A 120454-nucleotide genomic window follows, 5' to 3' on the forward strand; every position below is an offset into this window, starting at 1 on the left:
GATGTTCTTCAGGTTCAAGGAGGAAATGGGAGCAAGCCTTTGCAAACCCCAGTATTACCCCTGTAGTGAAAGGAAGGCAGTCAGTCATTCAATTTACGTGTGCAAGTATAAGATATGTATTCTCAGGTAGAGATCTTAAGTGTTAACCAATGCTTGATCAAAAAAGTTTTAGTGTAACACCTAATTCCTACCTAAAGAGGAATGCAAGTGTTGTCCCTTTCCTTATATAGCCAGTAGGTTTTATTAGCAACCCACAGAGCAAATCCTGAGTACCAGCGTATTCTTCAAGTGTTAACTCACACATGGGTGCTGTGCGGCTCTGCGATGCTCCCAGTGCTGTGGAACAGAAGCACGCTGCGTAGCAGATAGGATGGGTTGTGCTCTCTTCCAGTTGCAGCTTCTCCTTGAAGCAGTCGTGCCCGTTGCAACTTACAGGATGCTTCCACTAAAAGCACAAACCATTAAGCCATGCATTGGCTCCCCTTACTCGGTCGCAACAAATCTGTCAGCTACGTGCAGGGCTCGGAAGCCCCTGCAGCTGCCAAACGCACAGCTGTGACCTTGGTGTGCCCCAGAAGCTGCAGCTGGATGCCGCTGTTCAGCACTGCTTAGGGCTCCGTGCAGGATTTCTTTCTCTCTTCAGCTTTGGGTATGAGACGCTGCAGGTGGGCTGGGAGATTGATTATTAAAAGCAGGCTTGTCACGGACAGGGTCCTGCGCAGTTGCAGTTGTCCTGTTGGAGCAGAGGCTGCAGTACTGAATAAAGACCCTTCAGGGGGCAGTACGAAGGGAAGGGAGAGGAGGAGAGGGAGGTGAAAGTGCTACTGTTGAAGTCTGCAAGATGTTCTGGCACTAGCTATCTTATTTCACTTCAGTTGCTATCAAGCCTTACAGTAAAATCACCTACCTTTTGCTCCAAGGAACGTTCTGTAAGTAAGTGTATGACTAAAAGATAAGGTACTCTCCATCAAAGACCAATAGACAGCAAAGGCAGCAAGTGGTTACATTGCCTCTAGCCTGCTATTTTTAAAATTCTCTTCTGTGGCTGCTAGATGAAAAAAATAAGCCAAAATCAAGTCTACCACTTACATTACTTCAGAATATTCAAGACCTGTTTCAGACTATGCAGGTAAGAATAAATCATTAGAACAAACTGTCATTTAACAGTGCTGGAATGTGCCTAACCAAATATTAAACTCAATGAGAAAAACACAACTGGGATGATCCGAGTTCAGACTTGATTTGAACACCTTCCTCCAGCTGCAATATGGAGTTCCTCTGGAAATCTAAGAAATGCCACCTCTTCCTCTTGCAGTTTAGTACTCAGAAAAATTAGGAAAGGGGAATTAATCCAAAACCATGAGCTATAAAGCACAACGAGCCACCTGCACTAGTGACAGCCAATCCTTGGTGGGGCAGGTAGGTATGTTTTGTTATAGCAACCATGAATATAGCAAATGTAAGGTAAAAATTTTGCAAGCCTCTCCTAAATCTGCATGTTTTCTTTCTGTGGTGCATGCTTTAGGTTCTCTGTATATCGAGGTAAATGAGATGCCCTGTTTCATATGTGGGTAAAATAGCTAAACCAATTTTTTTTTATTCTTTGATCAACAAGGAAAATAGACCATTTGCTGTCATGTTAGTATGACATTAAATACCCTCTTTTTCTTTGCTCCGTCAAGATTCCAGCTTTATCCTCTGCTAAGTAAAACAGAACGTAGCATGAATGTTTTTTCAAATATGCACCAGTCTGTAATAACTACTTGCTCAACATCTCTCAAAAACTTTATACAGGTCAGGCAGGTTAGCAAGCTGCAAAATGTTCCCATCTTCTGTGAAATGTTTAGGAGGTAGAAGATGAGTCCTGAAAGCTTTGTAAAGTACATGTTCCACAGTCCATTTCCATGTTGATGAACCGGAGTCAGAATCTTCATTCTGAAATAGAGCGGGGTGGGGAACAAAAGGACAAAATTAAACTGACATTCTCTTTTACTGGAGGAGAGTGTGCCTTAAGAAACTTTATTATGTAAGACTGCAGTGATACTAAAATGCTGCTAGTATTAGAGATGGCTGTTCTATACAGTCAAGCTAATTTTAAGCTCTGGGAAGTCACTTACAGAATGGGCTACCTTAACTGAATGATTAAGCAAACTGTTTTAATTTACATGCATCCCTGTTCTTTTACAGCTATCTGTCCTAACTCAGCAGGTTAAAAAAATACATCCCAAACTCGGAGGCCGAGGACTGTTGTAATATTCAGAACACCATGATACCCAAAGTTAAAAGCTTCTCTTAGTACATATAAACTTCAGAAAACTTAGGCCGCGTTCTTTCAGAATCTTGCCACACTGCTACTTTGACTCACTGAAAGCAGAGCTGGGACTAGAAGTCTGTAGTTGAAAGAAGTTTCCTAAGTGATGTTAGTTGTTTGTTCATGTGATTAGTCAGATGTTCTTGTACCTGAGAGTTTGTTGGGTTGGCTTCATCTATTATATATTGCTTTCTAATGGAGTAGAACATAGCTAATTCTTTACTCAGGCTTTCAAAGCATTCCTTTTCTTCATCCCAGTTTACCTGTTAGAAAAAAGAGAAGGCAGAGACTTGACAGAGATTCTTAATATGGAAAAATCATAATAAATAAGGTCTTGGCTGGTTTTGTGCTGATAAGGTAAAGGCACAGAACAACCACGACCACAGCAGAAATGCAGGCTTTCAAATCAAAATACACGTTCATTCAGTCAGCAGTTATGAATGCAGAGGCAAAGCACTAATCAGCCACCACAGCAAAAGTGGCCGGAGCATGTAGCAGTGCATTTAACCAAATCCAGCCTTTGCTTTGCAGCTTCTGATGAATAATTTGATTCACCTCATTCTTTCCTAAACAGAGTCATTTGTGAATTAATAAAAATCATTCAGAGACTATACCTCTGTGGCCAAACGAAGGATGAACATAGGCAGTCCTTCCAGCAGCGGAACATAGTTGTCTATAAGCAGCGGTAACCCCATAAGGTTTCCTTCCTGCAAGGCAATGCTGCTGCTTCAGTAAAAAAAAACAACATAAAAAACCACACCACACACAAACAAAACACAACAAAACAAAACCCAGCATGTTCTTTGTGGCAGTAAATGCACCAAAACTGTTACTTATTGTACGACCGATTCTTGCCAAACATAGTGAGCCTTTGGAGTACCTGAAGTTAAAAGTTTTTAAAGCCTGATGCCAGGCAGACATTGCAGGAAGAGGGTTAGTGGTGGCGAGGCCTGGATTTAAGCCGCTCAGCTCAAAGACCTGAATTCAGCTGCCTCCTCTACCTCCAGCCACTGACCACTCCGATCCCACTTCACAAGAAAAGATCAGAGTCAACTGTCTGGGTTCTATGACACTTGAAGCTGTTTGGTTTTGTATAGATTAAGGGATTCGTCGGGCCACACAAAACCAACCCCAGACATGGAGAACAATGGTGCTGCTCCAGAGAGCTGGTTAAGCTGCATCTTGTTGGGTAAGAGATCTGCACTCTAGTTCTGGAAGCAATGCCTGAATTATGCCTTCTAAAACAGCGTAAGTCCTGAGCATTTTTAATGAAAGGGGTAAGCCACCTAAATCTTACTGGAGCTAGTTAGCACTGTAAGCAGAGTACTACAGTTATCTGTTACCAAAATGTGGAATCATTTAGGTCTGAAAAGACCTTAAGGTCAAGTCCAACCATAACCTAAGTCCACCAGTCATTTACTGTCAGAAGTAACAGCAGCAGTCACCTCATCAATTTCAAAAGAAAAATAATCTTTCAGCATTTCAGTCTTCTTTTTCAGGAACTCCACGATGTACTCAGCAAGCCCTTCTTTTGGGCCATCTTCTTCTGTCCAGCCGCTTTCAGGATCCTCTAAAGCAAGCATTGAGAGCTCATACAAAGGAGCTGGCTCCTAGAAACGGAGGCGGCAAAACTGTTGTTAATGATCAACACACTACTGAAAATCTATAGCTTCTTCCTTCACGTATGAACTAATTGTAATAGACTGTTTCTGGCCTGTAGAGCAAACAGTTCTGCTTATCACAGTCTAAAAAGTATGAATTTCTTTCTGATGTGAACTGCACAGGATTACATCCCTGCAAAGTACTGTGATATTCACAAGATAAATGTAGCAGTCAACACTGTTACTGATAAATTCTGTATTCAAATGAATTATCTGTCCCAATGTAAAAAGCCACAGCAAAGCTTGGTGAATATCTAGAAGTGACACAACTAACAAGTAGTCAGGAGGACAACTTAGAGTAGCAACTACAAAATTACTAACAGTTTTGTACGTTCTATTCTCACTGTAAAAGAAATGAAACACCACTTTTGCAGTGGACAAAACCCAACCTGTACAACTATGCATTTGTCTGAAAGGACAGGCTTATTGTAAATAAATTTAAAAAACCACTTTTTGTAGAGGATATAATGTAAAATTATACTTACAGACAACCTTAAGACTCCGAAGTTTGCAAAGTCATAAATAAGTATTTGGTAGAAGAGTTCTTGGCTAAATTGAAGTACAAAAATTAGTTATATGGACAGGATCATGTATCTCCAAGTTACAGTAATTTCAGAGGGGTAAGTAAGGCTTATCTTGGAAACGTCAGGCATACATATCCGTATTAGCAAAGGTCTTTAACTAAACAGTTTAAGATTCACATGCACTATCTAGATGTTTACAATTAAGTCTATTTCTTGGTTTCTGACATCATCAGCCACATGGGTGCAGAAATGTTACACGCTCAAGCCTGCAGCTGCTATCAGTTTATTCCCAGATAAGCTCTTCACTCCTTTGCAGCACTGCAGGAGGTGCCCAGGAGCCTGGGAATTGATACAATATGTCTACCTCGCGTATATTCTCTTACTTGTTACAAAATTTATGTAGCTGGTCCTGTAAGTCCACCTATGCAAAACCAGACACTTTGTGTTACAACCATGTCCTGCAGCTTCTCTTAACTGGATACAGCGTTTTATGGAACTTTTTGGAAGGGGCTGCTTGCTCATCTTTATACCCTGTGCTGCTGCTGTAGACAATCGGGAAGCAAATAAACCTCTCCCTTCCCTTCCCCCAGCCTGCCAGCACACAATACAGTCGCTGGCATTTTAATTACAGTGATTCCCTAGGACTCTGCCCAAGCGTGCCAGGCTTGTTTCTGCTGTTCTGAACCGATTGCTTCATCTTTAGCCTCATGACTACTCAAACAGGTGACTAGAACCGATGTTGGTTTTCCTGTCATTTCTTTCCTTCTTCTAATTAGCTTGGTAATTGATACTTACTTCAACTGCCAACAAGTTTAACAGCTGCTTTACCTGAGTTTTGTGGTATTGAGAAGATAGAGTTTTGTCTGATACTGGACCAGAGCCCACTGAGGACTGACACAGCCAACAAAAGAGTGATCACGTAGCATCTCCTGAAGATCTGGAACAATTGAAGGGGTGGGGAAGAAACAGAAGGATATAATTTCATATCTGCAAGCCTGCCCTAATTTATTTAGTCGAATGGTTTGTGTCTTTTCAGCATCAAAGTCTCAGATGATTGTTCAGTCACTACTACACCGATGCTGCTCCTTACCCACATTTTGAAATGCCAATCATTTGTGTGCTCACATACAGATATATCAAACCAGAAGTGAGAATAGTTATGTAACAGTTAAAATGCAAACAATGAAAAAAAAAACCAAACCCAAACAATCACCTCTATTTTGACCTCAATAGCCTTTCAGAATTCATTTCCAGCCACAGGAGATTAGTAAGGGAGCACAGACACACTTCAAAGAAAACTGCAGATGTAAAACAACTTTGCACCAAAACCCAGCACTGTCAGACTAAATTCTGGAAGTGGGATAGAACAGGCCCGTAATTTATTTCTCTCCCAAACTAAGTTTCTGGCTTTCTCACTTATGTATATTAAAAAGTATGGGAAGTCAGGTTCCAAAATCAGAGTTCATTTTAGACACTCCACAACAAAAGTCACTAGCTGCAGTCCTTGGGAGCAGCTTCCTTAACAGGAGCTTGGAGCTGCAGTCACCACACGTACAAAGCACTACACTACCCAAATTCCACTGTTACCTTTCCCAAAGGAACACAGTATCACGAGAAAAGTCTTTTCTTTCTTGCAGAGGTCTCTTGTATGTATTTCTTACACACGTGAAGACAAGACACAACCTCAAGCTGCTGCACAAGTTCTACTGTGTCTTTTGAGGCACACTTGGACATTTTATGGCTCAGGGACAACTGATTTTAGTATTTAAATGGTGACAGTCAGATACAGAATTACCAGTCTAATGCAGGACGTTTTGTGCAGCACAAGTAAAGTGTAAGCACATGTTTTTTAAAGATCAAGATTTTTAGTAATTGATAAAAGTTATTTATTACAGATGTCTGTTACTCTAGCCTTTTTAGCTGTGGAGCATCCCCAATTCTTACTACCAGAAAAATAGAAATAAATTCAACAAAACCCCCAGAACACAAGGTTCCCAACATTTAGACTAACTGAATAATTCATGTGACTCAGTATGACTAAAGTCGACTATACAAGTTAAGAAGGAAGCAACCCTAGGAAAAATTGCAAGCCTTTTATCTTTTTCTAAAACAACTCTTACCAGAAGAGAAAATTGTATTTTACCAGGCTCATCATCATTTCGTGAAGTGGGACAGACAGAAATGGAAATGAAAAGCAAAAGTAGTAAATAAAAACTATGACCGTCAAGCCTATCCCAGTCTACTTTGCAGTCGTGTGACTAAGCAAGGTTTCTGTAATGACCACATCGTAGCTGCCATTTTTGTTTGAAAATTAGAAAATAACGTAGCTTTTCAAGCTGTGATTTTATATGTTATTAATTATGATGCAAGTTAAGGTTTGCAAGAGATTTAGGATGCATAAAACGTTGATCAAGTCACAAGGTACAGGAAAGTGTTTAAAACAGTCCTCCAGTGTGGCTCAGTACAGGAGCTGCCCAGTCAAAGTTTGGCCCTTGACACTTAACAAATGTTTCTGTTAAAAACTCGCTTAACAGCACAGTGAGGTGTCTGTGACTGGGCCACCTTTTAATTCACTTTTTCCTCAGCAGTTCAAACAATCATATTTAGTTGGTGGAGTAACAACAATCTCAAGAAGCAAAAGGCTTGCTTACTTGCATGGGCCTGGTTACTGATTTCCTCCTGGAGAGTCAATACACTGGTCAAGTTGATAATTCTTCTTCTAGGGGTGCAGGCAGCAGTCATGTCCTTCCTGGTGTCATCCTTCTCCATGTCTATGTCCGCATCTTCCCGTGGTCTCTTTCTGCGGTACCAAACCAAAAGAAATTACGTTAAATTCGATACTTGGGCAAAACACACCAACAGATGGGATGCTCAGTTCACATGCTGTATGTTAACACAGGAAATGTAGAAAGTTTCCCAAAACTTCCTAGAAAGACAGGCTGTTTTATTTGACTTCTAGAAGCCTAATTTGTTAGGAAAAGGTAGTTCATAAGAGAACTTACAACTCCCTAATACCGATCACATCAGACATCTGTTGTTTAAGCACCAAGCAACGGGCTGTAAAGGACACAACAAAAAATGTTGATATTTCTAAGTATTTTTTTCATAACCATTTTTTCTGTAATACTGGGCAGGAGGTGAGGGGGTGGGGGTAGGATTCAGAAGGCTTTGGCCTCTAATAATGGCTCCTGCAGGAGCTATAAAAAGATTATAGCACTTTTCTCTTTAGCAGCATAATGCCTGCAAACTTCAGTGATGTAGTTTCTATCCCCCCACAAAAGGAGGGCCTCCAAAGAGGCAAATCAGCCTGACCTCCCAAAACTAAAGCTAATGTAATTTTTTATACTGCTGCCTGCCTTTCAGTATGCATGGAAATCCCATTCCAGTTACACAGTTTACCACAAGTTATGTAATATACAGTTCACAGACGAAATTAGTTTCTCAAAAAAATGCCATGGAAGGTTATTCTAGGAAAGTTTTTCCTTCTGAAAAAGCGGAAGTCAGAAGAGATCTGAAAAATCTTCAGTTGCAGGGCCATGCCATGAAATACATAGGTAGCTTTGCATGACCGTAGGAAAGATGAGTCTTACCGAGGAGGCGCTGCCTTGGGAGACAAATGGCCGCTCTCACTTGGCCCCCCACACAGCGCTGCATCCTCCTGAACATCAGCCATTTCAACTAGATCACTGACATCTTCCATTTCAGCATCCTGTGACCTGACCACAGCCACCGCAGGTCCTGCGTTAACCTCTGTCGCAGCTTCAGTGGGGCCTGTACTTGGGCGGTTGTTCACTGGCTGAAGAAAAGCATCCAGTTTCTGCTCTCGGGAATCAGTGCGGACCATCTGGTGCGCATAAACTTTATCACCAGTTCCTTTGGTAGCCACAGAAGGGTTTGCTGCTGATTTTACCACCTCATTGGAAGAACAGTCGGCTCCTGGCAGCAATGTCTTCATTCAGATGTAGGGAAGCAAAGAGAAGAGATTCAGCAAGAAAACAAAGATCAGTCACACTTCTCACAGCATCTTACTGCTCAGAGGCAAGTCATTTTCAAGCTCCACAAACACAGCATCAACTACTTAAACAGCTTTGCACTTGCTATCCAAATAGCACCCATGTCATCATCTTGGCACTTAACAAAATCATTACTTAGCATTCCTTTGTTTCAAAGGGGAAATCTTTAATGTAAAAATTAAAAATCACAAAACGTGGGGTTTGGGGGTTTTTTTAAAGATTTTTTTTAGTTATAATTCTTACATTATGCTCTACATAAAAGAGATTAGGAAGTCTTCTTGATTCTTTTTCTGGTTAGATTAAATCCAGAGTGTTGTCTGAAATAGAACAGTTTCCTAAATCACATAAACTGGGGCAGAATAAAAAAACATTTACCATGTGTGAAGGCTAACATATTTATAAAATCAAAAAAGGCTAATCAGATACTCGACAGAACTGTATTTAAAATGTCTTCAATACACTTTTTGTCTCTTTTGCCACATTGTTAACATTGGCATATTAAAGCAATTTCATCCCTGAAACATAAAGCAAAGATCTCAAGCTACCAGCGTCACACCGATGACTATTCATCACGGCACAGATTGTACTATTGAACGGAGTAAACATATCCACAACAGTTAAAATGCTGCCGTCACTTCAAACATGTTCTCACCTGAGTGAAATACATCCTTGAAGAATTGGAGCCCAGTAACTTGCTCTCTATGTGTTGTTGCACACGCTCTAGAATACTGTCTTCATGAAGGAAGTGGACCTCATGTTTTGTAGGGTGCACATTCACATCTACATTCTCAGGGGCTATTTCCAGGCTGGAAAAAAATTTAGAATTTAACCTGAAATTTCCCAGGGATGGAAGAGAAGGCACAAATTGATTCAGTTCAAAATTTGTCAGGCTCGGGGCCATTACTTTACGCAAAGAAGTCCAAATGGTCCTGAAACCTGCTATTTTTGGTTTGGTATTTGTTTGGGGTATTAAAAAAAAAAATCATCTGAAGAACTCTATTACAAACTTGCCAAAATGAGCTTACATAGATAAACATAAACCAACCGCTCCACTGTACTACTACAGAAACCAGGTTTTAGAAATATCTTTTACTTGCAGTGTCTCCTGAGTTCACATGAAAGGACTTAAGCTGAAATTATAGACACTCACTACTTCTGAAAATAAGGCCTGTCTTAAGAATTCTACCGTCTGGAAATTAATTACCTCAGTGCAATGCTTAACACTACTATAAGGAACACAAATGTCCTTCTGAACCTACTCACCCTAGCTATTTTCTACAAGATAGTATTAAAAGGCTACTTCTTCCTATTACTTTACCTTAAGTATAGGAATGGATGCGTACTTTTTGGCAAATAAGCAGCATACACAGTTTCTATGGCTTTCCGCAAAGCGGCTGACTCTACCAATCGATCTGAAACAGAACAAAACGCAATTTTCAGAGCCCCACTGGAATACACTGCACAGTGCCCAACTCCTCCTCCAGACCAACACCTTCATGCTTCGTATCTTCAAAGGGCACCTGTTAGACCTGTTTCCCACCCCGCCTCCCCGAGACCTATTCGTTCTCCATATAAAACCAGGAACAGGCAATATCTTCAGAGTGTGTTTTGTATTTAGAAGTATTTTTTTCTACAGATACTGAAATAACTAGACTACTTTTCTTTATTTCATCTGGTTAAGGTCTGTTGCCAACATTGCTACAGAATGGAGAGACCAGTCTGTAAGTTGGCAGGACACAATCACAACCTTGATGCTGCACAAGTTCAGTTTCTTTAGGCCCAGTCTTGGCTGCTTTCCACTATTTAGAGTGCAAAGCATAATGCACATTACAAATAGAAAACCACCTTAAGTTCTACAATTAACTTTAATACTTATTCTTCAATGTATTTAAGAACACTGACACATTTTTTAATTCTTCAGAAAGTTCTGTTCTTCTGATTATGTAAGCAACACATGACTGTACAAAATGCTGCTTTTTAAAAAAAAACTTACGGTTTATGAAGAGTAAAAATATACATTTCTTCACAGAGTAGTTTGCATTTGTGATGTAGCCTTTCATTTTAAAAGCCAGACTTGCTTCTTCACAGCCCACTTCTATGAGTTCCCTATTGACAGTTTGACAGAAACACAGAGAAAAAATGAATTCTTCTGTTGACACAAATTTCAAACAGTACCCACGAGTAGCAATATACTATTCTATATTCTATTTATAACACAGTTAATTAAAACATCAGAATTATTTAAGAGTTCAAATATTCATTGCTGAACCACAAAATTCTTTATCCTGAATTGCATTGTTTCTTCTGAGTAAGCATAAACTAATAATACGATTATCTTTTTAGTACCTTAACATATCACACTATGCATAATATTATAAACATCTATTGATAATTCTAATACACATTCACTAAGTCATTGATGGTGATAGACAAGGACACTTCAAAATTGTCAGCATCTAGGGATGAACATTCTTTTTCTTGAACTACTCTGTCCATTTTTGCAGTCTAATATTTACTGGTGGGCTATCATGAAGTCATAAAAATATATAAAAAATTTTTGATCACTCATACAGATCCTAAGATTAACAATTTTCGTAATAGTTTTTACAACTTTCATGATCCATTAGTCAAGGAAACCTGCTCTGGTAGTTTGTGAGCACAGCTCTCTAGCAAGGCATTGCACCAACTAAAGTTAACATCGAAAAGGCTTATAGGCTATTTATTTCCAATTCAACCTCAATATATACTGAATGCCATTTTTATTTGTGTTAATTTTTTAAGTCAAAATAACAAGCTAGACTAACCACCATCTTAAATTGGGTAAAAAAAAGTTTTGCTTAAAAACATGATCAGAGCATTTAGGTTGAAATGGACAATTTATTCAGAACTGTACAATGGAAAAAACACCAAACAAGCATAGTAGTGGACAAAACCAAACGCGTTACAGAAATACAAACATGACTGCAAACCTTATCACTAAAAAGCCTCTGTAGTTCGCTGTGATTCATAAAAGTGTTTCCATGTATTAAAAGTTACACTCCTTACATGTGAAGTGTGACTTTAGTAACAGAATCAAATTGACACCCAAGTACTGGTGGGGCAAACCCATTTCACAATTCCATTCAATGACTTCTTTACAGCTGAATGTCTTATAATGACAGATTTTTCCTATAAGTGGCAGATCATTTTCAAAAAATGATTGGTTTTATTTGCGTTTAACTTTCCTGCCTGGTTTACTCAGCCTCAACTAACGCAGCTTTTGTCCAGATACTAAACCATAAGATTTTAGAAAAATGAATTTGAGGAGACTTCGAAATGTATCAGACAGCAGACTGCAGTAAGAAGTGGTAGATTTTCACGGCATAGGAAGAGGCTAGGAACTCGTGGAGAACACAGGTACAGCTTGCTCTATTTAAATGTGCACAGAGAAAGTTACAAGCAGATCGTTCCCTTTTAGTCATTAAAGGAACAGCTCTGCAACTTCCCTCTTTCCTTTGATATATTAAAAAAAAAGTCACACATTCTGCAAGACAAGGGACAGCTCTATTATTGCAACACTCCCTCTTCCCTGTAATTCACCTTGAAGGAAGCAGGAAAAGTTAGCACAGCCTGTGTTCTTTAAAAGAGAAAGGGGAGGGAGATTTACTGGAAAACTTCCTGTCAATGGGAAACTGACATCAACCTACCTGCTAACAGCATTTCCAAAGATGGACCTAATGTTGTCCACCGTTGAGGCATTTGATAAGGTTCTAACATCTGACACTGTGTCACCTTGCTAAAGAGAGCAGAAAGGAGTATTCATCAATTCACAGTTCTGGCTGAAATGTTAGCAATACGTTCAGCTTAACGTTTCTAACACAAAGGCATGGGACATAACAGCATTACAGTGTTTTGTATTATTATTTACTTATTTGTGTTCAGAAAAACAATAGATAGTAAATGGCACAGGATTACAAGATTTGCTAATCACGTTAGACCCATTCAGGCTAGTAAATCCATCTTTGAAAGTAAGGAACGTAAGTAGTTCAATAAATTTTCAAGAATGCCAGAGAACGAAGGTGGTCTATCCTGTCCTCCTTCATGCAGTAACCAGACTCCCAAAAGAAGCTGCAACAGCTCATAAAGCTAGAACAAAATAAAACATTGACCCCACAGAAAACTCCAAACTCCCGACAAATATATTTTTGTCTTGCTCACTTTTAAGTAATATGTTTTCTATCCAAACTGCATCAACGTACCCTTCAACATTTCAGTACAATGGAAGGCTGTATACACTATTCCCACTGCAGAAGGCGCAGCGCAAGTCGTCTGGCATTTGCAGATACACACATTATATACACACACACATATATAGACACACAGTGAAGTTATAAAAATTTTATTTACATACCTTTTTAACTGAAAAGCTGATGCCTGAATTATGGATGGCATACCTGAAAAACAGGTAAATATACGGCTGCAGTATGTAAAAGAAAAGGTTACTTTCCCTGAATGCTGAAAAGCAGCTAGTAACAGGGGCAAACAATTTCATTTCCTATTACACAAAAACATGATTTGAGCCAAATTGGGCTTTTGTAGACTAAACAGCTATAAAAATAAGTGATTTCTATTTATAACTCGCCTGTAACCATATGAAATTCAAGGATCAGCTTAGCTTATTTCTCAAAAAAATCCACAACTGATCAGCTTCTGCGGACCTGGTTAGTTCTGTGTCACTGCATAGGTTTAACTAGAACAAGAGCAAAACCTCCTCAGTGTAACAGAATAAAGTCTCAGCTACTGTGGGGAAGGATCGGAAGAACAGCTGGCTCTCCCTTTTAACTCCCCCTGCGCAGACAGCTCAGCTGTCTGTGATCCCAGCACCATGTTTGATACACTACAGCTGCTTAATCTTGGCTCAAACTTCTAGGGAAGTTGCTAAGTTGTGAGAAAGAACGTACCATAGAACCTTGCAAGATGAGAAACTTGAAAATGCAGAGAGGTTAGACTGTTGTAGCCAGGACGGTTAGTAACTCAAAAATTCAAGAAGAAAAAGAACCAAAATGAAAATATGTAAAATCCTAATGCCGTTTAACCAAACACCAGTGCTGGAAGCCTGTAACTTGTTGAGACTTTGGATCAGCCTGTTCCACAGAGCAGGGGGACCTGACCCTTCACGTCCTGGCTGAAGTCTGCTTGGCCAGTAAAGACCCTTAAGTAGCTCGTTTTGGGGGCAGACTAACACTTAGCATACAGTCTCGCTACTCTTTGCTAGTTTTTGTGTTTACTGAAAGCGTAAAGCAGTTATTTTGGTTAAACTGTGTAGATCCTGCTTGCAAAGGCTCTGCACATCGCACAAGATGCAACAAAGGGATCCTGGAAGGGAACATCTGGTAACTAAAGGGATTTATTTCCCCCTCCCAAGGACTTGAAATCGCTATTCAGCTTTTTCATATTCAGCCAAATCTCAATGCTCCTGCACAGTTTTTACTTTGATTCCATCCAGCCCAAGTGCATTGAGAGTTTACTCATTCAAGTCTATCAGCATTTGTTTGCTGCAATTCTTACTAATAGTTGTCAGACTGAATACACTGTTTCCCCTCTGGATTTTCCTTATCAAGCTGGACAAATGATTTGTCAGTACACTGACAAATAGTTAAAAAACCCAAAAGCAATAACAAAAAGAATGACACCAAACACACACATGCCGGTTGCTCTGAAAAAAAACAGTAATCCTCATGGCAGTATAAGAAATTGGAGCCTCCTATTTCAGTCTACCTGCTAACGACTTCTAGTATTTTTGCATATTCTTCATTTGGATTTTTTAAAGCTTTCCTCCTTGTGTTTACATTGTAAAAGAGATCTTCAACCTATAGAGAAAAGGTTCAAAATTAAAAGTAATTTTTAAAATCTCCTCTTACTATATAGTTAATCTAAATGCATCTTAATAGGTACTACAAAAATTTCTGAGAATACTTTAGCTTATGAAAGATCAACATTCAATTTATTCTTTACCTGCTTAGGTTCACCTAACAAATTGAACTCCAGAGAAATGTGTGTTTTCAAGTACCAGTATTTTTACCAATAGGTAAAAATTGGTATTTTTACCAATAATTTTACATCAGTATTTTTACCAATAATAACAAAAACTCTACAGCTCACTTTTCAGTGCAAGTTATGTACCTTCCACTGCAGATGACAGTGGATTCGCCGATTACACTGTTTGAATGCAAAGCAAATAAACGTTAAACCAGTTGCTGCAATCAAGGCTGTTAATGTAATTAAAATGGCATCTTAAACTTCATTTTCACTATATATTTAAACAATATGCAAATTATTTTTCTGTTATATTGAGAAAGGCAGAAATTTAAAGTTCAGCTTCTTTTTTAGGACACATTATCTTAAACACCGACATGGGAAGCTTGCAGGGTGTATGCTCCCACAGCAAGACAAACGCACACCTGCAGCCTCCTAGGCCAGGCTTCCACTTTCCATCCTACACTGTGCAACATGCACACGCCTTCCCACTGTGAGCTCCTTATTCTTCATAATCCTAATGCCAGTCCCAATCCCAACCCAGATCTGAATCTTGGTATGATATATAAAAGATATGACTGAAAAACAAACAGCAGTTCTGCAGTTTCCTGTGCCAGGCCTCATCCTCCCACTCTAGCTCCTATAGTGTAGACCACTCCTCCATATTCTGAGCTTCTTGTAATCCTGTCCATTGATACCTTCCGCAGTCCAAAAGGATTCTGAAATATTTCTGATAGTAAATGACTGTGCTATCCTCAGAAGGAAGGGAAAAAAACCACACAACCAACAAAAGCAGCCAACAAACCCACACATCATCATCGTTTGGAATATATTCTACAAGGTGATACTGTCATGTACCTTACAATGTTAATACACATCAATAAGTGGTGCGAGCATAATGACCAGGGAACAGAAAAGGGACAAGAGAGAACAAGCACAAAAACCTACCGTGATCTGAGTTCCTTGGTTTCCAGCACAGGGTTTAGGAGGGGCTTTAATTTTTCCATCACTGTAAGTAGCTCTAGGCAGAAAATAAAAAAGTTACTAGATATCTGGATTTACAGGGGTGCAGACAGACAGATGATGACAAAAGGGAGGAGACAAAAGCAATTCCGTATCATCACCACATTCCTCCCAACAAAGAACCTGGAACACTGACAACTAGCTGCAACACACACACACGACCTTTCTACTAGAGGAAAACTGCCTTAACTGACCCTAGGACCCAGAGGGGCAATGGGAGAGTGGGAATAACAGCAGAGAAAACGGGGAAAAACAACAGGATATGTGTTTTGAAACTGTATTACTGAGACATTTCCTGTAAAGGCTGCATTATTGTATTTTACCTTTCTTTAATAGCTAGACCTAGACTGATAATCATTCTTCCACTAGACTTTATGCTTCAGTTATACTAGCAAGAAATTAATGACTTTACATGTAAGGCGTTTCCTTTTTGATTGTAACAAGATTTTGAGCATAAGAGATTTCTGACCCACGTAGGTCTTTCAGCAAGTTACACAGATGCATAATTTCAAAGGGCAAACTTTTTTTGCCCTCTCACATAGCCCACATAATTAATGCAAGACAGACCATATTCATAGAGTCTTTGGAAAAACCAAGATGCAAAGCTTCTTCCCTCCCCCTTTCTCTTAAAAGTAGTGGAGAAATTTAATGGATAGGCTTGCTTATATTTAAAGTTTTAAGTTTTCAGAAGAATATTCAAAACCTTTTTTGCATAAGATTAGGAACCATGCAGAAAGCAAACAAAGTTCTAAGTTCCTGTGCTCAAGAGTCTTACAAAATTTGCAAGACATGCTGGCTGTGTATATACATCATTTTATCCTGAAATGGAGAAAAAGGCAAAAGTTTATCCTACACTGGCTGTTGGAAGTAGAATTCCCTTTAAGATTCCCCATTCCCCTCCCCCCAACTTCTAAAACACATTGTTTAGCTAAAGCTTACCTTTACAATCTGGAATTAAAAATCATTCCAACTATGTTTTCTTACATTCTGGGTCATTCTTGTTAACTACCCCAGAAACACTTAACTCCTTACCCCACCCTCCTCCTTAACAAGAGCACAGCAAAGAGCATTAAATACATCTGTTCATTATTACATGCAGCAGAAGTCACTTGGATAACAGGCTGCATACCTGTATGCACACTTCCCGTCAGCTGTTTTAGTCGTTACTGTAACATGGGCAACATGACTGATGCTAGCCAATGCCTAGAGAAAGAGAAAGCATCTTTGTAAACCTTGCTCTGGAGACCACTGAGGAGTGTCCACACTTTAAAAAGCATCACTAAATTTTGATAGAGCACTTGCAAGTAAAAAAAACCCTCACAAGAAAACTGCAGGTCAATAAAGCTTTAATAAATTTTAGTACCTATAACACTGACTTCTATTCAGGATCATCTTTTAGCTTTTCTAACACTTCATTATCTCTGACAATGCAAGCAGCTAACCATGTAACATTAACTAAAAGAAATTTGCAAATCTATTACACCTGTGCCTTTTTCTTTCTTTCACATTAACAAAAAGCAGCTGGAAAGTTTTAGACATTACTTTCTCATCCCTGCCCAAGTTCTTCTCTTACAAAGTTAGGTCACAATGTTTTTCATGGAAAACTCAATGCCTACTGAAACCGTCCTCGGGACCAAACTCCACTGGCCATGGAGCTGATTAAATTGAAAGTGTGCGAGGAGAGGCCTCGGTCTACTCTGTGGAGTAATGCAAGGCTCTATGTACCTGAGCACAGGCAACGTACTTATATATCTTGCTGTCCATCTGGAGGGCAAAGTAGAACTCATCCTAGACTGTTCTTTCAGACAAGCTTACATACAGTAGTTCTCCATGTTCTCACAGGCTCTATCTGAGGGGTCAGAGATACTAACTCTTGACTAAAAGCAAAAGCAAAGGAAAACAAATGTGCATTTCAAACATTTAGTTTTAAGTACGGTATTTAGACAAACGTCTGACATCAAAGATTCACTTTCCACTAAAATCTTTGTCTTTTACCTGTAGGTTCCTTAAGCAGCATTTGAGAAGACAGGCCTTGTTTTACTTTAAAAAAAGAAATAAACTTCCTCCAGAAAGCAAAAGGAATATATACCTCTTCCTAGGCATCCATCTAATCTTGAAAGACATAGGAATGTATTTTGACCTGTATTTACATGGCAAGCTCTTTCAGAAAACAGAAGTTTCTGAAAAGAGTACTGGGAAGGAGACAGTATGCAAACTCCTCTACAACAGGGTAACAACAAGCAACGCACATTTTCAAAACCCTGATGAAGGGCTTACCTCACCCCTAAAACCATACGTAGAAATACTAGCCAAGTCTTCAAATTTTTGCAGTTTACTTGTAGTAAATCTCTCACACACAATGTCCAGATCTTCTTTCTATGTGAAAGGGACAAGTAATAGTCACTTTCTGTTTCCAACATTTTTCAAGAACAGAAACATTTTTAAAAGGTAGCATTAAACATCAGCATACAGCTGTCAGCTTTGTTTACTCACTCTGATACCACAGCCATTATCTTGGACCTGGATGAGCTTCAGACCACCTTCCTTGACTACTACCTGGATACTCGTAGCTTTCGCATCCAAACTGCAGAAACAAAGAAAGCATTCTAGAGAACAACAATTCTAGGGAATAAAGGACGACACAACTGATTTAAAGTTCTTCCTCACACAAGCGATAATTTGTTTCTACTCAACTCATCACCGATACTGGAATCCATTCTGTTTCAAATTAGCTTTTACTGTCTCCTTCCCTTTTCTTTTAACTACGGTGATATTCTAAATCTGCCATCCATAACAATTATGAAGAACTTTCAGAAATTTAACAATTAGGTAGGTGTCCAGTCCGACAAGTAAATTGGCCTTCCCTCCCGTTACCGAAACCTGCTGCAGACTGCCGCAGGGTTTCACGCAGCTGACGACAGGTCGCTACTAGTGAAACGGCAGCAATTTTAATCCCAGGCTTCATCTTCAAAACAAATAACCCAATGATCACTCGACACTGAAAGCAAATGAGGCCCGTCAAACTGCAGAACCAACCCAGCGCAACCCCAGGCAGCCTCCGTGACGGCGGGCGGCCCCGGGCGCGCTCTGCCCGCCCCTCAGCACCCAACGCACCCCCGGACCCCACCGGGAGCTGCCGGCACCTCGGCCCGCCCCTCTCAGCCCCCCCGGCCCCCGCCCCGGCTCCCTCGGCCCCCGCGTTACCAGTTTTCTATCATCTCCTTGATGGCGTTCGCCGGCCGCTGGATGACCTCCCCGGCCGCGATGCGGTTCACCACGGCTTCATCCAGCCGCCGGATCACGCCGGCCATCGGTGCCGACAGGGGCCCGCGGGCGGGAAGCGGGAAGCGGGGAGGCCGGCTGCTCGGCTAGTCCCGGCGAACAGGTCTCCGAGGGGAGAGGAGGCGGGAGAGGCACCAGAGGGCCCCCGTGGCACCGAGCGGGGACCGGGGGAAGGGCCCAGGGGAAGGAGCCGGCGATGCGGCGGGGGGGCGAGGGGAGACGGCCGGGGGCCGGGGAACGAAAAGGCCTCACGGCTCGCGCCGCCCGCGCCGCACGCCGCTTGCCCGGCCCGCCCGTCCGTCCCCCTCCCTGAGCAGGCCGCCCCCCCATTGGGCCACGCAAGTGCCCATCACGCGGCCTCTTCCCTTCCCGCGGCAAAAACAAACACGGAGCGGGCACCGGAAGACGGGGGGAAGACGGGGCCCCGCTGCGATTGGCTGAGCGGCGCAGCGTGGGTGGGGCGGGGGCGCCGACGGGGGCTGGAGCCTTGGCGGGGGAGGAGCGCGCCACCTGGCGGCAGGACGCGGCTCTGCAACGCGGGGTCGCAGCGCCGGCTCCTGCAGTGACCCCGGCCGCACAGTGGAGGTCTCCAGCATCCCAAGGGATGTAAGGCTATACGTAACGTTTCTTCCTTTCCAGGGCCATCTCTGACTGGGATCTTAACACACCGGCATCCCCCGGTGCAGAACAGCTTGCCCACTGCATTTCCCTGCGCACTGTAAACGCTGCTTCTCCCGGGCAAGCTGCAAATGGGGCTTGAGAGAAGCAAAAGCTTCTCCGGGAGGGCAGTGGCACTGCAGAGCAGTGTCAGCGTGGTGAAGTTGGCGCGTCGCTGTGCAAAATGCTACGGTATATTCATATTGTTTATGAGCTGTTTGTAGCTGCAATGCCAAGGGTGCCTTCAACCTTCCAGATGAAGATGCTCTGCTACTGGCATCTCTTAAGCTACTGTAATGTAACTCCAATTACCTCTCAACCTCTTCACGTCTGCATGTTTGGGATCACACATTAATTGCAAAATGTTGACGGCAATCAATAAAGCGTTTTTCATTTTGCAGAGGGAAAAGAAACAAGACAACATCCTGAGAAGCACACCTTCAGGGTGTTGCTTTAAACAAGAGGCTCATAGCCGTGGCCGTGCCCTGTCCAAGGGCATGAAGAAGACACAAGCCCTGCAAGGAATGTGTGAAGCATGAAGCAAAACCATTTCCTTTGTGAGTGTTAAGGCTTAAGTGTGTGAAACATGGGCTGGAAGTACTTTGCTATAAGGTGTGTTGCCTTGTGAGGATGTTTTTGTTCTCAGCACTGTCCGGGATGGTTGCTGTGTGATGGTTGTCTATATGGACAGGTGCCTGCAGTGCCCCCAGGCATGGAAGATTTCCACAGAAGGCACCTTTGAGGCTGCCTGCAGGTTCCCCACTTGTTGTCCTTGGCAAAACTATCCGGGTGGAGGCCAGCAGTACTGCCCTGCCACCTCCCTGGCCGTGGCTTCCTGAACCTTCCCGTTGCAGTGACAATTACCTGGGCCATGGGGCACTTTTGCTTTGACTCGCAGGAAAAAGTTTGGGACCTTGGTACAAGCCCCCCTGTTAGCATGAACGGGGCAGGTGGCAAAGGGTTAATGGTCACAAAGAGAGGGTGACAACTGCACCAGCCTTGTCTGTGCGGGGAGCTGGGGAGCATCAGGGGCATGGGGGGGTGGGGGGTGGGGGAGCTTCAGAGCAGATGAATCTGGCTGTACTCCAGGATCTGAATCCAGGGAAGGAATCTGGTTTCAGTGGCCTCAGGCAGCCTGCCACGAGCCTTAACCAAAGCAGCAGGTAATGGGAGTGGGAAAGCAGAAGGCATCTGCTGGATCTGGGTGCACAATCTGGGAGAGGACGCATTTACTCAAACTCTTCCATGTCCACGTTGCTGCTGAGAGCTATTTGTGCTGTCACTATCTGCCCTAAAAAGAGAAAAAGGCCAGGAGAAAAATATACACCTTTTACTACTTGTACCCGTGTTACAGTTTGTACGATAGAGATGCAGTTCATTTTACTGGATGTTGCTTGCGTGAAGCTTTAAAACCTTGTGTGGTGTGTGCCAAACTCCCAGCTTCCACATTGAGTAAGTCTGTCTCTCTGTCTGGCTGCAAGCAGCCATCAAAAGACTTTTTCATATTTGCATCACGACACGTGCCGGTGCAGGTCAGCCCTGCCTGTTCGTGCCCTACAAGCTTTGCTCTGACACATCCGAGTTTAAACTGTTGTTTTGTGTCACAATCTGTCAAAGAAGGGAAACATCGGTAACAATCGCTAAAAATAATTCATCAGAGAAGCCTGGTAGAGACATATGTGTTGTGGTAAAATACTTCTTTGATTTTCAAATATTTTTACTGAGAAGATAAAGAATATATTGATTTGTTTGTATTAAAGCAAATTGAAAACATGATCTATATGCCATTTTGAATAATTTGGGAAGATATAACCAGTGTATTTTGATGCCAGGGCTCAGAAGTGATCCCAAAGAGGAAAGCTGATATATTTAGCAATCAATGCTAAGAAATTTCAGAAGGCATGAATCAGTTTCATAGAAACACACAATACTGAAACAGCCCCACAGTCACTAGAGAAATGTACTAAGTTTTTCCCTTGGAGACATAGATGATCATTTAATTAAAAAGAAAAAAAAAAAAAAAAAGGAAAACAAAAAAAAAAGATGCAGTGGAAGAACTGCAGTCTTACCAAAATCTTTCTCATTGCTGAGGAGAGGTGGCCCAAGAGCCAGTTCATGAATTTTGAATTTTTTGCTGTTTATTATAAAATCTATTTCATTTTTTAAAAAATACAAACTTCTGTCTAGTTTTGGGTCTGGTAATCTTAATCTACTGTATTGTATACAATTTTCAAGTCCTACCCACTCATTATCAGCAGCATGTACTTACTATTCCAACTCAAATGTATTCAGAAACTCAGAAAACTGTTTTTTAACTTATAATTTGTTACTGACCCATTCAAAGTCAACATTGCTTTGTTTGGCTTGAGCAGTGGGTATTAAGAAATAGTAAAGAAGGTTTAAGAAAGAATTGGAGCATGGGCTTGTAGCACATGGAAAACAAGTAAATCCGGGTTGCCACAGCACTATCTTCTTTACAAAACAAAACCCAAGACCCTGTAACATGAGGCAAGGCTACAGAAAGGCAGAGACCTGCTACCCTGGAGAAAAGACTGAGCAGTGAAGATATCAACTTCAAAGGTTAAAATTATTAGCATTTTAGACTGCAGCTCAAGCAGAAAGGAGGTTGAAGGATGATGATTGCTTGAGCAAAAAAGCCTGATTTTTTTCCTGTTTGTTTTTGAAGCGAGTTGAGCAGCATTCCACTAAGTAACAGGTTTTTTTCTGCACTATTAGAATTCCTTGTAAGAAACGAATTTTTTCATAGGTAATACTCAAGTCTCTGGCAATGTCTTCTCATTTGCCCTTCAATAATTTTCCTTGATGTGCATGTTAATGGTAAATGGTACCTTTCACACTTCTTACAGTTTTTACTGCCAAACAGCAGCAAAGTTCATGACAGTTTCTTAAAACTGTCTCCAGCTGGCTAGGAAGAGATCACTGAAATAATGCAAATCAAATAACCTTGATTCACGGACACTGATGCCAGAAGTTTAATGTATAACCTCAGTATATGTATAACCTTAGTATAATTATTAGATTGCAATTGGGAAGTCCTTGTATTAGTATAATTATTAGGTTGTGATCAAGAAGACCTTGTATTGTGTCAATGAAATTTATGATCCAACTTGAAAGGAACATCTAGGATGAAAGAAAAGAACTGATTGAATCTCATGGGAACCTAGCAAGTTTTGCCAAGAAAACGTTTTAAAAGAACCAAGGTGATGGGGTCATGAAGTATTTAGAAATCAACAGTGTCTCGGTGGTCACAAAAGCAGCCCTCTGACTCAAATAAGAAGAAACTACACATGTGCAAAAGAAGGAGGGACTAATGTAAATGGAAGGGAAATAATCAAATAAGTATGGAATTTCGGGGAAATGGAACACATATGTATGATTATACAGAATATAAGGGATGTGTATTTGAGGACAAGGTGAGCACATTAGGTGGAGACATCCCCCATGCTCCCAGCGCCATAAATAAAGAATGTCTGCCTTCTGAACTCCAAAACAAGTCTTAGAAAGTTTGTTCAACCCATTTTCCGATAACTCCCTCTGCTGCTTTTCAGCTTGTCTTGACAAGCACCCAGATGTGGGATATGAAGGCATGGACTCCAGTTGTGGTGCAACCAGAGATACTTTATTGTACAGAGAAGCTCATATTTATATCTCTGAGCCCGGATACAAGTTGCAGCTGCATGTACCACCAGGCTCAGGGCAGAAATCATTCATGCAGGTACACAGCTAGATATCACTACAAGCATGCAGACACCTATTTGCTACTGGATAACCATATTCATCTTTCTTACTCTCCTTCACAATACCCAGCTCTCATCTCCTGCCAGATCAGACATTCTCCATCCTCTTCTCATATATCTCTCCCCAGACATTCTCTGTCCTCCTTTCTCTCGTCTCCCATCAGTAATGTCAGACATCCTCCATACCCCCCTCACGCATCTCTCTTCAGACATTCTCTATCCTCCTTTCCCACACCCAGAGTGTCCACACAGTTCTTTCAACCCTTCTCATTGCTGAATACAGACCCACTCGTCTTGCAGCGGATTTTCTGCAGCTTTAGGATGCCAAATACAATATTAACACAAAATTTGTGCTACAGTGGTTGGCTATATATCAACAGCAGAAGCAATAGCACTGCGGGTACTGATATATTACTAAACCTATTTACAGAGAAGGAGGTGCTCCAAGTTAATGCAGTGCCTGCCTAAAGAACCCACACGCAAAATCCTCCATCCCAAGACAGAAAAAAGCATTGGACTCATGTTCCAGTGAAATCAAATTGTTCCATATATAATTGAAGACAGTTACTGTTGCTCGCCTGACACAGGATCGCTTGTTAAGCTGCAGTAATTATATTCTGGGTTGGAATCTCATGGTCCAGGGCTAGGTGAAAATGTGCTTTAATGAGTAGAAGAGCCGCTCAAGAATACATGCCACATGCCTTTATACATAGCCTCAGGCATTTACACATTACAATAGGGGGGTTTGCTAGAAAATATTGCCCCAATTAAGATTTTTCACCCTGGTTTATAGTGCATTTTTATGAGTTCTGAAGGAAAGCAGATTCTGGAAGCTCATGGTGAGAAAAGAACTTTGAAGTCCTTATGCTGTATATTTATATCCCCTCATCATACCCTGTGTGTACAGTCCTGTCAGGTAAGGAATTATTATTAAGTCCACTTCACAGAGCACCCAGATGAGCAAGATGACTTGTGCAAGGCCCTATAGGACATGTCTGACAGAATTTGGAATCAGAGTTCATTCTTTTTGTCAGTATGGAAACCATAGTATCGCTTCTCTACCTAGAATATGGGTGTGCATTTATTGGACCTTAAGACATCCATCGTTGCATTTCCTAGAATAAAAGTTATTTGCTGTGCAAGCTGAAGACTTGTTACACTCCAAGTCTTACAGGTAAAACGGGACACACTGTATAAATGGAGCTGAGCATTTATTGTTAGTCTAATTTGACATTCCAACCAATATCCAACACAGCATTATCGTTAGCCCAGTCACAATACTACTACTGTTTGTAGTCCAGATTAATACGGGGAAGTCTCACTAGTAGAATTAAAATAGTTACACACAAAAATCTTCCAGATACGTAGCCCCTTTCTCTGGTCATGCCCCTCTTCCAGCATCCCTGCGGGCAGCCCCAGCCAGCAGCGGGCAGAGGGGCTGCAGTGGGTGGTACCGACAGACCAACATCCCGGGTTCTTCCTCAGGAGGAGGAGGATGCTGGGGTGGAGGTACTTTCCTCCTTGGTCTTGGAGACTGCCTGCTTTTATTCTTACATATTCTCTTCATGCAGTCTGCGTATGTGAATTTGCTCTTCATCGGTTCTCAATTGTTCAGTTAACTGTTCTTTCTTTTAAATCTGAACCGGTTTGACAAGATGACCCTCCCGTGATGACATTGTGGTTTGTGTTCATAGTTTGGGACCTCTGGTACCATCCCATTTTTGATTCTTGGGCCTTCCATTTTGTTCTAGGTTAACAGATGACACAGTCAACAAGAAATAGCTACACATTGTCACAACAAACTGAAGCTAGTCTAAACCTAACCTGACCACTAGGTAATTGCTGTCTGCTAAAATAAGGCAAAGTCAGCCTAGGCCAACATAACCCAGCCACGTGCTAAGACCCTGCCCTGTCAAGGTGGTGCAGATCCTGCAACCTTTCACTTGTAACAGCACAAATGGTATTTACTTGGCTGCAGATTAAATCCTGACGCTTAGGGAAGGCACTGCTGTAGGCGAGGCATTCTGTAATTGTCCTCTGCAAACATACCAGAACATGACTTCCTATCTCTTCTTTTTATCTGACATTAAAAACTGTCACAAGCAGAATGCTTATGTAAATTAATCACACATTGGTAGGGAGGCAGTGTTTTCCATGTTCCTAAAATGGCATTAAAATGGAATTTGCGAGACCAAATTTATGCCTTTCTTTTCTTTTACAGTAACCGCAACATTCCATAGCGTTTAGATTTTTCCAAGGTACTGTTCACAATGCTGCTATTTTTTCTGATATTCTACTCATCTTTTCCTGTGAAACAAAATATCTTCCAGGCCAGTCAGGAAGTATGAAACTAGCCTCCTAGGTTTTTTCCTTCATTTTTGTAACCTATTTTCTGTGGAACTGTGTGTTCTGCAGAATTTAAGACTTATCTTTATAAAATGTTTTGTGAGCTCTGGATGGTAACTTCTGTACAATGGTGTAATATTACTGCATAACATTGTATGTATTGTCACTGGGTTTTCTTTTCCTCTAGGATTTAGTATGTTATGAAAGCTCTGTTCCTTTGGCATAGTTTCAGCTAGAGGAAGATTAAGATGAAATTTAAAGGGCTATCTTAATATATAGAATTATTATATATTAATGGAAGTAAATTGAAGAATAAACATATTTTAAATTTTTTACAGGTCTCCTCATCTTAAGGTATAAGAAAGAAATTTTTTACAGTGTGAACAATCAGTCCCTGGAACAACCTCCCCAGGGATGCAGCAGAACCTGCATTGCTGGAGGTTTCCAAAATGCTACTCGGCAGGGTGCTAGATAACCTCATCTAGGCTCCCTCTCCCACCAAAGGCTGGATGAGATGAACTTTGAAGACCCCTTCCAGCCTGGGCTCTTTTTTTTTAAATTTTATTTTTATTTTATTTTATTCATTTTAATATTTATTTTATTATTTTTATTATTACTGCATGATTGGACTGCAGGGAAAAATAATTGTTTTCTAATACCCTCATTGGCAGTAAATGCTGGGGGTGTTTCAACTTAATCGTTATTGTGACGACTAAAAAGTGAAAAATCCCCATTTTGGTTTTGCTCTTTACCTTAAACAACTTATAAGAATGAAGGAAATACCTATGCTTAAGTTTCAGTACTGTAGCCTTTCCTTTAGTAGATTAATAGCTCCTGAGGGATGCCTGAGTCTCGGGCCATGAGCTTTCTGATGACTCCTGCATTCTGAACTTTCTAAGGTGAAAAAAAATGAAAAAATAAAAAGTCATAAGGGTTTATTTCCAGAAAGAAGTGATGCAGGGGATAAACCATACCCTCTCAGCTCCAGTCAGTGACCTGCATGCTCTAAAATTTAGGAGGGACATTTTATTTAGTAAATATACAACTATTCTGTTGCTGGGTGGTATCTGGGGAATTTTTACCACCACTGTTCTCAGGGTCTTTAGTTTCTCTTCCATGAACATCAAGAGTAGCGAAAGCACCATGGACTTCACTCAACTGAGAATACACACAGGGTTTTGGATGCACAGAGGTTTGCACCACTGTGGCAACTGCACTGACATCAGTAACTGAATAAAAATGAAAAAAAAAACCCAAACAAAAAAACAACCCAAAACTGAATAAAAACTGAATAAAATCTGAATAATAACTGAATAAAAATGTGGTTTGCATGTGGTTTGCCCTCTTTGCCATGGCTGCCACTGGGATGGGGGAAGAAGGGAAGGAAGGGGAAATCATAAGAGGTGAAAAGAGGTTTTTGTGTCAGTGGAGGGCAAGTGGGCTGTGGAAGCTTTGCTGAATTTTCACTTTTGAGTTTCACTTCTGCAGAGAGACCTTGCTCCCAATGACAAGGAAGTCTAAAGCAGATAGCTACGTGCCCAGTCAGGGAGAGAACCTGTGCAACGATACGTGGCTGTTGTTTAGAGGAGCCACGTAACCAGAAGAGCATGGTGACCTGCAGAATTGCATAAAATTTGTATCACATTCTGCAGAGTATTCTGGGGTTTTTAGATAGTGTGATCTGCAGCATGGAATTTGGATTCTGTTGCCTGCTTGTGCTATAAATAAATAGATTCATAAGCCTGTGAGAGTGCTGTGGAAAGCTTGCTGAGATATTTGAATAGGTAGCATTCAGACATTAAATTAAAGAGATCCCCTCTGCTTTTGAAGGTAATTGGAATATATCACAGCTATATTGTCTTCCTCTAGTAGTATGACAGTAAATATGTAAAACAAATGTGCCTTTTTGGAGATAAGACTGTTTTCTCGACAAACTGGAATGGACACAAGGGCAATCTGTTTTCCACCACTTCTAAGTGACTGGGGTTGGGTATAGCACTTGGTAAAGAGTAAGTAATTCAAGAAGAGAAATTCTGTCAGCGACTCTGGAAAAAGGCAAAAGCCTAGATGCAAAGCAAGCAAGCAGTCGTGCAGCCGGAGGAAACGTCCTGCATGGATGGACGGACACCGAGGTGTGGTGGCTGGATGCTCAGTCCTGGACAGGAGTGGCCATGCCAGCCATGCTGTACCCCTGGGAGGGAGGGGATCGCACTGGCTCCCTTGGAAGTTCCTGGAGGATGGGGCAGCAGAAAGTGTCCTTTTTAGTAACCACTGTCATGAGTTGGTTTTGAGAGGTTGTGTCACATAAGGGGAGAAGAATAATTTGGAAAAGCTTTTTGCCCCTCTGCACCCATGACGGCCATGCCCGCTGTTGGCAGTAAAAATAAATACCTCCTGCTTAAAACTTGGCATGGACTCATTACACAAACAAACACAGAAAATCCTGCCAATCTCTTTTGGTGTGCAGCTAGCAGTCTGCTGGTGCTGAAACCTGGATGAGAACGTATTTTAGTTAGGTGTCCTGGTCAGCCTGCACAGATTCTTGTCCGGTCTCCTGATGTACAAACGTCTCCTGGCCTTTGGGCATCTCTTCCTAGGAGCATTCGTCTTCCTCTCTGTCACCAAGCCTGTCACCTCTGTTTCTCATGAAGTAAGGCTCAGTGCCACTCTTGCTAAAATCTCATCCCATCCTCGGTGTTGTACATGAACACGTTTTTTGCTGATCATAGCTTTGCCTTCATGCTCCAAAGCAGCTGATGGCCCATTGCTACTGTTATTTTCATGATTGGCTTCATGCATCTCAGTTATCACAGGGGTTTTGGCATTCCCATATCATATCATCTGCAGGCAGGCTGCACCCCATTAGGACATACTGGTATGGAAGCATAGGGACATGGATCTGAAGTTGTTGGCTCAAAATTAGCTGAACCAGAGCTGGGGCAGATTTATGGATTTACTTCAAAAGAATACAAAAGGATGTATCTTTGTTTTAGCATTATTATGGGTTTCTCCCAGGATAACTCATCTCTGACAACAAACCCCATGTTTTCATTTGTTCTGTTGCCACCAGCTGTTGGTTGCTCTTTCTCCAGATTCCTTTAGGTTCTGCTGCTGGGGACACTGAGCAGTCCCAGCCTGCACCAGTGAGCTTCAAGTAGTCCGTTTCCCCAAACCTTCATCATCATCTCTGTTCTCCACCTTCCTCTTTCCTCCTTTGACCCCACTCCTCCTTGCTCAGCTATTTTGTCTCCAAAACAAATAGGTTGAGACGACAGGTGCAGAAGGAACACATTTTTTTACCCTGGTCACACCTATTGCTCTCCCTACCCACTCTCTATTGCTCGCTTGGCTCAGTTTCTGCCTCTTGTAACAGTACTTGAACTGCTCTCGCAGGAGTGACCACACTTCATGTACACAGTCTTGAGCTGGCTGGGTTATTCCAAATTGTTTCACAGCCATAAAAGGAAGTAGTAAAGGAAGGTCAATATTGGTGTGGTACTAAATGAGGTTTATGCTTCTTCAGCTTTAATGCTGCTATAAATAGCTGGGTTAAAGTCTAGCTAAGAGTCATCCCTAGACCAGTCTCTCCATGCACAACAGGCCTTGTGATGTAGAAGAATATATTGCTTTCCTAAGAAGATACACAATGCTTGCTGTCACAGGACTCCAGGTCCCCACTCAGGACATACTGTGCCACAAATGTTTTGAGTGTAGAAAGAATAACACTGAAAAATGGCTGTGCTGGTAGCAAACACAAGAGGAACAAAAAACTTTGTCTTGGAAAGAGCACCAGAAATTGTGTGTGGATCACTGACAACTGCTTGTACAACCATACAGACCTCTTCTAAGAGGCCTGTAAAATGCCTTAATAGGCACTCAGGTGGTTTACAAGTATACTAGCCTGTATGATGCTGACACAGGCAAGGTTAAGCAGTCAGGCTTTAAGGAAAAGGAGTACCAGGAAGGGATATCAGGCAAGAAACATTAGGCAGAGGTTTTTTTTTCAGCATTTGGGCAACTAGAAGCAAAATAATAAAACAGGCATGCATTTGCCATTAGTTGTGTTGCATTATCCTTTACTTATTATGTGCTTAAGATTCCACTAAAAGTTGTTTTAAAACTATTATTCTGAAGCACCTGATTTCTCTGAGACCTTTTTCTCGACCTCAAAAATAAACTAGAGTAAACAGAAGTTCATCAGTGGTATTACTATGTCAGTTTGGAGATAGAAAGTCAAGGAAACATTCTGAATTAGTCATCCTGGTAGAAGCTGTGACTTGGATATGTCCATGAAACCACACTTACACCACAAGCTCTTGCCCTTATAGCTGTAAAAAGACGCTGTTTATGGCCAGTGCATTTTTGTTGACTCTCTCGTGTGGGCCAGTTATACCAGGAAAAACATGTTTTTCCATGTATGGTGTCAGGCAGCAGCAAGAGCCAGCTGCTCCCCAAGGGATGAGGAGATGCGGGGATCCCCAGGGGACCAGCTGGGCAGGGGCTTCCCCAGCCAGGGTCCATCCATGAACCCCCAGTGAGGGAGCTGGGCAGGCTGGGGAGCAGCTGGGTGCAGCCGCCAGCCCAGGGCATTGGGCAGCTCCGTGGGGACAAGCTGAGACCAGGATGGGACATCAGCCTGTGGGTGGGAGTCAAGATCAGGCTTGGGGAGGGAATATACATAATGTCAGACACAGCCCCGTGATTGCTGGGCCTATGGGCTGGGGGGGACAGCCAGGTGAGGTTGGTCAGGGGTGACCCCAGGGCCCTGACATATGGGATAGTTTACTTGGGTCCTCGTAAGTAAGACCTTGGAGAGAGAACAATGTCTGTTTACCATTTCAGGTTGCGTCAGTGTCGGGTGCATGTTGCCGCTACAATAGATGCAGACCTTCAGTTGGGAGCCAGGTGTGCATCCCACCAGATGCAGGCCTGTGGTACGATGCAGTAATATCTGAGCCAGGCTCAGTGCTGTACTCTCAGGAGCCAGGAGGTGCTGCCTGCTCAGGAAAGCAAGAGCTGCCGGTGGAGTAGCTCCCCCAAGCTCAGCACAGCTGAGGGCTTGCGACACAGGCTGCAACTCTCTTTCCTGGATGTGTTACGAAGGGTGCTCTTCCCCTCAAAGTGAGGTTTTCCCATCACTGTGAAAGGAGCAGAGCTAAAAAACATGGTTTCTAGCATCAGCCTTGTGCCAAGGCCCATCCCTTCTGTGCACCTCCATCATGAACTCTGATACACGGGTTTATGTGTGGAGTGACAAGGATGTGGAAGGATCTGTTACTCACTCTCCCATCCAAAATAAATGTTTTCCCTTGCAAATGGCCCCACACCAACGCCTCTACTCTACAGCTGCCACAAAAGGGATGTAGGAGCTAGGTAGAAAGGGCTTTATACATAATTTTATGCTGCCTTGTGGGACTTCACGAGCACCTCCCACCAGTGCTCCTTCTGCACCAAAGCACGCTGCATCACCCAGCATGTCTAACTAGTTACTTGTTGGAGTGCCTGTGCACTCAGACACGCAGTACTGCCTCCTGAAGTCACCATTTCCAGTTTCTGTTCCTTCTCCTCTTGTTTAGAACCAGGAAACAATTAATTTGCAGACTCAGTAATTCACTGGCAATGTGCGTGCGTGGCAGGGATGCACGACGCGAGAAGGAAATGCCCCGCTGCACACCAGCAAAAGGCTTAGACGCTGCCAAGTATCATTTTTACAATGGAGTTTAAAAAAACAGTTTCATTTTCAGTCTGTGACTGGCTGGACAGACACACCCATGGTTGACAAACAGATGTAGTAGCAAAGACTGTTCTGCCAATGTTCAGGTCAGAGTCCCTTGCAAGCCACAAAGCAGTGCCTTCCGCTTTCTGCATCAGAATTGGAGTGGGATGGTCCTTGGTTTCTCTGCGCTGATGTGAAACACCCCTAAATAACAATGATAGGAAGTTCAGAGGTTACATGAAATGCCAGCCACATCAGTTCGCATCAGCCACCCATTACTCTCAACTTCTATATTCTGTTGATTCACACAAGCGCTTTTACTGGAGTAAGAACTGCAAAATCCCACCCGTGGACTTTGATTTCCTTAAGTCTTAAGCAAACAAGATCACACTGGGGAGCATGCAGTTTTCCCACTTCTTATGGATGGCAGCTCCAAAACAACAGTTGTGTTGTGGCTGTACTTTTGATTGGGTTTTTTTTGTTGTTTTGGGGGGGTTTTTTGTTGTTTTGTTTTGAAAGTGCCTTTGCCCCCTTATTTTGATGCACTCTGCTTGCAGCAAAGTGATAAAAACAACCACTCTAAGGTTAGCATTACTTCATTTCTCCAGTCCCTAAACGGGTAGCAGGATGATTTATGTGAAAACTCAGCATGGAGGACAGATGATTAGGAGAAATTCATTTTTGTATCAGAATGTGGTGGGTTGACCTTGGCTGGATGCCCACCGAGCTGCTCTACCCCTGCTCCTCCTCAGCAGGACAGGAGGGGGAGAAAATAAGATGGAAAAACCCTCGTGGGTCAAGATAAAGGCAGTTTAATAGAGCAAAAGCAAAGGCTGTGCGGGGAAGTGAGGGGAAACAAAAGGTGTTCTCTATGGCCCATCAGCAGGCGATGTTCGGGAAGATGTTCCCGGCAAGATGGGCTACAGGGTGCGGGCGGCTGCCGGGGAAGGCAGCTGCTGTATTAAGGGATGCCCCCCTGCCCTCCTCCTTTCTCTTGGCTTTTATTGCACAGCTGACGCCGTACGGTACGGAATACCCCTTGGATCGGCGGGGGTCCCCTGCCAGGACCTGCCCACCCCAGCGCCGGCTGGGGGAGGCGGGAGGGAGCGTGGGGGCTGTGCCCAGCACCGGTGTGCAACCAGCACCTTCTCAGTACCGGTAGAGCACACGGTGCTGGGGGGGCTGCTGGAGGGGGGCGGTGCGTGTGTGTTAACCCCATCCCGGGGCCGGCGCAGGGGAGACGGGCGGACGGCCGTGCCCGGTGGCCGAGAACCACGCCACGAGGACCGCGGCCCACGGGAGGGTGAGGCTGCCGCGCGGGGCGCTGGGGGTGCTGCCCGGCCAAGCGGAGCCCTCGCTCCCGGGGCTGGCGGCGCACCGCCGCGCACCGAGGCGGGGCCGGTCCCCCGGGCAGGGGCTGCCTGGCGGGGCGGCCGGTGGCGGGGCGGGGCGGGGGGTGGGGGTGGCTCTCCCCGCTTTCCGCGTGTGCCCGAGGCGCCGCTACGTCACTTTTTACAGAAGCACCCTGAGATGGCGGCGCGGTGCCGCCCCGCGCCCGTGACCCCCGCCCCGCGGGGCGGCGCCTTCGCGGTTTCGATTCCCCGCGCGGCGCGGCGCGAGCGGCGGGGGCGGGGCGAGGGCGGGGCGGGGGCGGGGCGCGGGGGCGCCCGTGTTTAGAGGCGGCGGCCGGTACCCGCGGCCCGGGGCTCTCGGCACGCGGCGGCCGGCAGGTACGTGCGTCCGTGCGCTGCGACCCCCGTCCTCGGTCCTCCCCCCTCCCGGGGTTTGTGCGCGGGGGGCGCAGCGGCTGCCCCGCTCCCGCCAGCACGGCGACGCCGCCGCGTGTCTGCGGCCGCAGCGTGCGGGGTTTTGGGGGGTGCGTGTGATGGAGCGCCGCCGCCGGGCTGCCCCCCCCGCGCCCCTCCGCACCGCGCGGTTCTTCGCGCACCGCGGGGCCCGTGGGCGGCGCTGCGGGAGCCGTGGCCCCTCGGGCCGGCGCCCCAGCTCGGCGGGGCCGGCGGAACCCGCGCTGCCGCGGAGCGGGGGTGCCCGCAGCCCGGGAGCGGGGCCGTGCTTCCCGGGCGCGGGGGGGCTGTGCCGGCTGGGAGCCCCGCCAGGGAATGTGTGGGGAGCTTGAAGGAGGGAAGCGCGCGTTCCTGCTGCTGCAGGGCATCTGTGTGTGGGGGGTGTTAGCCAGGTACGGCTTGCACCGAGGAGCTGGGGGGAGGTGTGGTGGAGTGGCCGTGCCTGGAGAGAAAAGAGGGAGCCCGTTCGGCACAGCCCTGAGCTGGGCATTGCCTTCGATGGGCTTGGAGCCATTCCCTGAAAAGCAAAAGTCGTGTACGAGGTCGTGGAGCGGTCACCGGACAGAACAGGCTTTTGCATTTGGAAAGGAGTTTGGGCACAGCGCACGCTTCAAAAAAAACACCACCCCAAACCCAACCACCAAACCCCAAAAGATCTCTCATCATTCTCTGTGGGTTTTTTTACACAATTTACAGAAGAATAGCATGATGTTGATAGAGTGACTTTGCTGCAAATGGGAAGAGGCTTTGCTTTCCCATGAAAACACGCAGGAGGGAGTGTTTCCTGCCAGTGTTTTTACCAACACGCAGTTAAACTTCTCAGGCGTTGGCTGTGAATGGAAAACCTCGCTGTTAGGGGAATCTTCCTGTTTGGGGTTTGTTTGTTGGTTTTGTTTGTTTTTCATTCCAGATGCAACACCATCTTGAGCTAATGTATACAAAGGAAATACTGAGGCTGTTTGTTGCTGTTGCTTTCTGACCCGATCAGCTCTGTTTGATGACAGGAACATTGCTAGGCTGAGCAAACAACTGCAGCAGGGTCAACGCCTCCCTCCTGGACTGAGTTAGGTCTTGTATGGCTGAGCTAGATCAGGGATTTCAAGACTGTTGTTGTTTCGGAGGATAGAAGCAGGGTTAACTTTTTCCACTGTTTTGTGAGGTTTTGGGTGTTTTTGTGTTGTACAAAAGTGATGCCGCTGTGTAGACAGAATACTGAACGTGCTTTGGCATTGGTTTTTCCGTATGTAAAGTGGAAGATTCAAGTCCTTTCTTCGTTTACTGGAAGTCATAAGTATGTACACACAGTTGTTTTTTTTTCTTGAAAACACAACTCCACACTTGCTTTAACCGTATGGTTTCTTTGGTATAACTTGTTACTGGTTGAGTTACAAAGAGGGGAAGATCATTTGAAACTGAAAGCAAAAAAGCCCTGTTTTGTTTGACTTTACAAAACAGGATGTGCTGGGGAAGAAGGCCAGACCTGTCACTGGTGCAAACCGCAAAGCAGCCTTCAGCGAAAGCTAGTCCATATGTGCTTGGTGTGAGTTCAGCTTAGGAGGAACAGAGGGAGGATGTTCAGAGATGTCACCTGTCCTGGTTTTGGCTGGGAAAGAGTTAATTTTCTTCCTAGCTGCTGGTACAGTGCTGTTTTGGATTTAGGATGAGACTAATGTTGCTAACACACTGATGTTTTAGTTATGGCAAAGAGGTGTTTACGCGAAGTCAAGGACTTCTCAGCTTCTTCTTCTGCCCTGCCAGTGAGGAGGCTGGAAGGAGACACAGCCGGGACAGTTGACCCCAACTGGCCAGAGGGATATTCCATACCATACAATGTGTCATGCTTGGTATATAAATTAAGGGGAAAGGTGGCCTGAGGCTACTGCTCAGGAACTGGCTGGGTATTGGTCAGTGGGTGATGAGCAGTTGCATTGTGCATCACTTGTTTTGCGAATTCTAATTCTGTGATGATGACTATTTTCGTTTCCTTTTCTGTTCTACTAAACTGTCTTTATCTCAACCCACAAATTTTACTACTTCTTAAAATTAATTTCTCTCCCTCATCCTGCTGCAGGGCAGGGGGGTGTGGGTGAGTGGCTGTGTGGTATTTAACTGCCTGCTGGGTTAAATCACAACACCACCTAAAATCCAGGATAATGTGTCATGCCTTTGTGGGAGGACCTTTGTTGCCAAATTAATCAGCAGCATGTTGAGGTCTTGCCTATAAATTGGAAGACCTGTGATTTTATTTTTTTTTTGTTGTTGTCTTTCAGTGGTGTTATTTTTCCTTGTAATTTCTCTAGGGGGCTTTCAAAATGTCGTGTAATTTTAGTGACATGAAGATACCTTATGGATGGGCTCAGGACATGCCAGGTAGTCTGTAAGTGCCAGTCTGTCAAGTTTGTTTCCCTCTTCATGGGTTTCATTCATTCTACAGGGAGCACTCATGGTGTAAAGCAGGTACAGAGCTGGTGTCATGGTTGTATGCACCCATCTTGTTTTGTGGAAAGTATTGTCTTGTTCTTGGTGATGTGCTTTTGATTTGCATTTCCTTGCTATGTTGTTTCCTAGCCCTAGAACCTTTCCTGTGTGCAAGTCAACCACACATCCCTATTCTAGAGGACTTACTTGTAACATTTCAGTAGCGTCCTTGTATTGAGGTTTTGCTTGGATTGCTGTGAGACGGCAGGGCTGGCCCAGTACTTCTGGTGGTCTTTGGGTCCTGTTTCTGTGGTCTTGTTTGCTTGTTATGTGTCTGCAGAGGAACAGAGCTGCTAACCGGTGTCAGCTATACAAGTGTTATGTGGCTGGCTGGAGATGTTGGGCAGCTGGGCTTAGTTATTAATGTTACATATCTGCTATTAGTTAGAATTAATTAACCACATTTGATTAGGAATATAGTTATAAGAAATATTTTAGTGGAGTTTGTGTTTGCATAGCAACAGACAGCTACTATGAAATCCTTTGTACAGCCCCGTACCAAGGCTGAAAGAACAGGTCAGAATCACCTAGTAGGAGTTATTAGAACTTAGATAACAGACTTAAGATTAAAGATGATTGGATACAGTATTTATGTGTAGACTAGGAGAAAGCATTGAGATGTCAAAATGTAGAATTAATGGGAACTGGGGAGAGTCGACTGGAACAGCTTGTAGTTACCTGCCAAGAAACAAGTAAATGTAGGTAAAAGGTAATTCTGGCAGGGGGTAGCGCGACCACAGACTCATGTACCACCTACCCGAATAATACCCCAGACCCACTTCCAGACCTTTTTAACCTTTACTGCGCAGAATCGGATATGGGAGGAGAGTATGTTAATGAATTTTGGGAAATATTATGTTTATACATGAATACTTAATGAATATGTATGAATAAGTTCTATATAAGGTGTGTGATTTTGAAACTTGGTGTGTGTTGATCGTGAGAGGACTGACTCACGCACCTGGTTGTTAATAAAGAAGTGTCTGCTTATCTGCATCACATTGGTGTTGATAAGTTCTTTATTCTGAGATTTCAGTAACAGTAATAACTGCTTTATAACAGTTTGCTTAAATGGAAACCAATGTACAGTGGAGGAGGAGGACCCTGGGAGGTCATTCAGGCCAGCCCTGTCCAGAATAGGGTCCTAGGCCAGAGCTTGAGTTTTCTTGTGTTTCTGTTCCACTTGCCCTGCTTATTTCATGCAGACCTTGCACACATCTCTTCCTTATCTGGTCTGTATGTAGCATTTTAGGTATTAGCAGGCCTTTGAGATGTCTGTGCTAATGATATCCTGGGGTGAATTTGCCAAATATTGATAAGGATGTATGTCTTGTTTCTGACAATGTCTGTGCTGTACCATCGTTAATTTACTACAGAGTGTGTTTCCAGGGGAAAGCTTGGAGTGAAATGAAGAGCAGCCTGGGGTGTTCTGTCTCACTTGGTGTGCCAGCAGCCATTTAATTTCTTTTGAAAGCACAGCCTGAACTGAGAAGTCTCACAGCTGACTTTCAAAATACAGATGTAGCACTTGCACGCTAGATCCAATGCAGGTACAGATCCTGTCTCAAGAGTGAGATGTGCTTTGTCCTGGCAAGATGCACTGCTTCAGGGTGCTACTGCACTGGTGGAGCTACAGAAAGGTCAGCTGAGTTCCCCGAGTACTGGCTGAACACTTAGGAGGGAAGGGTGTCTGCAGAAGCAAAACTCTCTAAGTGGTTTTTAGGGTTGTTTGTTTTCTGTTACGGGGGATCGTGTTCAGGTCTCCAGTTCAGACTGAAACAACCTGATAGTTTTTTCTCTATTTGTTTAGCTAGGCAATTGTTTTCTTTGTCCTTTTGGAGGCAAACGCAGCTACAGAGACGGTGGTCTTCACCTCAGGAGTACTGCAGTGCGTAGGATGGTGGCTGCCCATAGGGCCCAGGAACAGCAAAGATACTCCATTTGGTCCAATTTGTGCTAAGGTCAGGGCGATGTGCCCTGATCAGAAGCTATCGCTATGCTGCTCTGATTGCCCTGATGTTTCAGATTTACTCTGGAATCTCATTCTTTGTTTTCAAAGTGGTGCTGGCTTTTACTGGGAGCAAGGGGTCCTCTGGCATTTCCAAGCTCTTATAGAAATCTGGCAAGGTGACTTGTGAAAGAAATGTTTCTTTTGTTTCATAAGGCAGAGTGAGAATCTTATGTAATGATAGTCTATCCCTAGCTATCTGAATATATCCCTAACGACAGGGATGTCTAATAAGAAGCTTTCTAAGTGGTATACTTTTCATTTGAGTTGACCAGCTTCTCCAAGATGAGCTGACGTATTTTACAAGGGCTGAACGTGCTCTTCATGAGATACTGGCTGGACATTCAATTAAAATTTTCAGATAATCACAAATACCACAGCAACTCTTCCCAGACTGAACAGATCCATGAGGGTGGCCATGTCTAAATCCCAGCTTCTTTCCCCTTTTCTGTGTGAGATTTCCTAATGTATCTTATTATGGCCTGTTCAGTTAAAACCTGTTCATCCTGATTGCAAAACTTGTATTTTTGTCTCTGCTATTTCTCCAAGGCCACCTCTGAAAATACAGGTGTGGGTTGTTGGTTTTTTTTTTGTGCACCATTTCAGCATTCATTGGAAAAACAAAGCTCCTGAAAAAAGTACGGTTTTTTTTCTGCTTTTCACTGTCATGGTTATGTTTATATGCAATGTTGTGGTTTAACTCCAACTGGCAACTAAGTACTATGCAGCTGCTCTCCACTCCCCCCTACCTCCGGCTGGTGGGATGGGGAGGAAGAGACTTGGAAAAAGGTAAAACCAGTGAGCTGGGATAAGAAGAGCTTAATAACTGAAGTAAAACATAATAATTGTAATGAAAAGGGAGATAGCAGAAAGAGGGAGGAATAAAACTCAAGAAAAACAAGTGATGCACAGTACAGTTGCTTACCTCCTGCTGACCGATGCCCAGCCAGTCCCCCAGCAATGATTGGCAGGTCCCAGCCAAACTCCCCCCCACTTCATATACTGAGCATCATGTTCTGTGGTGTGGAATATCCCTTTGGCTAGTTCAGGTCAGCTGTCCTGGCTCTGCTCCCTCCGGTGGTCTCGCCCACCTGCACACTGGCAGAGCATGGGATACTGAACAGTCCTTGGCTTAGGGTAAGAGCTACTTTGTAACAACTAAACCATCAGTGTGTTAGCAACATTATTCTCATCCTAAATCCAAAATGCAGCACTGTACCAGCTACTAAAAAGAAAATTAACTCTATCCCAGCTGAAACCAGGACAATGCATTCAAAGGAGGCTGCTGTGTTTTGTTCTTTGTTAGCTGCTGTTGCTGGGAAAGCATATAAAACTAGCTAGCAGGCAGAGCATTGCCTCTTCAAGCTATGGCCTGCTAGAGCTGTCTCATCCTCTATTTTTCCCCTCTCTTCTTGGGCCTGCCCTGACATTCACGTACATCTGTACCAGGACATACTGAACATGGCATTTGGAAGAACTATATGCAGTGTCCTTGCATACATAGCCCTGCAAGGACTGCCTGGATGGACGGTACCAGTGGTGGGCACGGGGCTGGAGGGGTCACTCTTGATGTAGCAGGTCAGGGTGACACGGCAGTTCCTTTTGGCTGGCACTCGGAGCCAGCATACTTTTGTTGGGCAAGAGCTATTGAGAGCCTGGAGGTTTCCTGATGAGAAAACATGAATTAGTCAAATGCTGATGCAAAGTATTTAGTTGTCACTTGACTACAGTTTAGATGGGGTGTTGGGCTTTTTCTCTCCCTACCTGTTGGTGCCAGTTGGTAATGTCTGCCTATTAGGTTAAGGGGGAAGAAAGAAAAAAAGATTTATTCCTCTGATTAACAGGAATGAAGAATGTATGGTCTTTAGAAGTCATATTTCCTGGAAATAAGGAGATGCTAATTTTTCACCACTATTTTAATTCAGATGCAGAGCTACCCAGTTTGCTATACTTCACTTGTTGCTTGCATCATAGAAAGCTACTGTGCCTCCAGAATAAAAATGTTACTCTACCACTGAGTAATGCTATAGGGACAGAACTTCAAAGCTTAACTTTCAGTATCAACAATAATTAAAAGCACGGCTGTGTTGACCTTCCACTTTTTCTCTGTGAATAAGCAGTGTCACACAGTTTCTCTTTTAAACCATGTAAACCAGATGCAGACAGAACATACCGCTTGGGTTTGCGCTGAGATTTATAAAGTTTATAGTATTGCCAACTTCAGATGTTTAGAAAGCACAAGCTGGCGTCTTGAGACTGATAGCTGGTGTAAGGAATGCAGCCTTTTTCAAGAATGACAAATGGGTTTTCTGGGCAGTCTCTGTGCTTTCAAGCTTATCTGCTGAAGTGAGAGGAGTCAAAACTCGGCCTTGTAAACCCCCAGAGCTGCCCTGCTTCTGAGGATAAGCCTGACTGAAGCAGTTCAGTGGGACACTGACCATCACAGTAACGTAAGACTTGGCAATGTGAAGTAAATGGGAATTTTGCCCACTGGCAGCAGTAGGGGTTGGAGCTGATAGTTTCTGACTTAACTGTGTAATCTTTTGTTTTACTACTTTGAGTAAAAATCAGTTTCATTTTGCTGTCACAGCCATGCTGGTGGCCTCAGGAGCCATAAAAAACCTGAACAGAACACACCATCTTGTCTGGTCTTTTTTTTGTTTGTATTTTTCTTTGAAAGACAAGGTCTCAGCAATGCACTGTGAGGGGTCTCCCAGACTTTAGGGTGTCCCTGCACATTTATGTATTTCATGGACTCTATAGCTTAGGAGAAATACCTGCTTTACAAGGGGAACCTGGCTTACTCTACTGTGGCTGGCAGGAATGGAGGAATTGTCTTCATAGTAGCTTGATATGGTGCTGTGTCTTAAATTTGTGACCAAAACAACACTGATGACACAGTAATCTTCTAGCTGTTGCTGAGCAGTGATTGCATAGCATTGGGGTCTCCTCAATTTCTCACGCTGCCCCCCCAGCAAATAGATTGGGGGTGCACAAGAGGTTGGGAGGGGACATAACTGGGCAGATGACCCAAACTGACTGAAGGGATAATCCATGCCATGAAACATCATGCTGAGCAATAAGAAGGGAAAGGAGGGGGCTTAGGGAGACCAGCTGTCCTTAGCTCGGGAACTGGCTGGGCATTGGTCTGTATGTGGGAGGTGGTGAATGACTGCCTTTGTGTCACTTGTTTTCTTTCTCTCTTCTTCCACTTTTGCTTATTAAACAATTTTTATCTTGACCCATCAGTTTTCTTGCTTTTACCTGTCTTTTAATCTTTCCCCATCCCACTGAGGGTGAGGGGGGGAAGCGAGTGCTTGGCAGCCAGCTGCGGTTAACCCTTGGCATGACAAAAATCTTTCTTTAGATATATATTCAGATGCAGCTGTGACCTTTACCTGTGACAGTTAAGTCAGAGTAACAAGCAACATTTTTGTTTATTGCTTGCCACGCTTGGTAGACTTTATATAATAGGTCAACTGATTTTGAGTTAAATTTATTTATGCTTCAGGAAGATGTTGGGCAATAGCAAACCATGCTGTGCTAGCCAGCACAGCGATTCTTTTGGATCATTAATTTGGATGTCAGATTTGCATGCCTGTGTATCTCTTGGGGCTGCAAACTTGGATGTAGTTGCTAAAGCCTGCAGCAGATATCCCAGTTATTCAAATGACCTACGGTTTGAAGTTTTGGCTGGGAAGCTTCAGTGCTGGGAAAGAATGGGAATTTGTGTTCTGTTGGAAATCCTGCTGCCTGGAGTGGGGAGGGGCTACCACCTTCAGATCTGAAGCAGGGAGCCCAGTTCCAGAATTTCTCAGCATGGGACACATTTGAAAGTCCTTTTAAAATGTTTGTTTCAATTGATGATCTCTTGCTGTATTGTGGGAAGAACAGTCCTTTAAAAGCCTTGTAAATACCTTTTATTTGTAATTGTGCTTTAAGTGCATTCCAAGGAAAAGTAATGTAAATATAAGTCTGGGTAAAAATTTCATCCTAAGTAGAAATATAGCTGCCTTTAAAAAAAAAAAATCTATTGAAATTCAGCTATGATTTAGAAAACCACAGGTTCATGTGTGTTCCTACGTGAATAAGCTCCTGTATAGCTGAGCTGTTTTGGTATTATTCTTGGTGATACTAATTTATCTAACCTTCTGATGCTAAAAAGTTGAAAGAATTGCAAAAATGAGGTAGAACCATCTTTTAGCACTAGCTTTTTATTCTTTGCACTGTTCTGTTCTCCTTTTCTTCACCTTGGTAGTGCTCGTACTGTGCAGTGTAAAAAAAAAAAAAAAAAGTCCTGCTTCTGCTATCCAGACAGTGAACAAGTGTAACTCATAAGTAGTGTTTTGTCCAAGTTTCAGCTGGGATAGAGTTAATTTTGTTAGTATCTGGTGCAGTGCTGTGTTTGGGACTTGGTGTAAAACCAGTGTTGATGGCACGCTGCTGTTTTTGGTTGTTGCTGGGTTGGTGTTTGTACCGGGTTGGGGACTTTTTGGTTTCTCAGGCCTTGCTGGCGGGAGGGCCGGAGGGGACACAGCCGGGTCAGCTGGCCCGAACTAGCCAAAGGGGTATTCCATACCATGGGATGTCATGCTCGGTATATGGTGTGGAGGGGGGATGTTGGCCAGGGTGGGGGGACCGTTGCTCAGGGGCTGGCTGGGCATCGGTCAGCGGGTGGTGAGCAGCTGTACTGTGCATCACTTGTTTTCTTTTCTCCTTTCCCCTTGGATTTCATTCCTCTCCCCTTCTCCCTCCTTTTCATTATAACTGTTGTTGTTATTATTTTTCTTTTGTTTTGGTTTTATTTCAGTAATTAAATGGATCTTATCTCAATCCTTGAGTTTTACATTCCTTTCCAATTCTATTCCCCATTCCTCTGGGTGTGGGGGGAGTGAGTGAATGGCTGCATGGTACCTAATTACAGGCTGGGGTTAAACCACAACATATTTTTAAATTGTTTACTGTGTGCATGTTGCTTAATGAAGTGATGAATGAATTTGCTGAGGGTAGCTATCATCATTACTCCTCTAACATGACTGGTCATTGTACCTCCCTCATGGAGATGGGACCTATTTTTTGTTAGTTTAGTTTATAGCCAGAAATTATCTGTTCTTGGTGCTTTGCTGGAATTAGGAAGGTGATGTTTGGATTGCAGACATCATCACAGAGTGTTTATTTGCTTAATTAAGACAAAACTATTGACAGGCCTTTTCCCAGCCAGCCTGAAGCAGTCTGGATCTGAGCTTTGCGGTTGCACCTGGTTCTTCTGCTGTTGGCTCTTCAGAGGTGTGGGCTGCAGGTGTCAACCTACCAAACACCTCTTGCACTCGGATAAATGAGGGAGGCACAGTGTCATCCATAGTGTGCCTCTTCATGCCTCTGTGTTCACAATACGGTACTAATTCTGAACATTTCAGGTTCATAATGAGGAGTACTATAGAGAAAATATGTTGGTAGTATTTCTTGGTTGGTCTGTAGGTCCATATACTTAACAATGCCTAGCTTGCTTGGATGTGAAGAGATCTTGCAAATGGTGGACTGGTTTTGGCTGGGAAAGAGTTAATTTTCTTCCTAGTAATAAGTGCTGCATTTAGGATTTCAGACTAGAATAATGTTGATAACACACATATGTTTTAGATGTTGCTAAGCAGTGTTTACACTAAATCAAGGACTTTTCAGCTTCTCGTGCTGTCCTACCAGCAAGGAGGCTGGGGGTGGGGGCTGGGGGAAGCACAGGAAGCTGGGATGGGACACAGCTGGGACAGCTGACCCCAGCTGGCCAGAGGGATATTCCATACCATACAACATCATGCTCAGTATATAAATTAGAGGGAAGGCTGGCCAGAGGCTGCTGCTCAGGAACTGGCTGGGCATTGGTCAGTGGGTGGTGAGCAGTTGCATTGTGCATCACTTGTTTTGCATATTCTAATTATTATTTCCCCTTCTTTTTTGTCCTGTTAAACTGTCTTTATCTCAACCCACAGTTTTACTTTTTTTTAATCCCATTCTCTCCCCCATCCTGCTGGGGGTAGGAGGGGAGGGGAGTAAATAAGTGTCTGTGTGGTGTTTAGCTGCCTGCTGGGTTAAACTACAACAGTCCTTTCTGGCACCCAGTGTGGGGCTCAGAGGGTTGAGATAACAACAGATATGACCAGAGAATGTTAAAACAAATTAATACAATGAATGCTTAAAACAAATTTAATAGTCATAGTCACAATGTTGATTTCTTTGCTTCCAGAACTCTTGTTCTCAGAGTTGCATTCTGTGCATTACTTGCTGTATATGTTGTGCTGTTTATCACCCCTGGGGGCTGGGTTAAGGTTATGATATTGTACTCTGTAATACAAATTATGATGTGATGCTGGTCATGAGACTGACCTGGTATTTGTGCTCAGCATTGCCATTATCTCTGTACTTCAGGGGCCATCTCTCGGAAGCTATTAATCATTACATTTTTTACCTTTTCTCCTTGGAGAGCTGACCTATGGGGGAGGCAAGGGGGGACATTTTCCCCATCTCCTTCACCTTCTCTTCTCCTCCAGGCTAATTACAATAGCTCTTGAGAATTTTGAATGTCATTGGAGTGTTCAAACTGGCACGTTCCTATTGATGTATCTTCTACTCCTGAATGGGTTTCAGGTCTTGTTTAAAGTTCAACAGCTATTTAAGAATACCACCCAGAGATCTGCCCTGAGGCTGGATAGTTATGAGTGTCAGGGTGTGTGGGATAGTATGGGCAAGTACCTAGGGCAGTTGGGCACCTCCAATGTTGTGGAACTTCACCCCTGAACAAGTGCAGAATTCTGAAAAACAAATAAACTATTTGGAAAAAGTATGCTGTCACCCTGGCCATTCCAGAGTGACATAAATCACTGCAATATGGTGGGACCTGGCCCATGCCTACCGAGCCCTGTTCAACCTATTCAGTATCCTCAAGGGGAAGAGAAGGTCTCTAGATGTGACAACAAAGTGGTGGGCACTGCAGCTGCTCCAGCCCCCTGCAGATGGACCAGAGAACCAGCCTGTGCTGGTATCAGTTGCCCCTGTGCACAAGAAGAAATAATGGAAGCAAAAGTCAGCTCATCTAGTAAAGGAAGAAACTCTTCCCTTACTAAGTGAAGAAGGGGATGAGGCAGACTACTGCAAAGCAGGGCCATCATGAGAGCAGGAGGAGGAAGAGGCAGAGACTGAGCTCATGAACGAGACAGTAACCACCTGATCCCTATCCCTGAATGAGCTGAGAGATATGTGAAAAGATTTCAGCTGTCATCTGGGTGAGCACACTGTCACTTGGCTGCTCCGATGGTGGGGTAATGGGGCCAGTACCCTGGAATTACAGGGTAGAGAAGCCAAGCAGCTGTGATCCCTTTCTAGGGAAGGGGACATTGACAAATGGAAAGGGGCACAAGTGCTGAGCCTCTGGAGGTGACTCCTGTCAGATATCAAGGATTTCCTTAAGTGTCACCCAGGCAAGTGGACCACTGTGAGAAGGGTATGCAGTACCTGAGGGAATTAGCTGTGCAGGAGGTGATTTGTGATGACCTGAACAATGATCAGTTATCTAAAGACCCAGATGAAGTAGAGTGCACTGACCCATGTGGTAGAAGTTTGTATGGGGTGCACCGTTGCCATATGCCAACTCAATGGCAGTAATGACCTGGAAAGATGGAGAGAGACAAATGGTGGATGAATTGGCTAGCCAACTCTGGCAATACAAAGTCTCTCTTCTTCCTTATGGGCTTGCATCTCAGCTGTGGAGAAACTGTTGTGGTTTAACCCCAGCTGACAACTAAGTACCATGCTTTACTAGTGGGATGGGGAGGAGAATTGGGAAGAAGGTAAAACCTGAAGGTTGAGATAAGAACAATTTAATAATTGAAATAAAATAATAATGATGAACAGGGGAGAGGCGTAAAATCCAAAGGGAAGGGAAAAAACAAGTGATGCACAATAAAATTACATACCACCTGCTGACTGATGCCCAGCCAGTTCCTGAGGAGCAGTTGGCCAGCCCTGGCCAGCTCTTCCCGGTTTGTACATTTAGCATGATGTTCTGTGGTGTTGAATATCCCTTTGGCTAGTTTGGGTCAGCTGTCCTGGCTGTGCCCCCTCCAATTTCTTGTGCACCTCTGTGGAGTGGCTGGAAGACAACGGACGTATTATGAGCAATCCAGACTGAATAACTTGGTTGTAATAACAGGCCGCAGCCCTAACAAGCTGCAGGTGTTGTGAAGGACATGTACAAGGCCAGGGGAGATAGGGAGGCTGTGTGTTTGTGGAGAGATGGGGGAGTTGGATGGAAAGATGAGAAAAAACAGGATGCCTGCACAAGGGGGGGAGCAGCGTGTGGGCACCACACTGGGACCAATCATAAGGGAGGTGGAAGTGTGGAGTGAGTAGTTTTAACCTATCACTTTTTACATAACAAAGCCTACATAGCATGTTTATCTTTTGCTGAGACTATAAATTGCTGTAAGTCTTTTAATAAAGTGGCACTAACTTGATCACATTGATTGTATAAGTTGTGTCCGAGCTTTCTGCATCAACACCCCTCCAACCTTCTCACTGGCAGGGCCTGAGAAACTGAAAAGTCCTTGGCTTTGTATGAACATTACCTAGCAACAACTAAAAACATCCGTGTGGTATCAACATTGTTTTCACACCAAACCCAAAACATAGCACTGCAGCAACTAAGAAGAAAATTAACTCTATCCCAGCTGAATCCAAGACACTGTCCAAAACACTGTCCTGGGAGTTCTAACAATTCAAGGAAGATGGGTCCTACTCCCCACCTGTGTGGACCAGTATCTCAGCTGTTAGGAGTAAGTGTTCCTCTGCTCAACAGAGGATTTGGTGGGTACACACCACGGGCTACTCTGGCTTCATCTGTATGACCACGAAGAGGTCATGAGGAAGTGGGATGGAAAATCTACCTTGACCCTAGAGGCACAGGTATGTGAGTTACAAGAAAAAATAATCACAAAAGGGGGTTCTTTCAGGGGAATTGCTGCTCCAGTTTCCAATGGACAGGTTCCTAGACAAAGTAGAAGGGCTGATCTTACTTCTGATTATAATCAAGGGACTTCTGATTTGTATTTACAAGAAATGAGTAATGAATACTATGACCACAAGTAGGAGGGCCCTGCCTCCAGCCAGGTAGAGGAAAGGGACAACCAGGTTTACTGGACTGTGGGGGTTCGATGGCCTGGCACATCAGACCCACGGGAGTGTAATGCTCTAGTGGACGTCAGTGCACAGTGTACCCTAATACTGTCAAGCTATAAGGGGGCAGAACCCATCTGGATTTCTGGAGTGACAGGGGGATCCCCACTGCTCACTGTCTTGGAGGCTACACCTAAATGAGAATGAGTGGCAAAAGCACCCCGTTGTGACCCGTGCAGAGGCTCCATGCGTTCTTTGTATAGACTGTCTCGGGAGAGGGTATTTCAAGGACCCAAAAGGGTACTGGTAGTCTTTAGGTATAGCTGACTTGGAAATAGAAGAAATTACACAGCTGTCTACCTTGCCCAGTTTCTCCGAGGACCCTTCTGTTGTGGGGTTGCTGACGGTTGAAGAGCAACAGGTGCTGATCACTGCCACCATGGCACACCGGAGGCAGTATTGCAGCAACTGAGACTCCCCAGTTCCCATCCATAAAGTGATTTGTCAACTGGAGAGCAAAGGAATGATCAGCAGGACCCACTCACCCTTTAATAGCCTCATATGGCCAGTGCAAAAGCCTAATGGAGAGTGGAGACTAACAGTAAACTGTTGTGGCCAGAATGAAGTCATGCCATTGAGTGCTGCCATGCCAGACATGCTAGAACTTCAGTGTGAACTGGAGTCAAAGGCAGCCAAGTGGTATGCCACCAGTGATCCTGCTAATGCATTTTTCTCAGTCTCTCTGGCAGCAGAATGCAGGCTGTGGTTCACTTTCATGTAGAGGGGCATCGAGCACACCTGGAATCGACTGCCCCAGGGGTGGAAGCACAGCTCTACCCATGGACTGATCCAGGCAGCACTGAAACAGGGTGATGCTCCAGAACACCTGCAGTACATCAATGACATCATCGTGTGGAGCTGTACAGCAGAAGGAAGTTTTTGAGAAAGGGAAGAAAATAGTCCAAATCCTTCAGAAAGCCAGTTCTGTTACAAAACAAAGTAAGGTCAAGGGACCTGCGTAGAAGATCCACTTTTTAGAAGTGAAAGGCAAGATGGACATTGTTAGATCCCAATGCATGTGGTCAACAAAGTAACAGCTATGTCTCTATCAACTAGCAAAAAGGCAACACAAGCTTTCTTAGGCTTTGTGGGTTTTGGAGAATGCACGTTCCAACTGACTGTCTGATTGTAAGCCTTCTCTATCAAGTGGCCCAGAAGAAGAACAATTTCAAATGGGGCCCTGAGCAACAAGCCTTTGAACAAATTAAACAGGAGGTAGTTCATGCAGCAGCCCTTGGACCAGTCTGGGCTGAACAAGATGTAAAAAATGTACTCTACATCTCAGCCAGGGAGAATGGCCTTACCTGGTCCTGTTGTACTGTAGGAAAACATGGAAGGTGGAAAGCTGCTATGTGGAATCCTACACAAGTTGCAGAAACTGTTGAAAGGCAAGGTGTATCAAGGTGAAAGCCATCCAGCTGGGTTTAGATATTGCTGAATGAGAAAAATGGCCAGTATTTTGTATTAACTCATGGATGGTGGCAAATGCTTTGTGGGGGTGAGTACAGCAATGGAGGCAGAGCAACTGGCAGTGCACGGGTAAACCCATCTGGCCTGCTGAACTAGGGCAAGATACTGCTGCTGGAGTAGAGATCCTGGTTGTAAAAGTATGTCATGTAGGTACCCAAGAGTTAGGCCACTGAAGAATGTTAAAACAACCAGCAGGTGGAACAGGCTGTTAAGACTGAAGTGACTCAGGCAGATCTGGACTGGCAGCTTAAGGATGAGCGAGTTAGAGCATGATGGGCCCACAACACCTCAGGCCATCAAGAAAGAGATGCAACATATAGATGGGCTCGGGATCAAGGGGTGCGCTTGACCATGGACACTATTGCACAGGTTACCCATGAATGTGAAATGTGCCGCAATGAAGCGAGTCATGTGGTTAAAGCCTCTCTGGTATGGAGGACAATGGCTGAAATATAAATATGGGGAGGCCTGGCAGATTGATTATATGACACTTTCACAAACCCACCAAAGCAAGTGCTGTGTGCTTACAGTGGTGGAAGCAACCACTGGGTGGTTAGAAATATGTCCTGTGCCCCATGCCACCACCTGGAATACTATCCTGGGCCTTGAAAAACAAGTCTTATGGTGGCATGGTGCCCCAGAAAGAGCCGGGTCAACACAAAATAGTCTAATTTCCAAAACAACCTCATAGACACCCAGGCCAAAGGCCATGGCATTGAGTGGGTATATCGCATCCCCCATCACGCACTAGCCTCTGGGAAAACTGTACAGTACAATGGACAGTCACAGACTACACTGCAAGCAATGGGTGCTGGGACATTCAAACACTGGAATACGCATTTAGCAAAAGCCATCTGGTTAGTCAACGCTAGGAGATCTGCCAGTTGAGCTGGCCCTGCGCAGTCAAAAGTTCTATACGCTAGAGAAGGGGATAAAATCCCTGTAGCACACATAAATATGCTGGGGAAGACAGTCTGGGTTATTCCTGCCTCAGGCAATGGCAAACCCATTTGTGGGACTGGTTTTGCTCAAGGAACAGGGTGCACTTGGTGGATAGTGCAGAAGGGTGGGGAGGTCTGATGTGTGCCTTGGGGTGATTTGATCCTAGGTGAGAATAGCCAGTGATTTGAATTGTATGATGTTAATTGCTGTATAATACTGTGTCATCATTACTATGGTTGCTATATGCTGTATCAACAGTATTACAGTAAAAATAATCTAGATTGGTGAAGAATGAATTTTGATAAAAATGGGCAAACTAATAGCTGGCCAAGGTGATAGAACTAGGCAAGTGCTGTGGTGGTGGAACCAGAACCGGCTTCAGCCTGCAGCAATCCAACACCACACACCATCTCTCCTTTCCTGAAGGACTGCTATGACAGACGGAGCCCGAAGGCACGGACTAAAATGAGTATGATACCTGTGTGTATATATCAAAGACAGGAAAGATGCTGGTGATTAATGGTGATGGAAGAGGTTAGTGCTCTCCTTGATGAGGATGGAACAGACCCTGGTGGCCTCACGCATATGGTTAAGGCACTGCCACGTACTTCAAAGCATTTTTTGATGTATTGGAAAGTGTGGGGACCTGGGCATAATGTAAATGGTATGGAATAAGGGGTGAATGTTCTGGTTTTAGCTGGGATATAATTAGTTTTCTTCCAAGTACCTGGTACAGTGTTGTGGTTTAGATTTAGGATGAGAATAATGTTGATAACACTTTGATGGTTGCTAAGCAGTGTTTACATTTACATCAAGGACCATCCAGCTTCTCATTCTGCCCTGCCAGTGAGGAGGCTGGGGGGAGCACAAGAAGCTGGGATGGGACACAGCCTGGACAGCTGACCCCAGCTGGCCAGAGGGTTTTTCCATACCATATGACATCGCGCCTGGTATATAAATTAGAGGGAAGGCTGGCTGGGCATTGGTTGGTGGGTGGTGAGCAGTTGCTTTGTGCATCATTTGTTTTGTCTATTCTAATTTTTTTACTGTTATTATTAATACTATTATTATTATTTCCCTTACTTTTCTGTCCTATTAAACTGTCTTTATCTCAACTCACAAATTCTACTTTTGTTTTTTTTCAGATCCTCTCTCCCATCCCATTGTCAGGGGGTGGAGTGAGCATGTGGCTGGGTAGTGTTTAGCTGCCTGCCAGTTTAAACCACAATATTATGATAGCAGGTTGTGAGGTTTAGAGGTTGTTACTGGTTTTGTTCCAGGCCTGCTAATACCTGGATAATAACATAAATCTCTGCATTCCTTTTTGGTGAATTAATCTTATTTAAGAGTGCTGATATTTGTAAGATTCATACAGGTTTTTGCAGGTGATGGAAATGGCTTTTATTCATAAAATCCATTGTGAAGAATGATTCTATGGAAGACTTTAGCACTGGATTTTTCTTTTGTCTGTGATTCTGATGTGCGGTTTCTCAGCAGACACGTACCTGTTTTCCCTCTTGTGTTTGTTTTGTTCATCTAGCTGCTTGACCATGTGATTATGTCCTGGTTTTGGCTAGGATAGACTTAATTTTCTTCTTAGCAGCTGGTGCAGCGCTGTGTTTGGGACTTGGTGTAAAACCAGTGTTGATGGCACGCTGCTGTTTTTGGTTGTTGCTGGGTTGGTGTTTGTACCGGGTTGGGGACTTTTTGGTTTCTCAGGCCTTGCTGGCGGGAGGGCCGGAGGGGACACAGCCGGGTCAGCTGGCCCGAACTAGCCAAAGGGGTATTCCATACCATGGGATGTCATGCTCGGTATATGGTGTGGAGGGGGGATGTTGGCCAGGGTGGGGGGACCGTTGCTCAGGGGCTGGCTGGGCATCGGTCAGCGGGTGGTGAGCAGCTGTACTGTGCATCACTTGTTTTCTTTTCTCCTTTCCCCTTGGATTTCATTCCTCTCCCCTTCTCCCTCCTTTTCATTATAACGTTGTTGTTATTATTATTTTTCTTTTGTTTTGGTTTTATTTCAGTAACTAAACGGTTCTTATCTTAACCCTTGAGTTTTACATTCCTTTCCAATTCACACCCCTCTGGGTTGACCTCTCTGAACCTGATTTTACAATTTTAATAATAAAATATTTTACCAATCAGTTGCAGTTGATGCCTGTTTTAAGCTTTGTTTTCTTTTAGTGTTTGCTACATACATTTTAATAACTTTTAAATCTGATTCAAGGTCCTTATGTAGTATGAATCTACTTACATTACAGTATTTCCAAGTAGTAATCAAATTTCAATGCAGTTTTGTGTACAGTATCTATCCATAAAGGCTGGACAAAAAAAAAAGGCATAAAAATAAATAAAAAGCAAGTAAATTAGTTTTGTGTTTAACTAATTGAGAAGTATAGTTTCATGTATTTCTTAAGCATATGAACTCTGTTTTTTCTCGTGTATGTTTCCTCCTGTGTTGAGTGTGTGTGCACACATTTAAAAAATTCGGAATCTTAATTTAAAAAACACAGTTTAAGATTTGAGGAGAAAATCTGGAAAAAAATGCATACCAATGGTAGATTTGGTTAGCTGAGGTTGATTAAGAAATAGATGGAAGTTGAGGCATCAGCAGCAAAGACAATGCTATCACATGAGTTATATTTTACTATTGCAACTGCAGTAAAGAAGAAAAAAGTGGTCTGTTGTACTTTTCAAATACGCAAAAACTAAGGTGAAAAATTAAGTGGATTTTTGGGAAAGAAGTGTTTTATAAATCAAAGCTTTTCTTTGACTGAAGTTTTTTTCTTTTTTTTTTGTGCTTTTAATTAGCATGGATGCTATGGAATATGCACAGTTAATGAAACAAACTGGGAACCAGGATTTTAAAAATGGAAATTACTCTTTGGCCATCAGAAAGTATGATCAAGCTCTGCATACGCTTGCTTGTTTAATGCAATGGGTCCCGTAAGTATTCTTGAATTACAAGATATAAATCATAAGACAAGTCTGAAATTTGTACAGTACTACAGTTAACTCAGAACTGTATTTCTTGCCCTGACACCTGATTTTCTTGTATCTTTGTGTATCTTAGTGTACTAGTGTCATAATTAGAGAGGAATTACTGTTCCTGACATATATGTGGGAGACTAGTTAGTGACTGTAATCTGAATGTTTTCATATAAGCATCAGTTGTAAATAAGTGTAATTAAAGCTCAAATTAATTTTCCATAAAATGTATTGGTTTCTGTTAAACTACTTCTGTTACTTAGCTGATGTGCTGTGGGTTAATCTTGCTGTTATTCTGCCATGTACTGGTCATGTCTATGGCTTGTTACATGGGTCGTCTGATTATCTTTAAAATGATTTATCTAAGTTACTTTGTTCTTGTTATTTGGTGTTTCTTAGTTTTCTCAGATTTGTTAAAAAGAAATCAGTGGAAATGTTCTTTGGGTATTTCTTGTGCTTGTTTTTGTCAGTTAACATCAGTTGCTACTGTTACTGATGACTAAATAACTAATATGTTGACTATTAAATATTCATTACTGCCATGTATTAACACCGCTGTTTACCTTATTTAACACCAGCCATTCATTTATTTTGACTATTAGCCATTTAGATTAAGTAGTAAAATAAATTTGGACCATAGGGAAGGACTAGGACTGAGCAAGGATAGAGCAAAGTAGGGACCTGATCCCGAGTGTCTCCTTTCCCCTTGCCATAGGTTGCATTGTCAGGATTTGCTTGCAGGCAACAGTGTGGTCTGAACACATTCAGTGTAGTTGAAACAACTTTCTTGAGTGTAAGTTAGCAGATAGGAATAAAATGAAGGATGCAGCTGTGTGGCGTGTACTGTTTGTTTGAGCACAGGCAAGATAGGTGGGCTGTAGTCCTGTAAATTTTGTGCAGCTCTTTCCAGAAACTCTCTTGGATTTTTGTATACTCTTGGATACTTTTATATCCTCATGTTATTTTTTTTAATATATATATATATAGCGTGTGTGTATATATATATATATATGAAGTATATATACTTTAGTATATTCTGTACTCTAAAATACATGTCTATTTCTTAGCTAGTGTAAATGTGGATAATTCTATTGACTTCTTCAAATGGTAATACAGTAAAATGTGTTTTGGTGTTTTTTTGGTGACCAAAATATAGCATTTTATTAGCATTCTTTCCATCTTGCAGCTTCTATTTGTGGGTCTGTTTTTTCCCATTCTTGGCCTCTGGCTTTACTGAGCCATACCTAGGTGTGCTGAGGTGGTCTAAACTTTCTAAATCCTCATACTTCGTTATTCCAGTGGGTTGGCTTTCTGCTTCAGGAGAGACCAGGATATCACTAAGGTATCATTCAGGATGTCACTAAAAGATTTTATAGCAGATGTTCAAGCGATCTTTATTTCCTGCAACTCCATTTTTACATGTAATTTTGTTAGATGGGTGATACATAGACTCTTCTTTTTTTCTTGTTGCTAACCATGAAATATGATGCATCCTTTTTCAAGTGAATATATTGCTAAACCCCTATTTTTAGGTGTTCGAAGGACATAGCTGTGTTACACTGTAACAAGTCAACTGCCTTGTACCATCTTGGTAAATGGAAAGAAGCAGTGTTTTCAGCCTACCAGAGTTTACAGTGGGATCCGGAGTATGTTAAGGTATTCAGATGTTTAAGCTGGCTGTTTTTTGCATGCCTTACTTACTAAAAAAAATGTCAATATCTGCTTTTTATTGTCTTTTGGTTTTGAGGTGTGATAAACAAATACAGCATAAAATTCTAGGAATGTGTCTGACACTTACATGAGCATCAGAATGACTACTGTAACAGTACTTTTATTAAAATGAAGGAGCTCTCTTGCACCAGAAGATGCTGGTTCTTTCTGGGTCCCAACAAGAGAGGCACCAATGCTTTCAAGAAAGATAACTATTTTATTAATATCCTGGACAAGGCAACAGCAAGTAACAAAATCTTACATGCCTTTAAGATGTTGGAGACCTGAGGATGACACAGCACCGGCCAGGTCTCTGGTCAGGTCATGGCACACTGTCCAGATCCCATCTGTGGTGAGGTTCACCAGCTCAGTGTTCACTTACGGTCTTACAGAGCCTGGCTCGTGGTACAGATTCATCAGCCACTGTCAGGTCTGGGATGGGGACTTAGCTTTGAAAGTTCCCTTGGGCAGTGTGCCCTAATATTCTTTACATGTTAATAAGTTCCTGGGAACAGTACGTGGTGATCAAGGTCATATTGTGTTTCCAGTGGACAGAACAATACGCTACGCATACGCTTGTGTGATTAAGTACAGTGATTAAGTACACATTGATGCAAGTACTCATCTGTTAAGTTGCAGTTGTACAGTATTTATGATGTGGAGGCATACACTTGGATTGGCTTTTATGTACAATAAATGGTCTTCTGGAGTAACCACTGCAGACTCCCAGAGACTTTAGTAGAAGGTATCTGATTTGGGTATGGTAAAATTGCATGCATGCAAATACCAGTTTAATTTATGCTGTATCACAGCATGTCAGTTATCTGGTTTGAATAAATTGATTTCACTGTGACTCTGAACCAATACAACTTAGTTTGGTGGTGAACATAAACATGTTCAGGTGTCTTTGGCTGAAGGATATATGCATTGTGGTAAATACTGCTGCATGCAGTGGCATGGGGACATAAACATATATTCTGGACCTTATGACAAAAAAAAAAATCCTGTGCAGAGGCTGTTAAAATATAGCTGCTAACAGTATGTCTTCCATCTTGTAGTTATTTTCCAAGTTTTGCAGTGCAGGATTTATCACTTTTATGATCTGTGATGTCATCAGTAGCATATTGTGAATTTCAAGGGATGTTTTTTCGCTATTCTTTTTTGATCTGTGTGTAAGAAGCTGTAAAAATAGTACTACATGTAATTTTTGTAGCATAATCAGAGAATTTAGGAAAAAATGTTAATGTTTTGTAGTAAAGATCTGAATATTTTCCCAACAATGGTCTTTTTTGTTCTCTTTTTTTTTTTCCTTCCCCCCCCCCCCCCCCCCCAGGCGTATTATAGAGCTGGCCACTCATTGATCAAGTTATCAAACTCTTACGAGGCGATTTCAATGTTTCATAAAGGTTTGGTTCTCCTGAATGCTTCTGCAGATCAAACTCAAGTTGCTGATTTTGTAGCAGGAATCTTCATAAGTGTCAATGGTAAACTCAAATTAAGAACTTAATTCTTCTAAGAGCCTTTCAGTAGTGATGACAACGCAAGTCCTTGGTAGGGCATCCTTTGTGAGGTCATTCATTTGGTCCTTAGTGGCTCAGGTCTGTTTGAGGATCTTGAATGTGTTGAGTGGCCTTATCAAAAGGATGTGGTGAACCTGGTCTAGTTTGTAAATGGCAGATACCAACAATCCCAAAACACTGTGCAGGGGAGGATGTTGTCTCACAAGAACGCATCAATTTTGGACCAGTTAGAAGAGGACAGAATTCAGAGTCAGGGAGGCAAAGATGGAGATTTGGAGCTCCAGACCCCTGAGGCTTTAGTGTTTTTAGTCCAAACCGCTCTGCTTTTCTTTTAGCTAGGTAGATTTGAAAATAATTAGAAGATAGCTTAAACTTGAGTTTACAGTGCAGTGTACTCCAGTGTGGGGGACACTCAGCTAGTAATGGGCAGCGATGAAAAGAGGGATTTTGACTTTTTTGTGGCATTGCATGGGGTTTTTTTGAGCAATGTCTACCCTGGGCCTTCCTGCCCTCTCCTCAGTCTCTCTTCCTCTACTTGCTTTTTTGTCTGGTTCACAGGCTCTGTCTGATGGGGCTTGCAGGCATGCCAGGTGATTTCAGGTGTGCCCCTGCTGCATTTTCCTGAACTTGTAGCCCCATGTTAAGGACCTTGATTAGCTTTAGCACTGTCTGTAGCTGGGCTCACCCACAAGCAGAAGAACTGCCATGAGGTTCGCAGTGTCTTGGGGCTTAGAAGTGTTTCTTGAGGACAGGGATTAATTTTTTCCCCCTCCTTGTTTGATGAAGATTGGCTGCTGATTCAAGGTGCCTCATCAGTTGGGTGGCCAGGGATGTTGAAGCCCCCATTTGGCATTCTCCTGTGTGTTAATTGGTGCTAAAATTGTCCCTGTGCAATGAAGTAATTTAGTTAGAGACCCCAACTTCAAAAGCACTGTGTATACTTGCTGCAAGTGAGTGGCTTAGGTTGCTTAAAGAATCACCATCAAAGGTATTGGCAAAATAGTTTTAATATGAATTTGTGGGAGTGCAACTTCACCAAGTTCGATGGCAAGGTTCATTCTATTACTTATTGCATAGATAAATCACACAAAGAAGAATCAAATTAAAAATAAGCTGGAATGAAATGATTTACAGAGAGACTAAAGATGTAGAAGAGTAAGGGAGAGTCTCCTTGAGTTATGAGGTTCAGAGTGGACCCTCTTGCTTTCTCAGCTCTTGATAAGAGTTTAGGTGCAGCTAGATCCAATCCTAGTCTCAGACTTGGGCAACAGTTTGTATTTAAAGGAATATAAGGAGTAAGGAAGATCAGTTGAGTCACAAGGTTCAGAGTGGACCCGACCCCCTTGCTTTCTAAACTCTTCATAGAGCTTTGGTGTGGCTAGATCCAATCTTAGTCTCATCTTGGATAGTGGTTTATATCTAATGGATGTCTAAGGTTTATCTGCAGTTTAAGGTTGATCACAAGATTTTAGCAGCACTTAATCATTGACTAATTTATCATTTACAAAGTGGATCAATGTTTTACTACAATCACAACAGTAACTTAATTATGGATCCGTGACAGTAACATTCATTCTATACTTGTTATCAGGTACTTCAATGAATTCACACATGCATGCACGCAGACACAAAGGAGTAAATTTATTGTGTATATATATATATATATATTTTAAAAATGTACAAAGGTATAACTGTTAAAACTTCCCCTTGCTGAAATATTAATGTTAAATGCCTTTGCATTTTTCAGTGGGTGAAAGGTTGAGCCTCTAGGAGTGGGGAGCCCAGGGTCCATCATCAGCTTTTGGTGATGGTGGTACTAACTTTGTGAACTTGGGAGCTAGCGAGCTCTGAGAAGTGTCCTGCCCAGAGGGAGGTGCTTGTCACAGACTGCTGTGTTCTAGGAGAGCTCAAAGGGACCTTGCTTAAGACTGCTGTTTTTAGGTTTGGAGATGATTGGCTTTAGTCAGCAATAAATTGCTGTTCTGTCCACAATCCAAGTTGGTAATTACTGGACTTTTCACAATTCCAGTGAAGGCGTTACCTTATCACTCATATTCAGATAAGGAATGTTCCAAGGCTGTCAAGGGAGGTTAGGATTCAGATAAGGAATGCTCCAAGGCTGTCAAGGGAGGTTAGGATTCAGATAAGGAATGTTTCTGGTGTGGTCAGCATCGTTCCCCACCTCAGCCATGCAAGAGTTGCTGGCACAGTCAAGGGAGGCACTTAACCACCCAGCTCACTGCACAGGGGACGAGGGCTCAGGGGGTTCCTGAGGAACAGAAGGGAGGGTGTAAGATGCAGCGCCACGACACTAAACAGTTTTCTCGATGGCTTGTTCTTGCAGACGAACGGGTCTCTCCATTGACTTTTCCCCCTGCGTATGATTATATTTTCAGCATGAGGTTTGATGCGCTGATTTGGCAAGCGGTGATAGAGAAGCTGGCCCAGAAGGGGAAGTGGCGGGTAAGTCTGTCACTGCCTGACCTGCTGTTGTGCCCCGTCACCCTTAAAATCCCAGTGAATGTTTATTGTTCCCTGGTTCGAATTTTTAAGACTGAAAAATACTTTTAGGGGTAACCTGTGAAACTCATTTCTTGAAGGCATACGATGAACTGTAAATGCCGCTTTGCTCTTGCTGTTGTTTCTTATAACTTCGGTGCCATCTAGAGTTGCTATTCTTGAAAGAAATATGAGGGGGGAAAAAATACATGTTTATTTGTGGTCCCTTTTACTTGGTGTATGACAAGCTGGACTTTCACAGCGGTCTATGAAAGACCCACAAATAAAGGAGCTCAGAGTAAATATGTGGTTGTTAAAATGAGATCATTTAGAAAAATCCGAAGGTGAATCACCTGAAATTATTCTAACCTTCTTTTCTATAGTAGCTGTGTAAAAAAAAAAAAAAAAAAAAATTGATCATTGTCATGAATATGCCTGTGTTGAACATGGGCGGCGAGGTGCTGGCATGGGGCTGCCGGGCCCCTGTGAGGAGAGGCCAGGGCTGCCCTGGGCCATCATGGCTGGTTCCAGCAGCCCTGCTGCAGGGCACAGCTGAGCCCCCCAGCCAAGGTGGGCTGCTAATGGGAAGGTGTTTCAAAAAGGGTGAACCCTGCCTGGCAGAGTGAGGGGGGAGGAAAGAGCAGCAGCGGGTGGGAGGATGAGAGGAAGGAGGTGGGGAGGTGCTGTGGCTGGAGCAGGGGTTCCCTTGCAGCCTGTGCAGAGGCCATGCAGGAGCAGGCTCTCGGCGGGAGCCATGGTGCTGGAGCATGGGAGAAGCTTAAGGAGGTGGGAGTGACAGAGAGGGACTGCTATGCACTGACTGCAGCCCCACATTGCCCATTCAACCCCCCCGCTGTGGGCAGGGACATCAATCGGGTCAGGTTGCTGAAAGCCCTGTCCAACCTCACCTTGAACACTTCCAGTGGTGGGTCATCCACATCTTCTCTGGGCAACCTCTTCCAGTGTACCATAAAAAAATTCTTCCTTACGTCCAATTTTAAACCTACCCCCTTTGAGGTTAAAACTGTTGCCCCTTGTCCCTTTTGTTTCCAAAAACCATAACCAAGAAAACTCTCCAAACCAAATGGTAGTTCAGAAACTTGTCACTGGTTTATTGCAGCGCTGGGTGCATGGGTTTTTTTTTTCCTTCTGATGTGCACGCCAGGTTACTCGAGGGCACACGTTACATATGATAGGGTACCTGCACATTCATAGTACATTACGTATCCATTTTCATTCACGCACAGGACTGGTTGCAAGTTTCTCACTTCTAATGCAAATTAGTGCGCATCCTCAGATAGCACTACTGAAGTTTTTCACAAATGATGTGTGCTCCCCAAGTGGGGGTTTGCTGTCTTTCGGGGGAGCTGTTTGAGTAGGAGGTCACAATCTCTCATTACCACAACTACTTTTGTCCTACTTTCAACTAATTTTCTGTGGATTGCAGCACCTTAACAGCTTGCCTCCTCTTGTGGCCAGAACTTTCTCACTTGGAGGCTTCCTTCCACATAACTTAGATAATGGTGTTCTTTTCCCCATCTGTTCTTGGTTTCCCAAGGCTGACTCCCTTGATTACAAGTCCTTTCACACAACTTTAGAGGGTGGGTCAGCTTGGCCTAAACTTTGTGCCCATATTTCTTCAACTTGTAGTCAAACACTAAATCATAGTTTGATAATTCAGGAGTTTAGGCAACACTTTCACTTACAGACCTTGTTAAAAAGCCTTTCTTATAAGCCCCCTTTATATATAGAAAGGCTGTAACATGGTCTCCCCAGAACCTTCTCTTCTCCAGGCTGAAGAACCCCAGCTCTCTCAGCTTTTCCTCATAGGAGAGGTGTTCCAACCCTCTGATCATTTTTGCGGCCCTCCTCTGGACCTGCTCCAACAGGTCTATGTCTTTCCTGTGCTGGAGATCCCAGAGCTGAATGCAGGGCTGCAGGTGGGGTCTCACCAGAGGAGAGGAGAGGAGAGTCATCTCCCTCGACCTGCTGGCAGTGATTCTTTTGATGCAGACCAGAATACAGTTGGCTTTCTGGGCTAGAAGCACACATTGATGGCTCATATGCAATTTCTCATGTACCAATACCTCCAGGTCCTCCTCTGCAGGAATCCTCTTAATCCATTCATCCCCCAGCCTGTATTTATACTAGGGATTGCCCTGACGCAGGTGGAGGACCTTGGCCTTGTTGAACTTCATGAGGTTCACACGGGCTTGCTCCTTGAGCCTGTCAAGGTGCCTCTGAATGGCATCCCTGCTCTCAAGTGTATCAACTGCATCACTGAGCTTGGTGCCACCTGCAAACTTGCTGAGTGAGTATTGCACCACGCAGTCCCACTGTGTCATTGATGAAGATACTAAATAGTAGTGGTCCCAGTACGGACCCTTCAGGGACACAGCTTGTTACTGGTTTCCACTTGGACCCTGAGCCATTGACTGTAACTCCTTGGATGCAGCCATCTGGCCAATTCCTTACCCATCCAACAGTCTATCCATCAAATCCGTACCTCTACAGTTTAGAGCTACGAATGTTGTGGGGGACTATATCAAAGGCCTTACAGAAGTCCAGGTAGATGACATAGTTCTTCCATTGCCCTCTGGTGAAAGTAGATGGGTTTTCAAGGAGCAAGGTGAAGTTTTTAGGGAAACTGAGAAAAAGGAAAAAGATACAGTAAACACTTCTTGCTTTCTGCTGAGAATGTTGTTGTGGCTGGGGAGTCTCATCCCCATGAATGTAAAGGTCTGCTCCTAAAGTGAGGGGCCACTTCCAAGGCATATTGGAGAGATTTTTAGGGCTTGACCTTTCTTACATGGTTTTAATTTCTGAGGAAACTTTAATCAGTCATAACTTACCACAGTCCACTGTGTATTACATTAATTCAGTTGAAAAACAGAGATTCAGTAATGTGTTGCAATCTTAAAAAAAAATCTGAATTGTTGTTAGCCCTTGTTTGCCTTCCTACAAGATCTGATGAGGCAGTGAAAAACAAAGTTTCGAACTGTGCTTATTAGATCACCAATGTTTTGTCTTTTTTTTTTTTTTAACAGTCTTGTTTGTTGTTGTTGTCCGATAAGAAAGAGTTGCCCCCCAATCTCAGAGTAAACCAGTTATCACTGAAGAATCTCTTTGAGGTAAACTAAACATTTTTTTTTTCTTATGTCTATTTCTTTTTTTCCTGTTGACTTTAGTGAGAGATTTTCCACCTTGTGTGCAAGGTTAAAACATCAAAGAAAAATAAGATGGAAAATAATACATGGACTTTGTATTTATGTTAAATGATCTATTTTGCCCCTTTTCACTTGAAAATTAAAAAATCTTTATTTTGCATAATTTCTGTGTGTAATTTAATATTTTATTTGATCAAAAGAAGACATCTTCCTCTCAAGTACAGCAAGCCATTCATGTCAGGCTTGTAACCTGACAATTTAATGCTGAAAAATGTCAGACATCAGTTAAGTTGGATATGTTTTCCAACTATGAGAACTTATGATATCCATGAGATAGGGTATTTTTTTTTTTTTACTTTGCTAGCCTGTCTCTGAACTGCTTCATGGTGCTGAGTATGATTACAGAGAGTTGAGCTGGGTGCAGTATTGGAATTTTCCCTTCCCTCAACGCCCCAAATTTTAGTAGGTTGCTTTATACCTAGGCAGCACCTGCTAAACTTTTTCCCTGAAGACTCTGACAGTTTGCATATAACTTAGAGGATTTTGGCAAGATGGAAACATGTAGTTGTAGACAAAGTAGCCACAATTCCTCATGCCTTTCACTGAGGTGATGGCGTCTGCAGGCAGCAGAATTTAATCTTTATGTTGCTCATCTGAAACTTGCTCTTTTCTTTATTTTGTGGTTCCTCATGTTATGCAGCGCTTGGGAACCTCCAAAGCTTTCTATGCTGGCAGGAGAAAATAACATTTTCCAGCTGTCAGAAACTGCCATGCTTACACATCCTTTGCTGCTGTTGGTTGTGCTTACCTGGTGCATGTGCCGTGCCATGCACACTGGTACACCCCGGAGGCTCTGCCCTCGTCGCTGTGTGAGCTAGGTGGCCTTGTAGGGCTTGCTGCTGCTTGCACCTGCCTTTGTACATGGGTATGCTGCCAAAACGCTTTGAATGCATGAAGGTGTGTGCAGCCATTGCTTCCAGCCCAGCTCAGGGCTATGGAGGCAGTTCACCAGCCCTGCAACTCAGGAGCAGCCAGTGTCCGTAGCAGTAACATACCAACTCTCTAAAGGCATCTCACAGTGTATGTGTCTGTTACCACACAGGGGATGCCCAGGCTGTTTCAACTGCAGTTAAGTAAAGCATTTCATATGTACCATTAAAAAAAAATATTGTTGGTATGCATTTTTTTGTATTATTCTTCCATTTCTTTGTGTGTATAAGTTAATTAACTATAGTTCTGCTCTATGTAACCTACTTTAAAAAGATATGGTTACAGGTTCATTGAGATCTTCCATTAGGCTTTATGCTGAAGTATACTAGATTTCTTACAGCACAGAGGTTTTCCTGACAGAAGCTGTAGAAGATGTTAACTGTACACGACACAGTACATTTGCTTGGCATTTACTGGCTGGCAAATTAACAGTTTAGGGTATGTTTATGGAATATGCCAGAATTTGCCACTTGGCTGTTACAGTGCTTATGGTACTTTTGTCATAAAAATTGCAAGTTGGTGCTTTTTCCATCAATGTATATCAGGTAGGTTCCTTGACAGAGTAAGTGGGAGCAATTCTGGAAAAGAAGGGTAATGCAAAGGGAATAAATTGACATCTGTTCATAGCAGAAGAGTTAGTGGATGAATATATATATAACCAAGCATGCCTTGGTTAGCTATCATTAGGCAGGTATGCTGGATTAGTGCCAGCAGATATGGGACTTCATGCTACCCACCATCATCCCTCATGTTTACTCATTTTTTGTGGGAAGGGAGGGTGAGTTGAGGTCCAGTCCTGAATCAGCCAGGTCCATGGCTGACCAGCAGAGCAGGGCTGTGGTGCTAGAGCAGCATAGTTGTGGTGAGGACAAAGGCATGAGAGCCTCAGCTTAAAGCAGCTTCGAAGTGGAGATGCCCACTGCCACTGCTGTGGTTTGCAGCTCTTAGCAGTGCTGTGGCCTGGGACATTGCAGCAGAACAGTCCTACAAGGGGTGAATGAGCTCCTCACACTGACAGTAAGGCATGGCGTTGCAGTAGAGGACACATGTAGTGTCTTAGCAAAGAACCTTCCTTCCTGGGCAAGCATATCGAAATGCCTCCTTGAGAGAGGAAGGTAAAAATCGGTTGCCTTTGCAAAATACTGTGTCCTTCATTGCTGAATTGGCTTCACCAGTCTTAGCTATTCTAGGGGTTTGTGGTGCATGTGGAAGACTGAAAGAATCAAGATGAAAAATTCCCTAAGCACTGCTTCTCTTTTGCAAAAATTAGAAAACGTGCCTTTCTGACAACTCGAGCTTCCCCTGCTGCCACTACATTATCCCTGTAATTTGTGGTATTTTGATTTTGTAACTGTGCGCAAACAGTAATTCTCGCCAGTCAAAATTTGGCATGAGGTGTTAGAAAAAAAGATTTATTTGTGGATGTTGGAAGCATGTGTGAAGACTGCTATTTAAAAAGATGACTGGCACAAATGGAGAAATTATGTCTGAACACTGTTTCCGACCACCCCCTCATGTCCTGATCCTTCTGGCATAGTGTCTTAATTTCCATCTGAGCTTCCTCTGCCCACCTCCAGAGTTCCCCCTGTTGCTGTACCCCTTGTAGACTGTGCTTCATGTTCATTAAGTAGCTGCTAGAACATCCTTTTTCAGTTCAGCTGCCTTCTGTTCAGGCTGTGTGCTTTCAATCTTGGTCTGTAACCTTCCCTGTAAATTCCATGCTTTTATCAGATCACTTTCTAGGAATTTATCTGGCCAAAAACGTCTCCTAAGGCTTAACATTTTTTCTTTGTATGAGCAGTCATGTTATCATTGTTGTCTTAGTAACACCAGATGCTTCCTGAAGTGGATGAGAGTAGGGCTTTGCCCTGCTCTCCATCCATGGGGTTCCTGAGCTGTAAAAGGACTGGTTGCTTGAGTTCCCTAAACCTCCTTCCTGCAGTCTCTAACTCCCTTTTCCCAGTTACAAGTGTTTCTCCAGCCTATTCTTGCTTTGGGGTAGCTGCCTGCAGAAGCTGCCTCATCCAAGCTTAAAAGGCACAATATCCAGTTACAGCAGTACGTGCACTGAGAGTCCGTAACATTGAATAGACAAGTGTAAGGCCAAAAGTTGCAGTCAATTACAGAGAAGAAATACAGAAATACGTATTATAAAATAGACTTTAGGTTCAGTGCTCTTCAGAGCAGGACAAGATTCCTTTAAGATTAACATCTTGTAGTAGCTTCTACTAGAGTTGTTACATATATAATAGAGGTTTCATTTTACAGTGGCTATGGCTTGATTGTTACTGTTTCACTGATTCTTATAATAAAACCCCAGGGAAACCAGATTTTAAAAAGCCTTTTGTGTATGTAAAAAGTAACATGTTGTAATTGTTCTCTTTGTTATCAGACTTCTGAGTTGTATGGGTGCGGTGAGAAGATGCAAGAAGTAGCAGAGTTAGTCAAGTGGCTAATTTCCATCGGGGCGAAAGCTGAAACCATTGGAGTGTATCTGCTTCATGCTGTTATCAGGCTGTGTATCAAAGCGAGTGAGTGACATCTGTAGCTAAAATAAAATAATGGTGGCCTTCATCAGAGAACTGACAGCTAGAGCTTTTAAATTTTTTATTTAAAAAGCTAATGAGATCAGATCATCTAGGTGTATATAACCTGGCATGTGCCAATAAGGCACTATTTTTGAAAATGTTCTAAGCATTCTCTGTGCCTGATAGTAGTACAAGCATGATATGGCGGTTCTCTTCTGTGGTTTGAAGCAGAAGGGTGATTGGTATGGGTCTTTCATAATGTGAATATATTAGCTTTGACAAAAATACAGTATTTCTTCCTGCCACCTTGGTGTGGAGCAACAGTTTCTGTATGTGCTAAAGAGCCGTGAGGTTCACACTTTATGCAAGTCAGCAAGAATGTAGCATCATGTCTCCCACAATGCAGCTGGCTCTTACCATCATTTCGTTCACGTATTTCTTCCCTAGCATACTCCCTGTCTTTGAGAAAAGGTTTCATATAGTTGCATCTTGGCAATCTATAGGGGAAAAACCAGGATCTGTTTCTGTTGTATCTCTCTTTACCATTTATAACAAGTGGGTTTTCTTAATCATTTCAGGAAAGAACCATCTCTTCAGGTGGTTACTGACTCAGAGGCCAGACTTGAAGGATAAGATCAACCAGCAAGACAGAGATGGATGCAACCTCCTGCATATTGTGGCATCTTCCACTGAATATTCCCAGAAACGCAGTAAATATAGTTATTTTGTGTGTGGTGTTTTGTTTTCATATGGAAAAATGAATAATGGAAGAACATTTCAGAGCCCGGTGTTTACTATTTCGTTCTAAGGAAGAAAATGAGAAAGTCCTTTTATCTAAATGTAGACTTTGTAATGGTAACTAATATTTAAACTTTCCAACAATTCCCTTTTAAAATTTTATACCTGATTTGTGACCATTTGATTTGCTCTTTGGTTTGACTGATTATGATTTTCCCACAAGTGTGCTGCAGTTTTTTGAATCCTAGAAGTTTCATTTTGAAGTCTGATGTGCCCTTAAGATCGTATTAGACCACCTGGGGACCTATCCTTTTCTTTTCAATAGATGAAGATTTGAAACCTCTGTAGCAGTTTATCTTGTCAGAGGAGAAAAATGAAATGCTTTCCTTCACATTTTCCGTGGGAATCCTTTTATGTTAATGTAGCCTGGCTTTTTTTTCTTGTATTTTTTCCTCTGCCCACCAGGTGGCAACAGGAAATAAGCATCTATGCCGAGGTAACACCAGACTTCTAGGCCGTGAAATGTGATGATATTCTGGCGGTTCTCCTTATTAGCATGAATGACATGTGCGCAACCTATACTAAATAATTTCAGTTTATGGGAAGGTGTAACATGTCTCTTGCAGCAGTTCCATCTGTTGCTAAATGACGTCTGGATTTCCAGAAGATACCGTATATATATTTATTTATTTATAATTACATTTATATAGGGTATATATATTATATAAAGTATATATTTTAATATGTACTTACTAAAGATTATTTGTATATTACATATTATAGAGCGAGCATATAGTTGTATATCTTTATTACAGTTTAATTCTTTATATTTATATAGTGTATATTATCTAGAGAATATATTTATAAATATAAAAATAAACCCTACCACCTATCTGTTAACAAAAAATAATCCCTAAAATAGCTTGAACAGTAAGGCTTAGACAAACAAAGCAAGACATTTGTGTTAGCCTGCATCATTTTTTCCTCATCTAGGCTTTGCCTTTGGGACGTGCAGTAACAGAGGCTGTGTGCTGTGGTGGTGTGCCTAGGGGACGTGTGGTGGTCTAACACTTACTTGCTCACAGTCACTCGGTCTTCTCCTGTGTGACTTGGTGATTTGGTGCTCCTGCGCCCTTCCAGCTGTTCCAAGAGCATGGCTTATAGCAAATATGTCTCTTTGAGGCACGAGGAGTACAGGCAGCTGCTTGCAGGGCTGTGAAGTTTCCCCTGGTAGTGCCGTGTGACACACTAAGAAATGAGCATGTCATCTTCCAGAATATTAGATACTGTGTCAAGGCTTTAAATCACCATTATATTTTTTGTGTTTATGTGTAATCTGTAATACTTGTGAAATGCTATAGAGGATCGTAGTATCTGTTGAAATTAGTGGTACTGTTGGTCAAATTAGACATCTTTGTTATAAGGCTTATTACCAAGACAATGATGTGTTTTATGCTACATAGAAAGAAGAAACTCAGTGCCCAGCTGTGTATATTCATGCATGAGTATGTGATATATTCTGGTTTATTGGGTCACCTTCCAAACAGTAGCAAAATCCATTGTTTTGCTTTTTCTTTATGTACAGAGTAGTTTGCCTAGAGCCTGGAGAACAGGGTTGGGGCATAAGGGAGGAGGTGAATTCTACATGCTGCCTCTGGCCAGTGAGATGCTCATGAGGCATCCAGTCACTTTGTGTTTCTGTGCTGCTGTTTCCCAATTACTAGTAATGAAGACAGAAGACGGAGTTTTAATTTTTTTTAAGGGGTTTCTTTTGGGGAAAGATGCCTAACAATGCCTCATTCTTATGACATTGGGAAAACATAGATTTTGGGGGGTTTTTACAAAATTATGCTAGAAATCGGGCCAGGCAAAACCCCTGAAAAATGAGATTTTTTTCTCATATTTTTCCTCTAATGTTTATTACTGTAATGTTTTAGGCCAAACAGAAGATGTGATCATGCTCCTGAATTTTGGGGTTGATCCCACTGTTCCAGATGGACGGTCAAGATATGTCATAGATATGTTGAAAAAGAACAAAAACTTTGATGCTGTAAAAGCAGTCAGCGATCACATTGAGAGACATACTTCTTCTGAGAAAGAGACAGGTACTACGTGGACTGTGTGTTTTTCCTGTTTTAGAATTATATCCTTTAGGTACAAAACTGTTTTATTTGTAATTGGTAGTAGTAGGTGGCTTTTAGGTAACTTTTCCTATGAGTTGTCACCCTGATCTCCTGTCAGTCAGTGATGAATGTTTTGTTCTTGCCTGAAGGTGACTGCTGTGCAACAGATGTTCTTAGTATATCATGCAATAAGTAACTACAAGTTGTTCTGTTACTGTAAGCCACTGTTTTTCCCCCCCTCATCCTTAACATGAGACTCCCCTTGCAATAGAAACTGCTTCTTTTTGGTGCTTCTTCAGTTTTGATCTTTTACCTTCACTTTATTTTTGGGAAAATGAAACATTTTGTTGAAATATTGGTGGCATATTTAAAATGCTTTTAATAACAAAAAATACTGGCAAAAAAAGAGAAATTCTGAAATGATGAAAATGTAAGTGAAAAGTTGCCAGTATTTTTAAAAAACAAAATAACATTTTAGTAAGAGCTCTTTGTTCACAAAGTTTTAGCCATCTTTGTTGGGCTATGTCAGTGATACGCAGCTAAAACTCCTGTATTACTTGGAAAATTTTAACTTCTGCACACGGTAAAGGAAGAGAGTAGCAGAGCAGACTGTCAAACTAAAACTACAAGAGTCTCTTATAACCAAAACAGGGGAGTTAAAATTTAGTTACAAATTTGAAGTATGGGGAAACTTTGAAGTGCATTTTAAAAATTATTAATGATATTTCTAGGCAGTTTGCAAAGGACCTGTGTTAATATGAAATTTCATGAACAGGGATAATAAACTGTTGCCAGTCTGCTTTTTTATAATAGTCTGTCAGTTCTGAAAAGGATTCTGACATGTATGGTTTTTTATAATTTTCTGCTCTGGAAATTAACGTATCAGGTGCAATTGCCCACATAATGGGAATTTCCTCTTCCACACCAATAAAAGAGAATGAGAAAACAATACAAATTTTACAATACCACCCCAGTGTGACAGTATTGAGTCTGGCTAACCCTTACATAGTTTCCTGGCTGCCCTAACAAATGGAGCATGCCTGAGCTGCCTGTACTGTAGTATGGTCAGAGAGATGCTAGCTGGGGCACGAGGTGGGAAGCTGTATACCCTCAGGACTAGAGGGTCCCTGCAGGATGCACCTTATAGGCAGCATTGGCACTACAGCTTGGTTGTTACTTAAATCCTAGTTTTTAAAGAGACTGTAGTGGGCCACAAGACATGTCCAGCAGAGGATCCAGTCGTAGGAGGCCATTCAGAGAAGCTCTTGTGAGTATCCACTTGAGAACTGACAGATTGGCTGGGAGGCAAGACGCTTCTGCAGGACTTTGAGGTTCAGAAACTGAGGAGGTATATCCTGCAGCTGATCTTTTGAAGCCGTGGTTTAGACTGCTGTTTAAAAATAGGTCCCGAGCATGGACATTGTTCATCTTGAAAGCGTTTCTTCAGTACAGTCTTTCTGAGATGGCTTGGTGCCTAATCTGCTTGTTTTCGTTGGCACTAACCAGGCAGGACTTTTAAGGTAACACCTCGATCAGGAGTATTACTGTATTAACCCAAAGCATACCTTTTCAAACCAGAACTTGCTTATGTCATGCAAATCTCAAAGCACAGATGGAGCAAAAGGTTGCACAGGCAGATCAAATTTGGCAAAACCCAAAGTTTTTAGGCTACATCTCTATTTGCGTGTGTGTATTGCATAGAAGTTTACCAGAAAGCACTTGGTTTCATTGCATTTGCATCTTACGGCTCCTGGCAAGCAGATTCCCAGTTTCTTTTTCTTTACTGTAGGGATCTCTGCTCTGGTGAAGGTCTTAGCCCAGTGGCTCTCAGTTATGAGGTTATCACCAGTACCCCTGTGGTGGTAATTGCTTTGGTTGGTGTTCCAGGTAGCTCAGCCTGTCTTTTGTGGTCTTTATTTATTGGCAATGCACAGGCCACAAGACTTTTTTAGGCTTCGTGCAAAGTGAAGGGTTGTAGAATAAGCCACTGCTTTACAGGTAACAGTCTGAGGTTAGTCCTTGCTGCTAAAAAGATGACCAACCTTGTCTGTCTCTTTGTCCTAAGAGGTAAAGCTGCTGTTTTGTTTGGTCTTTGATGTACCCGAATTCCTCAAAGCTTTTAGGAAAGTCAGGCCAAGTCTTTCAGTTTTTATTTAAGGGCATTTATTGGGTCACAATTTAAAATCTCTCATTGCCCATTACCTAAGTATCTGTTAAACTTGTAGGTATCATTTTGATGTGGTAGGGGTTTTTTTGTTTGTTTTGTTTCTTCCTTTTAAAAGGACATATTATTTCATGGCTGTATTTCTTAAACGACACTGAGGAAGCAGACAAGCTCAGCACGTCTGATTAAAACTGTATACTGAAAAGAAACATGACTGCTTTTAGTCATCTCTAAAAATTCTAAACAATGATACCACTGTGAGGCAGCAGTGTCCTGCCTGCATGCAGACCAATTTGTGAACTACTACAGGTTTCAACCTAGTGTATTATGGTAAAGTGTGTTTGATGAGTGTGTCAAATACCCTTTGGGATATGAAATCCATCACAGGACTGGCTTTTGCAGTAAGTTTCAGCCATCTGATTTTAACCTGCCACTACACATTTCTTAAGAGTCCTGAAATGTAACATATTACAGCCTACAGTCCTGCCCTGAAAACATGACAGCAAGGATCGGGATTTTCAGCTTCTGTAATGTTTTGCAGGGAGGAATGAAAGCAGAGCTGTAGCTGGTACGGATTCTCTCCTGGATGTTCTTGAACAGTTTGTCCAGTTCTACAGGTTTGAAAATGGAGCACATCATAAAAATGTATTGAAGGAAGATGCAGTTAAGCGATTTCTGAAACAGCTGTCTTCTCTGAAAGGTACAGCGAGTTCTTATTTCTCCCCTTCACAAAACCTAATTGCTGTGAAAAATGTGTTTGATGCTAACATACAGTTCTTGCTCTTTTATCCTTCCTTCTCTTCCTTGTTTCTGCAATGTATATTACTGGAACAACATACTTATTTTTACTGTTGTGTTTTGCACTTAGAACCGCCAGAATCTGCACAAAAATTCAGTATGATGAATCAAACGGTTCAAACTTACTTGGCTGTCAGTATAAGGATGGGAAGATGCAAGTGTTGCATTTTGCTGTTCTGTACTTTGAATTTAATGAGTTCATTATTCTGAAATCAGTTCACAGTGAGATGGATTTTATTATGTGACTTTGAGTGAGTTACGTTGTCTTGACTGTCTTGCAGAAATCCCTGAAGGGGTGGTTTGCAACATCTCCCATGCCTGTGCTAACAGCTTCATAAAACAGTTGCTGGAGAAGCAAATGTGGCATAAAGTTTTGCTGCTGCTAACAGGGAAGGCCAGTGGGGAAGAGCCATCAGGTGGAGGACTCTTCAAAAACTGCAGTCTTTCAGATGTTGACATTTGCAACATTATCCAACGGTGTGACAGATCGGATGAGCAAGTGCACCTCATAAGATGCTTGATTGAACGAGGAGGTGAAAAATTCTGCAATATTCATGTGTTATAAAAGATGCAGTATTTTACTTGGCATGTTTGGAGCAACATAGTTTCAGAAATACCAGTGCTTGTTTTTTGTGGCTCTGTATAAGTGCAGGAGCTTGTTGGAATGCAGTCCATTGGCTGCATCTGCTGTGTGCGACATGGGGAAGCTAGTAAGGCTACATGGGATGGAAGATGTTTTTCAAACGAAATCTGGCTGTCAGGTTGGTAAAAGGTCAAAGGCCAAAGATTATTGTTGCTCCTTTGCTTGTAGTTTCTTTGGTTTTTAATTTCTCTGTCTGCAGCCACAGTATTATCCTGACAGAAACTATAAGCCACGGTCTTTGGGTTCAGTCTGTTGTTGTGTTACAAGTAATTGACAACTTCAGTGGTTTCAAAGGCATGACCAGATGTCTGTCTCTTTTTAGCTAGTGTAGACGTAATTTCTTTTCTTTAGCATGAGGTTTATTCCTAGAATTACTCTGGCATTTTTCATTTCATCTTATAACTTGCTGTTAGCTATGAATTATGGGCACACAGTCCTGTTGCAGCCTTGTGAATGCAAGGAGGCTTCTTTTGGTCAGTGACTGACTGACTTGAAGAAGATAGACCTGGCTTTTCTGTCTTCCTATCGCAACGGGAAGACTGGTTGCTTAGCTTAATGGGAGGTAAGAGGAGATTCTGAAGATTGTCTTAGAAACTCTTTTAATGGATACATGTAAAAAGCGGTCAAAAAAAAAAAAAAAAAGTCCCCTGCACAGCAATCAGCATCTACCTTCATCTGTTTAGAACTTTCTGTAGTTTGCAGATCTGGCATATCTGGTTTAACCCTTGATATTTTTGTGTCCTTTACACCAGCTCTGCCAGATGGGATTGGAACCAACTCTGAGATACCACTGCAAATATGCCTCAAAAAGAGTTATTTTGAACTAGTGTATTTGCTGCTGAGCAAAGGTGCAGATCCTCGGAATGTTTCCATTGCACAAGGAGATACTCCCTTGCATGCTGCAGTTTCCATCTGTTTAAATAATAGAGGTAAGGCTTGTGTGTGCCCGGGGCTAGGGGACACAGCTCTGTCAGATGTCCACCATTTGTTTTCACAGCAGCTGTTGAAAACATCCCTGTTTCTTACCTGTGCAGCCCACTACCCCTTCTGCTGCTGTTCACTGATGCGATAGCAGAGGCAGCAGGTCAGGATGTCTGACTGTGTCTCAGCCTCTAAAGTCTGCAAGCCAGAGCATATACCCCAGTCTTCCAGTCTTTGAGTTGATGTGTTCTGCTCTCTGGTTGCAGCGGCTGGGACTATAAGGAAGGTTAATGGTAGCTCAGGTGACCAGGAGGAATCAAGTACCTGTAGTGTCTCCATCAGTTACTGTTTTGTGAATATATTCTTATTTAATCAAGCTGATTCAGAAAGGAAGGCTCCTCTCTGAAGCCCTGTAATATGTGTACTAGGTGGGAATAAAGTAAATGGGAAGGATCTGGGAAGAAACAAAGGTAAAGGCAGAGCAACAGCAGCGGACTTTGAAGGAAATCCTACATCTGAAATCTGTTTCCCAGTTTTTGTTCAGTCATAAATCGAGCAAAGTTTTGTTCAGAGGAGGAGTGAGTGAGAGGACTGTAGGCCTTACATAAAAATGTAAGAAATAAAGATAAACTATCAAGTTAAACCCCACAGTAAGGTTTGATTTTAAACTAAGAAAGAATGCATTTTTGAGTTGAAGGATAAATAATGAATTTATTAATTTTTAAAGCACAAACATTTCACTTGATAGCTTTAGAGAGATTAACAGCATAGATACTACCAGTTGTAATTTTTTAATCAAAAGATTAAGAAGTCTAATGACAATATCTTCTCTTAAGTATTTTTCGCTGTGTAAATTTTTTGAGGTGGAATTTCTTTACGATTATTTTGATGTGTCACTATTTTACAGTTAGGAAGGAAATGTTTCACATATATTATGTGATTTAAATCCACATATATGATGTGGATTAAATCCAGAAAACTGTAGAATATCTCTTTTCTTTTTTTTTTTTTTACCCCAGGGAGGTATTGGACTGATATTAATTTGTAGGAAGTTGCTATAGGGACTTCAGATGTCAGAAAATAATGAGGATTTGCCACAGGTTATTTTAGTAAACCAAAGTTATCTTCAGCACATTACTTCTCGGTGGCATAGTAAAGCAAACCAAATGACCCCAGAGCAGTACCCAGAAGCTGATGCTTGCCCAGATGACCAGTCATGACCCTCCCTTGTGTAGCAGTCAGGACTGATGTTGGAAGATGAACTAATCTGTCTGTATCCAGAGGTTAAAAAAACAAAGGAATTGACTGACACTACAGGAACAATTGCAGCACTAGAGATTTCTAAAGCTTTGCTGCTGTTGTGTTATTTTCCTTGAATATTAGAAAAGCTCAGTTTTAAGCCATTTCAAATAAGCATGTTTGTAAAACATGAAATGTAGATTATTTTTTTCTTTTGAAAGCAAATTTCATTTAATAGCTGCAGAAAAAAAAGTATTAAAAATTTTTGGCCTACAAAGCAGCCTTGTAAAGCAAGTTAAATTTTGTTTGTTTTCTTGCTTTCAGATGGCACCGGTTTAGACATCTTGAACTATCTACTTGATCTCTTTGCTTCAAGACCTTCTGACTTTCCGTATCTTAATCCAAACATACAAGATGAGAACGGAAATACAGTGATGCATGTTGTTTTTCAGAGAGGATTTTCAAAACAGGCTAAGAGAGTAATGGAGTCATTGGCAAAATTTGATGTTAATTTTAATATAAAAAACAAATTAGGAAGAGATGTGAGACATAGAATTAAAAAAAATGACCCACTGCTGCTTGCCTGGAATAATGCTGCACTGGAGAAAAAGAAGTACCGGCAGGATACCGCAGGGCAGTCAGTTAAAACATCTAAGCCCATTCCAGCCTCTGAGATTTCACAGCCAAAGAGCACAGGGCGTTCTTCATCTGGGTCCTCATTAAAGGCACCATCTGGCAACGCAGCGCATAATGATTTAAAAACCCCACGTTCTGTAAAGACAAAAAAAGATCAGTTGGCAAAGCAGGAGACAGAAAGAACAAATAGCCCCTTAACACTGCAGGAGAGTCTACTGCAGGCAATCACAGCTTTAATTCAGCAATTGAAATTGAGTGACACCCTGAGAAAGGATCATCCTCTGGTACAAAAGCCATCTTCGGCCCAGACTAATTTGGAAGTGGGAAAAAGCGAGTCCTCACAACCTTGTGGAAGCGTAGCTTATCCTGAAGGAGAAGGGGATAACTGGGAGAAAACGAAGGGAGAAGGGGAATTTAATATGGCCCTGCCTAATAGAGAGAAGGAAGAACCAGAGGAAGAGAAAGGCAAGATTCTGGATATTGAGGCATATGTGCAGGAGTTTGATAACATGACCTGGGAAATAGAGTGCACTCCTGAAATGCTGAAGACGTTGAGCAGCAAAGCTGTACCTCATTATCTCAAAACTAAAACTATAATGACAATTAAGCAGCTTGGCAATGGGGAATGGACTAGGGGCCTTTGGAAGCCACTGAAACACTTGAAAGCTGATATCCAGCTGTATGAAGCCAAATTGGACAAAGGTGCAAGAATGCTATGGGAACTTGCAATTGACTTTTCTCCTCGTTGCAGCGAGAGTGCGGAAAAGATCATGGAGACAGAACAGACAGAAAGTCTTCCAGAAAAATCAGGTAGAGTTTACACGGAAATAATCAGAATTTGGGCCATTGTTCTCGATCACTGCAAGCTGAACCGTGTCTTGGATAATATATGTATTTCCTACAATCGTGGTTTATCCTGCATCTTGAGGAAAAAGCTCAAGGGCATAAACGAAGGTCATCAGAACCACAACCAGAAGCGTGTTCCACGTTGTTATGTTGAAGACCCAGAGGCAGAAAAATCAAAAAAAACTACCATACCTGAGTATTTCCCCCCAGCCAGTGCAGCAGAATTGGAATTCAATATAATGAAATTTCACAGCTTCAGTACTAACATGGCGCTTAACATTATAAATGATGTACATTCTTCTGTTGAATACCCTTTCCGAGTTGGGGAATTGGAGTACGCAGTAATTGATCTCAATCCAAAGCCCATGGAACCAATCATTTTAATTGGGCGAAGTGGGACAGGAAAGACAACTTGCTGCTTGTATAGGCTTTGGAAGAAATTCTATTCGTACTGGGAAAAATCTACCTCAGCAAATGGTCCTCTGCTGGAGAGGCAAACGTGGCAGCAAAGACAGTGCAGTGAGGCTGAAAAAGCTAGGTTAGGGAATGAAGAGAGTGAACTGAAACAAGACAGTGATGATTCGAGCGAGGAGCAGGTGAGTGACGAGCAAGACCAGGACAGCGAGGATGAAAAGGTTCCTGTGGGCACAGCTGGTGCGGAAATGAATTCATGTGATGACTGTGAAGAAGACCAAATGTGTAGCGCAGAAGCATCAAACAGGTTGGAGCACCTGCACCAGATCTTTGTGACAAAAAATCCTGTCTTGTGCCAAGAAGTTCAGAAGAATTTCATTGAACTTAGCAAATCTTCCAAGGTGACCAGTCACTTCAAGCCTCTGGAGCCAAATGTCCACAAGCTACAAGATATTAAAGATGAAAATTTTCCATTGTTTGTCACCTCCAAGCAGTTGTTGCTGTTACTGGATGCATCCATACCTGACCCATTTTTTCCAAGAAATGAAGATGGAAGCCTTAAAAGAATCATTGTGGGCTGGAGTCCTCAAGAGGACATAGTTGTACCAAATTGGCAAGATGAGGATGAAGAAGGTAACACTGAAGCAGAACATAGTGATGATGAAGGAGATGCAGATGCATACTCTAGGGAAAGTGATCCTCGGACTTTTGTGACTTACGATGTATTTGCAAATGAAATATGGCCAAAAATGATAAAAGGTAAAAGCTTGTACAATCCAGCACTGGTTTGGAAAGAAATAAAATCGTTTCTAAAAGGCTCTTTTGAGGCACTGAGTTGCTTTGGAGGTAAACTTACTGAGGAGCAGTACAAAAAGTTAGGCCGAAAGAGATCACCAAACTTCACAGAAGACAGGAGTGAAATCTATCACCTCTTTTGTCTTTATCAGCAGATACGGTCACAGAGAGGTTACTTTGATGAAGAAGATTTGCTCTATAACTTATCTCAAAGACTCTCAAAGCTCAGGGAGCTGCCATGGTCCATCCATGAGTTCTATGGTGATGAGATACAGGATTTCACCCAAGCTGAGCTAGCACTGTTAATGAAATGCATCAATGACCCGAATGCCATGTTTCTAACTGGTGACACTGCCCAGAGCATAATGAAAGGAGTTGCTTTTCGTTTCAGTGATCTGAGGTCACTGTTTCATTACGCGAGCAAGAACTCCATGAACAAGAAGCAGCGTGTTAGAAAACCAAGAAGAATATATCAGCTGTACCAGAACTACAGGTCCCATTCAGGTAGAGTAACAAATCTATTTATGATATGAGCCTGTGCTCTTCAGATGTTACTAATGGTCTAAGTTTTCTACTGGTCAATTTGAAGCATCTTTAAGTGACCTGTCCTTTTAAGAGATCAGATGGCCAGCTTTTTCTGACATGCAAATTCTGTATTTTGTCAACAGGAAAACCAAGAATGAATGTTTTTAAAAATTATCATTTTTTTTGAACACTCGTGCTTATTGCATGTTTTGACTGTATTTGTTTGAAGGAAAATTTTAACAAATAATCACATCTATTTCTGTTGTCCCATCCCAAGTCACTAGACTTTGCAGCATTGGTGTGCGGCTTCTGCTTTTCTTACATGTTTCTCACCTTCATTTTGTGAGAATGCTGCTAACCCTTTGTAGCATGCTTGCTGATCTTTACAGGCCCAAGAATGAGGTCCACTCAAAATGGCAGAAACATGAAACAGACCTTACAAGTTCTCTCTTCTCTGCCTAGTGTTTTTGTCATGGTGTTTCTTGATTTCAAAATTCTGACAAAAACTTTTATAAGTGTGTTTGCAAGAGAGTATGGGACAGTAAGACTGAAGTTTAAAATCTGTATTTTTCTTATGACAGGTATTCTCCGTTTAGCATCTGGAGTGGTTGATTTGCTTCAGCATTATTTCCCAGAATCTTTTGATCGGCTTCCTAAGGACTGTGGTCTTTTTGATGGACCAAAACCTACGGTCTTGGAGTCCTGCAGTGTTAGTGACCTAGCAATTCTGCTGAGGGGCAACAAAAGGAAAACACAACCCATTGAATTTGGAGCACATCAGGTTTGCTTTTCTTAGGTATACGGCTTTCTGCAGATTCTTCCAGCTCTGTTGCTAAATCATTTTGTGTGGACTGCCCACAACTTTCTTTTTTAAGCCCTTGTATCTTACTGGTAATTTATGCTTTTTAAACTTAGAAACCTTTATTGTGTTGGTTTCTCTATTTTCTTAATACGTGTCTGGCTCTTTCTGTTCTTTTACATCAGGTGTTGCCTGTCCCGTTCCTTTATAACTCCAAATTTTCTTAGACCAGGTCTGCAACTGCAGATCAACTGTGCATTTGTCAGTCTTCTAGTGGCAGCTTTGTGACTTTTGCAGAGTGTTGTGGAATGTCTGTGTTAAGTGTTGTCTGGTTTTGCAAAGGCTATTGCATTATCGTGACATGTTGGTATGCTTTCTCCATGTAGCCGTTACCTCCCTCACCGCCCCTAATATGTTCTTTTTTATTAATGTATTTTATGACAGGTGGTATTAGTGGCAAATGAAACTGCAAAGGAGAAGATACCGGAGGAACTTAGTTTAGCACTTGTACTGACAGTTTATGAAGCAAAGGGCTTGGAATTTGATGATGTACTCCTTTACAACTTTTTCACAGACTCAGAGGTATTTAATTCTCACCCATTTTCTGCATTTTTCCCTAAGTCTTAATTTTATATGTAGTCTAACTGGCTTTCCAGCTGGAGAAGGATTCCCCGTTTCCTCTGAAGATGGGTGATTTCATCACAATAGAAAACAGGGCTCATAGTTCTATGTCGTGAGACCATCTTCCATTTGTGCTGTGTTTTCCTTCAATTTAAGGGAGAGCCTTGGGGTTCACACAACAGTGCATGCATGCGTGCATGCACACACACACTCTGCTGCTGCATATCAAGACTACTCTGCTAGCTTGGTTCAGGTCAGAGCAACTGGTGGAGGGACAATCCATCACCCTCTCATACTCTTTATCTTACACTGGAGTTCCAGGTCCCAGAAAAGCACCTTAGACCCCCTGCTTTGCATCACCACAAAATCGTAAAACAATTATGTTTAGAATCAAATCGTGTGTGTATGTGTTTTGTGGGGTGGCAGTGAGGAGCGTGTTCTGTAGCCCTCCACAGCTTAGCTCCAGAAAACTCATTCTGGTTCATGAGCTAGCACACCAAAAAGGTTGTGCTGGACTTGAAATCATTTCTCAGCCCCAGGCAAAATGAAACAGAATGATTTTTTAAGATTAGAAGCTTAGTAAACCAATTATGTTTAGAGTCAAATAGTATGTGTATGTGTTTGGGGGAGGTGGGGTGGGGTAGCCATCCACAGCTTAGCTCCAGAAAACTCATTCTAGTCTAGCTCAGGAGCTGTCAGGAAACTTGGGAAGGTCTCACAGTCTATAGTGGAGACCATCGGCCACAGAATGGCCTTTGATAAAGACGTTCTTTCCTGGAGGTGTTTTGTGTTTTGTATTTCTTATTTCTTAGGTACTGCCTTTTCTCCCTTTCTAGTGGTCTGGGGAGCTCAGACCCTGTCTCTCCAGGGTTTTCTGTAGCTCCAGACCTGGCAGGGGTGCAGTCCTCAAGGCTCCTTGCGAAAAGCTGTGAACCCGCAGCAGCCTCGCTGTTGTTGCTGGAGCATCGCCAAGCCCTCCCTCAGCCTGCCTCCAGCCAAGCAGTAGGCAGCATCCTTATTGAACATGCCTGCAGAGAGTTGAGAATGCCCACGGCTGAGTTTCTCTGCAATTAAACATTCAGTGTGAACATCTCTGTTGCAGATGCCCTCTGCCTCCAGCCTTCAAAACAGGGTCTCTCAGATGTGGTTTTCAGCACAGGAAAGCCACAGGAAAACTGAGGGCAGCTTACTGGTGGCTCATCATAGAGGTTAGTAGACATGTGAGGGCAGAAGAAAGGAGCCTGAGGTAAATGACCTTGTGTCTGGCTTACTGAGATTCGGGGACAGTACAGCGCTGGCTGCCATGGTAGATTTTTCAAAGATGATTTGGTTTTGGTGATGCAAGTTGTGCTCAGAAAAACAATGAACCATTCATCAGAATATAGCAGGATCAGTTTAACAGAGTTGAGTTGTGTAGAGCTTTTTAACTTAGGCTAGCATATGTCAGGCCTGGAGAGCTGTTTTCATACAATTCTTTCGTTTTCCTGCGAGTCATGAGTAATTGAGTTGATTTGAGCAGCTAAACAAGCAGGCAAGGAAGCAGCTCACTCTGAGGTTTTCTAGTTTTGTAAAGCTGATTCTGTGAACTGTTTGTAAACACAGCAAATGTGGCTGCGTGCTGTTTGTAATGTGTTGGGTCTTCTTTTTATTGGGCTTGAAAATGGTATTTGAGATGTCTTGTTTCAAGAAGCAGATTTGAATGAAGAATCTAAAAGGAAAAAAAACCAAACCCCCCAAAACCAGCAGCTGTTGACCAAACTGATACCGTTAGCTGGTTGTCATTTTGTAATCCGTGATGGGTTTAGGAATGTTTTGATTGATGATTAAATTCAAAATACATTTTGCAAGAGAAACTTTCTGCATTTTTTTCCCTTAGGAAGACAGTTCACCTGTATCAGGTTGCTTAAAGCTCCAAACCGTATATATATAAAAAAATGCTGTTTCATCCTTACTAAGTGTATTTTTTTTGTGCCAGAAATTTGGCAGTATGTAATCAGTTTTCAATTAAATACCAAAAAGGGTGGGAAATGAACATAACTTAAAATATGCTTACGATTTTATGGGTTGTTAGTTTTGTGTGGGATCAGGAACCTGCAGAACAGTGTAATCAGGAGCTGGTATTTGTTACATGGCAAGAGAGTGCGCCACACCAATCTGCTGCCACACTTAACATACATTTGTGTCTCTGCAGATTTGTAGGATTTCTCACTTGTCGCTGTGTCAGAGTTAAATATTCTCTGACCAGAGACAGCTGCCCATCCTCACCTACAGGCTGAGATTGATCCAACATGTCTTAGCAGATTTTAGCATGATGGATTGTAACTCAGGAGCATTATCCCACCACTGTTTACCTTTCATCCTGCCCCAAGCTGGCAGGGAGTCTGGCCCAGTAGTCAGCACACCCCCACTGTGAGTCTGCCTCAGTGATTTGCAGTATTGGGATTTGTTGCAGAGTCCCTGGCCCTAGGAATAAACCTTGAGCCTCATCCATGATGAGGGTAACCTGATTTCTTCCTTTCCCCCATGGATGGGCCATCCATTGTAGGGGTGTACCTTCAAGTTTAGCTGAAAATTTATAGTTCACCCAAGGAGGTTTTAATGTTTAATATCAAATGTACTTATTTGATATATTAGGCAGTGCATATGGTTTGGATTTAGAAGTATCCTGAAGATACAGCAGTATCCTGAAATCACAAAGCAAGCATAATATAACAATGGCAATCAATACACAGTGGAATCACAACACAAACGTGATTCCCATTAGTGATGCTTATATGCTCCACCATCATGATGCTCAGCATCCCCAGTCCTCTAAAAAAGTAATTAAAGTAATATGTACCTTGAAGCCAGCTCAAGCCAGTTGCATTCTTCCAGGGTTGTTTTGTTTGTTGCTCAGTTTTTACCCGCTCTGTTGGACTGAGCCACATACTCACTTTCCCCCATGTTGGTCTGGGTGGCACAATAGGAGATTACTGTTTTAGGGAAAGATTTGTATTCGACTTGATGGCCACCTGGTACAGACATGTATCTCAAACAAAGGTTACCCTTCAACCCCACGTGCGTTGTGATGAAGTTCAGCTTTCTTGATGAAAATTGCTCATTATTCTTTACATTCTTCCCTGAGATTTTTTTTTTTTTTCTACTCGTCTCCTCTGAGCCTTCTTCAGTTGTGAGAGTGCTTTGGTCAATCACAACATATGACCTTATCTTTTGCATATGTGGACAGTAGTGATTGCTGCATACAAGTAAACCTCATTCTTTTGACATTTTAGGCTAGCAAAGAATGGAAGATAATTACTTCTTATACTCCTGATTCAGACGTGCAAGTAGGAAGCAAATTGCTAATCGAAATGCCTTTAGAGGATGCTACTGGTATGCAGAAAAGAACTTCCTTTAATGTGGAAATGTACAAGGTGAGTTTTTTGTAACATTAGGAATAGGAAGGCTAAATTAAATTCTTAAATCTTAGAAGTAGGGGAATTTTGTCAAGAAATCCTTTCATCCTGTAGTTCCATGCTTGTTGAGGTTGCTTTATCTTTTTAGTAGTTGATCGCATTTGTATAGTGTAATCTTGATTTTGAAAGATAAGAGGTTCTTTGTGTATGTAATTTGATAAGAGAACAAAAAAATACATGTAATAGACTTTTAGGTATATTTACAGAATAGCTGCAGTTAAAGCAAATAGCAAATGAGCATGTAAATATTATTGCTTTGGTCTGGTTTCAGGTCAGTGTCACTACCTTAAAATTAAGGAAACTTCTTAGAATCTAGTGAGTGGGTTATTTTCAGGATTGTATGGTAAAAAATGAATGATTATATGTGCAAGTGATTAGAAGGAAAATGGACTGTCACAGCTGGAGCAGCTAGATTTGCGGTAGCAGTAGTTGCATGCAAATTAGCTGGGAAATGGCTTATGTAATTGACGAATCATATGTTTAATATTTTGACTTGCTTACTTAAAGATACTTTGTTATTCATTCTGTATATATTCACTGTTTTCTTATAACCACGAATTGTGTTAGGCTGTTTCTAACAACTTAGCTCATTTCATTTATTTTATTTTATTGTGTTGTTTTTGTGTGGGGTTTTTTTGCTTCCGCTTCAGATGCTGAATGGAGAACTAAAGCAATTATATACTGCCATTACAAGAGCCAGAGTAAATCTTTGGATCTTTGATGAAGACAGTGATAAACGAGCTCCAGCTTTTAAGTATTTCATCAAAAGAGAATTTGTTCGGGTTGTCAAAACAGATGAAAAGAAAGGTAAAGTTATCCTAAAGCTTTCTTAAAAGACTGTCAAACAGGACAGCCTACTCATGCTTTGTTGCTATTAGGCTGTGTAATAAAGAAGTCACTCTTGGTCACTCTTAACAGTATGCCTTGATAAATGCCCTTGCAAATTCCCACTGTTTTCAGTAGGTCTTATTTCTTTTGGCTCTAAAGATCAGATGTGTATGTTAATACATAATTTCACTGCTAATTTATTAGTGTTAAGTTTGCTGTTGCAGAAGTCAGAGATCACTCAGATCTGATCTAGTAGTTAGTTTATTGAATTCTAACCAGTAAACGTAGATATGTAAAATATTTAGTAAGTACGGATGGATTGGTGGTCAATACTACACTTAAAGATCGAATGGGATACAAAGATTATCATGTAAGCTTACTATACATATCGTAACTGTTATACGCATGCAGAAATGTCACCAACCCATTGATATCTGGTGTGAGATAAGGGATCTCTCAGCCTCAAGGGGTAACCTTGAGAGGCGTCCCTACTGAAGGGGAGATCACCAGATCACCACCAGTCATCATCATCATCAGTCAGCTGCTATGGCTGGAGAACTCAATGCACCCTGATGGCTGCAGATATTTATGGTGTAAAGCAGTTGATTTGTACTCAGATTTTCTGCTGTGTTTATATGGTTTCAGCTGCTTACCAGCCCAATCTCCAGCCAGACTGGATTTTTTTGGTTTTGGTGCTGTGTTCTCGCTGGTAGACTCACACAATAGTATTAACTTTGGTTAGGTCTACTTGCTGAGTATCTGCCTGGACCAAGGATCAGTTAGTTCAAACAGAAGGGCTGCATCCGTCACACCTGCACAGTAATGAAGGATGTTCATGGAAGACCATCCCAGCTAAAAGCAATTTATCAAAGGAGAAAATTTGGTTTCTATAAAGACAGTGGATTTACTCAAAGTTTTGTCCAAAAAACAAGTATGATTTTTAAAGGTCTTTCAAAACCAAACCCAACTTGTTGATTTTTCAGCGCTGATTGAGAGGGATAAAATGTATTTAATTCATAGTTACCGTTACTGATGTGAGCACAGATCATAAAGAATTTGGAACATTATGAGATGTTAATGCTTAGTTTTGGTACATGATAAGTGGTTTCTGTGGTTTATCCATTCTAACATAAAATGTTTACCTCTGACCTAGATTTAGATGACAGCATGTTTGCTAAAACATCAACTCCAGAAGAATGGATTGCACAGGGAGACTATTATGCTAAACATCAGTTCTGGGCGGTAGGAGCATGTGTTTAACTGAAATAAGGATTCTTGTCTATTTTGGAACCATTTTTTTTTATTTACATCTATAAAATTATCTATAAACCTTCAGTTGCTCTGTAGCTGTGTATTTGAGTTTGTGGTTTGTAGTTGCGTAGGTGTCTACAGTGTACTTGTAAACATCTTGCAAGAAGTAAGCAGGGAGAGCAAGCCTATTGTCTGTAATCTCAAATGCAATACTATGAAATTTGCAGTCCAGTGAGGGAAATACATTTTAATGTGCACAAACAAAAGATCGTTGGAAAAAACAATTACTAGCAACAACTGGAATTGACTGGAATCTGTGAATCTAAACCACATGCTTGACAATATAATTACACATTACTGTAGGAAAATGAAAACATTTCTTGGAAGTATATTGATTTGGGTGATGATCTCTGAGCCCTTTTATGTTTTTTGGGGCAGGATACAGATACAAAACATGTGTTGAGGCACGGCACGTAAGAATGAAGGGAGCACTAAGAGAACTGCAGAAAGAGTAGCAAAATGATGCTTTCATTCCCTTGCTATTTAAAGAACATGGAGATTTTACAACCTTTTATTTCCTAAGCTGATAGTTAATACAATTCAGATATGAGATGACAGTTAATGGAATGGAAGAAAAACCCAGCCAGGATGACAACACCAATGAATTATTTTACAAGGAATTCAGAGATATCTCTAGATCAACTGCCCTTGCCTTTACAGGCAATTTTAACTTTCTAGACATCAACTGGGAATATCATACAGCAGACACAAACAGGTCCAGGAAATTTCTGGAGCATGTTGAAGATAACTTCTTGGTGCAGGTACAAAGGGAGCCGACTAGGAAAGATGTGCTGCTAGATTTATTGTTTGTAAACAGAGGGACTAATGGGCAAATTGTTGATTGGCGGCTGTCTTGATCACAGTGACCACGAAGTAGTTCAGTTTCAAATCGTTGGTGGCAGGAGAAAAACTGCCAGCAAAACTTTGACCCTGGATATGGGGAGAGCAGGCTTTGGGCTGCTGAGGGAGCTAGTTAGAAAGGTCCCTTGGGAATCTGCTTTTGAAGATCTTGGGGTCCATGAATGAAGGTCACTTTTTAAGAACATCTTAAAAGTGCAGGAGCAGGCAATTCCAAAGTGTCAGAAGTCAAGCAAGTGGGGCAAAAGGCTGACTTGGATGAGCAGGGATCTTCTAGAACTTAGGCGAAAAAGGAAAGTCTGTGGACATCGGAAGCAAGGACAGGTGACGTGAGAGGACTATAGGGATGCCGTTTGACACCGTAGGGAGAAAATTCGTGTAGCCGAAGCTTGATCAGAGTTCAAGCTGGCCAGCACTGCGAAGGACAGCAAAAAGGCCTTTTTTAAATACATCAACAGCAAAAGGAGGATCAGAGACAGCACTGGTCCATTACTTGATGAAGTCAGTCCCCTCACAGATAGGGACATAGACAAAGCAGAGACAGTTAATGCCTTCTGTGCCTCTCTTTAAAACTGATTATGGACCTTGGGACCCCCAGAGCCCAGTGTTGGAAGGCCATGGCTGGGGGGATGATAAACTCCCAGCCAACTCTGAACTTGTTTGAGACTTGCTGCTCCAGGTGGATGCACATAAGTCTGTGGGGCCCAAAGGGATTCATTACAGGGTACTGAAAGAGCTGATGGATTTTACTGCGAGACCTCTCTCCATTATTTTTCATTGGTCTTGGGAGTCTGGAGAGGTCCCAGTTGACTGGAAGCTGGCAAATGTCCCAATTTTCAAGAAGGGTAAGAAGGAAGACCCTGGTAATTTTAGGCCTTTCTGTCTCACTGCAGTGCCTGGTAAGATAATGGAGAAGGTTATTCTGGCTGTTCCTGAAAAACACTTGAGAGACAATGCAGTCATTGGTCGTAGCCAGCACATGTTCACAAGGGGAAACTCCTACTTAACCAACTTAATTTCCTTTTATGACAGCATCACCCATCGAGTTGGCCAAGGGAAGTGAGTAGATGTGGTGGGTTTGGATTTTAGCAAAGCTTTTGACACTGTTTCTCACACTGTCCTTCCGGGCAAGATGTCCAGCACAGCTAGACAAGCCCATAACACGTTGGGTGAGCAACTGACTGGACTCAAAGAGTTCTAGCGAATGGGGTTGTAACAGGCTGGTGGCCAGACACCAGGGCTCAGTGTTAGGCCCAGTGCTCTTTAATGATTTTATAAATGAACTGGATGCAGGAAGTGAATGTATATGAAGTAAGTTTGCCAATGATTCTAAATCAGGAGGAGCTGTGAACTCTCTGGAGGATAGAAAGACCTTACAGAGGGATCTGGATAGAGAGCTGCGCAATTACCAACTGTGTCAAATTTAACAAGAGCAAGTGCTGGATTCTGTATCTGGGATGGGGTAATCCTGGTTATACACACAAATTAGGGGATAAGAGGCTGGAGAGCAGCTCTGTGGAAAGAGATCTGAGGGTCTGGGTTGATGGCAAGTTGAATATGAGTCAACAGTGTGCTTTGACAGCAAAAAGGGCCAGCTGTGTCCTGGGGTGCATCAACAGCAGCATAGCTAGCCAGTCAAGGGAAGTGGCGGTCCCACTTTATGCTGCACTGTTGCAGCCCCACCTCAAGTACCGTGTGCAGTTTTGGGTGCCTCAATACAAGAAGGGCATCAAACTGTTAGAGTGGGTCCAGAGGAAGGCTACCAAGATGGTGAACGGTCTCAAAGGCAGGAGTTACGAGGGTCAACTGAAGTCACTTGGCTTGTTCTGCTTGGAGAAGAGAAGGCTGAGGGGTGACCGCATCGCAGTCTACAACTTCCTCCAGAGAGGCAATGGAGGGGGAGGTGCTGGTCTCCTCTCTCTGGTGACCAGCAATAGGACACAAGGAAATGGAAGGAAGCTGCATCAGGGGAAGCTCAGATGATGTGAGGAAAAGGTTCTTCAAAAAGAGGGTGGTTGGTCACTGGGAGAGGCTCCGCAGGAAAGTGGTCACGGCACCAAGCCTGTCAGAATTCGAGGAGCATCGACAATGCTCTTAGTCGTGTGGTTTAGTTTTAGGTAGTCCTGCAAGGAGCAGAAGTTGGACTCAATGATCCTGACGAGTCCCTTCCAACTTCAAATATTCTATGATTCTATGAAATAAAATTGTGGGGTTTTTTTTTATCATGGCAGAAGGAAAGCTGCCATTTTTTGCTGATAGTAACGTACAATTTTTATATGGAAAATAGATATCTATAACAAGGCAAAAATCAAAACAATCGGCTGCCACTGTACAGACAGTCTTTATCTACCCTTGAAAACAAAGGGCAATTTCCTAAATGGTCAGAAAATTGTTTAGATAAAAAATACACAGCTGAAAAAAATTCATCTTGAAATCTGAAATGTATTAGCTATATTATCTGCTTCTTTCTTTATAATCCTGTTCTTTGTTTATCATTGCCACATTAAGAAGAAATTATCTGGTGAATTTGGCAGTTCTAAGAGTAGCTTGCAACGTGCAATTTCTAAACAGAAGAAAATACTAAATTAATGGATAGAATAAAGAAATAATGGTGTTGCAGAATGAGCAAGGTGGTAATGAAGCAAACATTGCTAGGAGCATGGTAACTCATGCTGTTGCTCTTTAGCTTATCACAGAAAGGACCTGGTATGGTAAAACCATTAATAAAAGCTCCATGCTTTTTGATTTAACTTTACCCACATTGTTTTTCCTAACTTTTATTAATGGAATTTGTGGTAGATGCCTGGTGACTGGTCCATTAATGGTTTAGACCATCATTCAGATTGTGTGTGCTGTTTGTTCTATTGGCCTACCAGAAATGTTGCTTTCACTACTTCCATGTAAAACTTTGTTATTAAAATTCTAACTGTGATAGTCACTTGTAGACCGACTTTAAAGCTTTTCTTTTTGCCCTAAAAATATACTGCAATGTTTTGCCTTTTCCTTCTTCCAGGCACCCTGCCAGTCTTTCTGTTTTCCATTACAGTGACTGTAAAATTAAGTATTGCTTTTATGTGCTAAGCCATGCACGTGTGTGAATGCTGTGTATGATTTCACCCCAGGTTGCAGCCAAATGTTACCAAAAGGGAGGAGCAGCTGAGAAGTCAAAACTGGCCCTGGCACACGATGCTGTTCTCAAAGTGCACTCAAAGAAAAGCAGCCCCAAGTAAGTGTGAACACAGATGGGCAGGTGTCATTCTGCAGTGCCGGACCTCACAGGGTGTGTGCAGGGGGACATTCCTGTCACAGTTGTGGGACTGGACTGGAGGCACCAGAGAACCATGCAGGCTAGGTTAGGTGTCTGCACATCTTTCTTTGTCTGTGGGTGGTAAAAGAGATTTAAAAAATTGGAAAGTCTAGCACAGCTCCAACAGGATCTGGGCACTTTGGGGAGCAGAGGGAGCACTTGTATGCTGTAGGCTGTCCAGACCAAATGTGGCCATTGAAGGGGCTTACTGGTTATGTGAGAGAAAAGCAACAGGATTTGCATTACCTCAAAAGGCTTTATGTTCTTAGATGTGGACAGAACATACACCATCAGCAGTGCTCAACTCCAGTTAATCCCACTGCAGGTTCACCTAACAAAGAAGACGGAATGGTGGTACATATTGGGAAAGAAAAGCTGCTAACAAAAAGTGAGCTTTGGGGTGAAATTAGAGTCAATCTAAACAAGCAGAAGTAGATGTCAACCAAAGGGTGTTTTTAAAGGGACAGATTTTGAGATAAATCATTTAGTTCGTGCCGTCAGCTGGGCAAAACAGCTCAAGGGTTTGACAGGGAGGAAAGTTTGCAGTTTCATGAAGTGGTTGAAAAACTGCTTGGGACTTGTCTTAAATAAGACAGGAAAAACTTCATGAGGAGGATTCTAGACCTCAGTGAATTAATTCCTGCTCGTTCTGGGGAGGCTGAAAACCACTAGTCATAGCAGAGTGGGTAAGGAATGACTAGAACAGAGGAGGCTAGCACTGAAGGGAGGAGGGGGAAGGTCTAGAGAAATGTTATTGCTGGAGTTAGTCAAGATTTTACCTTTTAAAATCACCTGTTTTATATTAGTGGCCCTGGCTAGAAGTATAAAGATACTCATAACATTTTGTAATCATAGAGAATTTGTTGATGGGACTGAAAAAATGTTTTTTCAGTTGGTTGTGAGCTGTGGTGCTTGTCAACTGCATAAAGCCTGAGAAGAAATTGGGTATATTAGGATATATTAAGTTGACAAAACGTGCAATAATGAAGCTGTGAAAGTGGCATTTTATTTTTTTTTTTAGTAGCGGTATTAATGGTAGTGTACAAAGCATAAATAAGATACCTGTGTGCTATATAATAGGGAATGCTCTGTATGCTTCTGATCCTCCAGGTTCAAGAATGATGAACTCAGACTAGATCTGGGAAGAAAATAAGACATGCTGCAAGGAAACCAGAAAGGCTGGGCTTGTTTGGTTATACAGAGCAAAGGCTGAGAACAAATTTGACTGTTGTCTTTAATGGCATTGGGGCTAAACAGCAGAAAGGAAGGGAGGAGCAAGTTAAGCTAGAAAGGAGGAGCAGCACAAAACCACACTAGTACACTTTAGTTTGAGAATTTTATTTTTAAAAAAAAGAAAAAAAAAAAGCTTCTTGCTGCCAGAGCAGTGAGATTCTGGAATAGACTTCTGGACAGAAATGTGTCACCCCAACATATAACTAATAGTAAGGTAATACCTTATCAGGTTATATATGAAAAAGAACACATGATATCAGTGTTGGTTGGATTCAGTGGCAGATCACATGATCCTAAATTGAATTTGTATGTAGGCAGTAATTTTCTCTTACTTTCTACAGGGAGAAACAGATGGAATACATGACATTGGCTAAAACTTATTTGGAATGTGGAGAACCAAAACTATCATTAAAATGTCTGTTTCAATCAAAGGAGTTCCGGCTCTGTGCAGAACTGTGTAAAAAGTTAGGAAAGGTATTAAATCCTCTAAACTATCCTCTCCTTATCACTTTCCTTTTCCTACAGCTTTTTTCCCCTCATATTACTCATAAGGTGATAGTATTCTTCTGTGACATATTAGTAACTGAACTGAAACAGCTCTTTAAGCTGGGCCATTCAAGAGGAAGCATTTGTCACAGAATAGCCAGAAGGGAAATGAAGAGGACAGTGATGCAGTTATGCAGTCTAGGTTTATTTCTTTGGCTTTCCTCGAATGTCACCATCAGTCATTTATGCTTTGCAGTCGAAAGTTAATTAATGACCAGTTTAATGAAACTTATTTCTGCTTTGCAGTCGGAAGTTAATTAATGACCAGTTTAATGAAACTTAAGCTGTTATTTCATTCGATACTCTGATGATACTGAAATGTCACTGATTACACCATCTAAGTGGAACCTTGAAACTTGTAAGGGTTAAGTAATGTGCCAACAATAATTTTCTAAGTGTATGAGGATATTGAACATTTTTTGTTTGCAGTGTTTCCACTGTGTCCTGGTTTCGGCTGGGATAGAGTTAATTTCCATCCTAGAAAGAAGGTAAAGGTGTTGTTCCCAAATATTTAAAGTTTAGGATACAAGGTTAGGGTTCCCATTCTGCATCCATAACTATTTTAATCTAATTCTGTTGATTCTGAGAAATTTGCAAGTCAACAGAAGTGTGTATGGTGTTTTTTAACAGGCAGAGCTGGGTGAATAAAAAGTGCTTTGGAAATCCTGTATAATACCTTTAATTTTGCATTCCAGTTTTTTGGACACGCGTTTTTAAGGATTTTTTAAAATTTTTTCAATTTTAATGATGATTACTTCAGTATGTATTTGATTACATTCAGATGCATTTATTAAAATGTGCTTATCTGTGAGATGCCTACCTGATGGAGTTACTGAATTCTATTTATGTAGTTTTGACTGTTTAGAGCACTTCAGTTTCATTACTGATTTCTGCATTGCAGATGAGAGATGCTGCAGTTTACTATCAGAAAAGCCAGTGCTACAAAGAAGCATCTGAATGTTATGAACAAATTGAGGAGTTTGATCTGGCAATTAAAATGTATTGTCAAGAAGAACTCTATGAAGAAGCAGCAAAGGCAGTTGAAAGGTATGTCTTCCAAGATGGTATTGGAATATAATTCTCCTTTCCATTTCCAAATTCACAATAATACTGCTGGTTTGCCATCAAATTTTCACGAGTTTTGGATGGTGACTTTGTTTTATATCAAGTTAAATTAACTTTGTCAGAATTCTCACTTTGGTAATGATAACATGGTGAAAGCATCCTACTGCATTCACAGCTGGAGCAGTGACTTAGCTTCATTTTCCTGGGAATTTTTCCCAGTCTTTATTACTAGTCATGTAATTCTCCTTCAGCCAGTAAATATGACAAAAATATTTAATAGAAGTATTAAATACTTCTCTTTTAAGACTTAAATAGTAATGGATTTAGCCGCTTAGTCACTGACTTCTGTAGGAGTTATACCATTAGATGTATATGTAATGCAGCAGTTGTTGTGGCAAATAAACTATTTGCCTCTTCAAAATCTCTAACTTAAGAGCAAAGAATAGTTATTTAAATGAGCAGCTTGCACTGCCTCTCTGACAGATTCTTGGTCCCAGTCTCTGAGATTAACTTTTCCACACCGTCTCTGCTGTGCTGGCTCAGAGCAGTTAAGAACTGCTTCAGACTGTGCTTCATAAACTGATCTTATTAGTATCTTTTTGACAAAACTTTGCCTCTGGCACCACCCCTGTGACCTCATTTGCACATTCTTGTACTGCGTAAACAGTTCATTTATTGGCCACACTTTTCATTACACCTAAATTAATTGATTACTTTTGAAGAAGGTGTACAGCAGTTAAAATTCTAGCAAGCCTACAGTTACACACCTTCACTGAAATCCTTTGTGATGTACCTTAATAATGACAGTTGGGGTTTTTAAGCTTGTTTAATACATAGAGATAGTTTGATCAAAAGTTCAAGCATTCAAGTCATCTTGCCAACTAAGTTAAGGTGCTTAGGCACTTAATAAGGAGCAAAGTATATAGAAGTACATACAACAGAATTGAAAGAGTTGTCTAAACTGACCAGTTTATGTAAATTTTTCAGAATGTTATCTATATTGACTTGTGGAGAATTCACTGAAATTCGTGTTTATTTCATTCTGGCTTCTGTTCATGTTAACAACCATTTTGTATTGAGGTTTACTTTAATAAACAGAAGATTATCACTGACAAAACATGATAAAAATAATCTGTACAGTGATTTGACAACATGGGGAAAGATCCACTAATGCTGTAAACCTCATGATCTTAATTTGTAGCAGAAGTTTTAATGGTCTTGCTTCAGACAACCTTATGTTGTAACTAAGTTCTTTCTGTAGATCTTTTAAAATCACGTGATTGTTGGGGTTTTTTTGCGTGACGGACATATAACTTGCAATAGTTGGCCTTTTTGAAGGCTTCTGGGGGCAGCTATTTGTTTAATGTCTTAGGGGCTTTTTAGAAACGCAGTGGTTTTTTGTCTAGGTTAGTCATCTGTGGTAGTAAGTTGATCTGTTATTTCAGATACGAAGAGATGTTAAATACAAAAGGACAGATGGTTTCCAAACTCTCGTGTACAGCAAATCAGTTGTATTTGGAAGCAGCTGCAAAGTACCTGAGTATGAACAGAACTGAGGAAATGATGCGAGTCCTTTCAAAACTTGATATAGAAGATCAGCTTGAGTTTCTGAAGTCTCGTGGATGCTTGCACCAAACAGCAGACTTACTGAAAAGGGAAGGTCGAGAGGAAGAAGCTGCAAAGTTAATGAAACAACATGGGTTTGCTCTGGAAGCCGCCAACCTCACAGCTATAAAAGAGTTCCGTGCATTGTGTTTGCTTGCTGCAGCACGTGCTGGTGTGACTTGCTGCTCAGAATCAGACCTGGTGAACATGGAAGTCATCCTAAAGGAAGCCCTTGAACTTTGTGAACAAACCGAGCAGAAGTCTGGCATTGCTGAGGCTGTGTTTTTGCAGGGAGCTCTGACAGGAGACTGCACAAAGCTGAGCAGTGCATACAGTCAGTTCCTCTCTCTGAATCATTCTGCTGGTGCAGTTGAAGCTCTCTTTGCATTATCTCGCTGCAGCACTCCTAACCAGAATATCCTCTTTATGGCAATGCGCGGCTTAATGGCTCTTCTGAGTCTGGTTAGGGGTTTGAAGAAAGCAGCCACCAATGCAGAGAAAGATATGGTGAAGTCATGTTTTGCCTATTTTGGGATTGTCCCAACAGGTGACAGTTGCCAGGTGTCTCAAAATGAAGCTGAACCTATTCTCAAGTTTTTGTCAGACAAGCCAAGCCTGAAAGAGAGGAAGACAAAAGGTGATTTCTCAGTAAGCACAGAGGAGGTAAAATCGGCTTTGAAGCAGCACTTGTTAAGCAGGTTGTGCTCTATCACCCATGAATTACTGAACAAGCATTACCCTGATACTTGTATGAAGTTCATTGCTGGCTTGAACTGTGAAGACAAAACCTGTGAGGGTTACCATAAGCCCTTGTTGCGCCATGAAGCAAAGACAATATTTCAGTGTAAAATGCATTTGGTGGCAGTAAGTGGACTGCTGTTGGAAGCCAGGTGCATTTTCCCTAAAGAGCTGCTGAATCAGTGCAAAAGCTTTGATGATATTTTGAGTGCTCACAGATATGCATCATGTAAAGCCCTCCTAGAGATGTTTTTTCCTAATCATTTTCATTTGAGAATACTGTCTGAGAACCCAAAGGCATGCAAAGAAATACTGGAATTCAGTGACGTTATTTCCAAACCCTGTAGGGCGGCGTTGAAGGAGTATATCACATTCAAGTTTAAAAAGGAGGACACTGCAGCCAGAAGAGAATCAACTGACTTGTGGCTAAGTGCCATGCAAGTTTTCATCTTATCTTCGGGATATCCTGAAGAATTTGAGAAACTTCTTTTTAAGGAGGAGGATGATTATAACAAAGAGCTTAACTTTGCCTTGTTAAAGGCAAAAAACTTACCAAAGACTAAAGGCCAGGGAGGAAAGGCCAAAGGAATAGAGGGCAGACATGGTATGTTGCTACCTGACAAAAATACTGAAAACGCAGGAAGAACACACTTGTGCTTCATTAGACTCCTTCAAAATTCACTTGAGCAATTCTATGTTCATAAAAACCCAGAAAACTGTAAAAGGTTTTTTTTCCGTTTTATGAATGTCCTGGTTAAGAAATGCACGAGATACCTGATTCCAAGCATAGGAAATACGGTGATGTTGTTGGAATTCCAGTATATTCTCTGTTGTGCTGTCTTGATGCGTCTCTCCAAGAACATCACACTCTGCTTTCCAAAAAGTTACATTGCTCTCATTCATTACTGGGAGTTTTTGTTCAGAAGCAAGGGCCATAACAAAGAACCTAGAGACTCATTTTCTATTATACAAGAGTATAGACCAAAGGACGCATACGTAGCTGTACAGAATTTCAGATCTCATCTCTGTTATCTGGCTGAAGTTTTGTGTGGTATTCATGGAAGGTTCAATGTCATTCTGGATGCTTTTGGGGATCCTGACTGCATAACTTCAGGGGAGGCTGAGCGGACTGTAGTGCTGTGCCTAGTGATGTTACTGAATGCTGACCAGGTGCAGAATTCTAAATATCGATCCCACTTATGCCACCACTTTCCTGAAATCAAGACAATGCTGAAATCAATGCAGAAAGACTCTCCCTCTAAAGTGCCTGCAAGATTGCTAAGGGTTGTGGAACAAGTGAGTGATGCTACACGTGTAAGAGAGATTGCTGCAGGCCTGCAGGAGCTGCTGACAGAGCGAGATGCAGAGCACTTGGTTGACTGCCGGTGGAAGTGGGACTCTGCCTACACTCAGGGGCACCCACCCATACGGGGCATCCTGTACGAACCCATAAACCTTGACAGGTTTACAACCTCTTTGGATAAGACAGAATATGCTGATGAGCTAGAAAAGGAACTTGAAAGGGTTCATTGCTTAGAGGACCAAAAAGATCCCCTGGAAGTCATTGCACTCAGCAAGCAACAGAGGCAAGAGCAGAAAGCATCTGCCCAACGCCACCTGCGTCGTGTCTTTCATTTTGTTTCTCTGTGCATGAAATGGAAAAGGAAGGCCTGCTCCAAAGCTGAGTCTGTTGCGATGGAAGGAGAGGAATTTGTATCAGAGATCTTCAAAAAAGCAGATATTGACCAAACACAGTGTGACCTCTGTGGAGTCAGATTTATCCAGAGCTCTGAGAACTATTTCAGCCGAGCAGAAAACATGGAGGCCGACACTTCTGAAACTGTGACACCAACAGAGATCAGTGGGGAAGGAAATGCAATTTCTGTGGCCAGCGAGGCTTACATAGAGCACCAAAACACAGATGAACACAGAAAGAATAATGCTGTCTACACATCCTATGTCGACTTTTTCAGAAGAAAGGTAGATCCAGTAATACAGGATGGACTGGAGGTAGTGGACGCCATTACACAGAAGACTTATACCCAAGACCATTTAGCATATAAAGAAGGTTCCAACTTAAGCCAGAGAAAAATCAAAGAGAATATTAAGAAGATTTCAGATGCAGTAGAGGAAATCTACGAGAGAAAAGCCTGGGCTAAAGGTAGGACCTTTCCAGTTTTCTTTTAAACAATATGTCATTTGTGGCCAAACTTCTAGACCTGACAAAGCTCCATTTGAAAATCTCAGTGCGGTCAAGAGAAAGATATTTCCGGGTATTTCAGGTAGCTGAGGAAAAGAAGAACAGACACAGCTGAAAATATTAAAAAACATATTTTCACCTCTTCCAAACACAAAATAAGACATCAAATAGTACAGGTAAAGTGAATTTTAACTGCACGATCAAGTGCTGAATTTATAGTCTTACAGCAGCCTGTTACATTAGACCAGGTAAACTTCGCTAATATTTCTGCTGTTTCCTACTTACTTAGTTCTGCTAGCCATAGTAATTGGGATTCGCAGGAGTAGAGTGTTAGGAGTACTTGGAGTCTTGGTTAAGGATACCTCTGACTAGTCTGCCCTTGAACTTGTAGTTTTCCTGGGGATGAACAAAAGTGGATACTTAACTACAAATCTCTGGGGTATCAGACACTCAAAGGCAACCCTGCTATTATAAAGTCCAGTAAATTATGTACTTAAGGCATATGTATTTTGATATTTGTCCTCCCCCCCGCCCCCCCCCCCCCATATGTTTAAAGCATTATACTGTGTTGATTTTTGCAAGCAAAATTGAACCACTGAATGAGTTGTCCTAGGAGCAAAATTGTTTGGGCTACTTGCTGTGGGAAAGTGACATCTTAAGTCAAAACATTGTTAACTGGCTTTAGTTGTAGAAATCCACCAACCCTGTCAAGCTGTCACTTTGCTTGGGATGTCTTGACAGTAGTGAAAAACTGTAATATTTGATATGTTCATCAGCTCTGATCAGTGAAATTCGTTAAATCTCTTAACTAAATGTTAGGTAGTGGTCTTCATTTGTAAGCTTTATCTTTACTCTTAGTGGAAAGCGTTTACTTATGGATGAAATCCATGAAGTTTTGCTTGTTATTTATTTGGCTGTCTGCTCAATGAACCATGATAGTGATCAATATGATAGATGTAGTAGGCTCAATTAGGTAATAGTTGATTTTGTTATGACAGTTGCTTGATGACTGTTACCTTGTTCTTCCACTCAATAAAAATATATTTTCCGAAATTATTTGCCTTTGAAATTACTTTTCCCTCACTTTATAACAAGCATTTTTCAAGTCCTTAGTGGTGCAGTTAAGCAAAGGCTGCAACATCTCGGGTCCATGTTTTACTTTGACCTGTATAATTTCAGAGGGATAATGAAAGCCAGGAACTTTAATACCCCAAAATAGATAAACCGGAACGTTTTCAGAAGTTTCAAGTGCACCTTAAAAAGGACAGCACAAGGATGGAGAGCTGCTTCTCTGACAGTGCTAGTAATGTTGATTGGAATGGGGAGTAATACATGCAGCATCTTCAACCTCAGTAGTGAATTTACCTGCACGTGAAATCACTGGTGACTGAGACTTCTTGCTTGGCAGCTCAGTGTAACTTTGTTTGGTGCTTGGCTTTTAGCTGCTGTCCATCTTTCAGCTAGTGTTCTTACAGAATGTTAATTGTGCTTCTTTTCAGCTGAAGAAATAATAACCAAACATGCCAACAAATTGGTTGCCACCGTTGATGAGGCTCGTAAGTGGCTGAAGAAAACGGATTCTCCTAGGATGAAAGAAGGTACGTTTTCAAATTGCACGGGTTTCTGTGCCCTCTAGAGGGCACTGTTCAGTAATGGTCTCTTAGCATCAATTTAGTCTCCAAGTCACCCGTGTTGTGGATATTCACTTACCCTCGAGGCAACAAGAAATTGGCGTACCAGTCTTTCCTCAATGGCTCTTTAAAAGAGCATGAGCCTCGCAGCTGGTTACGGAGTAGCCAGGATGGAGCAGGCCTCCTCCCCAGCACTCAGTGGATTCCAGCCTGCGTAACGTACGTGTGTGTGTGTGCACACAGGCACACGCAGATGCACACATAACTGTGGCTCAGATGCAGCCTTCAGGACAGAAACTTGGGTGGGGGGAACAGAAGACAAGCTATCTTCACCTTCATCAGTAAGATAGCGCTGTTTCTTAACTCTGCTGCAGCAGTGTGTTTATGAGCAGTGGGGATCCAAGTTCTTGGAAAGCAGCTTCCTAACAAAACTGATCCTTAGCTAGCTTTTAAGAGTTCTGTGGAAAAACATTATATATGCAGTTGGCTTTCTTTTGCTTTCACTTCCATTTCACTTGGTTTCACACCAGAAGTAACATACATTGATGCAGTCTATTGCTTCACAGACCTCTGAGGACAAGTTTAAGACTACATTGTGCCTACCTGTATGTCCAGGTTTAAGCAAATATTTAGGTGGTGAGATTGCAACAATTGCACAAAAAGACAGCAGTGATCAGGCTTACAAATTGCACTATATGTAAAGTATTAAAGTAGTTCTGGTTTAGAAAATCTGATTGTGATAAAGCCTTGTGTAACATTTTCCCATTCTGAGAAAGATATACTTAATAAAACTACATGGGAGGGCTCCCATAGTCTCACAAGGAACATTGTAGTCTGTTTTTGAAGTCAGTAAGCAATTGTATTGTCTGCTGAAACTGAACCTTGAGAGAGGAGTCATACATCTTACAAAAAGTCAAAAGCAGTAACAATAGGAGCAGAGATCTTCAGTGTAAAAATTAATTACTAGTGCAGCAAGTGGCTTAGCAGTCTCTAGCAGAACTCTGAAGTGTATTGTCATGTTAGGCTCAGTACTTCTTAAACATGATTATATACATACAAAGGTATATTGCTGACATAAAATAGCAATGACATAGCTTGTGATAAGAGTAAAAGGTGTTGGGGTTTTCCATTCTGTGTTAATTTTTTTTTTTTTTTAAATACAGGCTTTGTGCATGATAAAGACTTGGAAAATGAAGTAGAAGATGAAAGCATGGCTTTTGAAGAACTTGCCTATAAAAAACCTTCAAGAAAAAAAGGAAGATACGGGAAATGTTAATTAGAAAAAATATGCAGGTGGCTATTCTATGCTTTTAATCTAATTTTAGAACAAAAAAATGTTGTTAAAAAGAAAAATAGAGGGATGGGGTCAGAAATAGGAAGATTCTGAAGAAAAATAATTATTTATGCTATTGGGTTTTGTATCACTTGTGTCAGAATAATTGCCTGTGTGGTGACAATGTAATTGTTAAAACCTACGATAGGGCACATTTCCTTTCAAACCTATGTGGTAGCTTGAAAATAACAAAAAGAGAGACAGAGACCCAAACAAGTAGTAAAAACCAATAATGTTTCTGCCTTATCTCAGGGGTATTTTTCCACTCAGTCGTCTTTTTCTTTTTCCCTGTTACTTTACATCATCATTCTTCTGAGCTAGAATACTCAGAAAAATGTAAGGATACTTTCTCTGATTTTAAGAGGTTTTAATTGTTTTTAGGTTACCATTGTAAACCTGCTGTATTCTGAGTCTTATATATGGAAATTCTTGAGTCTTCAGGTGCGATACTTACAGTATCTCTCTTTTCTATTTTTATGACAAGGACAGTAATTTCTAAACACATTCGTTTTTAACTGTACCTCTAATTAGACAGGTATGGAAGTTATGGATTGTCTTCTATTGAATCAAGTTTTGATATAAACTTACCTGTAAATATTGAAATATAGATAATCTTGTAAAAGAGTATTACACATTTTAAGTGTTTTGTAATTTTTAATTGATACAGGGATTATTGTAATGTATAATAACATTTTTATAAAACCTGTAAGATTTTTAAAATCACTTGATTTTGTCTTATTTTTTGAATACTTTCTGAAAGCCATGTGTGACTGACTGCATGAGTGACATTTACAAGTTGGGTCCAAAATGGGTTCATACTGGTAGTGTTTTACTTCTGGGATTTCAATGTCTCCAACATACTGTAATCTCCTTTAGCAGCATTTTAAATGTTAACGTAATTAGAATATTGAAATACTTTGCCTTGAAAAGGGAGCTACTTTGTATATGTAACAAATTGTTTCAATAATTACCTTTTGCCAAAATCTTAGTAACTGGCTATTATGCTCAATGCCATGGAAGTGGGACATTTTACATGGGTGAAAATGAAATGTTAGTGTAGAATGGAGCAGCGTGGGCAGCAGTAATAGTTACCTATTGCATTGTAGTTGCTGTTGTCTGCCAGAAGACTTTACAAAGTGCTTCTTAAAGAAGCCTTGTGGCTTAAGCAAGTGTCTAGAAGATAGTTTAAAAACATCTATTGATGAAATGTAAGACTGGTCACTCACATAGAAATCTAGAATTCAGAAAGTTGGATCCTTAATGTAACTACTTTGGCCTTGTTTTTTATAGTGATGTTTTTTGCATTTGAGGTTACTCCGAGTAACTTTCCTCATTACTTTCTCAGCTTGAGTGTCTACATTTGTGGCAGTGAATACTGCCTAAACTTTATAAGAACAGTTACCATTTAAAAATCCTTGCTGGCCACAGTTTAAAGATCTAGGGATCATGCTTTTTCTTTCTCTTTATGGGAGAAAAAGAAGCTTTGAAAACATTATTGCAAAACACCAAGCAAAGAGAAGGACAAAACAAAGGAGTAAGAACAGAAGTTATATTACATCAGGAACTTCACCTCAGGTACATCTCCTTGGTGCAGAGACCTATGGTCCTTGCTATGGTTCTGTACAAACCAGTGGTCATTCTGTGACTGAATCAGTGCTCCCAGATGGAACTTGTTTCAAATAGCATGCGAAGGACTGATCACTAGCCAAAATCAATGGCAATGCAAATTTTGGGGCTCGTGGTTTCAGAGCTCTATTACGCCAAGATTTCAGTAATGTTTAAGCAGAGATGGAAAATCTGGTTGGTTCTCCAGTCTGATATCAGTACCTGAAGGGTTTTTTTCCCTTATAATGGTATACATAAATAAAGATAAACCTTGCTTTTCCATAGCATTCTCTTCAGATAATAATGACCTGTTTGCATTAATCCTGTTTGAATGTTTAATTGGAAAAAAGGGGCTCTCCAGATAGACCCTTGGGGTTTTTCTTTGTTTATTTAAAAATCTTTCTCACCCGTGGTGGAAGCCCACGGTTTCTGGCACCAGCTAATGCCTTTGACTCAAAGGGCTTAAGAGCCACGACAGGTGCCTTGGTACGTGTGAGATGCATATTGCACTGAAACCTTGGAACAGAGTAGTGGATGCAGGCTGTCAAGCTAGTCCACCCACTTCTGCCTAAGCCATGTTGAGTTGAAAAGAATTTAGAAAAGGCTTCAAATGCAGAGAAACTGGTGACTTAAAAATCTCTTTTCCTGGTGATACAAAAATGAACAAAAAAGAACAAACTATTTACTGTACTTGGAAGACAGAGGTGTGGTCTGAAAGGTGACAGTTCTCCAGATTCCAGACTTCTCAAGAAAAATAATTCTTGCTTGCTTGAACCTCATACTAATACAAAGGACCGTGTGGTAAGTGATGGGTACTTTACACCTTTTTCCTCAGTTCCTCTTAAAAGCATTGTTTTGTAATACTGCCCACAGTTTTATTCTAAAACACTTTCCTAACAATTAGCTGTTACAGACTCTGACTTAGCAAAACATTTAAGCGCTCGCTGGTTTTTATTTACTTTCATTCCTAAAGGGAAACCTTTTGCCTTTATGCTCACTGAAAATGTAGGAGGGAAGAAACTGTCTTACCTCAGTATATGTAATATAAAATATTTTCCTGCCAGCAATCCCTGTGACATTATTTGCTGAAAACCAATTATGAAGCACCCTTCCTTGTATGAAGGGGGACCACAGCCACTGCTGCTCTGCTTCTATCTTTGTTGGAGCATTCAGTTTGCATGAAAACCTTCACACCTGCACTTACACAGCAAGACCCGGAGAGGCTTCAGTATTAGATTGATGACAGATCTGCCATTCAGGCTTTCAGTGAGCATGTAACTCAGAAATCTATTAGCAAAGTACCAGGCAACACTCGTACTCTTTACTCGTTTATCTTGGTGTAGTAGTTGTCAGAAGTTTTGAGTGTCTTCCCTAATGCCCTTTTATAAGAGCTGGTGTGGCAGGGGGTGGAAGAGTTTTCGTGGTTTATTTTGTAGTTTTCATGACTACATTCATATGCCAAGATTTCTGACTACACATACGCTCAAAGTCAATGTGAAACACTTAAGAGTCGGGTACTTAAACACCAAAGCAGTGGATTTTTCCAATTAATAGCCATTAAATACTCTGTGAGAATTAGAGCTTTTATTTCCGTTTTCTGATGTGGACTTCTGATACTGTTTTCGGCCTGTGATCTGAGCCCGGTACGTGTATGTGCATGAGTGGTGTGTATTCATATTGTCATCTCTGCTGTGTCGATCCTGCTGTGTTGCAAGAGGATGGGTGCAGTCTCTCTGAAGTGTTACAATTCCGTGCTGCTTGATCTGTGGTGATAGTGTTTGGAAAGAAAATGGTAGAAGACTTTCACCTACCTACAGCCCATCTTCCATTTAGTCTGCACACAAGGTTTTATGGTTTAGATATGCAGTTGCTAGTGATTTAAATAATAGCGATGCTCCAGGCATTTATAAGTTACTTTAATTTGGCTTCCGATCCACTGGTTTCTAAATTGTCCTTTATAAGCCAGTGCTGAAATTTTAGCAAAAAACTGACAGAATTAGGTCACCTGTAAGACATTCTGTAGGCAAATAAGTAGTAGTGATGCCAGAAAGTAGTTTTCTTTAAATACTATAGAAGTAAATCCTTGTAATTCCCTTTTGTGAAGGAGTGACTAGGTCTTTAGTGGAGCTCCATTACACCAGTTCAGTGCTGTATGCCCCTCTGCAAACTATTAATTGTAACATTTGCTTGTCTTGTGCTAGACATACTTTATGAAATCATGGGATGAGGATTTTACCTTCAAACAATCAGGGACAGAACATTTGAGCTGTTTGAAAGTTGGCTGCTTCTCTAGAAATAAGTTAGAGCAAAACACTACAAGGAAATCTGCTGCTGACTCGCCTTGTCAGCTTACATATGCTGAGCTTTGAGTTACTCCAGTATTAGTCATGTCCCAGTCAAAGTCGGTATCGATGTAGTTTGGAGCACTCTACATGCATTATAGAGCCTTTCTCTTAGGAACTTTACATTTCTAGTAGTTTTGGGCAGGGTTCCCAAACCTTGAACGAAATGTTGCTTAAGAGGACTCTGAAGAAGAGGTAGGTGAGGTGCCCGATTTCCTCTGGAGAAAGTTGGGTACCTCGGTATGGGATGCGGAGCAAAAGAGCACTGAGCTGAGAGGCACCGGTGATCTGAAACGGTGTTCCAGGTGTTAGAAGACATGCAGAAAGGAAAACACTGAATACAGGTGATTTTCAGAGCTTCACCTGGGGGAGCCTGGGAGTAGGAACATGTCTGAAGTGTGCAGCATGGGAACCTTCAGTAGTCTCTCTGTCAAAAGAACAGATTGGAGTTCTTTGTTTTCACCAGGAGACAGCCAGAAGAAAGTTTACTTGGAAGAGGATGTGATGATGAGTACTGACGTAACAGCTGAGTGGCTGGAGTGCTCCTCTAGGCTGCTGAGTCGGCCAGGTTTCAAACTCGGCCCTCCCAGGAGGATGCTCTTGAGACATGTGCTGGTTTGTCTAGAGGAGCATTCACTGCAGCTGCTGCTGAAGGTGACTTAATTCAGGGCTTTTCTGGGCCAGAGAGAGGGTGGGAGAGGGACCCATTCAGGAAGGGAAGACATGCATTGCAGCTGCAGGTGTCAACGCTGTAGTCCTACTTGTCGAAAACAGCCTTCGGAAGGGGACCTATAGCTGCAGTGTTAGCGGTGCTTAGTTGCCAGGGCAGGGTTGAGCCCCCTTGCTCTGGTAAGTGACTGCTGGGCTCATTGCACAGTGAAACAGCTTCAGCAGGAGAGGTAGAAATGCCAGCAGCTGGGTAGCCAGGCTCATCCTCTGCTAAGCTACAGGTGAGGTGGGGTTGAACCTGGATCTCCTGTTCCCTGGGAGAACGCTGTGATGCAGAGGGTAGTCAGTAGTGACCATTCCATGTCCTACAGGGATGCTCGTGGTGTGCAAGAACCTGGACTGAGGTAGCAGATGAGAAAGAGCTGCCTATTTTCTGGATCCTGGTTGGACTTACAGGTAGGTAACACACTGAGCTGTTCAGCTTTGCCAAAATACAGCAGCTCTGAGCGTATAATAGAGGTACTGGATCAGACCAAGGGTGGTGCAGCCTGATCGATACCTGGGGTTTGGCACTGGCCAGTTGCCAATCCCACCCATTTTCTTCTGAAGCCCTTTCCCTTCCCCCAGTAGGTGTGCGCCTTTACAGGGTCAAGTTCAAAGTGACATTACCTTCAAGGCAAGGAATGCTGTTTCACAGCCCATCCCCACACTGATGAGGCTACTTCTGCCCTTGGGTCTATTAAATACAGATATTAATATTGCTTACATAACTCCATCAAATTTTAGAGTTGGGAGATTTGGGGACAACTGGCACTTTACAACCTATATACGCTCATTTTTCACTGAAAAGTGCTGGAGTAAGTTAACGGTCTTGCTGTACTTATTTGAACCATTATTATCAGGCAGATATAAAGTATTTAAATGCTTTAACAAATCATGCAGACCCACAGTTTTCACAGTTCCTAGATAAAACCTGGTCATGTTTCCTTAAACATGCAGCTGGAGCTGTTGACACGGAACTCTTGGCTGAAGACCTGCATAAAGAACAGAGGGATCAAGCTGGAGTGAGTAAGTAATGAAATAACTGTCAGCTTCCAAGTTGCTCTACTTCTCTCTGTAAATAACGTGCCTGGCCAACTCTCCCTTCTTCCTGACCCTGTTGCTTCAAATGTGTCTGCTGTTCAATCCGATGCTGTTCAGAAAAGGTCAGACACCAGCTCATGGGAAGGAATTTCCCAATGTTACATTCACAGTTTCTCACCACTCTTTACTCGGGCTGGAGGAGGCTGATGTTTAAAAAAGGAATAAACTTGTAGTACAAAGAACCGTACCTGTGAGCTGGAGTGTGTATAGCTCGATGCTCTGTGGCAGTCTTGTTGTAGGGGGGGAAGAAAATACTTTGGTGGTTGTGTGGAATGTGTTTTGTGTTGGGAATTAAAATTAGATCTGCTACTGAACCGTGAATATGGGTGCCTATTTCTGCCACCAGCCCTAAGGATGTAAGTCCTTCATCCCCTCACCTTGCCCACTTTGTGTTGTCTAGTTCAGAAATTGCTGGTTTTGCTGGAGGATCATTTGAAGCTATTGTGGCTTGTGAATCATGAAGATAAAGATGCTGAATCCTCAGTAAGTAGTCTTTTGGGGACCTAAGTTAGACAACCGCCTTTGGCTAGGAGGAGCTGTAACTCTCCTGAGCAGCTGTCAGCGTTGACTGAAGCTTGTCACTTGACCACTTGGGACAGGTCACCATTCCCCAGCTGGAAAATATTTCCTTCTAGGAGTTATGAGCTTTTAATCTGAACTGTAATCACCTGATAACATAGCCTGGGCCTTTAATTGGCACCAGTGATGCAACCGCTTTTCTGGTTGAAGTCTTTTGGTAGGAATTGTTAGAGCACAATCTGAAGAAGTTGCATCCTTATGGAACAAAGGACACAATCTTTCCCAGTTCAAAGCTGTAGTGTGGACCTCCATCCCCATATACCTGCTAACCAAAATTGGGGTGAGAAGAGAAAATACCACTTCTTGTCCAATACTCATCTTCCAACCATCCCCGTTTTGTACTCATTCTGCAAAGATTACTAAAAAATTAGCTGAAAATGTGGAGTAACATGATCTACTTAGTTCAATTGATAGATAAAGCATTACACACACTTGGGAAAGACACTTCCTTTGGCCTTTCAGACTCAAAGAAGTCCCAAAATGTGCAAACCTTTCTCTTTATGAAAGCTGCAATATTCAGAATAAGAATGAAGCTGGGAGTTTTTTGAAGTTGGGAGGTTTTAACTGAATGATAAATGAGGCAACATCTCCCTTTTTCACCAAATTGCTTTTGTGCTTTCCTCTTTAAACTATCTCAAGGCCAGACCTTGAGATCTGGACTGGAATACTCTCTGAACACAGGTTTTATATGCCTTTTAGTTACACATGGTGGACAATCTTGTATTCATGACCACAAGCTCTCCCCACTCCTCGTAGTACCAGTTCCACAGATGTAGAAGCGTTGCACTGTGTAAAGGATTGCGTTGTGTGGTTAGATGCTTTCTTAGACCTTTATTTCCTGATTCTTTTAAAGTGTCTTCAGCCAAAACTAATTTTCCACCCCAGCCAGGAGTGCTTGACTTACTGCTTGCTTTAAAGAAACAGAAAATCTGAAGTGAGTACTTCCTTCCAGGAGCCAGGTATTAAAGGGAAATACCATTGGTCATGAGACTCAGGATTAAACCTCAACATTTGGAAACAGTGAGGCATATGACTGAATTGGATCGTTTGTGACAGGGAAAAGCGAAAGGAAAATAGTCTTTATTGTCAGATATCCTCTGTTCCTTTCTGTTCCTAAGAGGCAGGGCGGAGATGATCAGCAGTGAACACCATGTAGGATTTTGTAGCAGCTTTTTAGTCAGCACCTAATAAAACCTACAGTAGAAGCCTCTTCGTACATAGGGTGTTAGCTAAGAAGCAATGTCATATTTCAAAATGAAGCACTTGGGCAGTGGGTGTGTGTGGAGGAGAGAGTGGGATCATGCTGTAAAAAGTGCTCACATTTTTAGCCAGACAGCACTTCTGCAGCAAATAAAATCTCTCTCTCCAACAGATGGAGGAGAGGTGAGTGGGAGGGAAGTTTGGAAGCGCACTTTGTCATTTCTGTTCGCTCACTGCTTCAGCTGCAAGGGAGGGCGCATGAAATACCAGCCGATAAAAGGGTGGATTAAAAAGTGCAGCAGCACCAAGGAGGTAGAGGCAACTCTCCATGGAGCAGCTTCCATCTGGGCCTGTCAAAATGCTTTACAAACATTAGGCAGCTGAGCTGTATGATATCGCAGTGGACATGTATCGATCATTCCTATTTAGAGATGGAGAAATTCAGGAATGGAGAGTATATGACAAGATTTACGTGCAAAAGAATATTGATTTGTAGGGCTGGACCTCGTGCTACGAGCATCTTCTGGTCCCAGTACAGGACCTCACTCCCTGTATGTGTTGTTCAGACTTAGAGTAGCTGCCTGGCATTAACATGGGTAGTTCTGTACGTGCCTGACCCAGCCTTCCCCTGGAATACACTGTCATTTACTTTCCTTGATCAGGCTTAATTTACCTGTCACTTTGATTAGAACTGATGACTTTAAAGCTCTCCTGGAAAATAAATTTTCTCATCTGAGAATGGCAGGGAGAGAAACACAAAGTGAGAGCATCTGTACTGTTTCCATCTGCAAAATTTTACTTATTCCTCCTCAACATTTGTTTTAAATGGGGAAAAAAAGCATCTCTGATGTTTTGTTGCAATAGAAATTAATTACCTTTCCACATTTCCTCAGAAAAGGGCTGCTTTTTTAAAAAAATCGTGGTTGCATGAAGATATGTATTTGGGTGAAATGTTTAAACATGAGCTCAGAGAGATCGGTAAGCTCTGCTGTCCATGCACTGGAAGTAACTATGTGAGTATATTTGCACCCAGCATAAACACTTCCAGACACATTTTAATCTTATTTATACTTAGGCAAAAGTGGAGTAAATCTGGTAAAAACTGGATTAATTTCATTGGTATAAAAGGGAAACAAGCAAAACCAGTCAGATTGTTCAAGCCTTGCTGCAGGGCAGTCAGCTCTCAATGTGCAAGCTGAGGTGGACCTCCTGAACTACTCTGACCTGTTCAGCCAGCCAGAAACCAAAAAGAGATGTTCTCGTGGCAGTTCAACTGGATGTCAATGGTATTGAACTGCTGATGAACGTTACAGGGTAGTGAACCTCCTGCTTGCTTTCTCAGGTTCTAGGGAGTGTTTATTTCTGTGGCTAGGAGGGTGTGTATCTGTGCGTTTGGGGATTTCCTCAGCTAAGCTTCTGAAGTGTTGGACTTCTTGCCCATTTTTGTCTGTGAGATGGTTCTGCCTGTGTCGCACAAGGGCTGGCGTTCCGGCTGCTTGATTAGATATACAAAACATAGATTCATCTCCTGGGTTTATGCTTTTTAACTATGGTATCTCAGACTAATCACTCCCGTTTGTTCCTGCCTTGCTAAACCAGGGTAGCAAAACACATTCTGCAAATGTCTGGCATTCATCATCTTACTTTTTTTATAATTGCGAACTATTTGTGTCTTCAATGCTGATTCATGAAGCAAGGTATTTCACTGAAGCTGAAAGGGAAATGACCCTGCATCTTTTCCAGCTTATTTGTCATTTCATTTTTTTGTCCCTCTTTAGGGATCTCTGTCCTACTTTCTGTCACATATATTAGTCTTGGCTGATTGATATGAAGAGATAAAAAGCCTTGAGGAAAAACAGTTTATAAACAAAGATAAAGAATTCTTTTGCTTCATTTATAAGAAAAATATCTTAAGCAGAATGACAGAGCATTAACTGACCCATTTCCAAACTAACTTAGGAGTAGATTAACAAAGAAACTAACATGTTAGTTTGGTGGTTTGTTTTTTTGTCTTGGTGTGAAAAGACAGAATAAAACAATGGTGGCTTCAAAAAAAGACATGCAACCGGGCCCACTGTGATGAAGATTTTCTACTAAAATATGTTTACCACTTATGACCTGAATATTGCTATGAAAATGTGTATCGTGGATTAGATTTATTTATTAAATCCTTGTAAATTACACTCAGGAAAAAAATCAGTATTATTTTGTCAGTCACAAAACTCCAGTCAATGAAATAGGTGAAATCACCTCTAGTGTTTGTGTGTAACATTTGCTGAAGTAATAAATTATATTGCTGCATGAAAAACTAAATTCAGTACAAGGACCATTAGAACTTGACAAATTGGTTGGGAGTTGAGACCTCTGTGAAGAAAATTTACAACCTAATGACAAAACCTTGAAGAGGAGAAGTTAACCTCCTCTGCTTCTAGATATCTTGAAGGACAGATAGCCACAAAGAATTCCTTACTCAAAGAGCTTTAACTTCAAAATATAATTCAATAAATGTTTTGTTATTATCCATAGTACTCCATGTAATTATATTTAATTGATTAAAGCATATAAAGTTTTTCCTTTTATATGTAATTGAAATTTCCATCCAAATTAGCTTAACTCAAATCATGAATAAAAAGGAATCCCCTTAGAAATAGGAAGCATTATCTGCCTTTTTCTAATAGAATACAGTCTAAAAATTAAGTTGCCTAATTATACATTCTTCTAGTTACCAAAGAAAAAGTACCAGATTTAGTAAAACGACCTCACTTACTTGCAAAACAGCATGTCTTAATAATTGCTAAAAGTGAGAATCAATCTTCAGAAAAATAACTAAGTATAACAAATCTGAGTTAAGAATAAAGCCACATTTTGAATCAGGATGTGTTCTTTGCTGAACTAAATCATGTTAAAATTAGCTTTTTCAGCCTTACCCATATGTTACCTTTCTTTTTGAGCTCTTGTAGGCTCTGTGTGCATTTGATGATAGCTGCGTTTGTGAATTTAATTTTTTTTAGGTTTTCTTGCTGTTATCAGTTGAGTAATGAACAATTAATAGACGACCTCAAATGATGTGGTAACCTCAAGTGTACATCTTTCTCTCTCTTTTTTCTACTTAGTGAAAGCACATTAAAGCCTATGTGTCCAGTGAATGTGTAAGGCACTCAAATACTTGGTGCCTGGCTCCACAATGAAACCGGCTAAGGGCAAGGGGAGATGCTAAAAAATATGGGTTTGGTTTGGTGAACTTAGGTCTCACTTCTGTGACTTTCAGCTCTTTCTTAAATCTGGTTCTTGGTTACTCCTCTGAGAGTTTAGGAGTAAAAGAGCCAGCACTGCTTTGTTTCTCAGCACATAGATACTAATTATTTCCCTTTGGATTTATGCCATGTCATTTATAAAAAAAATAATGCAGTGAGTAAACAAAGCTGTAAGTCATGTGCAATCATCCCCAACCTACTGGAGTTATTAACAGCACCCACTCGTTGACTTTCTAACAGAGACATTCATCTTTCCTTTAAATTCTCATCTGGAAATGTGGTCATTAAAAAACTCATGCTCAGATAGCCTCTGTTCTGAAAGAATTCTTATTGAAAACTTTCAGTATTTACCACAGCATGATTCTCTCCAAATTGTCCTCCTTTGGAGCGCTCACTGAGTGTTTGAAACTGATAAGCTGGTAATCTTGCCTCCAGATATTTTCTATGCCCTTGCAATGTAAGTGCAGGTATTACTGTAACACAGAAATTGGACTTAAACATTTATTTTTTGCAAATGTCTAAAATAAATGAATTTACATTCCTGCCTTGAAAAAAGTAGTTAAAAACATAAAGCAAGAATTTGTTCACATGGTGCTCTTCTTTCCCGTATCAACTTGCTGGAGAGGCTATTTTTTGTTACAGCCTTGATTTTCAAGTGCAGTTCACACTCACCACAGGGCCTGAAGCACTGAGTGAAATAATGGGTGTAGCCTCCTTAAATCTTCCCGTGGAAAGGGCAGGGCAGCAGCTAGCCTGCACTCTTTTCAAAACAGGTCAAAGACAGTTCTGCACAGACTGAAATAATTTCCTCAGCTCTGATGCTTGGGAATTTGTCACACATTGGACAGTGTTGGCGTATGACCAACATGTGCATTGGCCCATGGATAACCTATGTGTTTAATACATTCAGAATTTAAAAATACCTGAAACTCTAGATAGCCACAATCAATTACTTGAAGTAGGTAAGATTTAAACAGAGAACATCTGTTTGCTCTTTAAAGGGGAGAATCTCTACTTTTGTCCCTAAAATGAGCAAAGTAATCCATAAAAGCATCACATCTGCTTGGTTTCAGCGAACAGGCTAGGAGTTTTTGCATCTTTAGTTAAGGCTGACTCTCGCTCTTTTATCATCTTTGATGGCAAAACTCATCAGATAATTCTAATTACTCTCTGATACAAAGATGGTGTTTTGAATCACATCTTCAGTTTCACACGGAGGTCTAAACTGTGCCACATTTGAGCACCAGCTTCATATAAAGGAAATGCATCCTTGGAGTATGTTTGATAGTCTTATGGTGATCTTCAGCACAGGCACGGGAGGATAAAGCATTGTCTAACAACTCTGATGAAGTCTTCATTGGGAACCACTCCTTTCTTTACAAAAAACATCAGGCAGATGCTGTATTTGTATCTTGTTAAGTAAATTAAAGACATAGCTGGTGAGATGCAGGATTTTTCATGCGCATTAGTTTGCAGATACTATCCACAGGGCTTTACTGATGATGTGAATAAGTTGCCTGGGTAGCAAAATATGGTCCCCAGGCTCCCAGGCTGTGAGCAAATACTCCACCGCAGACCCATTCCTAACAAGTATAGAGGGATTAGAAACCATTTGCTTACTTTGAACTGTTTTGCTCCTGCTTCCTTGCTTGAGAAGAGTTTATGGATCATTTAAAGGAGGGAAATGTGGTATTTGCAGGGGACATTTTTGAAGTGAACTTAAATATTTGGGTGACTGTATGTTTTGTAGGCAAACTACTGCTTGACTAGATGAGGTGACGCAGGCAAGCTGGCCCTCGCTTCTTTGTGGTGCCTTTGTGTGAAGTGAGGTGCCCCATGGGATTTGTGAAGTGATCTGCAATGGATTTTAAATGGCTTTGAAGAGACTGAATTTTCTCATAGGGAAGGAAATTTCCACCCATTTTTCTTTTCTCACCTTTTCACCACTGAAATATCAAGTCTAGATTTCCTTAGTTTAGACAGAGACTGAGAGGAACACTGGCAAATGAGAAAAGTATAAATAAAAGGTTGTAGCCATCTGTAGCCATAAGAATAAATAGCATTTTTCTGTAATGTAAGTGTAAACTTAACACTTCATCCATGTCTTCTGCCTTAGGAGACTGAAAAAGCATTAACGTCAATGCACTATTCCTCATTATTCAACATGTACAGAAAAATTTCATCATTTTTAGCAGGATGAAAATCGGGCTAGTCTTAGGTCTCAGTTCAAAGCAGCTTAAGGCCTTAGTATAGCTGTTTAGGAATGAAATTCGAGTGGAAGTCTGGTAGAAGGGTGTTCTTCACCATATCTGCTATGATGCACCTACAGTAACTGTTTCAGTTTGAACCTCCTGTGAAAATAAGACTTTACAAATAGCATTGGATAGAGCACTAGAGAATAAGCTGGGACCACAAATCTGTGCTGGGGAAGGAAGGACAGAAAACTTCTTAACCAGAGTATTTTATGCCAAGTTCTGTTCCAACAAGATGTCTCTGAAATGGGGCAGCTCTGATGTGACTGAGCTGGGACAGGGGATGGAGGATTGTGCCCATACCATTTGATGTGCAACGTATATGGGTAGAAACAGGGAAAGTAGACTGTTTCCCTTTCGCTCTAAAGGAGCTTACTACTGTGTCTGAAGGACACATGGCAGAGAAAAAGCTATACTAAGTGCAGTCCTCTTGGCTGAGTAGCCATAGTTTGGGAGGTCTCTCAACAACTTCTCCACTTTATTTCACTGCACCACAAGAAGAAGGGCAAAACCAGAAAACAAATGGCTTGCTGCCATGTGGCTGTGGGCTAACACGCCTTCTCCATCAAAATCCTAATAAAGCACTTAACTGTCTGCTCTTGCCTTTTACATCTTTCTCCTTTACTTGGGTATGGGTAGATTGGCAGCTATATAGAAGCGCTTTCAGTATCTCAGCTTCCCCTGTGTTCTCTGGGGTTGAGCAAAGTTCATCAGGGCCAGTGGAAAACCACACACTTTCTCATGATTTTTTACCTTGTCCAGTTACATGCATCTCCTGCACTCTTGCAGGGTTAAGTCAGGAAAACAATGAAACTAATGCATAAAGAGCTCAAAAGCTTGCAAATAATGCAATACTGCATATTCACACAGAAACAAAGGAAAGTGATATCAAACAAAGTGGCAAGTCTTTTTAAGTGCTTTTCTGAGGGGTCAACATTAATGCTATGTGCTCATTCTGCTGTGTTCTTCTAAAACTGACAGAGTGTCTGTGCTGTGGACCCTGTCTTAGAATCAGTGAGATTTAAGCAAGTTGTTCTGGGAGCAAGTTTCTTGTGAATTGTCCTTTGCCTCCAGTCTTTCATCTCCCTCATGCTTTCCTCCAGTTTGAATAGTGTCAGCTCGACACCATGTGCTGTTGATGCAGCAGCTGTCGATAATAGCCCTGAAAAACATGGCCAGGGCTACCCATGGATGATTACCCCTGTTCAACTGCCCATTGGTTGTCAGCAGCTGCATATGGGAAGAGCAGCTACATCCTAGTTGCTTTGAGGGAAAATAATTTGGATTGTTGTGTGCTAGTCAGCTTTTAAGTTTTCACAAAATGTATATAGTACGTTATATTTCAGATGTCTATCCTCTTGTCAATTGTGGTAGAAATTAGTCAGTGGTTTCAAAATCATTGGGCAAGGAAAGTGACAAATAAACTGGAGAGAAAATCACAGCCTCAAAAGTCTTTCTTCCTTGGGAATTCAGGCTTGAAACAGTTAATGCATATTTGTCTGCTCCTTCTTCTGCCTCCAAGGCTGTTATTTTCTAAGATACTCTTTCTCAATCAGGAGGCTGAGCATTTCTTTATGGTAATACACATTCTCATAGAACTAGCTGAGTCTTCAAAAAATCATTGTTATATTGTGAGATTAATTTAAATAAATAAATTAAAAAACTTGCCAGAACAATTTCTCCTGTTTTGGTTCTCTTGCTTATTCAGTGTCTTGTCCATCAAAGTCCAGTGTAAGTAGCTAATTCTAGCCAGGGCTCCCAAAAGTTACAGGGTGGCACCAGTCATCCTAAGCATGCAGAAAAGGAACAGCTGGTGACTGTTTTTGTACACCATCTTCCTCTAAATATTAGAGGGGTGCTTTGCAATGCAATATTGTTATTTATACTTCAGTAATACTAAGAAGTTCTAGCTGAAAGTGGAGCCTGAAGGTACTATTTTTTTTAATCTACATGCTGTAGGAGATAATCCTGTCCTCAGTTCCCCTCTATCCCTTTCCACAAAAATATCATAGCTAATTAGGCAAAGAGTGGAACAGGAAAGAGAGGCGCCACAAAATGAGGAGACTTGTGCGTGGCTCCAGAGCAGATCAGTGCTGTCTGTGCTGAGAATAGAGCTCAGTCTCCTGCCTTCCCATTGGAACCTCTTCCCTGGACACCCCTGCTGCATTGCAAGATCCCAAATAAAATGTTGCATTTTTAATATGGTGTTACAAAACTCAAGGTTTTAAGGAAACATTACAAATACTTCATAAATATAGAAAACTGCAAAACACTTGAAACACACTGTGTCTTGGGATATGGCTGAGCAGTATTACTTCATTTTTATGCAAAGTTGTGAAAATATTGAGACAAAGGGAAAAAAGGGGGAAAAAGTAATTTGGTTTCAAGGATTCTGCTTCATCACATGCTTTTCAGACACTCATGAATCGTCATGCTGCTGTGACCTCTCATGAGAATTATATTCCTGTTAAGTATATTTGTGTTCACATTAGCATAAATGCGTGAACACTCGATGCATTTACCATGCGCAGGCTTGTCTTGTCTCTCAGCCTTGTCAAAGCGATACAATTTTTCCCCCCACCACATTATTTTCTTTAATATACTTTTCTCTCTTGTAGGACTTTTCTTTCTTTGTTACTGTCTTGGATCACAAATGGTCTTTATTTCCCTATTCTTCTGAACTAAATAGCTAAATGCAAGTTCTTCTGGATATGAAAGGGGTTATGAGTCATACAAACAAAAATGTTAACTTCTCCTTGTGTGGGTTGTAATCCATTAGAAACATTCTTATTCTATGTGGTTTAACCTTGTTCTTTTTTCCTATTATAACTGGCAAACCACGATTAACTAAAGTGTAATTTTGGACCCAGCTCATCAGACTGTTAGACCTGTATGTCGCACCACATTCATATAATTCCAGGTGCAAAAAGACATGCCACTTCACATCATCGCCTCTCAGTATTGCTGTACTATGATGATAATGGATTGAATAACTGGGATTGCAAGGCAATCTTTTGGGGGTTAGGGTAGTACAAGTGAAGGTAAGTTACATGCTCTGAATTCTCCCTGTTGGGTACAAAGCAACAGATCACCTCCTGCTGTGGGGGCTTGACATTTCTGTACAGAAAGAAGTTTGACTCTTTTCAGCTCTCATGACCTGCCTGATGTGATTGCTGAGAAGTCCCACTGAGGTCTGTGTCCATGAGGTCACCACCTGTGCAGGCTTACCCCATGAGCTCTCCTTGGGGAGAGGTGGTGCAATGCTGAATCCCTGTGTGCCTGAACTCCCCCCATGTCACGCATGGTTCTTATGGAAAGGCTGAGAAGGCCACCAGGAACTCTGCTGTGGTCAGCACTGCAAAAGGATGGGGAAGCAACAAGTTCTGTCCTGGGGAAGAAATGGAAAAGTGAAACTGAAAGCAAGCAGGAAGCAACAGTGATAGTTCCCCGTTTGCCGTCCGAATTTTAACTGCAGTGAAGTGTATTCAAGAGTGATAAGAAAAATAGGGATTCCTTACCCGTCTTTCCTAAGAATCATTAACGTTATTAGTTAGACTGGATCTTGAGCAAAAGACAGTTTTTGAGTGTTCTTAATGAAGGCACAGAAGTTGGGATGTTTCTTATGATTATGCTAAAGCCCAATTTTGTATTATTTGAGAGGATCCCCAGATCAAATCTGCAGTTTTCAAATTATTGTTTTTCTCACCAACCATAGGCCAAGGCATTGTTTGTGTGACAAGTCCTTATTTCAAAAGATGAACTTTAAGTGAGAATTAATTTAAGAAATATCTACAGCTGTGTTACACAGAAGACTGACTGCGGCACCTCAGTGACCCCCTCCCTTGTGCATGTCTGTACGTGACAGGCTGTGGCCATATTTTCGAAAGATGCAGCAGAGGTCTGGCAATTTGAGTCCTGTTCACCCGCTCCTGGAAACAGAAGTACTTCCCTTGTTCCAGCCTTTTCATTCAATACGGAAGCGAGGAATTGCACTTACTCATCAAGCCCAGCTGCTGAACATGGGGAGAGAAACATACAGCCCATCAAGTTACCTGAAGAGGTACCCAGAAAATCAGCGATGCCTCTCTTGCCTTGTCAGTAGCGGCTGCCTTGCTCTGGTGGCACTCAGAAGTCAGATGTTCATCAGTACTGACCTGTGTTAAATTAAATGACCTTGAGGTAAAAGACTGTGTCAGACTGGCACTGTTATTTCTGGTTTACTGATCTGTTTTCCTCATCCATTTTTATTTTCCTGGTAGTATTCCATTTCTACAGTAAGACTACAGATATGATTAGTAAGAATGAACTGTCTGCTTCCAAACATGAATCGTGTAATTTAAAAATGTATCTGTACAAACACTGTCTCACACTGTTTGCAACTAAATTCTCTGCTGAAGCAATTAGCAGCAATGAAAATCAGTGTCTCCCATAAGCTAAAGTTCCTGTTCACTTTACATGAGGCATGAAATAAGCTGATACATAGCAGCTAGAGGTGTTCACAGCAGGGAGAACGTTCAAAACTTCTAAGCAAAGAATGGTGGGTATTTTTAAAGCTATGCTGTCAACCAGGGAATTTGGCTTCTTAAAAATCCACAAGGAGCTTATGTGTGCATGTAGGTGTCTAAGTACCCAGGGTATTTTCAAGAAATGCATCCAGCATCAATTATTGTAATAATAACGGTAAATATTGAGGCAAAGTCAGGCAGTTTGGGTTCTGTTTCTAGTTCTATTTCTGTGACTTGTTATGTGACCCTCATTGAATCTCTTTGTGCCTCGATCTCCTCACTTGTAATATTCATTTGAGATAACACAATAAAGTTTATGTACCGTAACTGTTTTTCTCCAGCTCTAGGTTTTGATCAGGTCACGTATTAATGAAGTTCTTATGTGCCTTACATCATTTTGCGAGATTTCACTGAATGTTGATGAGCTTTGAGATGCTCGAATGAAAGACATTATCAGTATATAAAATGTCTCCTTTGAGAAGTGTGTTAACGAGGAACATGCCATTCTGTGAGTCTTCCCAGAAGGCAAGAGTCGTAATCCTGTATGAATTACTTTAGCATACGGGTAAAGCACAAATCTCGGGTGTCAGGGGATGTCAGATGGTCACAGTTTCTACTTATTTGATACCAATGAGTCTTTCTTAAAATCACACATTAGCAGTTTCTAAAGCAAGTCATTGACAATTATCCTACACGGTCAAAGCATTGCCATTTATAATACACCTATTATCAATGCCCTTTTCCATTGTAGCTTCTAATTATCTGAATTTGACACTGATTAAGTATATTCATGACTTAGAAACTGAAATAAGGCCGGATGTTACAGGAAGATAACACAACTTACTTTGGTGAAACTGCAGTGCTTTTTTTCTAAATGTACCCTTTAAACAAAAAGTTACTTCTGGAAAGAAGTACAGAATTATGTTTATATCACTATTCTTGGTTTGGTAATAGTTGCCAAAGTCTGGTTTTTGCTTTGACTACCTGCTGATCTGCTGGCTGAGGCTGAGGAGGTTTTGGATCCCAATCTTTTTTCCTGATCTTGTGAATTTGTTCAGTGCTGCTGTGTAAATGACTCTAATATCACTGTTCTGGCAAAATGATAGATACATTGTCCAGGTTCCACTCAGATATTAGGACTTAGTTTCTATTGGGAGCTATTTTCTTCATTACGTTTAGCATACATCTTAATGACTAGCATGGATGTAATTTCTTGGATTATTTTTTTATTTAACGTATTTTTGAAGGTGGAGGGTAAAACCTGTATTGCTCACATGTAGTTCAGCATTTGTTTTTTGCAGTTTGAATAATGCCTGCCTCTTTTGTTATTTTACTGATGGCTTTTGATTTCTTATTGAGAAGGTCTGAAAATTTTGCTTCTGGATTTCTAACTGCAGCTGACTGTTAGCTACTATCACCTTTATTCAGATTAATTCCTTCATCTTTTGCCCCTTGTATTTCATATACTCAAGCCATAGAACATGAGATAGAAACATGATTCGGAGAGAATTCAGTCTTATTTTTAGTCCTCTGTAAAGGTCAGGCTTTTTGTCTTTATTTTTACATTAAATGGATTGGGTTTCTTTTTTTAAAGGGAGCCATATTAACTGCTGTCTTACTTACAATGTAGATATTTTTGAAAATATGAAATCATCCCTGTTAGTTCTGCCAGTAGCAGCAGTGTCAGGACGCCTATCACACATGTCTGTATTTCAGGCTCTGTGTCGGCGAGAGCTACTCCACACCACATGATGTGACAAAGTTTAATATGCCCAAAGCAACCATCAGCTCCTGGGTGTTTGGAATATCCCAGCGATGAGGGGTATTCAGGTTCATCTGAAAAGGATATGCACACTTTTCTTTACAGACTAAGGACAGATTACATTATAGCGCTATGCTTTGAGACATCAAACCTAGTTTGCCTCCTCAAGGATTACTAGGAAGATGGAAAACCACTGCATATGAATGACTTTCAGATACCAATGACAAGATAACATTTTTGTTGTTGAAACCACACCATGAAACTGCTACTTTTATGTTGATTTCTTCAATATTCTAGATTAGATTTCTAGACATTCAAGAAGACAGCTCTCATCAGACTTGGTGAATAAACTGATTAAGCTTAAAGTAGCTGCTTTTTTCTTGTCAACAGGCAATTTTAATGTCTTTCAATTTACGTAAAACAGAGGCAAAGAAATATATTTAGTTTTCCTCTGCTCTTGCTGCTTTTTCCTCACCTGATGTGGTAAGTGTGTACAGGTGATTTGTCATTTTCAAAACAATACATTGTGATATTGGAAGGGATGATCATATCTGAGGTACAAATTTATAGTTCCACCATGAAAAAGTGTGGATTTTATTTTAATGGTATTTTCTTAGGAATGTGGTGAGAAACATGCAAAATGCAATCTCTGAGCATGATCATCTAGAGAAAATAATTCTTCAAGGGAATCGGTAAGATCTTCTGTTTTACAGGTTCCCTTTAATTTAAGTACAGCCCTTGAACCAGAACAGGTGCAGCAGAATCCTGGGTCTCAAGGGAGGGGAAAAGGGAGAGAAAGAACAGGTGATTTTTAAGGCAGAATGAAATCATTGAGTTTAGGACAAGGTCAAAATAAAGCAGGATTTCTTCCTAAAAGAGACTGAACATCCATTTCCAAGGGTGTACCAACATGCCTGTGGTCAGCCATAGGCATACGTAGGTACTATCTATGGCCTGGGTGTGCAACACACAGAGAGATGTATATTTGACAACTTCCAGCTAATTAGTCATTAGCCTGCAATTTCAGTCTGTGAAATTAAGCACCCTTACAGGTTAAAAGGCTGTTATTGAGAAGCAAATCTTGTGGTTCTTGTTTGTGCTTACTAATAAACACTAAGGAAGTTGCAGATGGTTTAGTAGAGAAATGGGATGATTGAAATCAACGGCTGGTTAAATGATGGATTAAAGGGAAATCAGCTGCACTGACTATTGAAGAAGGGTGACAAATTTCCAGAGGCAAGTTAGAACGACATGTCTTCAGAAGTCAGTATTCAGTCTTCATCTGTTTTTCATTCTATGATGAGAGATGCGAGTACTACCAATTTAGTGTTGACTTCTATATCATGTTACATTCTTATTTCAGAAACAAATGGCAGGGAGTAATACCAGATAATTAGGACTGATACTTAGCTCTTCTAAGGATTTTGCATCTATAGACAGCAAATCCCTTCAACTGCTGTCATTATCCCCGTTTTACAGCTAGAAAAGGTCATCCACGGCAATGTGGAAAAACCTGACAGAGGAGTTTCAGAGCCAAATACAGCCCCTGAATTCTTAAGACATTCTTAAGCCATTGCGATGACAAGAACTGCAGAAATTAGTTGTAGTATTGTTTAAAGAACCATGTGAAAGATGGGGAATAGCAGAAGACACCTCCCATTGACTCTAGTGAAGCCAGGATTTCACATGGGCACTGAGTGGGGTAGAAGAGATAACCTGTTACACCACACAAGCTGCATGTGTGAAAAATGACTGAAAAACAACACTCTAATTATGCTCCTTCAGGCATATTATTTGAAAATAACCTTGATACTTGTGGCAAACAAATAATGATGACTGTAGGATTAACAATCTCTAGACAAAGGGCAAAATTAAAAAAAAAATTTAAAAAGACTTGGAGAGTTTTTGAGATTTTAAACAAGCTGGGAGATTTCAAATGAAAGTGAAATGATGCTAAATTTTTAGACAGCAACTTGCTAACTTGGTATTATAATGTGTTGCAGGTTTTGACAACCTGGGGTTTGACTAGTTTACGTGACAGCTTTTGTCTATGCTTTTATTTTAGATGGTTTCATTCACCAGATAGTCTAGCAAAATAGAAATGCTCTGTGTCAAAGATATTTGAGCTTTCTATCCATGTCTTTACATTCAAAGAGCACAGTGAGTTACATTTCAGGATAAATATTGATCAAGATCTACTTTTTCAAAGTGTTTGGTTTAGTCTGTGTTGACTCAAAAATGATTAAATACTCTGGAAGTAAAATCAGGAGGACAAGTTAAACAGGGCAGCTGGATAAGACTTCCAGTACGTGACAGAAATCAGAGTATAGGGGATATGTTTAGCATCTTCTGCTTTGCCCTGTTCATACCGTTTAAGGGCAGAATGATGGAACACTAAGTCATTTAGCCTGACCTACTAGATATCCCTGGACCACAGTTATAACTGCGCCAAGTCTAACTGCTTCTCTTTGGATACAGTATGTTTTCCACACAGTCATCTTGTTTTATTTGGAGATTTCCAGAGAATAAACCACAGCTTCCCTCCGTAACTTGTGCCAATGATTACTCGCTCCCCTTGATAACATTTCTAATTTGAACTTGTCCGACTTCAGCTTCCAGGTGTTGACTGGTCTTTTCCTCTACAAGATTAAAGGGCCTTTTAATTCCTGGTATTTGCCCCTGCAAAGGTATGAATGTGCTGTTACCAATTGCATCTCCCTCTCAGTACGGTAAGTGGTCCAACTTCTTTTTATACAATCCTTGTATCAGTTTTGTGCCTCGTCACTGCACTCCCGCATATCTTTTGAACGTGCCCCTGTGACCCTGTGTGCCAGATGTGTAGCTAGCATCCCCACGGGCAGATGAAATTAACTCCTCGCTCCTTCTCACACTTTATGGTAAAGACGTCGGGCAGCCAGTTGTCCACGCATCCAACATATGCTCCATTTAGGTCCCTTAGCGCTTGGCCTTTTTAACCCAAGCCCAGCCTACATGGCACTCAAGGGCTGTGACACAAGTGTGGGTGCCCGCACGGCTGCGCCTCGTGTCCCACCAGCCCGGGCATGGCACGGGGGTGCGTGGAGCCCCACCACGGCGCAGCCCCCCGTGCGGGGCGGGTGGGTGTCCGGCTGAGGG

The 120454-nt window shown here is 41.7% G+C and overlaps 2 protein-coding genes across 6 annotated transcripts; one reads left to right on the top strand and one right to left on the bottom strand.

Moving 5' to 3' along the window:
* Positions 1–1572: 1572 nt before the first annotated feature.
* MLH1 (mutL homolog 1) lies at positions 1573–19172 on the bottom strand. 3 transcript variants are annotated; one of them, XM_055707450.1, is made up of 19 exons: positions 18752–19172; positions 18041–18131; positions 17825–17923; positions 16677–16750; positions 15473–15545; positions 14267–14358; positions 12900–12942; positions 12196–12284; positions 10503–10615; positions 9828–9921; positions 9162–9315; positions 8087–8445; positions 7148–7296; positions 5325–5433; positions 4458–4521; positions 3757–3921; positions 2926–3018; positions 2461–2574; positions 1573–1935 (listed from the first exon to the last, which is right to left on the bottom strand). In XM_055707450.1, exons 1-19 carry the CDS (start codon positions 18856–18858, stop codon positions 1768–1770), a joined length of 2250 nt encoding a protein of 749 aa, XP_055563425.1. In that variant the 5' UTR covers positions 18859–19172; the 3' UTR covers positions 1573–1767. The 3 variants fall into 3 exon arrangements, with proteins under 3 accessions (XP_055563425.1, XP_014138056.1, XP_027665787.1); XM_014282581.3 differs by lacking the exons at positions 14267–14358; positions 18041–18131; positions 18752–19172 and having other exon boundaries at positions 17825–17890; XM_027809986.2 differs by lacking the exons at positions 9828–9921; positions 12900–12942; positions 14267–14358; ... (3 more) ...; positions 18041–18131; positions 18752–19172.
* A 13775-nt stretch (positions 19173–32947) lies between these two features.
* On the top strand, positions 32948–98731 carry TRANK1 (tetratricopeptide repeat and ankyrin repeat containing 1). 3 transcript variants are annotated; one of them, XM_055707472.1, is made up of 24 exons: positions 32948–33036; positions 52046–52180; positions 53755–53878; positions 55266–55416; positions 57797–57915; positions 60999–61082; positions 64501–64639; positions 65215–65346; positions 67312–67479; positions 70203–70361; positions 70741–70992; positions 71855–72031; positions 73587–76457; positions 77060–77259; positions 77722–77859; positions 81171–81311; positions 82004–82160; positions 83335–83423; positions 87473–87576; positions 89232–89364; positions 90338–90483; positions 91947–95005; positions 96544–96642; positions 97839–98731. In XM_055707472.1, the coding sequence occupies exons 2-24, from the start codon at positions 52047–52049 to the stop codon at positions 97949–97951; spliced, it is 8889 nt and encodes a 2962-aa protein (XP_055563447.1). In that variant the 5' UTR covers positions 32948–33036; position 52046; the 3' UTR covers positions 97952–98731. The 3 variants fall into 3 exon arrangements, with proteins under 3 accessions (XP_055563447.1, XP_055563446.1, XP_055563448.1); XM_055707471.1 differs by lacking the exon at positions 32948–33036 and adding an exon at positions 35412–35488; XM_055707473.1 differs by lacking the exons at positions 32948–33036; positions 52046–52180; positions 55266–55416.
* The last annotated feature ends 21723 nt before the right edge of the window (positions 98732–120454 follow it).

This window comes from Falco cherrug, chromosome 4 (genome assembly GCF_023634085.1).
Source record: "Falco cherrug isolate bFalChe1 chromosome 4, bFalChe1.pri, whole genome shotgun sequence".
Classification (NCBI taxonomy): Eukaryota; Metazoa; Chordata; class Aves; order Falconiformes; family Falconidae; genus Falco; species Falco cherrug.

Excerpts from the sequence above, each read along its gene's own strand:
- MLH1 (XM_055707450.1), bottom strand. The coding sequence starts at position 18,858 with ATGGCCGGCGTGATCCGGCGGCTGGATGAAGCCGTGGTGAACCGCATC. Across the intron at positions 18,132-18,751 it reads AAGGAGATGATAGAAAACTG|TTTGGATGCGAAAGCTACGA; the intron begins GTAACGCGGGGG and ends TTGTTTCTGCAG. Across the intron at positions 3,019-3,756 it reads TTTCTTTTGAAATTGATGAG|GAAGGAAACCTTATGGGGTT; the intron begins GTGACTGCTGCT and ends ATTGCCTTGCAG.
- TRANK1 (XM_055707471.1), top strand. The coding sequence starts at position 35,424 with ATGTCGTGTAATTTTAGTGACATGAAGATACCTTATGGATGGGCTCAG. Across the intron at positions 53,879-55,265 it reads GGGATCCGGAGTATGTTAAG|GCGTATTATAGAGCTGGCCA; the intron begins GTATTCAGATGT and ends CCCCCCCCCCAG. Across the intron at positions 76,458-77,059 it reads GAACTACAGGTCCCATTCAG|GTATTCTCCGTTTAGCATCT; the intron begins GTAGAGTAACAA and ends TTCTTATGACAG.